We start from the raw sequence: 144,179 nt of genomic DNA, 5'->3' as shown, positions 1-144,179 counted from the left end.
TTAGGCCTGAAGGTAAGAAGGCTTCAAAGAGAAAAGGGAGTGCTTCGAAGAACGATTATGCAAAGTTCATGGAAGAACTTACTCGCCAAGGTGAATTGACTTTGGCGAGGGACCTGGCGAAAGATGAGGCTGATAAGGCTAGAGAGGCATCAAAACAAGCAGCTGTTGAGAGAGAATTTTATGCTAATGAGAGAGAAAGAGAGCTACTTAGGCAAGAAAGGGAACATGTTAGAGAAGAAAGACGGGCTCAACAAGATCGTGAGATTATGAACATGTCTTTAGAAGGGAAGTCTCCAAATTCTAAATATTTTTGGAAGTCAGAGAAAGCGGACGTGGTGCGAAAGAGGCGTGCAAGAGAAACGATAGCAAGCCAAGGTGGTTCTAGCACCACAAGAGAAGATCATCCTCGCACCACAAATTGGTTAAGTGATGATGAATAGAGTACTTTTTGTAATCGGAGCCCATAATTTTCCAATCACTTTGGGTTGTAATTTATTATTTATTGTTTGTATTATTTATGTTGTTTCCAATTTCTTGAATATTTATTCAAATTAATTTGGTAAGTTATTTATTAAAAGTCCATCGTTCTAATTAAAAGTCCTTGTATAAAATAATTAAAAGTCCATCGTTCTAATTAAAAGTCCATGGTTCTAATTAAAAGTCCTTTACATAAACATAAACATACTAAGAATTACATAAACATAAACATAAAAAAATTACATAAACATAAACATAAACATACTAAGAATTACATAAACATAAACATTAAAAAATTACATAAACATACCAAATAATAAAACACACCAAATAAAATAACATAAACATACCAAATTCAAAAAAACACACTAAATGAACTTAATTATCTTCAGCTTGTTTCAATGCCCACTGGTGCTCTATCAAATCAATTTGTCGGGCATTGTGCATGTTTGGCATTTGAAATGCAGTATATCGTTGAATGAGCCTTTCATTGTAACGTCCATCCCTTTGTAATGGCTCATGTTGCACGGGCTCATCGGTGGCGTCATGAGCACAATATATACGTGTTCTTGAATTGTTCATCGGGTCTGGCTCATATTCATCAACATCTTCATAATCGTACTCATCTTCCACAATCATGTTGTGAAGAATGATGCACGTCATCATGATGGATCGAAGCGACTCTACATCAAACAATCTGGCAGCACCCCTGACGATCGCCCAGCGAGCTTGGAGGATACCGAAACAACGCTCCACATCCTTCCTGCAGCCCTCTTGACAGCTTGCAAAGTGTTTTTCCTTTGCACTCCGTGGACGTGGCACTGTTTTGACAAATGTTGACCAGCGCGGGTAGATGCCGTCAGCTAGGTAGTATGGCCCGTCGTACATACGTCCGTTGACCTCATACGTAACTTTTGGTGCCTTTCCTTGCAGGACATCGTTGAACACTGGGGATTGGGCAAGGACGTTGATGTCATTTTGTGCTCCCGGGACCCCGAAAAAGGCGTGCCAAATCCATGTATCAAAAGATGCCACCGCCTCCAGAATGATACTTTTTGCTCATTTTCTGTCCCCGTAAGCGCCTTGCCATGCACTTGGATAGTTTTTCCACGTCCAGTGCATACAATCAATGCTTCCAATCATCCCAGGAAAGCCACGCATCTCCGCCTTCTTCAACAGCCACTCCAAGTCCATGTGTGTAGGTTTGCGGAGGCACTCAGCGGTGTAGATAGATTCGATTGCTCCGCAAAACCTCATCAGGGACTCAAGAATGGTTGATTGCCCCATCCTCGTTATCTCATCCACTTGGTCTGCAGATGCTCCATATGCAAGCATCCGCAAGGCAGCAGTAATTTTTTGCTCAGGCAGTAGACCCATAGCACCAAAAGCATCTTTTTTTTTAATAAAATAAGAATCATGGTTGCAAACAGCAATCATGATTTTGTTGAACAAATGTCATTCCATTCTAAAACGACGTCTAAAGTACGTATCAGGGAATGCACTATTAGGAACAAAATAATCATCCAAGAGTTCTATACCTCGTCGTTGCCTGCTTCTTTCAAGGTTTCCGGAACGGCTGGGCCTGCAGATCTGAGCCACAGCTTGGATGACTCGATGGGAATGTGAGGCTCTGCCCCTTCTTACTTTGTCATCTCTCATTTGACGCTCCTCATCCTCTTCCCTCTCATTTCTTACCCCCTGGTGATTGAACGTTGCTTCTGATTCGTTAAACAATTCTTCCTCTTCCTGATTGAATTCCCACATCATCCTTGAGGAAGAAGAATAAGACATTGAAAGAAAGAAACAGAAACTATGAATAATGATACAGATTTTTGTGAATAAGGAAGCAGAAACTATGAATAATGATAGAGAGCTTGAGAATTTTGGTGTGAGATTTGTGAGGATGGATGGTGGATTATATAGAGGATTCAGAAAGGATTAGGTTGTGCATAATGCCATGTGGCATCCCGTCATTCGTTACAAATCTGATGGAAATCTATCCTCAAAGATTGTGAACAGATTATGACACGTGGCATGCCGTCATTCGTTAAAAATCTGATGGAAATCTATCCTCAAAGATTGTGAACCGATTATGACACGTGGCGCGACGTGATTGGTTAATCATCTTATCAGAAATCCATCACCAATAATTGTATTATTTTGTAATATTTTGTATTATTTAATAATACTTCGGATAATGACACGTGGCGCAACGAGAACGATTAAAAATCTTATCCGATATTACAATTAAAATTATTTTGTATTATTTTATAAATAAAAAAAATACTAATATTTTTTGCCTATTGCCAGGGCTATTGAAGTGTAACGGTGGATATGCAAATTCTATTGTCAGGGCTACTTACTGTTCATTAAGGGCAGTTACTGTTCATTAGGTGGATTGAATAGTGTATTGCCAGGTGGAGGGCTCCAACGCTGGAGTTGCTCTTAGTCTCATTAAACCTAGTCGCCCTGCAAACAAACATGGGATTTCATTAATTAGTAATCCTAACCAGTCTAGTGAAACTTAACGAGGCCAAACAAACAAGCCCTTAAATTGTGGCATCTTTTCGCATGACATTTTGAAGATAAGTTCATCTCATATAGAAGAAAATATCCCAATTAATAAACACCTAAAAATCAAACCACTAAAAATAACGTGATTTTGAGTTTTTTTTATGGTGGATATTGTGACTTTCGTGCATATATTCGTGACATACATGTAACTCGGGATTAGGATCTTACTTGGTGGAATACCCCGAGCTTGCTTGCCGCCTTAAGACTACAAGCCCTCCCACATGATCCTACAAACCATGAACAAGAATGCACAAAATTAGAGCTTTCGTGTACACACTTAGGATGCCGTGCAATGAATTTGCTACATAGAGTTTCCTCTAGGGTTTCCCTATAGGTCTCCGCTTTTACTGTGATGAACCGAACGTATAAAGAGATTTTTGTGACAAGGCTACGAGGGAGAAATTCCTCTATAAATTCGACTGCAAGGAAATGCACTAACCATCACCTCATAACCTCTATTTATAGTAATCATGACAGACTTAGAGTGTAGATAGGTTAACCTGGTTGGTGCTCAAGTCAAGCCCATCTAGTTAGCATAATTCTTGGGATACTCCAAGGATTATTAGCTCTTGAGTATCTTATCTCCACGTGATCAAGGTTATATATTATGAGATCACCGTTCATTTGGGTTGGTCTCAACTATTTAATTATATAGAAATATTATTTCGTTTAATTAGCAAAAAAAAAATTATTTCACTTGTAAGACATCAATATGAAACGCAAACAAGACATCAAATATGGGTAAAACTTTCGCCCCTCATCAGTTTCCATACCACATTCGTGACGAGTTCAAACGCAAAGTTAAAAGAGAAATGCTAAGGAGACTCTCAAAATGGACTCTTCACCACCTTTTTTTTTTTTTTTTAGTACATCGATATTTTTACACTAAGGGGAGGGGAAGTTTGGCTAAGCCACATAATGAGCAACCTAATTTGGTATCAAATTTGTTATCTACGAGATTCGAATATAAAACATTTCACTTCCAAGTGAAGAGGAATATCACCATACCGTAATACTGAGTGACTATGTTTTTAGTGCAATGCATGTTTTTATAATGTTGACATAAAAATTATACCAAAAAATGAAGTGACGAAAAGTCTATGAAAAATCTAACTTTTAAGAAGTCTCCTTAATATTTCTTAAAGTTAAAATGATATGTATAGAATCACGTGCAAACCAACAAAGAGAAATACCTATAGTTCCAACACCAATAATTAACCACAGCGGCATAAAGCGGGATACTCATACTTGAAAAAGAAACTACAAACTCTCTTGAAAAGGTTAAAATACAAACCCAACAAACTCAAGCTGATTTTTTTTTTTTTTTTTTTTTAAATACTCCAACCATGTAGCATAGTCCAATTTACTTTACCATCTACAGCTCATTTACAACATAATAATTTTGTTTTTTTTTTCTTTTTTTCATATGAATTTCATGTCTACACGTTCTATAATTGATTGACAAAAATGATGTTGGCATGTGGGCACCACAATTATTTTCCAAAATATATGATAAACAAAACAAAGTGTAATAAATACTAGTTTTGCTCACCATCATAAATTATAGTGTGTATTTATTATCTTCTTCATCATCTTTAGATGAATTTGAGTTTCGATATACATGTAGTAGATAGATACATATCTTATTCAAACTCATCTAACAGTGATAAATAAGATAATGAATATTATCATCGCTTAAAAATGATGAGCAAAATTGCACTCATAATAATCCCTCGTAAAAAATGAGTCAGTCGAAGCTTCCAATATGTTTCCAATCCGTCGGATTCAGTGCCTCCAGCACGCACACATCTTATCTAACGGCCAGGGATGTCCTAATATAATATTATTATCTGAAATTCCAAGCGTCTGGTATCATATTCTTTTTATAACTTTGTGTAAGGCCAAACAACAGTTCACTCATATTGTTTTCAAAAGGGGCTCTATTGCTTTTTGATGTTTTGCAATTTTATCAATTTATACTTTTTTTTATTTTTTAATATATAATATTTATCAATGTTGTGCAAATGTGGCTTACATATTAGTGCATATTTATCACTTTAACACCTCCTCCTCGTGTTGTAGCCCAAGCGAACTTATTACCCAAGTAGCCCAAATCAATCAAATTACGCCATAAGAGACAATTTCGAAACCCCTCCATCTGTCGCTCACAACGCAAATTACCACCTTCTTGCTCATACGCACGAATTACTTCATTAAAATCACCAATGCAACACCAGGGTAGTGAAGAATTAGCTTGGAGTTGCCCAAGTAAATTCCAGGACCTATGTCTATCAACCTCCGCAAGGAAACCATAAAAGCAGGTGAGCCTTCACTAATTAGGCTTCCCCACTCCTCCAACATCAAGGTCCATGTGATTATTAGAGTAAGACTGTAGAGACAAATTGGCCTCCTCTTTCCACATCGCACCCAAACCACCTGAACTACCTTTACTTGGTACCGAAAACAAACAATCAAAATTCAACTGTGATTTTAATCTTTCCATATGCTCCTTCAAGCTCTTCGTTTTGCATAGAAAAATCACCATGAGATCTTTAGCAAGGACCAGCCTATTTAGTGCATGAATTGCTCGGAGGTTCCCAAGCCCCCAACAATTCCAACTTATGCAACTCATTGGTCTCTGTGGGGATGATACATGTTAGTCTCCACCGTTGTTAAACTCATTGGTGCATCATTAACGAAACACTCTTCGCTATCGGTGCTTCTCTTTCCAAACCTTTATCCCAACTTGTCCTCTTACCAAGGTCTAGCAATTTATTTTTTCCTCTTTTAGAGCTTCTACTTTTCTTTCTTTAGGCCACCCCAGCCTTGTGCTTTTTACCTCTTCCTGTTTCCCCATTACTATATATGAATGGTGCTCAGTCAAATGGGTTGACCCCAATGAACACACAAACCTTTCAGACTGGGCTCTCCCTAAATCCACATGCCTCTGGACCCTTAACTCTCCATTCCCCATCAAACTTAGACCCAACTACTAGGCCGCATCACTCAGACCTACAAGATGGGGCCCATCTTGAATCATTTGCGGTTGGTGATATATTTCTTGCGTTAATGACGTACCAAAAATCCTAACACCATTAAAAAGGCTAGGGGATTGCGGCACTGAATGATAGGTTGGAATGGAAGAGTTAACCCTTTCCAAGCATTAACCTGCATAATTAAAATGCGGGGCTTCATATGGCATAATAGCTATGGGGTTCTCACTCAACATCTCAAAATCAATAGCCATTTCATTAAGATCCGAGAGAGATTCCCTAGAATGGCGGCCTACACTTAATGCTAGATTATTTCCAAAAACAACGACTGTATTCGCAATCTCGTCGGAAACCTACACCATCTTGGCAGTACCCAATTCTCCCTAACGACCTAACTCTGACGCCCTTGACTCGGTTAGTCTCATCATCTTCACCCACTTCAGACCCAGTTGCCTTCATTGACCAACCTCCTTCTTGCCCGATACCATACTTTTTTCCTTACCCAAAACGTCATCCTGAAATTGTTAAAGGAAAGTATATTTGGTTAAACATGATTGTAGGGAATGTAAATAGTCAATGATCTGGTTAGATCTATCATAGGACCAGATTGTAATCAACTTGTAATTAGAGATTTGTTACCTAGAATAGGCTGCATTTGATTGTATAAAGCTTGTATCCTTGTATGAATGAACTATTGGAGAATAAACCATTCAGCGAACACTTTCAAACTTAATATGGCATCAGAGCACCGATCCTGGTGACTCTAGGCGTCCATTCCACTTTCGCTACAAACATAACCCAAAATTTTTTTTTTCTTTCCACCACACACAACCAACATGGGCGATGAAAAATCAGCAGAGATGGTGCCACATGCATCTGACCCTCTCATCCTACACCACTCAGATTCACCAAGTCTCGTCTTGGTTTCACAACTCCTCGACGGACACAACTACGGACAGTGGAGTCGATTTATGCGCATCGCCCTCAATGCCAAGAACAAACTTGGGTTCATTGATGGATCCATCAAGTGCCCAGCAATTACGGACTCCAAATTTTCAATTTGGCAGAGATGCAACGACATGGTCTTGTCATGGATTTGGCAGTCTGTGCAAAGCAACATCGCCCGCAACATACTCTACTGCAAAACTGCATCCGCAGCATGGAAGGATCTTGAGGATCGATTCTCGCAAGGAAACGATTCTAGGATCTACCAAATTCGATAACAAATCGTCGAACACCAACAAGGACAACTATCTGTTTCAGACTATTACACCCAGTTAAAGGCTCTCTGGGATGAATTGGCTTCGTATTATGAACCAATTGCTTGCGATTGTGAGGGATCCAAGACTCGTGTAGCAAGGGAAGAAAAAGAGAAAGTCATGCAATTTTTAATGGGCTTGAACGAGACTTACTCAACCATACGCGGATCCATCTTAATGATGAATCCGCTCCCTGATACTCGGCGTGTCCACGGGTTGGTTCTGCAACACGAACGCCAAATGGATGTGGCAAATCATCGTGAACCTGGTGCCCACGCGATGCAAACACATCGGTCCACCACGACAAAGGGATGGTCTGCACCTGGGAGTTCCAGTTCCCGCAAATCGTCCAAATGCAGCTACTGTGATGGCTCACATTCCGTAGAGCGCTGCTACTTTCTTATTGGGTTTCCTGAAAGTCATAAATGGCATGGGAAACATGTGCTGCCCAAAAACAAACGCCCAAATCCAACAGCCCACAATGTCGAAGCGCCCCAATCACACGCTACCCATACCGACGCAACCAAGGCCCCATCTTCCAACGGGCCAACATTCACAACCGAAGAGTACCATCAACTCCTTGCCTTGCTTCGATCTGGAAACGGTAAAATTCCTCCACTTGCGAATGCAATAGGTATTGTCACACCTACATGTAATATGACGGAACATGACTTGCATTCAACCCTTTACTGGATTATAGACAGCGGGGCATCTGATCATATATCACATTCACCATTAACACATAATCAGATTGATGCTAAAAATGATTTTGTGGGATTACCAAATGGGGGAACGGCAGACATTAAGAGCATTGGCTCCGTTAAACTATCACATGAGTTATTACTTGATGGAGTTCTTCATGTTCCAAAATTTCGTGTCAATTTATTGTTTGTGGATAAACTCACACGGGCTCTCCACTGTATCGTAATATTCTTTCCGGATTTTTGTGTCATACAGGACATGGATACGAAGAGGACGATTGGCCTGGGCAAGCAATTTAATGGGCTCTATTACCTTATGCCAAGTCAAAATCCCCATCTTACCAACCATGTTAGCCGCACCACCAGTCTCTGGCATCAACGCTTGGGCCACCCCTCTACACACCCTTTACATTTTTTGTCCAAAACAATCCCGGAGATTATGTTCGATTCCAAACAAGTTTGTGAAGTTTGTCCTTTGGCAAAACAAACTCGATTGTCTTTTACTTCTAGTTCAATTCAATCTACTGCACCTTTCGACTTAATTCATTGTGACATTTGGGGGCCCCACAAAGTTCCCACATATTCCGGGACACGTTATTTTCTCACCATCGTGGATGATTTTTCTTGTTTTACATGGGTGCACCTTATGCATTTTAAATCCGATACACAAACACTATTGAAATCATTCTTCTTTTGGGTCAAGACTCAATTCCACAAAAACATCAAAATTCTCCGCGCTGACAATGGTGGAGAGTTCCTCTCCATGCGCACTTTCTTAGACACCCATGGCACTATTTTTCAGCATTCATGCGTCCACACCCCTCAACAAAACGGGGTTGTTGAACGTAAACATCGACATCTTTTGAACATTGGGCGTGCACTTCGGTTCCAAGCCAATTTACCACTAAAATTTTGGGGAGATAGTGTTCAAACTGCATGCTATCTCATCAACCGCATTCCCACACCCTTATTACTCCATAAATCTCCCTATGAACTTTTACATGGTCACTTGCCCCATTACTCTCACCTTCGCGTGTTCGGATGTCTTTGTTATGTCACCAACCTTCACCCAAAACACAAGTTTGACCCTCGTGCTCGCCGTTGTCTTTTCCTTGGATATCCCCTTGGTCAGAAAGGTTATCGTGTTTATGACCTCGACACGCATCAAATCTCCACTTCCCGCGATGTCTACTTTCATGAAACAATTTTTCCCTTTTCCCAATCACCACCTGAACATGAGGTTGACTCTCTCGTTCTTCCCCTTATCTCTCCGGACTCATTACCCACTTTACCCAGTCCACTTACTCCCGGCCCACTTCATCCTAGTCCACATCCAGATGCCTTGACCCATAACACTACCTAACATCCCACTTTACCATCCCCAGTTTCCCAACCTCCAACACCTTCCCCATCCCTACCCGAGCTCGTTCCAACCTCACCCACTCCTGCCACCCATTCTCTCACTTTACCTGTCCCCCCACCTGCACCGTCTCCACACCCTCCCATTCGATACTCCTCCCGCCTGACACGACCCCCTGCATATCTCAACGATTACGTGGCCCATCATGCTGTTTTGCTTGCGCCTGGCGTCGTCTCTTCCTCCTTGTCCAGCACCCGCCATCCCCTCCACCGGTATGTCTCTTATGCTTCCTTATCTCCTGCTCATCAAACCTTCATCCATAATGTTTTTTCTCATATGGAACCCACATCCTATGACCAAGCCCGCCATGACCCTAATTGGGTCGCTGCCATGAACACTGAACTCCGAGCTCTCGAAGCCAATCAGACATGGAGCATGGTTTCTCTGCCTGCTGGTCATCGTGCCATTGGATGCAAGTGGGTTTTCAAAATAAAATACAACTTGGATGGTACAATTGAGCGGTACAAAGCCCGACTCGTTGCCAAGGGTTTTACTCAACGCGAAGGAATCGATTACAAAGAAACTTTTGCCCCTGTTGCTAAGCTGATCACTGTGCGATGCTTATTGACTGTTGTTGCCGTCCGTCATTGGCCCTTACATCAGATGGATGTGCATAACGCTTTCCTTCACGGTGAACTCCACGAAAAGGTGTATATGGTGCCTCCACCTGGTTACCGTCGACAGGGGGAGCGTGTTGTATGTCGACTCCAAAAGTCTTTGTACGGACTTAAGCAAGCGTCTCGCAGTTGGTTTCAGAAATTTTCCTCTGCCATCCATGACATTGGATTCACACAATCTCGGGTGGATTATTCCTTGTTTACCAAGGTCTCTGGCAGCTCCATTACCATTGTTTTATTATATGTTGATGACATGGTTATTACAGGAAATAATGATAGAGCAATCAATGATCTCAAGCAATTCCTTAGCCGCTGCTTCCGAATTAAAGACCTTAGACCCCTAAAGTACTTTCTCGGAGTTGAAGTTGCACGGTCCAAAGCTGGCATTACCATCAGTCAACGCAAGTACACACTTGACATATTGGAAGATGCGGGTTTACTTGGTGTGAAGCCATCAAAGGTCCCAATGGAACATGATTTAGTGCTACTACCCACTGGTGGTGATCCTCTCAAAGATCCTACGCAATACCGACGAATGATTGGGAAATTAATATACTTGACGATCACAAGACCGGAGATCACATATGCTGTCAACACCTTGAGTCAATTCATGCAGGAACCTAGACGACATCATCTAGACGCAGCACATAGACTTCTTCGATACCTTAAAAATGCTCCTGGACAAGGTTTGTTATTTTCTTCTCAAAGCAAGCTGAATTTGATTGGCTATTGTGATGCGGATTGGGCACGTTGTCCAACTACTCGCCGTTCAGTTACAGGTTATTGCATTTTCCTAGGCGACTCACTCATATCTTGGAAGAGCAAGAAACAGGTCACGGTAGCACGATCATCTGCCGAAGCAGAATACTGTTCCATGGCTGCAGCAACTTGTGAACTCACATGGTTGAGATACTTATTGAAGGATTTGCAAATAACCCATCCTAGTCGGGCGAAGCTGTTTTATGATAATCAAGCTGCGTTACACATTGCAATGAATCATGTGTTCCACGAGCGCACCAAACATATTGAGCTTGATTGTCACACCATTCGTGAGAGGATTCAAAGAGGAGAAATCAAGACAGCCTATGTGCACACTGGGGAACAAGTGCCTGACATGTTTACTAAGCCACTGCGAACACCTGTTTTCCATTTGCTTCTCCGCAAGTTAGGCGTTCTTGACATCCACGCTCCAACTTGAGGGGGAGTGTTAAAGGAAAGTATATTTGGTTAAACATGATTGTAGGGAATGTAAATAGTCAATGATCTGGTTAGATCTATCATAGGACCAGATTGTAATCAACTTGTAATTAGAGATTTGTTACCTAGAATAGGCTGCATTTGATTGTATAAAGCTTGTATCCTTGTATGAATGAACTATTGGAGAATAAACCATTCAGCGAACACTTTCAAACTTAATAGAAATCACCTACCATAAGGTTTAGAACAATCGTCAGCATAAGCACCCTTAAACCTGTTGCATTGTTCCTCAACGTGATCCATCATCCAACAAAGGAAACATGTAAGGGCAACCTCTCATAACGAATGTCAACTTCCACCACTCGTCCTTCCAGTTGAATAGCCACACACCAGCGCAAAGGCTTAGTGACATCAATCTTCACATGTATGCGCAAAATACTACCATACTGCTTATCTTTCCGGATTTGATCCGTTAACATATACTCACCAAACAAATTTCCTAGGAATGAGCCCATCTGTCTCATCATGTAGCAAAAAGAAAGCCCTTTGATTTGCACCTAAAATTCTTGAAAACTTCAAAGAAACTATAGTCGGGCATGTAACATCATCTGCCTTCTCTAGGACTAACAAAGTTTGCTTATTGTACAACCAAGGACCTCCCCTTTCGACCATGGAACGCTCTTGCCTCGAGTTAAATCCAAAAGCAAACCTATCATTCTCCAGTTTGAAGATAAGAACATTAGTTTTAGGTCTCCATAGATTCCTCATCTGTCGTTTGAAGTTCTCCTTGTTCACCAGCTTTTGTGTAAGGATCGTACCTATAAGAAAAACCTTATTTGACTTCAAGGCCAATGCTTGTCAACAAAGATCACCTTCTGTTCATCCTCTATTATCGCAAACCTTCCAGAAAACCTCGTGATAATATCCTCCATAATGATGAGGTTATTGACCATGACCACCTTCTCACATAAAACCCATAACGATGTGCAGAGAATCTCTTGATTCTATACCACACCATAAAGTAACAGGACTTAGTTAGAGCCATCTTTCACTGCAATGAGGCGATAGAGCAATCAAATTAGGCAAAATCTGGAATTTCCGTTGGGAAGTTCTCGTCGCTCTCCTAAGGTTTTCTTAACTTAGAGAGCCTTTTTTTTTTTAAATGTGTTCATATGAAAACACTTTTGTGTTTGTTTCGACAAGGTATTAAGTTGGACTAGAATATCATGTTTGGTAAGTCACAGACTAATAATAAATAAGATTAGGTGCGACTCGCTCGCCTTACGTGCCTCGCTAACACGGTATAGCTAGTCCCGTGCTCCCAGCGGGTATTGCTAGTCCTATCCGCGCCTCTCTTTTCATCGTCCTAATTCTAAAAGCATATTTTACATCAATCCGATTTCATAAGAAAATTTTCTATCGCCTCCCTTCCTCGTCCTCCCATTTCCTCCCTCTTTTGTTCTTTCTTCATATTTCTCCCTCCTTGTCTGCTATCAGTGACGGAGCCAGAAATTCATGTTAGAAGGGGTACGCTTTAGATTGAAATGGGCATAATACATATATAAGCATAGTATCGTTCTTTTGGTGACCAAGAATACATGGTTAACTACAATTGAATTTGATATCAAGAGTTGAGAATAAAACATTAAAAGCGCATCCATGCCTACACCTTTGTTTTGTTTTTTATGTTTTTGTTTTTTTTTTTTTTTGTTTTTTTTTTTTTTTCCGAGTACATCGATATTTTTACACTAAAGGGAGGGGGGAGTTCGGCTAAGCCACACAATGGATAGCCTAATTTGGTATCGAATTCACCATCCATGAGATTCAAACCTAAGACCTCTCACTTCCAAGTGAAGAGGAATACCACCAGATTGTATTATTGAGTAGCTACACCTTTGTTAAAACATAAGGCATAAGAGAATTTGAAAGGTGTTTTTTTTTTTTTTTTTTTTTTTTTTTACTTACATAAAAACTTTTTCTCTTCTTGATTTCATAGATGATATAATAGAGAGAATTGAGAAATTAACCAAAATAATAGTCTGCAAGTAAAGAAAAAATATTATATATATAGGCATGAAACGGAGAATATGGTCAACTAATATTATTATAGAATTATAGTTTTGGACTTTTGATTCAAAAATTAGAAGCTTTATATTTGTTGGATTAAGGTTAATAGTGGTATTATAAAATTGATTAATAGTAGTAGAGATTTATAAGAAAAAAAAATTCAGGGTAGAAAGCCTACCATGGCCTTCTTGAGACGTTGCGTTGTGGTTTGCTGAGTTTGGGGATACAGAAGATAGCTATGGCGAGCTCGAGAGATGTGTTTTGCTGGGAATTTTGTTTTTTTTTTTTTTTTTTTTTTTCATTTCTTAAAATTTGAGAATTTTTTATTTTGTAAAAGTGAAACAGAAGTGAGCAAAAAATGCTCCCACTAAGAAAAGCCGCAGTTAAATCATACCCCAAAAATCCGAAAGGCTTACACACACAGTTTATACTCTCCCGGGTGCGATCGAGATTATCGATATATTGACCAAAAAAATGGAAAAACAAATTTTAGATACAAAAAATATTTCCGTCATTAGCTTAGTCTAACACTGTACCAAATTCTTCATTATTCTCATATTATTTAGGCCTGGTTTGGTACTGAGGTGATTCTGAAAAAAAACAGGTATAAAAAAAAGCTAGGAGCTGTTTTTGTATTTGGTAAACATTCAGCTTCAGTTTTTTTTCACAGTTTTGGGTGAAAAAAAAGCCAAAAACAAGAAGCTGCAAAACCCAGCTTTGAAAAATCGGCTTTTTTTCACAACTGTTTTACATAAAAATTTACCAAACACTATAATACTACTTTTTTTTTTTTTTTTTCAAAAGCACTTTTACAAAAAAGTTTACCAAACACTCTGCTGCTTTATTTCACAGCTGCTTATTCTCACAGCACAGCAGAAGCAGCTTTTTTTCAAAGCATAGCAATACCTAGGCCTGGCAAACGGGTCGTGTCTGTCGTGTTCGTGTCGTTTTCGTGTAACACCTGTTATCTTAACGGGTCGTGTCGTGTCACACCCGTTATCTTAACGGGTCCTTAACAGGTCGTGTCACTTTACCCAACGGGTAAAGTGACCCGACCCGTTATGACCCGTTAAGAAAAAAATATATTTTTTTACAATTTGCACATACCACACATTGCGACATAAATATTACTTGAAAACATTAAAACATTTCTCGTTCAAGTATTATATCTACACTCGAAAATGAAAGCCTAATAAAAAAAATAATACATACACTACTAATCTATTACAAATATTAAATGTGCAAGGATAAAGAGTTTTTGTTTTTAAGTATATAAATTCCACTAGTGTAAATATTTTAAATTGAAGATCAAATTCATTCTTTGTATTCATATAGGGTCAAGGAGTGTAGCTGTTAAAATTCATCAAAATCGGAGTTAAAATAACCGTTAAATCTTGATTTTTCGTTTATAACCGTCGAAAAGCTTTGTCCCGTTACTTGATCTCTGAATGTTTTTTTTTTGTGATTTTTTGCTAATGTGATCTCCAAGCATATACAAACAATTTTGACGGTTTGGATCGTTGAAATTAGTTTGAATTCGTAAAACGATAGATTGACTAACACTTAGAGTTTATTTATACTTTTATTAAGTATAACATAAGATTTTGTGGTATCCACTTGTGTAAATATTTTAAATTGAAGATCGAATTCATTCATTGTATTCATATAGGGTCAAGGAGTGTAGTTATAAAAAATCATCAAAATCGGAGTTAAAATAACCGTTAAATCTTGATTTTTCGTTTATAACCGTTGAAAAGCTTTGTCCCGTTACTTGATCTTTGAATGTTTTTTTTTTGTGATTTTTTGCTGATGTGATCTCCAAGCATATACAAACAATTTTGACGGTTTGGATCGTTGAAATTAGTTTTGGAGAATTCGTAAAACGATAGATTGACTAACACTTAGAGTTTATTTATACTTTTATTAAGTATAACATAAGATTTTGTGGTATCCACTTGTGTAAATATTTTAAATTGAAGATCGAATTCATTCATTGTATTCATATAGGGTCAAGGAGTGTAGTTATAAAAAATCATCAAAATCGGAGTTAAAATAACCGTTAAATCTTGATTTTTCGTTTATAACCGTTGAAAAGCTTTGTCCCGTTACTTGATCTTTGAATGTTTTTTTTTTGTGATTTTTTGCTGATGTGATCTCCAAGCATATACAAACAATTTTGACGGTTTGGATCGTTGAAATTAGTTTTGGAGAATTCGTAAAACGATAGATTGACTAACACTTAGAGTTTATTTATACTTTTATTAAGTATAACATAAGATTTTGTGGTATCCACTTGTGTAAATATTTTAAATTGAAGATCGAATTCATTCATTGTATTCATATAGGTTCAAGGAGTGTAGTTATAAAAAATCATCAAAATCGGAGTTAAAATAACCGTTAAATCGTGATTTTTCGTTTATAACCGTTGAAAAACTTTGTCCCGTTACTTGACCTCTGAATGTTTTTTTTTTTGTGATTTTTTGCTGATGTGATCTCCAAGCATATACAAACAATTTTGACGGTTTGGATCGTTGAAATTAGTTTTGGAGAATTCGTATGCCATCAATCAAGTTCCGTGTGTGTGTGTATATATATATATTTATTAAGTAGATTTAAATCTATTTATTTTGTACGTATAAATTATAATTGACTGGTACATGGAATAGTACATACATCACGTGTCACGTGTTCATTATAAAAATAGTGAGATATGTCATGACAGTCATGTGTGTGATAAAATGTTAATAACTTAAAAAAAAAAAAAAATTTCTCACCACTTCTATTAATTTTCATTTTTCCCTCTCTTTTTTGTTTCCTTTTCAACTTTTTCTTATCATTTTCACTTTTCCCTCCAACATCTTTCCCTAATTCCCTCACTTTTTTGTTTTATTTTCAACTTTTCTTAACATTTTCATTTTCCCTCCATTTTTTTTTTCAAAAAGGGCGGCAAGTTGGCAAATGCATGATCATGCATATTAAATTATTAATTAATATGCATTATAGTTTTTATAAAATTTAATATATATATATATATATATATAATTAGTATAGATAGACTTAATATTTGGGGGTATAATTATTATAGTATATATAATTATTATAATTATTATAAATTTTATAGTTAATTTAATATATATATATATTTATTATAATTTTTAGGGGTATAAAATTGTAAAATTAATGTATATAATTATTACAGTATTTTTTTAGGGTTATAAAATTATAAAAATAATATTCTGCTTATCGTGTATCGTGTTTACCCACGTGTATACCCGACCCAACCCGTTATCTTAACAGGTGCTTATCGGGTTACCCGATAAGACCCGATTCGTTATCGTGTCGACCCAAACACCTGTTAATTTCGTGTCGTGTCGTGTCGGGTTATCGGGTCGTGTCAGAAATTGTCAGGCCTAGCAATACCAAACCAGCCCTTAGTCCATGCCAAACCAATTCAGCTTAACCCGTTAAGCTAATCAAGTTCAAAATAATCTAGTACAATAAACATACAAGGATTTAGTCTACATTAGTAAGAAATCGCAGGAAAATCCGCTTCATAATTGTTTGCTACATCTGTGCTCACGAGGATGAATCTTTCCTCTAAATCCTGTTATTTTCTTAAGCCAACAGTAAATAAATGCATATAACCATGCCATTCAGTAACAACATTTGTATTAACTGTTTACCTTTTACTCTAACCATAGAAGTTGAGGTTGCCAAATCCATTGGTAAAACTTGGTAAAGAAATGAAATTTTACATAAAATAATATGATAATATAGGAAGTAACTCAACTTACTAATAAGCACATGCAATGTCCCTCTTCTTATCAATGTAAAATTTATTATCAACACGTCCTCTCAAGTGTGACGAATTTTAAAGCCTAACACGTGGACAACACAACTCAAGTGACATGAAGCACATGTGACCGTTGGGCTTCACACGTAAAATAACCTACTCTGATACTATAAACAAAGTTGAAGTTCCCCTATAAAACTAATTGACAGATAGAGAGTAATCCAATTTATTTATAAATATATGCAAAATCCAATTTTCTCGTGGAATTCATTCTCAATATTTGGAACAACATTCAGAAACCAGTACTGATAATTGCAGAAAATGACACATACAAAACAAGTAATCTTAACTTTCATCACGACGCGCAAACATTGTGCAGATATGTTAGTGTGCGCGCGCGTGTTCGACCATGACAACTTATGTTAAGATATTTTTATCTCATGAGTCATGCCAAATGGGAAAGGATCCTTTAAAATGTTGACGTGAATTAACCGTAACCGTACAAATAGGAAGGAATGAGAAGAGCATAGTAATAAGAGGGCAGAGAATCTGCCGCCGGGATCCTTTCCCATGTCACGTCAAAGGTCAGACGTAAAAGCATGATCGGTTTTGCCCGCGACTTTTAACACCTTATTATTCAAGCCCCCCGTTATAGAATTTTGAGTAACTTTTGATTGAAGCCTTGAATATCTTGGTAGCCTCTAACTACCGTACTCTCACAAAGTCAAAAAACAACGATTACTAGAAAATTGATTTAGGTACTTGTCATTATCTTAATACAGCTTTGAAATTTGTAAAGTTGTAAGTTTGTAATTCAAATAATTAAGTACGACATTGATTTCACTAATTAACTTATTATAATAGACAGAAAATAAAGTTGATATTTTATAATAAGCAACTCATAAAAATTCATAGATAATTGAGTCCAGCTACTCAATTAATTAAAGAAAATTATCAAAACGAAATTTCAAACTAAAGAATGACGAAATTTCAAACTAAAGAATGAAGTATCAGATTCAAGCATCCATCACTCTCTTCACTCACATCCAACTGTTAAGGAACGTCCAAAGGGAAGTGTGGCATTTGTCACTTTGTTTTTTTTTTTCAAACTTAGATATTTATTGAAGAAATCCAGCAGCCTGCTGAGTACAACACATAGATGGGGGAAATTTGACACATATCACCTGAGATGACAATTTTTTGAGAATTAATCAGCCAAACTCATGAGTTAGTGTGAATGTACCACCTTTATGATTTTACATCAAAAATTTATGAGACCCTTCCAAGGGTATATTTGTGACTTAAGACCCCTTGATGACTTATGTAAGAACTCAGTTAACTCATTGTATAACTCCCCATCCCAAAATATTTATTTTGGGAAATAATATCGGTGATAGGCCCAAACTAAACTTCGTTTTATTTAGTTACTATTAATCATGATTTTTTTTACTTAAATTCCTTAATTCCTCATAACACTATAATCATATTTTAATTACCAAAGCATATGTGTAGATTACCAATTAAATCTCCATATTTCTTCTATTAAATCAACTTCTCAACAAAAGGTTAATTCTTTATTATCCAATTATGAGTTACTCACAAAATCTATAACCCAACTCATTTACCAAGAACATAAGGTAAATTTTGTAAATTAATCACCCAATTACTCTTCTTAGACAAATTTCAACGAAAGATTAATCTCAGTATTAAGGCCGCATCTAACCCCCGTTAGACTGCCTACGTACCCTTGAACGAGATCAAACCTTTTGTAGTTCACCACTCCATTTCCTAACTCACTTTCAAAAAATATTTAAGTGACTCACAATCACTAACTAGGTTCAAACAAGTGAATCACACCAAATGTATATTAAATATGGATTCAGAACATTGAAATTAGCGTAAAAAGACGGCATTGGCTCACTGGCCACGCACTGCCGCACATGGCTATCAACCGTCCCGAGTTGCCGGAAAATTCAACTATTTAAAAAAAAAAATTACCAAATTTTACAAGCAAGTAGATTCAATGAGAGGAACAACTTTCGTACCTGGGCCGAAGTCCAATTCAGCAAGGAAAAGCCCCAATTTCACTCAATTCCGCCAGAACCCTAGAATTTGGGTGTCCTCGATTCGACTCCATAATAACTCCGATGCCCCCAAACTTGTTTGGGCTTTTTTCCTGGGCTTAAGAGGAGGTTTTGGTGGTGGAAATTGAAAGAAATTGTTTCAGAATTCGTGGTTCTTCGACAAGGTACCACCACACCCACCGGTGCGGGTTTCACCAATTCAAGGCCAATTCTTCTCATTTTTGGGGTGGAAATGGTAGAGGTGTCGATGGGAAATGTTTTCCCGGTGGTGAGTGGCTTCAACTCGCCTGAAAACACCATGGATTGCATCAGAAATCATGGATGCCTCCGGGTTGGGTTACTCGGGTCGAAGGGAACCCGGTTCCCTCCTTCTCTCCCCTCTCTCCTTTCCCTCCTTTCCTCCTCTTCTGATTGAGCAGACTAATTCCCCCGTCTCTCCTTTCTCTCCTTCCCTTTTCATCTCAGCCACCCACATGGCACTCCAATTGCTACAGATTTTCTAGAGCCTTCTAGTTCAAGTTAGAACTACAAAAATGTCCCTAACTTTAAACGTTAATAACTTTTTCATTATAACTCTGTTTCGTGAAAGGTTTGCGCCTATGCGTTCGTGAGATCGAGTTCTATTAAAAAATATAAATTGTAACCTTGAATAGTCTACAGATTTTAAATAATTAATTTCTAAACTTCACTCTTCATAACTAGTTTTAATTAAAATCTAAATTCAAATAAATTAATATAAATTCCCGAAAAATAATATAAAATCTCAATTCAATTTTTCATAACCGTACATCGCTTTATTTTCGATTTTTCTCCACATTTTCATATTTTTAAAATTTCAGGGTATTACACATTGTGTCTCAAGTTCAAATCCTCAACCCTCCCTTAGTGCAAGTTATAGTAGTAATATCATTTGTAACAATAATAAGTAAAAAAACTCGTGGGACAATTTTTCTTCTCCTCAAAGACAAGGTTGTAGTTAACGGAGTTTCTACCTTGAATCGACGCCTGAAAAAATGTTCATGTGCATAACACATGATGAATTTTTAATGGAAATTACAGATACAGCACATCTACACTAAAACTAGAGTCTGGATGGTAAACTGGCGAGATTTATAGTTTTGGTCAACACCCCTAATGATTCAGTTGGTGTTTGTACTAATTTCCCTATAAACCAGTAACATCGATTGTAATAATTATACTAAAGGAAAATATTACAACTTCTCTTTACTTGTTGATAACTGAATTTCCTAAACATTTACAAAAGTCACAAATATAATAGTATTGATTTGCTGAAAGAAAGTTAGATGCAAATGTCAGAAGGGTTCTATTAAAACCTCAAATAAACTTGCTTAGTTGCAAAGTAACCCTCCGTCTTAGGTCATGATTGTGCGAATACAACTATCTATGCACCAAATTGTCGAGGACACATCCTAAAATTTAATATTTTTATAGTTGGACTAATTATTTCGTAATCTCTAACAGCTATTCACTTTAATCATGGGGATTTCATTAAAAAAAAGGTCAAAACATACGTCGAAGCTGTCATGTTAAACATAAATCACTTTGAACAAACTTTATGCGGATAAATCTACGTGAAGAAAACCGTAATGAAGAAAAAACAGTCACACATGCCAAATTCAACACACTATTTGAATTTAGAGATACACAAGTGTTAGTGCAGTGGCAATGAGATGTCAACAGTGCAATTATGCAATGCAAGTTAGGTGTCACCGCACTACCATTTGAAGAGTCTCATTATCTAGTTCAAATAGAACTTTTTACTTTGAAGTTAAACCAATTTTAAATGGTGCTCATACCAATTTATGAGCATAGTTAAGGGCTATTTGGGACATCTTTTATAAGAAGCAATTTTCTTCATAAGCGATTATAATAGAAGTACTTTTATTACAAACAGATAGGTTTATAGAAAATCCAAAGTGCTTTAGAGAAAAAAAAACTTGAAACTGCTGCTTCAATAGCAAGTTTCGAAAAAGCAGAGTTACAACTTATAAGATCATACCCTTGCATTAAAACCTAAAATTTTTAATTCAGAAATTTTAGGTTTTAACCCAGAAACAGTTTTCTATTAAAGGCAAAAACATAGTTAGAAGTAGGGTTACAACCAATAAGCACTATATGTTTTTTTTTCTACAAACGTAATTAGAAGTATCTTTTGTCACTTATAGCATTTTCATAAACAATACCAAATACTGACCCTAAATTGTCTCAACAATAATATGAAAAGCCTACGAAGTTTCGAAGATGGGAAAAGGAGAAAATTGACAATATTGGAATTTTCTCCAGTTCATAAATTTCACGTGTGTTGAATTATTCGCCCACATAAGAATATGACCATCTAGAATAAGGGGCGGTCAGCTTCTGCGAAAGTTATTAAAAATTCTAGTACTCACAATAAATCCCCAGCAACAAAAGTACTAATAGTAGTAAATTGCGTAGAAAAAAAAAAACGCAGGAATATTCAAAGTAGCCTCAGTTGATTTCTAACTTTTTTATTTTATTTTATTTTTGCTGACAAATTCCCATTAGATTTTTCAACCAGAATTTACTGTGAAGAAATTTTTGTACTCTATATATCTCTCCCTCTTTTCTTACATGTGTTCATAATTCTTCGGCCAAAAGGTGTTGAAGAATTTTTGAAAGACGAAAGAAAATCACACTCAAGGGTTAGGATTACATAGTTGATCACTATTCTTTCAACTTTAGCGTGCCCCGAATTCCAGGGACATTAATCAAGTCCAATCGCTTCCCAGCAAATTATCAGAAATATTTGAGTTGTTGTGAGTGATTGGATTGGTTTTGGGCCATAAAAATGGCGTCACCACCATTGGGGGTGGATGATTTAACTAGGCAGAGTAGCAGCCGGAGTAGCAGCCGGAGGAGCTGGCGGTCTACTAGTGTTAGAGAAATGTGGAATGCTCCAGATGTGTTCCAGCGGAGCAGCAGGCAGCAGATGGTGGATGAGGAGGAGGAGCTCAAGTGGGCCGCCATAGAGCGATTGCCAACGTATGATAGGATGAGGAAGGGAATGTTGAGACAGGCCATGAGCAATGGGAGGTATGTGACTGAAGAAGTTGATGTTGCGAAACTTGGGGTACAAGACAAGAAGCAGTTGATGGAGAGCATACTTAAGGTTGTTGAGGATGATAATGAAAGGTTCTTGAAGAGGCTCAGGGCTCGAAACGACAGGTTTGTGTTGTCTCTCCTTCTCTTGTGCATAGATTGTTTGGTTGATGAGAAAGCAGGACGAAAAAGAAAATTTTTTGACCTTGAAACTTAAGGGTTTCTTTGGTTGCATGGAAGTTGTGGGACGAAAATTCCATTAGGAATTGAGTCTGATTTTATAATAGGCTAGTTACAACTATTGACTTCAGGGGAGGTGAAGTTTAAAATCTTTGAAATCATAAAACATAAAACTTACTATTCAAAGATGGAGTTTTTTCTTTGTTTGCTTGCAAATCACGTATGATTTGGATTAGATTGTAAATTTTGTCTTTTGATGCGGAAACAGGGTCGGTATCGACATTCCTAAGGTTGAGGTTAGATTTGAGAATTTATCAATAGAGGGAGATGCATATGTTGGCACCAGAGCTCTTCCAACTTTGCTGAATTCTACCTTGAACCAAATTGAGGTATTGTTTCGACATCTCCTAATACCAAATTTTACTTCTTAATCTAGTAGTTCCCTAGTGGATCTTAGATTTCTAAATTTTAATACCTGTGAGCAGGGACTAATTGGATTGATTGGACTCTCAAAATCGAACAAAAGAGTCGTCAAGATACTCCAAGATGTGAGCGGTATTGTTAAACCATCAAGGTATGCTCATGTATTTACGTATCTAACGTCATTAAGGGACAATACAAACTCACTTTTCCTATGAAATGAATATGGAAGCCTACTCATGTAAGTTAGTTTTGTTTCTGAACTCCGTCCATGCACTTGTTTTGTATGATTTTCAGGATGACACTGCTTCTTGGACCTCCCTCATCAGGGAAAACAACGCTACTGAAAGCACTTGCTGGCAAACTTGATAGGGATCTAAGGGTTTGTCATCCTGTCCCCTTTGATCAGTTTATTTCAACATTATTAACCTGCATTCATGTTTACTTTTTTCATATGTGTTGACAAGTTGGGGTTTTAACAGGTAACCGGGAAAGTGACCTACTGTGGCCATGAATTCCAGGAATTTGTGCCTCAGAGAACCTCTGCTTATATCAGTCAGCATGATCTCCATTATGGTGAGATGACAGTTCGCGAAACACTGGATTTCTCTGGACGTTGCCTTGGAGTTGGAACAAGGTATGATATGCTAGTAGAGATGTCTAGAAGAGAGAAAGATGCAGGTATCAAACCTGATCCTGAAATCGATGCATTCATGAAAGCCACATCTATGGCAGGCACCGAAACTAGCTTGATCACAGATTATGTTCTCAAGGTTCGTAAGTCCATTCATAACGCTGTATCATTGATATCTTTTTGCGTAGTTTTAAATTAGTAATGTTCTATTCTTCTGACAGATACTTGGATTAGATATATGTGCTGATATAATGGTGGGTGATGATATGAGAAGGGGTATCTCTGGTGGGCAAAAGAAGCGTGTAACAACCGGTACATTACTATATGTCAAATTACATATTATAACTACAATTAGGGGTTTGAATAATCAAGTACACTTACAATGATAATTGAATGTGCAGGAGAAATGTTGGCTGGACCAGCGAAAGCATTTTTCATGGATGAAATCTCGACGGGGTTGGACAGTTCCACAACCTTTCAGATTACCAAGTTCATGAGGCAGATGGTTCATATTATGGATGTGACGATGGTCATCTCTCTCTTGCAGCCTGCGCCTGAGACATATGATCTTTTTGATGATATTATTCTTATTTCTGAGGGTCAGATTGTGTACCAAGGCCCGCGTGAGAATGTGCTTGAATTCTTCGAATACATGGGGTTCAGATGCCCTGACAGAAAAGGTGTTGCAGACTTCTTGCAAGAAGTGACCTCAAAGAAGGACCAAGAACAATACTGGTATCGGAAGAACCAACCTTATAGCTATATCTCGGTGCCAGATTTTGTAAACGCTTTCAGCTCTTTTCATATTGGTCAACAGCTTGTGGAAGAACTGAGAGTTCCATATGATAAAAGATCAGCCCATCCTGCTGCCTTGGTGAAGGAAAAGTACGGAATATCTAATATGGAGCTCTTCAAGGCATGCTTGCAAAGGGAATGGCTGCTGATGCAGCGTAACTCTTTCGTATACATATTCAAAACTACGCAGATAACCATCATGGCAACAATTGCTTTCACGGTATTTTTAAGAACTGAAATGAAACATGGGAAAGAAGAGGATTCGGCAAGGTTTTGGGGAGCGCTGTTTTTCAGTCTCATCAATGTCATGTTTAATGGAGTGGCAGAACTTTCAATGACAGTTTTCAGGCTTCCGGTGTTCTTTAAACAGAGGGATGCCTTGTTCTACCCGGGGTGGGCTTTTGGGTTGCCCATTTGGCTAACCAGAATTCCCATTTCATTTATGGAATCTTTTATATGGATAGCTTTAACATATTACACCATAGGATTTGCACCTGCTGCCAGTAGGTAAGTTTTATTTTATCACTTGTATTGCTCTCAGTAGTACAAAAAGTTCGTCAGTCTTACCTACATCCAATATGTGCAGGTTCTTCAAACAGTTCTTGGCTTTCTTTGGTATACATCAGATGGCGGTCTCCATGTTCCGTTTCATCGCTGCACTTGGAAGAACAGAAGTTGTTGCAAACACAATTGGTTCATTTACACTGCTATTGGTTTTTATTCTCGGAGGTTATATTGTTGCCAGAGGTTAGAATCCTTCTTTGTTCACTGTCAAAGTATTTACTTTCAAAGTACGCAAGCTGCAGCTTATATCGATTTGACTGCTAGACGATTTCATATATGTCAATATGTTAAATGCACTCTCATTTCTCGTGTGTAGATGATATTAAGCCGTGGATGATATGGGGGTTCTATTCATCACCTATGATGTATGGACAAAATGCAATTGCTATCAACGAATATCTCGATAAAAGATGGAGCGCTGTATGTTCTCTTAAATCTCAGTTTGCTTTACATTAATAATTACGGTTGAGGCTTATACTCAGGTTCAACTGCTTAATGTTAACAAAACTCTTTTTTGTTTTCCATGGCGCAGCCTCTCCCTAACGGCCGTATGCCCACTGTCGGACAAACCATTCTGAGGGAAAGAGGCCTGTTTACAGAAGAATATTGGTATTGGATTTGTATTGGAGCACTCCTCGGGTTTTCGGTTCTTTTTAATGTTCTTTTCATTGGAGCACTGACCTTCTTAAATCGTAAGTAATCAGTTGCATTTGTCATTCAGCTATTTTCATGGTAAGGATTCAAGTATTGATTTGTTTTCTTGACTCCCTTTTAGCTCTTGGCGGTACCAAAACTCTGATCGATGATAATGGCTCTGAAACCGATAGTAAGCCACGATTGACATCCAATTCAGAAGGTTCAAATTGCTATTTCTAGTCAATCCTCACTTCAATGTTTTTACTGATTCTGCAACGTTTTTACTGATTCTACGACATGACAATTGCAGGTATTGATATGCAAGTGCAAAATGCTCAAGGAAGTAGTTCAAATGATCAAGTGAAACGAGGAATGGTTCTGCCCTTCCAGCCCCTTTCACTAGCTTTCAACCATGTCAACTACTATGTCGATATGCCTCTGGTAAGTCATTTTTTTTCTTTTTCTTGCACTGATTTTAAATCCGTCCTATATTTATCGACAGAGAAGTTAACAGAATTACAAATACATGTCTAGCATGTGTCAAGTATGATTCTGGGTAGTAATAATATTGTGTTGTTATCAGGAAATGAAAACCCAAGGGATTGAAGAGACTCGACTGCAACTACTTCGAGACGTTAGCGGTGCATTCAGGCCAGGTATCCTGACTGCATTAGTTGGTGTTAGTGGCGCTGGAAAAACTACCTTGATGGATGTCTTAGCTGGAAGAAAGACTGGCGGATACATTGAAGGAAGCATTAGCATCTCTGGATACCCAAAGAACCAAGCCACATTTGCTCGGGTCAGCGGTTATTGTGAACAAAACGACATTCATTCACCATATGTGACTGTTTATGAATCTCTCTTATACTCTGCTTGGCTGCGTCTTGCCCAGGACGTTACGAAGTCTACACGAAAGGCATGTTGTTTATTTAATCATGCCTAAATACTTTTAATGATTAATTATAACATTTAATTTTCGGGGTTATATGCAACTTAATATCTGTAGATCTTTGTTTTTACTAACCTATAAACAGTTGTGTCATGAACAAAAAAACATGATGAGTTAACTCTGATTGATTCCTTTCTGCAGATGTTTGTTGATGAGGTTATGGATTTGGTCGAACTTAACCCGTTGAGAAATGCTTTAGTTGGACTTCCTGGAGTTGATGGACTTTCAACTGAGCAGAGAAAGAGGCTTACCATTGCTGTAGAATTGGTTGCCAACCCTTCCATCATCTTCATGGATGAGCCGACATCAGGTCTTGATGCTAGAGCAGCTGCTATTGTTATGCGTACTGTAAGAAATACTGTGGATACCGGGCGAACTGTTGTTTGCACTATTCACCAGCCTAGCATTGACATTTTTGAAGCTTTTGATGAGGTATAATTTGATTCCAGATCTATTAAATTTGCAACATTGTTCACTATTTCCTGTGCCAAATTTCATCTCAACTGTGTTTCACGTTGCAGTTGTTCTTAATGAAAAGAGGAGGACAAGTGATTTATGCTGGACCTCTAGGTCCCCAGTCCCACAAGCTTGTTGAATATTTCGAGGTAAGTTTATACTTTACCTAGCTTATTTAGACCTGACTTAATTCTATCACCATTCGTCGGACTTGAAGGTTGAATTCTCTATTTCAATAGAACTGTATGATCTATTAAGCAGTAATAGTTTCTATATATCGATGAGTTTAGAGTTAAAAAGTTTGGATAATATCGAAAACCTTCTTGCAGGCAATTCCTGGAGTTCCCAAGATTAAAGAAGGCTACAATCCTGCTACTTGGATGTTAGAGGTCAGCTCAGCTGCAGTTGAGGCTCAAAACAATGTTGACTTCGCAGAAATTTTTGCAAATTCTGACCTCTATAGGTAAAAAACATGTGTAGTATTAATTTTGTTCCCTTTCTGTTTGTTAAAATTAGATCCTTACATTTCTTTTCTTCACCTGTTCAGACAAAATCAGGAACTTATCGAGGAACTGAGCACACCACAACCTGGTTCTAGTGACCTTTACTTTCCCACCCAATACTCACAAAGTTTCATAACTCAATGCCATGCTTGCTTTTGGAAACAACACTGGTCGTACTGGAGGAACTCGAGATACAATGCCATTAGGTTTTTCATGACAGCTGGCATTGGCATACTATTTGGTGTTATCTTCTGGGGCAAAGGAGACTCCATGTAATTTTTAGAACTTTATAATCAGCTACATATTCTTCCCTCTAAATTTGTGACTCAATTGCGTGTTTTCTCCAATCAAGATGTGTTTTGTCACTTATACAATATTGTATAACTGTTATCTTGTGAACAGACACAAACAACAAGACCTGATAAATCTTTTGGGAGCTACCTATTCCGCTGTTCTTTTCCTTGGAGCAAGCAATGCTAATGCTGTGCAATCTGTGGTTGCGATTGAGAGAACAGTTTTCTACCGTGAAAGAGCAGCAGGGATGTATTCAGAGTTACCTTATGCATTTGCTCAGGTAAGAAATTGGAAGTTTTATAAGATATGTGTTTCCAAGCTTTTTAATAAACTAAGATGTAGCTGGAATTGATTCCTGTTTTTGGTGCTGGTGCAGGTTGCTATTGAGACAATTTACGTTGCAATCCAAACCTTTATGTATTCATGCCTTCTGTATTCTATGATCGGGTATGTTTGGACGGTGGAGAAGTTTTTGTACTTCTACTACTTCATATTCATGTGCTTTACCTACATGTCCATGTACGGAATGATGATGGTTGCACTAACTCCTGGCCATCAAATTGCTGCAATCGTTTCCTCCTTCTTCACGAGCTTCTGGAACTTGTTCTCTGGTTTCCTCATTTCCAGGCCGGTATGTCATTTGAAACTCTCAGTTACTTTTCTTATTGGGACTTTATGACACGAAGGTGATGAAAGAGTAGGGATTCAATTGTTAAAACCCCAATTAGGTTACTCGATGAATTTCACCAAACTTAGCTTGTTCAACAAGAAATTTTCTCTATCATTGCGATCATAACAACTCATGCTTTATCTTGCAGCTAATTCCGGTGTGGTGGAGGTGGTACTACTGGGGGTCTCCAATTGCTTGGTCAATCTATGGCATCTTCGCGTCTCAAGTTGGCGACAACAAGGATCTGATTGTAACTTCTCAGGGAGAAGTGAGAGTGGATGTGTTCATTAAAGATAACTTTGGTTATGACTACGACTTTTTAATCCCCGTGGTGTTTGCTCATATTGGTTGGGTCCTTCTCTTCTTCTTCGTCTTTGCCTACGGCATCAAGTACCTTAACTTCCAGAGGAGATAAGCAACTTCCATGTTCAGCTAAGCTGAGAAACCTTCAAGTTGTGTATTGATATAGTATTGAGTCAGATACAAGAAATTCTGTTCACTTCTTTCGTATTGTTTGTATTCTTTGATGTTCGATAAAATAAAAGGCTTGGCATTCTTCTGTTTAAATAAACATGAGAAATCATTTCTTCATATGAAATCAATTAAAACTTGAAAACTTGGTCTACTGTACTGCTATATTCTTCCCTAATTGACATATATAAATCTTTTTCTTGAAGAAAAAAAGAACTGATTTAAACAAACTGCACTTGAGAAGTAAACGATTGATTTATTTTTGTGCGGAAATCATTTTCCTGTCAATCTTTGTACGAGAAATCAAGAGTCATTAGCTACTAAAGATGTACGTATTCCTCATTCAAATTGTGTCGATCTTTTGTGCGAGAAATCAAGAGTACTTGGCCACAAAAAAAATAAAGATGTACAAATTCATCACCTGATAAAGCGATTATACACTCTTTCTTGTTTTTCTATCAAGATTGTAAATGCCTTGACCTACCGAGCAGATGGATGAATGTTTTTCTTTATGGAATTATCGTTTGTTGAATAAAGTAAAAAGACCATCTCACAAAATAAATCACAAATTATATCAAATAATTTCATTTTAATTAGCTCAATGGCTTTTGCATAAAAAAGAATAGCAAAAACAAAAGCACACCTATTAATTGCATGAGTGGTCATGCGAGAACGGTACCGATGGGATTAATGGTGGAACTTCTACTCTTTCTTTTGCATAATAATAATAAGAGAAATTTTATTTAAACTCATCTAACCTATTTATACATCCAACTTATTCTTTGCACCCATTTGATTTTTAACTAAACTATTAATATCTCTTTAAACCCAAATTTAATACCTAATATACCCCCATAAACCCAATTTAATATGTGGATTTATTTTTACACCCATTGGATTTTTAACCCAGAAATTACCGTTGTGCCACTTGACGTCAGATAGTAAATGGGTTACCTCCTCCTTAAACTCCTCCTCCTTCTCTTCGTAACTGGGCAAAGCAACTACTTCTACCCTCATATCAAAAAATGAAGTACCAGGGCCCAGTGGCCGATCCAGACTTTTATCATTGGGTGGTCCCAGTATTGGAGTTGAACAAGAAAAGTCCGAATCTCTCCCATCAAAGGCCCAGGATCAAATGATTCGGGGCATTGAAATTTGATCAAATGGCTACAAACAGGGGGACTCCTCTAAAAATTATAATAATTGTAGCCGTTAGATTAAATTTTAATGGCTCGGAACACTTGATCCTGGGCCTTTGATGGGAGCGATCCAAACCAGATCTCTTCCCGAGTTGAACTATCTGAAATCGGATTGAACCCAACAAAATTGGTGTTGTACTATTCGAAATAACATTGTTTAAACTAATCGAGTATGATTTTCATGTATTATATCGTTCCATGTTCTTAATTTCTACACATTCAATAATAAAAATAAAAATTCATATCAATTAATAGAGCTAAAATCATATGTATATTTGCTCAAAAACAAAACATATATATATATATATATATTATAAATAGAAATGAAGCATCACATGATCAAATCAATATAAGAAAATCATAAATTACAATCCAAGCACTAACTAGTATCTATTAGGAATCTAACACATCAATTTAATAGCATTCTATTTTGGACTAAAATTAGAAAACTTATTTAAATTTAGAAATTAGGACACTATTAAAATAACAAGAATAAAATTAAGAAATGAAGTGGTGGTTGAGAGGAGAGAGGTGGACAAGTGGTGGCTTGGTCAGATGGGGTTAGAAGTTTAGAATGAAAAAAGAAACTGGGGAGAGACGAAAAAGGGATTGGGCATTGGGATTATTGATTAGGGTGTCTTATATAAAATATTAAAATGGGAAGTGGGCTCACATGTTCATTTTAATTGTATTGGGCTCAAACGAAGCGTTTTGGCTGATTCAGTTTAACAAGAAAACAACCTTCTTCTTCCTTTTCCATATGCAGTCCGCGCATATAGTCGCCGCTGCATATTTCATAATTTTTTTTTGTGTCATGGCAATTAAGCCAAAGGCTATCAACAAAATCTAAGGAGTAAACATATGCTTTCGTTGTTTGTTTTAGCCGGAAGGTAGGATGCTTTCGTTGTATTTGTTGAAAAAAAATACAGTAAAGTAACTTCTACACTCTAAAAAATTTAAATCAAACGAATAAAAAAATTCACAAATTGGGTCATATCTTGGTTTGAGAATTCAAAACTTCAAAATAACCATCCATCAATAAAAAAAACTTAATTTTCTCTATGAGAGCTATTAGAGTTTTAGCCAGAATAAACGTAGGATAAACAAAGAGTGATCGTAGGGTTTAATTATAGTGTTTGTGTTTATTGAAAATTTTGAGTTTTATTATTAATTTCATTTTGTACTTAATAGTAATTATGCAATAGAATAACATAGACAATTAACATTTAAAATTAAAATTAGGTGTAAAAAGAGGTTAAATGTAAAATTTCCCTAATAATAATAATAGAAAACAACCATTTTACATCATAAAACCAATTGACAATTTGGAGGTAACTTAACTTCCATTAACTTTAACTCAATTGAAGCAATGATCCCTCAACTTTAACCCAATTGTAACAATGGTCCTTCCAACATAACTCATTTTGACAAAATTCTGACGAAGTTGACGAAAAGGATTATAGCTACATGTTTTGATGAGTTGAGAGACCCCAATTGTAACAATGGTTCTTCCAATATAACTTATTTTGACAAAATTTTGACGAAATTGACTAAAATGACCATAGTTACAGATTTTGATGAGTTGAGGGACCAATGGTAATGAATTTTTAGTTGAGGGACCATTACTCTCATTTGATTAAAGTTGAAAGAGCATCGCTACAATTTTCTCTTAAACTAATTAACCAATATCAAGAGTTGCCCAAATCGGTATAAGCACATACAAAAACCTTAATTCCCCGATGCGACACTCAACAGCTCTCTCTCTCCCTCTTTTACTAGTAGAGCTGATTAGAATTCCTTGGAGATAGAAAATGATATAACCGAAAAGAAACTAAATAAAGTAGAAGAATAGATTGCTTTGCCTTATCTTCACGCATATCATCTATGAAGTCCATATAATATTAACTATTCTTTGTTAAAGTAAAAGCACAATATTCCCATTAGGGAAAAAAGTAGCATATGCTATTCCATGGCAACCAATATCACTTGAAATACCAAATAGTTAATTAGCACGGTCTTCCAACTCTCTAATTTTGACTTAAACAAATATAAAAAAAGGCTCCAATTCTTACTTTATCGTCTGCAATGTAAGATCCTTCTTCCATATCCGCACGCCTTCTAGATCTCTTATCTGACTATTTCTTATATATGTATGTAGTCTCAAACACCCTTATATTAGCAGACCTCATCACATTTCATCGCGGTACCTTGTGCAACAAGTAAACAAATTGTTAAATACATGCATTGTGTGTGCATGGTTGGTATTCTTTTCAATTCATAAGTGCTTAGTTATCTTGAATTTCTAGTGACCGGAAAGTTTACAAATGGCGGGAGCTTTGGCCGGAGATGGCCTGGTGCGGTCTGCAAGTAGCATGAGTTGGCGGTCAATAAGCATAAAAGATATGTGGAATGAGCAGCCAGACGTGTTCCAGAAGAGCAGGGCCGCCGAAGAGGAGGAGGAGCTTAGGTGGGCGGCGATCGAGCGGCTACCAACGTATGATAGGCTGCGGAAGGGGATGTTCAGGAAGGTGTTGAGCAATGGTAGGGTGGAGTATGGTGAGGTTGATATTACTGAGCTTAAGACAGAAGATAAGAAGCAGTTGATGGACAGCATATTAAACATTGTTGAGGAAGATAATGAGAAGTTCCTTAAGAGGCTTAGAGACAGAACTGACAGGTTAGTGTCTCTTCTTGTCTGCAATGTTTTGAACCTTGGGTTTTGGATGGTGAGGCAATGAAAGAAAACATACTGAAGTTCAACTTTTTTTTTATTCGAGCCATGTTCTAATTTAATATAAACTAAACTTCGGAAAGGGAAGTTCAAACTTGGGTACGTATAGAGGTTGCGAGAACGCTGCTCTACCAACTCGTTTAGGCCTAGGCTTGTTAGGAAGTCCAGCTTCAATCTTTAAATATTTTTTACATATATTTTTAATTTGATCTCAATAAGTGGTTTGATTAGTGACTTGTTGACTAATTTTGACTAAATTGTACGTTTGGGAAATAGGGTGGGAATTGAGGTTCCTAAGATTGAAGTGAGATTTGAGCACCTATCAGTGGAGGGAGATGCATATGTTGGGACCAGGGCACTTCCAACTCTGATCAATTCCACCTTAAATGCAATTGAGGTATCACATTCTTCAGCAATTTTCCTTATTATAAGGGATCAACTTTCCTCTGCATTGAATGAATCGTAGAATTTCATCAAGGGTCATTTGCAAGATTGAAATTATATGTAAGAGTAAAATAAGAAAATTGTTATTTGTACCCCAAAATCATCATTCCCCGGAATCTGCCCTCCTTTAGCCTTTATTCATTTCACTTGGTGGCAAATGCAAGATGACTTTTTTCAGAGTGCCAGTGATTGTATTCTAGTATAACTGGGTCGAAATTTCCAAATGACGGATATGAATTCAAATTGAAGATTAGTAGTTTCATGTTCATCCTTATCGCTTATGTTTCTAGCTGCATAAAAGCTTGTTTCCTTTTCTCGTTAATTTCGATTTGTATAGGGGGTTCTTGGACTGGTTGGGCTCTCTCCTTCAAAGAAAAGGGTAGTCAAGATACTTCAAGATGTTAGTGGAATAGTGAGACCATCAAGGTATATTCACTAAATTCTACATATCTGTTATGCAAGAAAAGAAAAAGATGCAGTATTTATATTCTATATGCCAAGAAAAACTGTATGCTACAATTGGTATGCTTAGACTAGCATTGGCTATAAGAACTTCTTGTTGTTAATTTGGTTTCTAAGTTCCTTTTTAAATGAATGTGGATTTTTTTTTTCTTTTCAGAATGTGTCTACTTCTTGGACCGCCTGCCTCCGGAAAAACAACATTCTTGAAGGCACTTACTGGGCAGCTTGATGATGATTTAAGGGTCTGCCTTCCTCTCCCTCTGGTTGTGTGTGTGTGTGTCTACAAATTCAGTCCCGCTAACTGGTATTTTGTGAACAGGTAACTGGGAAAGTCACCTATTGTGGCCATGAGTTGTCTGAATTTGTTCCTCAGAGAACTAGTGCTTATATTAGCCAGCATGATCTTCACTACGGTGAGATGACAGTTCGTGAGACTTTGGATTTCTCTGGACGCTGCCTTGGAGTTGGAACCAGGTACGAAATGTTGGTAGAGGCATCAAGGCACGAGAAAGCAGAAGGTATAAAACCAGATCCTGAGATCGACGCATTCATGAAAGCCACAGCAGTGGCTGGCCAGAAAACAAGTTTGATCACAGATTATTTTCTCAAGGTTAATTTTTTACCCTCACAAGAAACCAAAAACTTTTCAACTGCTGTTCTAAATTCATAATATCTTCTAATTCTTGAACAGATACTTGGATTGGATATTTGTGCGGATATTATGGTGGGCAATGACATGAAACGGGGCATCTCTGGAGGGCAAAAGAAGCGTGTCACTACCGGTATTTGTTAATTGTATACAAAATTACTGTTAGAACTTAAAAGGAATACTTTTGTTGGTTGTAGTGAGGATTAATCAAATCACCTTTTACACCGGATGCAGGGGAAATGTTAGTTGGGCCAGCTAGAGCATTTTTCATGGATGAAATATCAACAGGCTTGGACAGCTCCACCACATTTCAGATAATAAAGTACATGAAGCAGATGGTTCATATCATGGACCTCACGACGGTCATTTCTCTTCTGCAGCCCGCGCCCGAGACATTTGACCTTTTCGATGACATTATTCTACTTTCAGAGGGTCAAATTGTTTACCAAGGTTCTCGCGAGAATGTTCTCGAATTTTTCGAACATATGGGCTTCAAATGCCCACAAAGGAAAGGTGTTGCCGACTTTCTGCAAGAAGTAACTTCCAAGAAGGACCAAGAACAATACTGGTTTAGAAAGAATCAACCTTACAGATATATCCCCGTAGCTGAGTTTGCTCAGGCCTTCAAATCCTTCCACATTTTCCAAAAGATTTCTGAAGATCTGAGAGTTCCTTATGACAGATCGAATGTACATCGTGCTGCTTTGGTGAGACAAAAGTACGGAATCTCCAACTGGGAACTCTTGAAGGCCTGCTTCTCAAGGGAATGGCTGCTGATGAAGCGCAATTCATTCGTGTATATTTTCAAAACCGTGCAGTTAACAATCATGGCTACGATCGCATTCACTGTGTTCCTAAGAACGCAAATGAAAGCGGGTCATTTAGAAGATGCACCAAAGTTTTGGGGAGCACTGTTTTTCAGTCTCATCAATGTCATGTTCAACGGGATGGCAGAGCTTGCAATGACAGTTATGAGGCTTCCTGTGTTCTTTAAACAGAGGGATGCCTTGTTCTATCCAGGATGGGCTTTTGGCTTGCCCATTTGGCTCCTCAGAATTCCCATATCACTGATGGAATCAGCCATTTGGATTATTCTTACGTATTACACAATTGGTTTTGCACCTGCTGCGAGTAGGTCAGTACGCTAAACTGCTAATTTATCTAGTTTTGGTTCCATTCGTTTATAAAGTTTGCTTATAGGTTGACCATGCAGGTTTTTCAAACAATTCTTGGCCTTGTTCGGAGTGCATCAGATGGCCCTCTCCCTCTTCCGTTTCCTTGCAGCTGTCGGAAGAACAGAAATAGTTGCAAGCACAATTGGCACCTTTACCTTGCTAATGGTCTTTGTGCTAGGAGGTTTCGTAGTTTCCAAAAGTAAGTATTAATCCTTCTCTTTTCGGGTTGTGGTTTTTATGGTTTTGACGTATACTGCTGCATATGTATCATTCTGTACCAGGAATCTTCCAAATTTTGATCATATTTTCACAACTCAACAGTAACGGTTTGTGTTTGTGCAGATGACATCAAACCATGGATGATTTGGGGCTACTATATTTCTCCTATGATGTATGGTCAAAACGCCATCGCTATCAATGAGTTTCTGGACAAAAGATGGAGCACTGTAAGTTATCCTATTGCCTAGAAGAAAATGGGAAATTTTTTACTTTCTTTCTAAACTTCATTAAGTTCATATACTTTGTGCTATTTTCATATATGTTGTTTTCTCGGTCCCAGCCCATAAATGGTTCTAGCCAACCGACAGTCGGAAAGACCCTCCTTAAGGAAAGAGGACTGTTTGTAGATGAATACTGGTACTGGATTTGCATTGGAGCACTTCTTGGATATTCTCTTCTTTTTAACATTGGTTTCATTGCAGCGCTGACATTTTTAAAGCGTAAGTCACTATTTCACAGTAGTAATTTGGTTCCTTGACTTGAATAAATGAGGAGCCCTGTACTCATTGTTGTTTTCGTGAACTCAATTTCAGCACTCATTGATTCTAAAGCTGTGATCGCGCATGAAAACTCTGAAAGAAAAACGAAGAAACAGTTGACAGGTACTGATAATTCAGCAGGTATCAGTTCTTCAAACAATGAAGCTAGAAGAGGAATGATGTTGCCCTTCCAGCCGCTTTCACTTGCTTTTAACCATGTGAATTACTACGTGGACATGCCTGCCGTAAGTCCATTTGTCCTGTTCACCATGAAAATTTCTTCCAATTTCTATTCAGTCAAATTGATGGTAAATGTGAATTCTAACGAAACTAAACAGATCGCTGACCACCTGATATTTCAACCAGAATTTTTAGAAATCACATAAATTTGTATCAGATTAGAAACAAGAATATGTATTAAGTCAAGCTTTTTTTCCCCATAACACCAGGAAATGAAGAGTCAAGGGGTTGAAGAGACCAGACTGCAACTGCTACGAGATGTCAGTGGCACTTTCCGGCCTGGTGTTCTTACCGCATTAGTAGGGGTCAGCGGTGCTGGGAAGACAACCTTGATGGATCTCTTATCCGGAAGGAAGACTGGCGGGTACATTGAGGGAAGTATAAGCATTTCTGGGTACCCAAAGAACCAAGCTACATTTGCTCGAGTTAGCGGTTATTGTGAACAAAATGACATCCATTCCCCCTATGTGACTGTCTACGAATCTCTTTTATATTCTTCATGGTTGCGTCTTGCTTCAGATGTAAAGAAGGAAACACGAAAGGTACTATAATGACTATCCTATGGAAAAATTTTAAAATCATGTACGAAGCATCATAGATGACAATAAATTTCATTTATCTTGTAGATGTTTGTTGAAGAAGTGATGGAACTCATTGAACTTAACCCGTTGAGGGATGCTTTAGTCGGACTTCCAGGAGTAGATGGTCTTTCGACTGAACAGAGAAAGAGGCTCACAATAGCTGTAGAATTGGTTGCTAATCCTTCCATTATCTTTATGGATGAACCCACATCAGGGCTTGATGCTAGAGCTGCTGCAATTGTGATGCGCACTGTAAGGAACACGGTAGATACTGGTCGAACTGTAGTGTGCACAATCCACCAACCAAGCATTGATATTTTTGAATCCTTTGATGAGGTATATATCTTTCGTCTTTGGACTCGATTGTCACTTGTAATGGTTTCTAACTTTGTCAACTTTGACATTGTATCTTTTCGTTTGCAGCTACTTTTGATGAAAAGAGGAGGAAGTGTTATTTATGCAGGACCACTAGGTAGTAATTCTCATAAACTTGTGGAATATTTTGAGGTGAGTTTTTGTGGTACTCATGACTCAAATTCGAAGAAACTTTCTGAAAATTAGGCTATTAGATAAGGCTATTAGATAACTGATATCGAAAACTTCTTGTAGGCTATTGAAGGGGTTCAGAAAATAAAAGAGGGTTACAATCCTGCGACATGGATGCTAGAGATCAGCTCCACTGCGGTTGAGGCACAACTTAACCTTGATTTCTCAGAAGTTTATGCCAATTCCGAACTCTATCAGTAAGTAATGTACTGCATCTTCTTCTCTCAACCTCTTTCCCGTTACATGTGTCCTGGTTTTGTCTTATTTTCCCAACTTTTCAGGAAGAATCAGGAGCTCATCAAGGAGCTAAGCACTCCGCAACCAGGTTCCAAGGATCTTCACTTCCCGACCAAGTACTCGCAAAGCTTCATAACTCAGTGCAAGGCTTGTTTCTGGAAACAACACTGGTCTTACTGGAGGAATTCGCAGTACAATGCAATCAGGTTTTTCATGACAATTGTTATCGGTATCTTATTCGGCGTAATCTTTTGGGGCAAAGGAAGCCAGATGTATGTTCAAACTTGAACGTTCCTTTAAACAAGCTACATTGCTTACGTAATGCATGGAATTTGAGATGAAGCTAAATGCCATATTCTATTTTCTGCAGACACAAACAACAAGACCTGATTAATCTATTGGGAGCTACATATTCTGCTGTTCTTTTCCTTGGAGCCTCCAACGCTTCTTCGGTGCAAACTGTTGTGGCAATTGAGAGAACAGTATTTTATCGGGAAAGAGCAGCAGGAATGTATTCCGAGTTGCCATATGCATTTTCTCAGGTAATCGATATGACCATATTTATCTATCTATCTCGCATTTTCTTCTCTAGAAACGTAAATGGTCATTTTCTTCTCTTTGGTGCTGCAGGTGGCTATAGAAACAATTTATGTTGCAATACAAACCTTCATCTATTCTCTTCTACTCTATTCCATGATCGGTTACCACTGGAAGGTCGAGAAGTTCTTGTACTTTTACTACTTCATATTCATGTGCTTCACGTACTTCTCTATGTACGGGATGATGGTCGTTGCACTGACTCCCGGCAGTCAGATTGCTGCCGTTGTTATGGCATTCTTCATCAGCTTCTGGAATTTATTTTCGGGCTTCCTCATTCCCAGGCCGGTATGTAATCACAATTAATCTTCATTAGCACACGAAAGTAGATAAGATATGAGAATGCAATCTGAAAAGCAAACGAAAATATAATTAGAAGCTAGTATAACGCAGTGACCAAAGTAACTCATGCTCTACTGTTATTGTCTCAGCTAATCCCGATATGGTGGAGGTGGTACTACTGGTGTTCCCCGGTTGCTTGGACAATCTATGGCGTTTTCACATCTCAACTCGGGGATAAGAAGACATTACTCGAAATTCCTGGCTCAGCGCCAAAGCCGGTGGATGCATTCCTTAAGGAGTACTTGGGATATGACTATGATTTCCTTGTAGCAGTAGTCTTTGCACATCTTGGTTGGGTGCTCCTCTTCTTCTTCATCTTTGCCTACGGCATCAGGTTTCTTAACTTCCAAAAGAGATAGAATTTTCCATGTGCTTTCAAAGAACAGATTACAGATAAGACAGATCGATGTGTGCATGTTTCATTCGCAATCCTAGGCCAAAGTAGTGATCTTTGGCTAGACAGATCGATGCGTGTGTGTGTTTAACTCTACAGATAAGACAGATCAATGCGTGTGTGTGTTTACAATCAATTTTTCTCTGGAAGCTTGGATGTAAAAACTGTGTGGAATGGAGTATGATCATCAACTTCTCAAAACACATGACAGTGTGTAGCACAAATCTTTCCAGCACGTGTTACATTGAGCGAACGGAGTTGCAAGATTCTAGCCCATCTGACGATAAATTGAAACAGCATCCAGTGACGAGACTTCAGCAGGCAGCCAATGCTGATTACATCCTGAAACCAAAAGCCGTGAAAACTTCAACGACAAGAAAAGTCATACGAACTACGTCTATTACTGCAAGCAGTATACAAAATAAGCCAAGCATCAAATTCAAGTTTACCATGCTTGAAAAGACAAAATAATGATGGCTTTTATTGAAACAAAAGGAATATGATTACTAAATGAGATTAGGCACAAATCATATGATCTTAGAGTACATAAAACACACCGTGCTATCAGAATATAGGAGTTCATCTTGATGGTTCGCTCTAAAGTTTGAGAAATTAAATCGCTATGCAGACGAATCAAAATGTATTCATGATATGAAACTTGTTCAGAAATTAGTAGAGTGTGACTAAGTGCCAGTAGTGAACTTGTTCAGAAATTCGCTTTTCAAATCATCACCAGATGAATATAACAAGAAGCCTGTATTTAACTGAAGTAAAAAATATAAAGATATTTTGATAACAAGAAAAGGCTAGGGGAAAAAATATACCCCTCATATCTGGAACATGTTTTCTGGAGAACTGAAAGTTAGAAACCTTGAGCCATTGGGGCCTGAGAGCTTGGTGCATCTTTTCTGCGGAAGGTGACATCCACGATATTTTACGTTGCAGAGCCTCGATTGTGGGTAGGCACATCAAATTCTCGCACCAATGAATTTTCAAGAGGGTAAGCAATGCCTATCTTAACTATAGAAATAAATTCTACAACCAAGATATAGTGGAAAATAAAATTAAATTATAGCGATTACACATATCACATAAAAATTTATCGAATACGTATCAGAATAAAATAGTGTACAAATTAATTCATAACAGAACTACCAATTAAATAATGATTAGATTGTAACCATTCTTGCAAATACACAAAATATATGCAAATGGGATGGATGAATGTACTCACTCCTTTCTAATCCCGCTAACACATACCTAAGACATCCAAACCTGCACATCTCATACCATGCTTATACCAACTACTTGGCTCTGAATACCTTAGAATATGAGTTAATTCCCGTTCATCCCTTAAGCTCAATTTTTAGAATTAAATTCTCAAATTTCACTTTGTTATGCACTTCCCCCAATGCCTAATTGTATATTCAAGCCTTCCCCTGACGCCTAACATATACAAGATTTTATTAATTTATAACCAACTGGTTGTCTACTTAAGTCTTTCTCCTAACACCTGACGTATACAAGGTTCATTATTTTATATTAAAGGGAAACTTCAGCCCTTGAATATACTCACAACTTAAACACCTTACATAAGTGAGCACTTGACACAACACAACTCTTTTTCTTACTTTGCATGAATGCTTATGTATATGTCATGTTCACATATATATCAATACTCACATTTTATCTAACAAGCCTGCAAGTTTCAACATAAATCAAATTACTTAGTAACAAGAGTAATATAATCATAAATAAACAACAAAGTAATAATCTTTAATAGCAACATAAATGATAAACAATACATTACCATTTCCTCCTTTTTATTGTTTTCAATTTCATTTCCTCCCTCTTGTTATCTTTCTTCCTTCGCCACGTCCCCTTGCTCTTCGGAGATGTTGGCCATACAAAGAGGTTGGCCAAGAAGGCTAGCTCAACCAAACATTAGCTATTCGAACTGGCGTACAAATCAGTACATATATAGGATTGTCGTGGCTTTTGGATATGTCATAGAAGAGATGATAAGGAACAACTGTTATGAATGAAGTGTCTCTGTTTGAGCTAAGGAAGTTGGAGTTTTGAAGCTCTAAACATGATTTCAGGGTTTTCTACGGATTTTCAAGTCTGTAATAGTATTTCAAGGATCTGGAATGAATCGACTATTGGATTTTTCTATTTGGATATGTTATGGTCAACCCCCTTATGTAAAGGGATCCCCATTTGTTTTTCCAAAAATGGGGATTAGGTGTGGGACTCACTCTGCATCAAACTTTAACAATCTGAACCGTCTATTTTGTAAGTCTTAATTCATAGATCATCCTTGCAAAAATTCAATTCAATCCGAAACCATTACCTATTTAATTATCAAGATAAAATTTCATTGTTTCTTATATAACAAAGTATTCGTTAATTTCTTTGAACCTAAATAGATGTCTTAAACATTTCCGATTTAGCTAATATTTTGCAAGGATGATCTATGAGGTGCAACTTGAAAAATAGACGGTTCAGATCTTTAAAGTTCGATGTAGTGTGGACCCCACAACTAATCCCCATTTTTATAAATAAAAAAAAAATTGGGGATCCCTTCCCTTAAAGATTTTCATGTTATGGTTGAGAGGAATATGAACAACTCTTGTGAAGGAAGTACTTCGATCTGAGCGACGGAAAATGGGGTTTTGGTACTCATTACATGATTGTCCATTTTTGCGGGATTGGAGACTGCGTTGCTATTTCAAACATATGAGACGATCTTATTGTTGGAATTTCCTAAAATTTGGATATATCATGATAGAGAAATAGACGAACAACCTTTATTAAATATATCATGATAGAGAAATAGACGAACAACCTTTATTAAGGAAGTACTTTGATATAAGCTACGGATGATGGTGTTTTGGTCTGAAAAATAGGCGGGATGAATTTCTTGTTTTTGGATATCTTTCTTTTGATAGATGAAAATGATGGTGAGTTCAGTGGAGAGATTTGTTGGGTAAGCTCTCATGCATTTTTTGGGATTTGTCTCTCACTTACTGTACAGGGGAAATAAATGGAGATTTTCAATGCTTTGGTGGAAGTGTTTCTCATGGCAATGATCTCCAATTGTAAATGCATAAACAATAAAATATTTAAGTGGTTCACCAAATCGACTACATTTACTGGGTTTGATTTCATTGTATTTCACTACATATGAGGAACTTACAAATACAATGAAAGATGGCTTAAAGCCTTAACAACATGTAAAAGAAAGAAGGTAATATAAAAGGGAGAATGGCTTTCTATTTAAAGATGTTCTCTTTTTTCTTTTCTTTTCTTCTTCTTCTTCCTCTCCCTTCTCTTCATGTCCTTTCCGTTGGTTCATGCTCCTTCCTTTATAAAGATTGAATAACCTCTTCCTTCCCATCTAGTTTGAGGAGAAAGCTTCCAAGTGTGCCAATAGAAAGAAACCAAGTATTGTGCTAACCATCACCATAAAATGTGTTCCAATAACAAGGCAACAAGTGTTGTCCTAATCGTTAAGAATGATAAGTGTTCAAGCGGCAAAGCAACAAGTTTCAAGTTAATTATGAACAAATGAATATCATGCAAGATGGATGCAAGCATCAAAGGCCACGTAAAGGTTTATCTCAAAGTAAGCTTAATAGAGTTGCATTGGAGTGAGAATATTGCCCAAATGATTAAGATTCCTTTAGATTGATGAGTAAGCACTTCTAATACCACAAACATTGATTCATGCATGCTAACAGACTAACATACACATGCTATAGACTCCACCTCTTCACCCTAATTATTAGCTTCTATTAATTACCAACTTCCACCTTATCCCTTGGATAAAATAACAAGACAAAACTACTCAATTAGTCCCACCTCAAACTCTTGGTCCTTTGTGAGAAAATATCAAATTAACTCTACTAACAAAATTCCCACCTCTCATTCTATTAGTAATTAGGTATATTTGTCCAATAAACCAAAATAAAGGAAATACAATTACAGAGAGATACAAAACTTTTGTAATATAGAAATAATACGATACATATACTTTTTTTTTAAATACGGGATATTACAATCTACCTTCCTTAAAATAAATTTTGTCCTCGAAATTTGTAAAATTTAATTGTTGTATTAATAAGGTAAACAATTCTCAAAGACGTAGTAAAATATATAACAAATAGTAATAGTTTGAAAACATTAAGAAAGTATTTAGTTAGAGCGGTTGCATGGAGACTACCTTTCCATATAAAGTGGATTGCAATTCTCCAATTTAGGCCTTCCAACTCTAGCAAAACACCTCTATAGTGAACCTGATAGGAAAACGAAATTAGTATTTTAATTGAAAATCACTTAATAATGAAATCAGTGTAGGAAAATTGATGGTTATACAAATCGGTAATGTAACTCACCAATCACCTTACTAATTGGATTCCTATATTCTCACCCCATGTCATTTAAAATTTTATAACTCATCACATAGCCAAAAGCTATGTAGGAATGAGATTTATTATTGACATTACCAACTCGTGTAGGAATGAGAATTTCACTTCACAAATGGCCCTTTTTTTTTGTTTTTCTTTTGTGAGTAAGAATGAATTACATCCAAATTCGTTTCACCATCAAAATTTACAAACATTTACTAAAGAAAATATATTCCTGCAAACAAATTGCAAGTGTTAAACAGCAAGTAGTCAAATTACCATTTTACAAAACCATTACACAAGTAAGTATATTGAAATAAATGAGCATCGTTGAAAAACTCAGCATTTTTTCTTAAACAAAACTCAAATTCCGAAAGACATGGACCACCATGTCATTATCTTTGCAGTGCAATAATATGAGTCCAAAAGCACAATCTAGCTCACAAGAAAACACCCATCAAGGCGTAAGACAAATCCCAACTTACTCCAACATAATATTTTTGAAATCATAACTAGGGAATGTAAAATAAAAGGCTATTTGACAAATATGGTAAACACCACAGGTACTATCTTAGGGTATCTCGTCCTAAGCTCTGATACCATTTTTCATGCCCCAACCCATGAATAAAGACCATTTACGAGTTAGGATGTGAGTCATATCTTAGTTATATAAATAAATTCTACAACCAAGATATGGTGAAAAATAAAATAAAATTATACGATTACACATGCATCACATGTAACAACCCATCCCTAATTTTACAATTTTATAAATTTTAGAGGAGTGAATTGACAGAAATGCCCCTTGAGGAGAGATTATTGACTTTCATTGACTGTCAATTTGTAACACGTACGAGCTACTATTTTACCATATTCTCAAAGTGCTCGATGATACGAAAGCGTAGGCGCAAGCGGAATCAAATTTTGAAGCTACGATGAAGACTTTACGGAACTACGAAATTTGACAGTGTGTTATGAAATTTGAATTTAGGGTATTTTATTATTTTAGTAATTTTGGTGGGATAATTTTAATATTTTATTAATTTTCTGGCTCTCCTCTCCTCTCTTGCCTCGTGGCACCTTCTCCTCCACATTTGGACTCTCTCTCACTCTCTCGGCTCTATCTCGCCCTCTCACTTTCTCTTCTCTGCAAACGTCGACACCAATCACCCTTGCCCACTCTGACGAGCATCTCGATTCCGTCATCACCACCCAAGTGCACGACTAGAGACGAGGGGCAGAGCCCTGAGCTCACTTATTTCTCTCTCTCGTATGTGTCACTTGCAAACAAACCACAATGCTCTGACATCATGTGTGAAATGGGTTCATTCCCGCTCACATGCACACTCTTATATTTAGGCACTTTTAGATTTAAATTTATTCACATTTTTCACTTCACTACACTTTATGGCTTCGTCACCTTCGTGATATCGACCATCACAACTCGATTCGGAGTCTAGCGGACATTCCGGATCGGGGTGTGTCATCACGTAACAAAATCTTACATAAAATTTATCGAATACACATCAGAATAAAACAGTGTACAAATTAATTCACAGCAAGAACTACCAATTAAATAATGATAAATTGTAACAATTCTTGCAAATACATAAAATATATGCAAATGGGATGGATGAATGTACTCACTCCCTTCTAATCCCGCTAACACATACCTAAGACATCCAAGCCTGCACGTCCTATACCATGCTTATACCACTTGGCTATGAATACCTTAAAATATGAGTTAACTCCCATTCATCCCTTAAGCCCAATTTTTAGAATTAAATTCTCAGTTTTCACTTTATCATATATGCACTTCCCCCGACGCCTGACGTATACAAGGTTCATTTTTTTTATATTCAAGGCAAACTTCAGCCCTTGAATATCCTCACAACTTAAACACTTTACATAAGTGAGCACTTGACACAACATAACTCTTTTTCTTGCTTTGCATAAAGGCTTATGTATATGCCATGTTCACATAGATATCAATACTCATTTTATCTAACAAGCCTGCAAGCTTCAACATAAATCAAATTACTTAGTAACAAGAGTAATATAATCATAAATAAACAACAAAGAAATAATCTTTAACAACAACATAATTGATAAACAATAAATTACCATTTCCTCCTTTTTGTTGTTTTCAATTTCATTTCCTCCCTCTTGTTCTTTTTCTTCCTTTGCCACTTCCCTTTGCCCTTCGGAGATGTTGGCCATGCAAAGAGGTTGGCCGAGAAGGCTAGCTCAACCGAACATCAGCTGTTCAAATTACAAATCAACTGTTCAAATTGACGTACAAATAAATGAAGATTTTGATGGTTTGGTGGAAGTGCTTCTCATGGCAATGATCTCCATTGAGGTTTGATTTCATTGTATTTCACTATATATGAGTAACCTACAAATACAATGAAAGATGGTTTAAAGCCTTAACAACATGTAAAAGAAAGAAGGTAATATAAAAAGGAGAATGGCTTTCTATTTGAAGTTGTTCTCTTTTTTTTCTTTTTTTTCTTCTTCTTTTCTTCTTGTTCTTCCTCCCTCTTCTCTTCATGCCCTATCTATTGGTTCTTGCTCCTTCCTTTATAAAGATTGAATAACCTCTTCCTTTCCATCTAGCTTGAGGAGAAAGCTTCCAAGTGTGCCAATAGAAAGAAACCAAGTATTGTGCTAATCATCACCATAAAATGTGTTCTAATAACAAGGCAACAAGTGTTGTCCTCATCATTAAGAATGATAAGTATTCAAGGGGCAAAGCAACAAATGTCAGGTTAATTATGAATAAATGAATATCATGCAAGATGGATGCAAGCATCAAAGGCCACGTAAAGGTTTATCTCAAGGTAAGCTTGATAGATTTGCATTGGAGTGAGAATATTGCCCAAATAATTAAGATTCCTTTAGATTGATGAGTAAAAACTCCTCATACCACAAACATTGCCTCATGCATGTTAATAGACTAACATATACATGCTATAAACTCCACCTTTTCAATGGCAGATCCAAGAAATAATGTTAGAGGGGTCAGTAAGAATAGCACGCGCTAAATTTTTTTTTACCAGAAATATCATGCATATAGCCAATTCAATGAGTCTTGGTAGGCCTAAAGTCATTTGGAAAGGCATATTGCACACTTATTAATGTATGCAAGGGGCAGCACCCAAAGTATCCATGGGCATTCACCGAGTCTTGGTAGGCCTAAAGTTAGTTGGAGGGCATGTATGAAGCCAACTTTAATCTTCAAAATGGCAGCACCCAAGGTATCCATGGACATTCACTGAAGTTTGGAGGGTCAGCACCTAAGGTATCTATAGACGTTCACTGAAGTTCAGGGGGTCAGCTGACCCCTATTGCCCCTCAATGCATCCGCCACTACACCTCTTCACCCTAATTATTAGCTTCTATTAATTACCAACTTCCACCTTATCCTTTGGATAAAATAACAAGACAGAACTACTCAATTAGTCCCACCTCAAACTCTCGGCCCTTTGTGAGAAAATATCAAACTAGCTTTACTAACAAAATTCCCACCTCTCATTCTATTAGTAGTTAGCTATATTTGTCCAATAAACCAAAATAGAGGAAATACAATTACAGAGGGATACAAAACTTTTGTAATATATAAATAATATGTATACATACACTTTTTATTATTTAAATACAAGGTATTACAGAGTGCGTAGACGAAAGCAGAATCAAATTCGGAGTTACAAGAGTTGAATTATAATTTTTGTTAAGAGAAATCTAATGACTAAAAGGTGGAGAAATTATAATAGTTTTTCTCAAAATTAATATCCAGTTGGAAGACTTAAATTGACCCATAACTACTAGAGCATGATGATTGATGACCATATTAATATTGAAGCCCTAAGAAAGATGTTGATCCAACTCCAATACCATGTTGCATATGAGCGTTCTCTATAAAGGTATGTTGGAAAAATATTAATGCAAGTAGAAACACAGTTTAATGCATAATGGTAAACATTATGCTAATGCACATGAAATTTGATTAGAAAATCTTGAAAATAATGGTCGAGTGAAGAACTTGGTTTTCTCTCCATAAAACAATTTATGCTTCATTACGGTACTCATAGTTGATTGACTCTTGTCTCATATGATCCAACGATCACCTCCTTAGGATAGTAGCACACCGGCTCCAATCAACTACGATTGTGTTAAACTCTCTCAAAAGACTCACTTAATCTCTAAGTATGTTATGGGTCACATGAACTTGTATGACTTTGCTGCAATAGGATGACGCCTTTAGATGTAGAAGTGACTCTTTAAAATAGTCGTGAATGGTCAATAATTATATCTCTTCAATCAAAAGGCAAAGGTTGCATCATTTATCTTTATTTGAACATCCACAACCTTATTAATGAAAAGCCACAATTCATCAAACTTAATGTCCATTCGCATAAAATAATTTAATTAGTTTGAATTAAATCTTCCAACAAAGTAAACCATGTTTGATTATTTTGATACTATTGTGAAGCATGATCCCAATAGCCACCATTAATTTATTGCATATTGGATGCATAATAATTGACAACATAAGTATTTGAGGGCATTGGGTGGGGAATGCAAGTTTGCCCATTGCACGATTGAGACAAATCATGATAGTTTAAGATTGAAACCATGTCTGGACTACTGAATAAAACACGACAATTTCATTTTTGGATTTTTATCACAATGGTCTCCAAAATTGACCCATCTAATTAAAATGGTCTCTGAATTTGAAATTGATCAATTTTGTTCCTGAAAATAAGTCTCAGAAATCAATTTGGTCATTCCGTATTCTCTCCGTCAAATACCTTGTTAATATATTGACATGGCACACAAATGAGACCCATATATCTAATGAAGCAGCTATATTAGTTACTAAACTTTAAAGCTTGATGACATGTTGGATTTTAGAGTGATGATTTACAAGAAAATAAAAAAAGTGTAAATAATTACAAAAATTATTTGTTGTAATTGGCTAACAAGGTTGAAAAAGTATATAAGAAAAAAAGTGATTAGTTTAGGCCTAAAACTGCCTGAACCAAACCATTGAACATCAGATTCGCTTGATTCATATTCCTTAGAGATTTTGTTCAAACCAAATCGAACAAAAATTGTTATATTATAATTGATTTGATCGTAAATTAGAAGTAAAACGAATCCAACCCAGACCCTTTCTTCCTTATGATTAGCCTTCTCTTCGGGGTGAAGTGCGAGAAAGAGGTGTGGGGCATCGGGTTAGGGTTTAGGTGTGGTGGTGCATAGAAGGTGAGATACTATGTGGTGGTGGTTGGGTTTTAAGTGTTTTTCTTTTTTGCTTTAATATTTTTTTAGTAAACATTGCAATGAATTTACGAGTGCACACTAAAATTTTGAGAAATTTGAAAAAATAACCAAAATTTAGATCCTATATAGAATCTAGCCTCATTTTTAATTTTATGTTAATTATAACCAAAAAATTGACCAAGATGGAGGCCACCTTTGGTGACGACTTTTGTGACTCCATCATCATCATTTGGGCGATTGACAACTTCATAACCTTAATCTTAGAGCACTTCCAGCGTTGGCTGGAGCTCGGGGGACAGGCCAGCAAACAGGGCTCGAGAGCCTGGCATATTGACTCCAAAGTGTGGGAGCCCGAGGGACAGGGCAGGCCCAAGCACCAGGCCTGTCACGAATTGCCAGCCTGCGACCCCGAAGGCTATCTGACGCAAGGTTGACGTTAGCCCTTTTTTATATTTTTTCTGTCAGGCGTGTGCACTGCACCCGCACGTGGGGGCGCATCACCCGGCATGTTTTCAACGAATGGGGCCGGCGACGCAGTTTCAAATTGTTACCATTGGAAAGTCATGTGGCTTCCCATGATCTGTTGGATCTCAACGGCAAGAAAATGTGGACCGTCAGATTTGTAACGGTAAAAAAAAATAAAAAATTCTTATTTAATATCAACCGTTGGATCTGAGATCAACAATTGATATTATTGTCCTTTATAAATTTAAAAAAAAAGGAAAAAATAGTTTTAAAATTCAGAAATGTTACCGTTGTGCCACATGGCACAATCTGAAGTGTTGGAATTCAATTTTTTTTTAAAATCCAATGGTAGAGATTAATTAAAAATTTAAAAATTGTAAAAAATGAATAAAAATCCAAAAAAAATTGTTTTTACTTTTCTATAAATACCTTCTCATTATCATCTACCTTACACCACAATTTCATATTGGTTAACAATCTTATCGGAAATTCATCACCAATAATTGTATTTTCGGATAATGACACGTGGCGCAACGACTACGATTAAAAATCTTATCGGAAATCCATCACTAATAATTGTCTTTTTAGATTTTATGACATGTGGTGCAACGAGAACGATTAAAAATCTTATCAGAAATTACAAATAATATTAATTTGTATTATTTTATAACTTTTCGGATAATGACACATAGCGCATCGAGAATGATTAAAAATCTTATCTGAAATTACAAATAAAATTATTTTGTATTATTTTATAAATAAAAAAATACTAATATTTTATTGCCTATTGTCAGGGCTATTGAAGTGCAACGGTGGAGATACAAAATGCGGTTACTGTTCATTAAGGGCAATTACTATTCACAGGGTGGATAACATAGTGTATTGCCTGGGGGGGTGGTTCCCACACTGGAACTACTCTTAGAGAGCTTGTTGAGAGCAACTCCAGCGTTGGAGCCCTCCCCCCCTGTCAATACACTATTCAATCCACCTAATGAACAGTAACTGCCCTTAATGAACAGTAAATAGCCCTGGCAATAGAATTTGCATCTCCACCGTTACACTTCAATAGCCCTGGCAATAGGCAATAAAATATTAGTATTTTTTTATTTATAAAATAATACAAAATAATTTTAATTGTAATATCGGATAAGATTTTTAATCGTTCTCGTTGCGCCACGTGTCATTATCCGAAGTATTATTAAATAATACAAAATAATACAATTATTGGTGATGGATTTCTGATAAGATTATTAACCAATCACGTCGCGCCACGTGTCATAATCGGTTCACAATCTTTGAGGATAGATTTCCATCAGATTTTTAACGAATGACGGCATGCCACGTGTCATAATCTGTTCACAATCTTTGAGGATAGATTTCCATCAGATTTGTAACGAATGACGGCATGCCACGTGGTATTATGCACAACCTAATCCTTTCTGAATCCTCTATATAATCCACCATCCATCCTCACAAATCTCACACCAAAATTCTCAAGATCTCTATCATTATTCATAGTTTCTGCTTCCTTATTCACAAAAATCTGTATCATTATTCATAGTTTCTCTTTCTTTCTTTCAATGTCTTCTTCTTCTTCCTCAAGGATGATGTGGGAATTCAATCAGGAAGAGGAAGAATTGTTTAACGAATCAGAAGCAATCTTCAATCACCAGGGGGGTAAGAAATGAGAGGGAAGAGGATGAGGAGCGTCAAATGAGAGATGACGAAGTAAGAAGGGGCAGAGCCTCACAGGCCCAGCTGTTCCGGAAACCTTGATAGAAGCAGGCAACGACGAGGTATGGAACTCTTGGATGATTATTTTGTTCCTAATAGTGCATTCCCTGATACTTACTTTAGACGTCGTTTTAGAATGGAACGACATTTGTTCAACAAAATCATGATTGCTGTTTGCAACCATGATTCTTATTTTGTGCAAAAAAAAAGATGCTTTTGGTGCTATGGGTCTACTGCCTGAGCAAAAAATTACTGCTGCCTTGCGGATGTTTGCATATGGAGCATCTGCAGACCAAGTGGATGAGATAACGAGGATGGGGAAATCAACCATTCTTGAGTTCCTGATGCGGTTTTGCAGAGCAATCGAATCTATCTACACCGCTGAGTACCTCCGCAAACCTACACACATGGACTTGGAGCGGCTGTTGAAGAAGGCGGAGATGCGTGGCTTTCCTGGGATGATTGGAAGCATTGATTGTATGCACTGGACTTGGAAAAACTATCCAAGTGCATGGCAAGGCGCTTACGGGGATAGAAAAGGAGCAAAAAGTATCATTCTGGAGGCGGTGACATCTTTTGATACATGGATTTGGCACGCCTTTTTCGGGGTCCCGGGAGCTCAAAATGACATTAACGTCCTTGCCCAATCCCCAGTGTTCAACGATGTCCTGCAAGGAAATGCACCAAAAGTTACGTATGAGGTCAATGGACGTATGTACGACGGGCCATACTACCTAGCTGACGACATCTACCCGCGCTGGTCAACATTTGTCAAAACAGTGCCACGTCCGCGGAGTGCAAAAGAAAAACACTTTGCAAGCTGTCAAGAGGGGTGCAGGAAGGATGTGGAGCGTTGTTTCGGTATCCTCCAAGCTCGCTGGGCGATCGTCAGGGGTGCTGCCAGATTGTTTGATGTAGAGTCGCTCTGATCCATCATGATGACGTGCATCATTCTTCACAATATGATTGTGGAAGATGAGTACGATTATGAAGCTGTTGATGAATATGAGCCAGACCCGATGAACAATTCAAGAACACGTATATATTGTGCTCATGACGCCACCGATGAAAGGCTCATTCAACGATATACTGCATTTCAAATGCCAGACATGCACAATGCCCGACAAATTGACTTGATAGAGCACCAGTGGGCATTGAAACAAGCTGAAGATAATTAAGTTCATTTAGTGTGTTTTTTTGAATTTGGTATGTTTATGTTATTTTATTTGGTGTGTTTTATTATTTGGTATGTTTATGTAATTTTTTTATGTTTATGTTTATGTAATTCTTAGTATGTTTATGTTTATGTTTATGTAATTTTTTTATGTTTATGTAATTCTTATTATATGTAATTTTTTTATGTATATGTTTATGTAAAGGACTTTTAATTAGAACCATGGACTTTTAATTAGAACGATGGACTTTTAATTATTTTATACAAGGACTTTTAATTAGAACGATGGACTTTTAATAAATAACTTACCAAATTAATTTGAATAAATATTCAAGAAATTGGAAACAATATAAATAATACAAACAATAAATAATAAATTACAACCCAAAGTGATTGTAAAATTATGGGGTCCGATTACAAAAAGTACTCTATTCATCATCACCTAACCAATTTGTGGTGCTAGGATGATCTTCTCTTGTGGTGCTAGAACCACCTTGGCTTGCTATTGTTTCTCTTGCACGCCTCCTTCGCACCACGTCCGCTTTCTCTGACTTCCAAAAAAATTTAGAATTTGGAGACTTCCCTTCTAAAGACATGTTCATAATCTCACGATCTTGTTGAGCCCGTCTTTCTTCTCTAACATGTTCCCTTTCTTGCCTAAGTAGCTCTCTTTCTCTCTCATTAGCATAAAATTCTCTCTCAACAGCTGCTTGTTTTGATGCCTCTCTAGCCTTATCAGCCTCATCTTTCGCCAGTTCCCTCGCCAAAGTCAATTCACCTTGGCGAGTAAGTTCTTCCATGAACTTTGCATAATCGTTCTTCGAAGCACTCCCTTTTCTCTTTGAAGCCTTCTTACCTTGAGGCCTAATTGGAAAACGGGTCGAACCCGACGTTTGTTCAGGGAGGGGCGTTTCGGGCACTTCTTCTGCATCATCTTCATGAACATGATCGGGTGTAGAGTGTAGAGGGGTGCTGTTCATGTGCACTTCTGGACCGACTGACACAACTCTAAATTTAGGACAATCTTTGACAATATTCCAACATTCCCACCGGTTGAATGATTTATTTTTGCTTTTGGTTTTGGCAGCGTACCAAGCTTGTGCTTGAAGTTCCTACACAATAAAAATAAGTAACAAATAAATAATACAAATAAATAATTATAATAAAAATAAGTAACTAGCAAATATATACATACATATATATATATAAGTAACAAATATAATGAAAATAAGTAAGAAGGCTTCAAGTTTAGTAAATAATGAAAATAAGTAACAAATAATTAATTTTAATGAAAATAAGTAACTAGCAAATATATATATATATATGTCATGTTAATCATAACATGGGGCTAGAGTTCCAAGTTTAGTAAATAAATAATACAAACAAACAAATAAATAAATAATACAAACAACATAATTATAATGTAACAAATAAGTAACAATAAATAATAAATTTTGTATGTAGCAAATAAATAATACAAACAATAAATAATAAATTATGTAGATAACAAATAAATAATACAAACAAATAATTATAATGTAAATTTGGGTATCAAATAAATAATATATTGTTACCTGATCCGAGTAATTTTTCCCACTTCGAATATTACTACTAGCTTGTGCCAAAACGTCTCTCCACGTACTAAACGATTGGCTAAGTAATTTCCAACGACTGGACATCGATTCTTTGGTTCTTTTCCCACCAATTTTCTCAAGAAAATTGGTATGAATAAGACTCCACATTTCTCGCAACTGCATCTCATTACCCGTAAACGAACTATGAGTAACTTCAACCCAGCTAGTACACAACGCAACATCTTCAATAAGCGACCAATTCGTACCTGCACCAGTGGTCATTTTGTTGAAAAAAAAATGGATTCAAACTTTGAGACAAAGAAAGGAATGTGATTGAAAGTAGTTGAGAAAATATGAAATTGTTGTGTAAGGTAGATGATAATGAGAAGGTATTTATAGAAAAGTAAAAACAATTTTTTTTACAATTTTTTTCAGATATTTCAGATATTTTTTTGATTTTTTTTGAATTTTTTACAATTTTTTTTTAAATTTTTATTCAATTAATTAATCTCTGCCGTTGGATATAAAAAAATTTGAATTCCAACACTCCAGATTGTGCCACGTGTCACAATGGTAACTTTTCAGATTTTTAAAACTATTTTTTCATTTATTTTTTAATTTATAAAGCATTTTAATATCCACCGTTGATCTCAGATCGAACGGTGGATATTAAATCTAACTTATTTTTTTTTTTTACCATTGAGATCTAACGGTCCACATTAAGTGACCGTTAAGATCTAACGCACCGTGGGAAGCCTCGTGGCTTCCCAACGGTAACTGACACTTTTTTTTTTTTTTTTTTTTTTTTTTTCTGATTTTTGTGTCGGGATGCGCCCCCACGCGCGGGTGGGGTGCACGCGCCTGACACAAAAAAAATTAAATAATGCGCTGACGCCACCCTGGCGTCAGCCTTGCATCACCCCCACCTCGGGCTCAAGGGCTGGCAATCCCTCACGGACCCTTTGCTCGGGCCTCCCCCTTCCATCGGGCTACCCCACGCTGGAGGCCTCCCACCGGCCCTCGGGCCATTGTTTTGGACCCTGTCCCCCGAGCAATACCCAACGGTGGGAATGCTCTGAGTGCTCCCCTGGGGTTCTTGACGAAACGGAGAACAACAAGCTCTGCCTTGAGATAATCTCATTGTACAAAAAGTTTTTTTGACAACTTTTATAATTAATTATTAAATCCAAATCATCATATGGTAGATTTTTTGCCAAATTGTAACATAATGACCATATTAATTTGTGACACCTATTTTCAAAGACTACGTTGATCGATTTTCAATTTAAGGATCCATCTCGTGCGGATTAATTTCAAGTACCATTTGTGATAAAAACTTTTACATCTTATGGGCTCTATTTATGTGTCACATTTGTACATAAGAATTGTGACGGAAAAATCATATTGATTTACGACACCTATTTTCAAGAACTATATTTATGAATTTTCAATTTTAAGAATCATTTTGGTGGTGTGAGTTAAGTTTAGAGACCATTTGTCATATAAATCATTCTTAAAAATCACTAGAGCTGGAACTAGTTCGATGACGAAAGCAAATACAATTAAAGTTCAAGTACCAAAGTGCAATTCAGGTATAGTCGAGGGACCATCGTAACAATTTCGTGTTTTTCTCTTTCCCCTTTCCCGTAGGCGGTGACAGAGAAAACTGGGGCTGTGATGGCCAGAAGCACCCAATCAAAATCTACTCGTCTTATATACTATAGCAAGGAAGGACTTACTTCCTCGAACAATCTGGCTATTTGAACCGTGACGGAGGGGCTGCGACTGAGGATCCGCCATACAAATTGGGGCCGTGAAAGCAGAGGTTTGGCTGCAATTGACGACCTAATCGGCGACGGCCGCCGGTTCGGCGTTCTGGAAAGACCTAGGTCGCCTGTTCGACCCCAAAGCACATGGACCACCGGAAGCAACCCAAGGATTCTCTCTCCTACTCCAACCTTTTCAATCTTGAGGTTTGTCCCTTGAATTTTTCTCGCATGGGTTCTCTTTGTTTGCTCGAATGACAGCGTTTCTTGCCCTTTTTGCTTTTTCTTTGAATTGGTAAATTTTGTGCTCTAATGTTTATAATTCACTTGTTTTTGAATTGGGCATGTTGAATTTGATTATTTTTTGGACTAAAGTTTGTTGATTTTTGTTGCACATTGTAGTCTTTGATGAACTTTCAAGTTCCCCGACCGGATGACGATTTCGATTATTATGGAAATAGTAGTCAGGATGAGAGCAGAGGTAGCCAAGGTGGGCAATTTGTCTTAGTTTTTGGAGTTAAGCTTTTTATGACCAAATTTATTTGTTTTTCTGCTTGAAAATTTGCATGTGTGATATACATTTGTGTATGGTTGTTGTCGGTTGGAATGGTGATTTGCGGACTTATAGATGTGCATGTTTGTGATTTTTTTGCCGGTTGCATGTGTAGATGGAGCTGTAGGTAATGGGATGATGTCTGACAGAGAACTGAGTTCAGTTAAAAAAAGAAGGCGATCCCAAAATAGTGACTACGAGGATGATGACAGTTATTACGGGACACGGATTACAGAGGAAAGGTATCGATCAATGCTTGGAGAACACATTCAGAAGTACAAGAGGAGGTTCAAGGATTCCTCATCAAGTCCTGCACCAATTCAGACGGGGATTCCAGTTCCAAAGAGTAATAAGGGTTTAAAATCCAGGAAACTGGGCAATGAGCACCGGGGAGGGATATATGAAATGGAAACCTCATCAGAGTGGCTCAATGATTCTAATCCTCAAAAACCCGGGAACCACCATGATGCAGATTTGGTACCACAACGTGGCACTGATAGGTTTGCTTTCTCCTGTAGTTTCCTTTTCAGCATGAGTTATTCCAATTGCTAAGCATGTGCATGATGATTATATTAAATTATTTGGTTATTATATTTTTGTCTCTGTATTTCATGCAGAATAATCTATGAACCTCCTTATCTGGATATAGGAGATGGTATCACTTACAGGATTCCACCAATTTACGATAAGCTGGTGTCGTCTTTGCACTTACCGAGCTTTTCAGATTTTCGGGTGGAGGAAGTTTACTTAAGAGGCACGTTAGACTTGGGATCCTTGGCAGAAATGATGACTAGTGACAAAAGGTTGGGGCCTAAAAACCAGGCAGGGATGGGCGATCCCCATCCCCAGTATGAATCCCTTCAAGCTAGACTAAAGGCATCATCCACTTCAAATTCAGCCCAAAAGTTCAGCCTCAAGGTCTCTGATATTGGGTTAAACTCTTCCATCCCAGAGGGTGCAGCTGGAAATATAAAGAGATCTATTTTGTCTGAAGGTGGAGTTTTACAGGTCTACTATGTGAAAGTTTTGGAGAAAGGAGACACATATGAGGTTTGTGTTCCTTCACTTATGATTATCTCGGGACAATAATGTTTCTTTGCTGGTGGGTATAGGCTGGGTTGTGGGCGTGTCTTCCTTTTCATGTGATATCTTGGGCTGGTTTCTCATTAATGTTTTGTCCTGCAGATCATTGAAAGAAGTCTACCGAAGAAGCAAAAGGTTATTAAAGACCCTTCTGTGATTGAGAAGGAGGAAATGGACAAGATTGGAAAAGTTTGGGTAAACATAGTAAGAAGAGACATGCCAAGGCATCATAGGAATTTTTCGAATTTCCACCAGAGGCAACTAGGTTATGCTAAGAGGGTCTCAGAGAACTGTCAAAGAGAGGTACTTATATGTGTACGCCCTATGTAGTCTTCTACTTGTTTCCCCTGCACAGAATGTGAGATGTGGATTTCGATACCCAAACTTGGGGATTGGTTTTCATCAGATGGCATTGGTAGTTCTTATACTGAAGCTGTCTACTTTTTTATTTTTTGTAGGTGAAATTGAAGGTCAGTAGATCTCTTAAACTGATGAGGGGTGCTCCAATTCGTACAAGGAAACTAGCCAGAGATATGCTACTATTTTGGAAGAGAATAGATAAAGAGATGGTATCCTTCCTTTCTCCTTTCTGAAGGGAATTGAGTACAAGAAGTATATGCATGCCTTTTTATCCTATTGCTCTTAAATTTAGTCATCTTTAATGATGTGTAGTTGCCTGATATTCATTTTCTTGAAATATGTCTAAGTTCTAGATCTTCTGTCAGATCATTCCCTTAGAGATTTAACTGTCAATAATTTTGATTATTATCAGTATGGAAGGCTATCCTGCATTATTTGGTTGTAATGCGTACTTACTATCTGTTTTTTTTCTTTCTTTTGACAAAACTTGGTCATTTTTTATTTTAATTTTAAATATGGACACTTGCAGGCGGAAGTGAGGAAGAAAGAGGAAAAAGAAGCAGCTGAAGCTTTGAGGCGCGAACAGGAGCTTCGAGAAGCAAAGAGACAGCAGCAAAGGCTCAATTTTCTTATACAACAGACGGAACTTTACAGTCACTTTATGCAGAACAAGTCAAGTTCACAGCCATCAGAAGATCTGCCTGTTGGCGATGGAAAAAAAATCGAGGAAAAAGCATCTTTAAGCTCCTCAGATGATGAAGCTAATGAGGAAGAAGACCCTGAGGAAGCTGAACTGAAGAAGGAGGCTTTTAAAGCAGCACAAGATGCAGTTTCAAAGCAGAAAAAGATAACTAGTGAATTTGATAATGAGTATTTGAAGCTATGTGAAGATGCTGAACCTGAGGCAGCACACGATGTTGCTGGAGCTAGTAGCATAGATCTACATAACCCGTCAGTTACTCTTTCCTTTATTGTTTTAGTATTGCCTTTCTTTTGGACTCTATCAGGAAATTGGAGGCAAGGCTTTTTCAGTCAAGTTGATAATGTTTCTATTATTATATGTGCAGTTCCACAATGCCTGTAACATCAACTGTTCAGACACCGGAGTTGTTCAAAGGATCCCTTAAAGAATATCAGCTAAAAGGCCTCCAGTGGTTGGTTAATTGCTATGAGCAGGTTCGTCTGTACCCAAATGGATACACATAATGTGTACAAGTACAGTTTAAATTCCTTGATTTGTTTCTCTTGATTTGTTTATAGGGTTCATTTCTTTCTTTTCTTTTCTTCTGTTTATCAGGGTTTAAATGGCATCCTTGCTGATGAGATGGGCCTAGGAAAGACCATCCAGGCGATGGCATTTTTGGCTCATTTGGCTGAGGTAATAGTTCGACTTGGTGTTTTTTGCATAATGATTGTCTTTGGTGTAACTTGGGTTTCTTGTCCTATCCAGGAGAAAAATATTTGGGGGCCTTTTCTGGTTGTTGCTCCTGCCTCTGTCTTGAACAACTGGGCAGATGAAATTAGTCGTTTCTGCCCTGACTTAAAAACTCTTCCATACTGGGGAGGACTTAACGAGCGTCAGGTACTTAGGAAAAAGATCACTGCTAAAAAACTGTACCGCAGGTAATTTTCTTTGCCCTTGCTATTATTTTACACTTTCAAGAGAAGGATAATATGAAACTGGCTGGTCTTAGAAGTAGATTAGTGCTTGAGACAGTGTCTGAGCAGGCTTGCGACAGTTTGAGGCCTTAGATGGAAAATTTAGTGTTTATAAGGAATATATTAACTAAGTTTTATATATCAAAAGTTTCTTAGCTAAATCATATTTCTTTACTTTTCTTAGCTAAATCATATTTCTTTACTTTTAGAAAAAGTAATTGTGAACAAAGAAAACAATACTGATAAAACAAAGAACTATATAGGTTTTAGAAAACACTATGTAATAAAAAAACAGTAGGACCTGCAAAACTGGTTGTAACTCCAGCAAGATTTGTATAATTTCTTCTTATAGCTCTTTAAAAGAAAACATTGTTTCAGTTAATCATTTTTAAACTCGTGAATCTGAGTCTTTGACCAGACTAATCACTAGGCCCCCCTCCTGACCCCACAACATTTGGGGAGCGAGAAACTCTAGCATTTGCTAGGTGGGTACCGTAGGAGATATAGAATCTGGAAACTTCCTCTGTAAGCTTTCCAATTGTATTTCTGAATTAATTATTTTGTACACTGTGAAGACATATATATAGCCTTTGGCTATTTACAAAGATGCCCCTTAACTACCTACCTTATAACAGTTCTAACTAAACACAAACATTAGCACAGCTAATTACATTTAGAGATAACAGACTATTTTACAGTAACTGAAATGGGTGACTTGTCATTTTCCCTAATAGGAGAGAGTTGAACCGCAGACCACTTGGGAGCAAACCAAGGACCTGACTGCTAGATCAACTCCTCGTAGGTCATATTGATGTGGACTGAAGATTTAGGTCATTGTGTTTCATTGAATGCTTATTTGGGAAATTACACCTTTAAAGCCATTGAATAAGAAATGAATAGGGTTGTTTTGCTAGGCCATTGTATTTCATTTATACATAAAATGGTCAATAATTGAAAAAGCCTCCTCACATCAATCAGTAGCATTGGAAGTCATCCCTAGATTAGTGACAAATAAGATTTGGAGGGGTAGAGAGAACGGTAATTAGAGAGTGTCACTAAATTTTTATTTCTCAAAAATACGCCTTAACTTAATGGGGCCTTAGGCGACTGCTTAAGTTGCTTTATCCATGAGCTGGCCCTGGATGGTGTCCTATTCCATTAATTCTGTGTCTTGGTAATTTTGTTGTTCTTAGATATTTTAGCTATATTAAAAAGTATTACTGTACAATTTACTATGGCTAACCATGTAAGGAAGTTTACAACAATACGTGGTGGTTTTTTATTGTTGTGCTAGTATCCCTTGGGCAGAAAACATTAAGGACACAATAGGGGATTGACTGATTCTTTGGAATTTGGGAAACCAAAGTAGCAAAAACTGTGGAGCACAAAACTGTATACATCATAGAAAAGTAAAAGGGATCTGTTCCAAAAAGTCCTTCTGCATTTCTCCCTAGTGTTATTTCTTCCCTAAGTTTCTCATGGGGCGAGTGCAGATTGACTATTTTGGGTTGCCAATAACAGCACCCAAGTAAATATATGCATATTGATTTGATTGTTTTTGCATGCACCACACATATATCTAGAAGTGACCTTTAGGGCACAGAAGCTTAGTATGCTGGCCTCTGCCAAATCAATTACATGTCGTCATGTGTGTTGCTGAACTCTTCATTTTGTCATGAGTTGGTCTCTTGATACTCTTGTTCCTTTTCTTTTCCTTTTCTTCACCAAGTAAAACTTGATTATATGGGTGAAACCCAAATACACAGGAACTGTACCCAAGTTAATTGAAAATCAAAAGAAACTTCAAATTGAAACAAAGAAAAAACAGAATTGCGTATTTCCTTGCTTACCACTCAGCAGTTGAACTCAATTCTAGTAAAGAATACTGCACCCTTTGAAAAGCACTCTTTTGTTTATGATTTATATATGGTAAAGCATGCTAGTCATCCACCCAAGCAATCCCCTGCCTTGTTTCCTGTTATTTTATCAAATGATTAAGTCCTTTTAACTTCTTTGCAGGGATGCTGGATTTCATATTCTCATTACCAGCTACCAGCTGCTAGTGGCTGATGAAAAGTATTTTAAACGTGTGAAATGGCAGTATATGGTATTAGATGAAGCCCAAGCAATCAAAAGTTCTAACAGGTTTGGACTGAAATCTTCTTTGATGTTTATTAAGGGGTTTGAACATAATCATACTCCGTGTTCCTCCATTATTGTGGTATATTGAGTTTATGATGAAGTGATACCAGGTGCCACAAGGTGAAACAAATTTAAGAAACCATTTTATTATTGGAGTGCCAAATATCCTTAGATTTTCATGTCTACCGGGTGTTTTTGTTTTTGTATTATTTAAGAAACCATGTTCATCTTAGGGTACCAAATATTCAAAGTAAATGAATGTTTATTATTTGAGCATCCAAAGAAGTGTCAGGGGTGTACATGACGTGTTTTTAGTTGTCCCAGCATGGAAATCTCTTATGGAAGTAGTTTCCTACAACTCATTGATTTTACATTCTTGTAGATTTGATAATATTTGTGGTTTGGTTCCCCTTGATCCTAGGACCTACCATTTATATTAAGTACGACTCAACTACAACTGCTGACATTTGAAAAATCCCATTTAGTCAGATTTCATTTATTTCATTCTTATATTGTGTGTGCTCATCCATATCTCATTTGATATTTGATCTTACAGCATAAGATGGAAGACACTTCTAGGCTTTAATTGTCGAAATCGTTTGCTACTTACCGGTACACCTATCCAAAATAATATGGCAGAGTTGTGGGCTCTACTACATTTCATTATGCCAACGTTGTTTGACAGCCATGAACAATTCAATGAGTGGTTTTCAAAAGGGTATGCATTTTGGACCTGAAATTCGTGCCTACAAACCTCAAAGTATTTTTGTTAATTAATTATTTTCTCAAATATTTCCAGAATTGAAAACCATGCGGAACATGGGGGTACTTTGAATGAGCACCAGCTTAACAGATTGGTTAGTACCCTGACTCTGATACATGTAATGATTAATAAATTTTTGGATTGATTGCAGTTCTTCCTTGCCCTTCGGTCTGATCTAATGTTCCTAATTTGATAATTTTTGAAAAATGCTGGTCTGTCAAATATCTCCTGTTTGCAAGATCTGTAATTTGTGAATAGGAAAAATGTATATAGTCCACTTTAAAATTCTGACTAAAACCAGTGTGCGTCAAAGAAACTTCTATGGAACATTCTGACTAGAAAAGAGTTCATTATGTTTTTTGTTTGACAATATTGACCAAACTATAACTTTCTGTATTGTAGAAATCACGAGGCTTATATGATATCATTTCCTATTTCACCATTCCATCTTATGTATCCGTAGACTGTACATAATGGGTGTATGTACTGGTTTAATCTTTTGTAGTGATCCCAGCGTTGTTGCTTCACACCTCTCTGTCATCCCAATATCTGACCTGTGCTATGAGATCTGAAATTTGCTGGAATGCTTCTAACTACTTCTGTTGTTATTCTCCTTACAGCATTCCATTTTAAAGCCATTCATGCTGCGCCGAGTTAAAACAGATGTGGTTTCTGAGCTGACCAGGAAAACTGAGGTTACCGTGCACTGCAAGTTGAGCTCTCGGCAGCAAGATTTTTATCAAGCTATCAAGAACAAAATATCTCTTGCTGAGTTGTTTGACAGCAATCGCGGTCATCTTAATGAGAAGAAAATTTTGAATTTGATGAATATTGTCATTCAGCTGAGAAAGGTATGCTATCTAACTTGATATCCATTGTGGTTTTCTTTTGTCATAAATTTATGTAGTCCATAGGATGCGGTATAATTATTAAATGTGTTTTAATTATGTTCTATTTTCTATAATATTGTCCATATCAAGTGTTCTATTTGCGCAATGATAGGTCTGCAACCATCCTGAGTTATTTGAGAGGAATGAAGGAAGTACATATCTGTACTTTAGTGAGATACCAAATTCTCTTCTAGCTCCTCCATTTGGGGAGTTGGAGGACGTGCACTACTCAGGAGGTCAAAATCCTATAACATATTCGGTACTTTCCTAGATCCTTTTTCCTGTTACGCAATTATGTAGTTTTCTTTCGTGTACTTTAGAAGGAAATAAGTTTTCTTTAGTGCATAGGTGAAATAATCACTTGGCTTGCACACTACACATGACATACTGGTCAATGAACAAAATGGGAGAGAGAAAGAAAGAGAGGGTGGTATGTAGGTGTTGTGGGGAGAGCGGGGGAGTGAAAGTTGAAATAGAGGGAGGCTCATGGGTAATTCCATTATTTGATGAGTAATTTGCAGGCATAACACCATTTCATGTCATTTTTCTGGCGCAAAAAATAATTGTAACGTGATCTGCACTTGTACTTTCCATATATTGTTGATTGTTTGAGCTATTTAACTTGATTTAGAAGTCCAGGGGGTACTCTATTAGATTTTAAAGTTTAAAGGAGTCATTAGAGCTGGTCAGAAAGTGCAAGGGGAAATGAAATGGCATTTGATTTCAATGATTTGTATGTACTGTGTACTGAGATTGAGTCAGAAGTTTCATATTTTACATCTCCAAATTTACTGGCTCCCCCATATCTTGTAATCTTAAGAGATGATTTATCGAAGTGAAATAAAAAACCAAAGACAACATACCTAAACTAATGTTTGACCACGCAAACTAATATTGCATGACATAACTTATTCTTGTCAGTCATGTCATGTTTATTTTATCGGGCTTCTCTTCCATTGTGAAGTCAAATCTAGTTCTTTAACTCTTTTCATGTGAGCCAAGAATTTATTTATATTTTGATTTGAACATAACTTCACATGTGGGTTCTCTCTCCACCACTAAAGCCATACATGTGAAATGCAACCTATGTTAGGTTCAATTGCAGGATTCAAGCTCAGGAATGCTTTGCTGAATGATATGCTTATTGGTTCACCATTATTTTCAAAAGTTTAAGTTGTAAGGTAGTGAGCTAAAGATATGTATCCTACAATCATGATAAAGCTATGTCAAAAATGTTCCTTTGTGTTCTTATAACCTTTAGAAATTAAGTTCCTTCTCGTTCTTTAACCTCTTAGAAATGTTCCTTTAAATAAATGCAGATTGGACCTGTATTTAGAAGTGGATATTTTTAATGATATCTGAAGAGGAAATTCAATACCTGCTTCTATTGAGTAATATGATGTTATTTATTGTACAGAACTGCTAGCACAATAATTGTTTGTGACATAGGAGTATTTCCAATATACTTATTCACCTGCAGAAATAAATTGAAGCAGCTGCGTCCATGCACTGACATTTGTGTTTTTACTTTTCGTAACTTACGTACTGACTAAACTTTTAAACGGATTTTCTTTGTTTCATCCAGATCCCTAAACTTTTCTATCAAGAAATTCTCTGGAGCTCTGAAACTTTGTGCTCAGCAGTTCAACATGGTGTCTACAAAGAATCTTTTGAGAAATATTTTAACATATTTTCACCGGGAAATGTTTATCAATCGACACTCTTGCAAGAGAATAGCTCATTCGTTGGAAGTGGAACTTTTGACTTTACTCGTATGATGGATCTGTCCCCTGCTGAGGTGGCATTTCTAGGAACTGGTTCTTTTATGGAGCGACTGATGTTTTCCATTGTGAGATGGGACCGACAATTTTTGGATGGAATTGTGGACTCACTAATGGAAACCATGGATGATGATTCTGAATGCAGTTATCTTGAGAGTGGAAAAGTGAGAGCTGTTACACGAATGTTGCTGATGCCTTCAAGATCTGTAACTAACTTTCTTCAAAAGAAATTGGCTACAGGCCCTGGTGATGATCCATTCGAGGCTTTAGTTGTCTCTCATAGTGACAGGCTACTCTCTAACGCTAGGCTTCTTCATTCAGCATACACATTCATCCCACGAACTAGAGCTCCCCCGGTATGTTTATACTTAATTCATTTTACTTTCATTTTTTATCTTAGAATTATTGTGGTTATTCAGATTGACCTAAAGGAACAGCAAAAAAATTGTTGTTATCTTTGTTAACACTAGATTGATGTTTACTTGATCAAGATTGTATAATGTTGATAGGTCAATGCCCATTGCTCAGACAGAAACTTTGCTTACAAAATGATTGAAGAACTACAATACCCTTGGGTGAAGAGGTTGTTTACTGGGTTTGCACGCACATCTGACTTTAATGGACCCAGAAAACCTGAGACTCCACATCATTTAATACAAGAGATTGATTCTGAACTGACTGTTTCACGTCCGGCTCTTCAGTTAACGTACAAGATTTTTGGTTCTTGTCCTCCTATGCAAAGCTTTGACCCAGCAAAATTGCTCACCGTAGGACTGCTTATCCTTTTTTAGTTTCTTTCATATTCTTTAGTGACCACTTTTTTTTTGTGTTTTTGAAAAGATGAGCCTTTTCTACTTTATATATAGGATTCTGGGAAACTTCAGACGCTTGATATACTGTTGAAACGCTTGAGGGCGGACAACCATCGTGTTCTCTTGTTTGCTCAAATGACAAAGATGCTGAATATTCTTGAGGTAATTCATTTCTTATGGTTGCTCTAGGTTTGTGGGTTCACATTGGGTTTTATAATTTGGTTCCCATTTCAACCATACGTAACTATTATACAATGATTTTCACCATAATTTTAAGACACATGTGATCATGTTAGCCAGTATCAAAGTTTCATGGATAACTCCGCCCAGGCGAAAGCTAGGTGGGAGGCGATTGCCTCTTGGGACCAAAATTATTAACATATAATTATATATAAACAATATAATACTTTGTAAAACAAATATATTGTCATTCAAAAGTGCGCAAGTCAACAAACAAGTTTAACTCAAACATTTGGTTTTAATTTAAAAACCCTGCCCAAAATGTCATTTTGGGTTTGGGTAGTTTCTTATTTATTCATAAAAAGAACACCCAGTGGAACGCTTCAGCTGCACCTCAGCTGCCTAGGCGCTCCTCGACCATGTCTAGGAGAGTTTAAGCCTACTCCTGCTGGGCAGAGGCGTTTTCATCATTGCCCGCCTCCAAAGCTGCCTAGGCTCTCCTTAAGGCGCGTTTTTTAAACACAGTTAATACATGATGCGTTCTTTATGTGCCTTAGGGAATGTTTATTTAGGGTAGTTGCCCTTTAATTTTGTACCTGTTGATAAGTAAGATGGTCTGACAAACTTGAATTAGATGTTCCCATCATGCTTAAGTTAATTGAGTTATTTGCTAGACAGCCTGTCCTTTTGGAAACTTTTACAGCCCCATAGTACAATTTGTATTTCTCATGCTGATAACTCGAAGTGCAGGACTACATGAACTACAGGAAATATAAATACTTACGACTTGATGGATCCTCCACCATTATGGATCGGCGAGACATGGTCAGAGACTTTCAGCAACGGTAGGGATTTCATGATCAGATGAAGGCTTTGATGAGCAGTGTCTGTTTTCATCTCACACTTGTTCATTAACATGTTAGATGATTGTCTTCTTGCAGGAGTGATATTTTTGTGTTCCTGCTGAGTACAAGAGCTGGTGGACTTGGCATTAACTTGACAGCGGCTGATACTGTCATATTTTATGAAAGTGATTGGAATCCAACCCTGGATCTACAGGCAATGGATAGAGCTCATCGGCTGGGTCAGACAAAAGATGTGAGTTTTTGTTTGCTGAATCCAACCATAGACTTTTGGTTTTCCAAGTTTTGTTTTCTTTGATAAAGACAATTTATTAATATCCCTCTGTTTTGACAAAAACGCTATTTTCTCCCTGCAGTTGTAACTGGGTTACTTTTTTTCCTATGCATTCATCCTGCATCCTACGTTAACATATTTCCATTATTAAAACCATTAGTTTGCTTATGTGACATATTTAGGGCCTACAGGTCCGATGGTATATCACCATTTGGATAAGGTTTTTTATTTTTTTTTTTTAAATTTACAATAAAAATCTAGAAAAATGCCTGAGAAAAAAGAAATCTTTTGATAAAGTAAAAAAAAAGTTTGAAAGCTTTAATAAAATAAGCCTCTACACCATCCTACCAACCGCCATCACTTTCCACTCCCCTATCGCAGCCACCACCAACCCCCTTCCCCTATTGATTCCACCACCACTCACCCCCATCCCTTAAAATTTCAGTGCCATGGCCCACCCAGCCCCGTTCATCATCCAAACCATTGCACCCCAGACAAACCTCACCATGTAATCGGGCCAATCCCAAACTCCCCCTTCCTGGTGAACCAAACTGAAACAAATCCCCACCGCCCACAAACCAACTTCCTCCTCTCAAAAGGATCCAAATACTCCAAATATGAAATTTCATTTTTGGTGGTCTTATTTCCAAATTTTATGGCTTTTAATTTGTTATTAGACATATTAAGCTTCTTAATATCTTTGGGTATATGTGAAACTTCATTAACATCTCCATTAGGTTTGGAATATTAGACAACTGGGTAGTTTGGAAGTAGGCATTAGGGGAATGGGGAAGGGGTAGTGGCAGGAGAGAGGCGTTGCGTCTGCGGGGAAATGGGGTAAGGATGCTGTGTAGGGGAGGAGAGTGGGTGGGTTTGCCAATGCGGACATGAGATGGGGATGGTTAGGGTGGTGGGTATGCTATTTCTTTTTCTACAATCTAAAATTTATAAAATTACTAAAAATGTAAGCAAACTAATGGTTTATATGACGGAGAGGGTAATATGAGACACAAGATGAAAGCACATGGGGTAAACTGAACTAATTTAAGTTCAGGGCGGAAAGTGGGATACCAATAAAAGCCAAATTATAAATTTTATTGAATGATTATGTAAGAGGGAACAAGACGAGAGATGCCATATAAGCAAGGCGTCACCAAAGCACCATACAAATGGTTCTACATATTGTATGGTCAAGCCATTTGGAAGATGTAAATGCATTTGAGTTCTGTAAATATAATTATAGATTTCACGTATTCATCGTGCAGGTGACCGTGTACCGACTTATTTGTAAAGAAACAGTTGAAGAGAAGATCCTGCAAAGAGCAAGTCAGAAAAATACTGTCCAGCAGCTTGTAATGATGGGTGGTCATGTTCAGGGTGATATTTTGGCTCCTGAGGATGTTGTATCTCTACTTCTGGATGATGCTCAGTTGGAGCAGAAATTAAGAGAAATTCCATTACAGGTGCTGTTTAAGTTCGTCTTTCAATTCTTTTGAACTTTAGCTCATTTCGTGACAGAATCTGTGTTGCATTCAAAAATTTGGTAATTCGAATTCGTATCATATGGTTTTTTCAGGTTAAAGATAGACAAAAGAAGAAACAAACGAAGGGTATACGAGTGGATGCAGAAGGTGATGCCTCTTTAGAAGATTTAACAAACCCTGCATCTGCGCCTCAGGGAACCGGATATGAGGACTCTCCAGATATGGAAAAAGCAAAATCTAATAATAAAAAGGTAATGACGTTTATCTGGAATCCGTTGTATGTACGGGTATAACAACTGGCAAAGTATAATCGCTATTTATATATGTTCCTTTGAGTTCTGCTTATTATCACGTGTGCACAGAGAAAAGTGGCAACGGGCAAGCAAACTACAAGGCCGAAGAATTCACAAAGCATGGACGAACTTGATACATATGAGTTGGATGATACCTTACCAAATACTGATCCACAAGCTACGAAACCCAAGAGGCCGAAGAGGTCAAAGAAGAGTGTGAACGAAAATCTTGAGCCGGCATTTACTGCGGTTTCAGAACAGACCCAGTATCCACCACGGAGTTAGTTTGGATCTGGCAGTTGCAGAGCAGAACCCAGGCGCAAGATATCTCAATCAGAAGGGCATTCCATTTTCTTGGAAATATCATTGATTGTAGATGATTGTAATTGAGTGATGAGCAAGAGCTTCACTTCTAGGTCGTTTTGTCGATGGTCCCGTTGTGGCTGGAAACAACGGGACCATAGTTACAGAAAACAAAGCCAGAGCTGTATGATGTTTGTACAATATATTCATAATACGTTCAGGGCTCAGTGGCCTTCAAATTGTTAGATGGAGAAGGGTTGTATCTTCTTTTGCACACCTTAAACAGCAGTAATTTATGCACACCTTCACTTATGCCTCGACTCCAGCCGAGTTGATTCTCTTCCAGCACCGTGGCTCCCAGCCACGTTGTCCCACGCCTCGACTCTAGCCGAGCCATTCCACTTAGTCAAGCACGGCCCCAGTAGAAAAAATATAAAATTAAATAAAATTAAAAAAAAAGGAATATCTGCGGCAAGGAGAAAAAGACAACAACGATAAACTCTTCGCAGGCAAGCAAAGGAGACGACTAGGGGATGGGATACAGTTCCCTTTGGTTCTCTCTATTGTTCTTTGGGTTTATTTAAAGAAAACTAATGAAAAGGGTTTGAAAATTTTGAGTTTTAATGATAAGGACAAAATAAAGGGTAAAGTGAATATTATCATGATTCACTTTTTAGTGTAAAAATGTGGTTTTTTAGTTAAAGTGAACAGTACTGTGGGCTTTTCGTTAAAACTCCCAGTTATTTAATCCTCTAAATAGTCTTAAATAAGTTCTAGAGGCATTTATTTCTATTTTCCAAAAACTTTAACTTCAAGTCTAAGCCCAGAATTTATAGCAAATTAGGAAATATTTCCCTGCTCGCCTACTCAACTTCGGATTTATACACTTCATACCCTTTCTTGCATGCATCACATCAGGTGTAGGGGCATTTGTGGAACAAAAAATAATCTGGAAAAACCTGGATCTAACATGTGGCCTTTTACCAACGAAAGATGAGAATGCCCTTATTTAATTGGCGAGGCCCACAGTTAATTCACACACAGTTCAACATCTCTTGAGGCCTGAACAGTTGGGTACAATCTCATCAAGCCTTCGTGCCCATGACAAGGAGAAAAGTCAAAGGTATTAAAAATATAATTAATTACTAAACCCTATCTTTATACTCTCTTACTTGAAGGTCAACTCTATTAAGTAAGGAATTACAATCAAATTTAATCTTGAATTCCACAAGATATTATTTATTAAATTATATCATGTTGTTGTCAACAGTGGAAATTTTTTCCAACTTGAATTTTCCGTTCTTGTTGAAAAATAAAATAAAACAAAGGGTGGTCATGAAGCACTAGCTCTTGTGTTGGGTACACCTGCTGTCCATTTGGACCTTGCTGGGTTCAATTGATCACCATCACCCCTGGCCCAGCAACAAAAAGAGCCATTGTATTCTAAATCGGAGGCAGCATGAAAATCTCTAGCAATAAGAGCAGACATTTTGCCAAAGTTCAAAATTTAACCCCGCTACCACCACCAAACTCGAGACTGGTCAAATTGTTCTTGATCTGTCCCAATTAGAAAGAAGAAAAAAAAAACATATTGTACTATTTCGGCCACAAATAAAAACAAGGCATGCTATGGGGCCAATTAATTTTTATTCACACAAAATCACACGATTCCAGTTCACCAACTTCTAAGTCCAATTAGGATTATATCCCAATGTCGACGATCAACCCACTTCACTCCACACCCATCCGAGGGCTCGGAGTCAACTTTCCCCGAAATGCGGTTGTCACACAGACGATCCGACTTAGAAATATCTCACTTTCTTGAATGCCGATAAGCGCATCATCTAACATGCTGATGTTACATAGCAATCGTGAGAAACAGAACAAGACACAGCCGAAGGCCACCAATAAAAAATTGCATTCATTGTCTACGCCAAACGATCAATTTACCATGCTCCAGCTCAGTGATAAGATCAATGTTGTTCATTCTCCACTACCTATAAATAGAGCTAGAGGCCTTCAAGCTCAAGACTTTCGTTAAAATTAATCTCTACAATTATACAAACTTCAAGTGATCCTTCAATTAACCCAACTGATTTTCAGTCAGCAAAACCCAAATTGCTCTTTAGTAAAACCCTTTAGCTTTTCAGCTACAATCCTAAAGCCTTCCTTCAAAACAAACATTGTTTACAATTCCTAAGATCTAAATTTTTTATGGTTCTGTCACTTTGTGGTATGAATTGGTTGACGTGCAATTCCAACCACCCTAATCACCTCTATGAGGCAATGTTTCCTATTTAGTCCAGTTTGATACCAGCGATCTTGGTAGACTCCTCTAGCATTATCTTTATATTTTCAAATCTATCATAAAATGATTACATCCAGTTTCTTTTCTTTATTGTCATTTGTACTTTCAGTTTCAGTTATCACTTAGGCATACATTTATTTCGCATTGGATGTCAAGTCCTCATTCCCTCGAGGCATAAAAAAGAGTTTAACCGAACCAACATCCCACTCGGTGCACAATCATTTGGTTAAGAAGTCAAGTCTACGCCCAAATACAACACAACTCTACACACACTATTGGTTGTTGGTAGCCTCCAATCAAGGTCTAAAAGACGTTAGGCGCTAGTCGGGCTAGCGCCTAGGCAGACTAGGCGGACTTAAGTAAATATATTATACTTCGTATAAATAATTGTATGCTTATACTTAAAATATATATAATTTCATGATAAATTGCAAAAAAAGAATGACATATACTATGAAGTATAGGAACATAATGAAAACATGGGGAATAAGGATATATGTGCGTTCATTTAAGTATGCAACAAGTCTCTTACAATTTAAAAAAAAAAATACAAAATGAAAGTTATATTTTTTCTGTTTAAGTGAGTCACGACCTAGGCAGGTGTCTAGGTGGGTTTGGACGGGTGCTTAAGTGATCTAGACGCCATTTCTTAATTTTTAAACGCCTAGTCAGGCTCCGCCTGCGTTTTGACACCAACATATTCATTTGGTATCCATTGATTAGTCCATATGTTATATAACATGAGTTGACAGTAAATTTATATTTTATATGTATAATAATACATATCTATAAGTGATCTAATTATGCAACCAAAAAAAAAAAAATTAGTGTTTTTTGTATCATACAATATTGTTGGATTGTAAAACATTTTAAGAACCAAAAATAAAAGTTGATCTCATCGTACAGTCCTCGTGTAGAATGTAAAAGTAAAAAAAGGTTTGATACACAATAATAATATTCATACATTGGAAATGTCAGAATGGAAAGTCTTCATTAGCATGACGTGTACTCATATTCAAGTGCGCATCATACGGTCCCAGATCCTACCTACTAAACACGGGATTAAACAATAGTGGAAATACTTTAAGTCTAAATTTATCTTCTTTGAAATTTAAAGCAAGATCAAATATATGTGCCTAGAAAATGCCTCTTCAGAACCAAGTTGGAAATCAGGAATGCTAATTACGAATTCACAATCAAATTTTTAACAAACTTTTACATTGGTAACACATTGCGTCATGCTCTGATAACAATCATGTGAATTTTGATTTTTTCATATTTCTTATCAACCCAACATAATGTACCAAATGTATAAATGCGTAGTTTTTTCTAAACATTCTTGTTTCACGTAAACTAAATTTTAATATAATTAGCAGTTACAAAAGACTTTGTGCTTTCTTGCATGCCCAAGCTGGAAGGATAATTAATTATCTATGTGATAAAGGCAGCCGGTTTAACCGATGGGGATCTCTCCTAATCTGTCTTGGCCCCTAAGGCTTCTCATCAGTCTTCGCGGTTCAGGTGTAGGTGAGCCCTTACAGTCTACTCCTCAAAACAATACTTCCACCCCAAGCACCACTCTTGATAGACAAATAATAATTATAAATACTATTTTAGACCTTTCAACCAATTTTCACCTATCCAAATCATATCTAGTACAAGCAAAATTAATGTTAGAATTATTATATATAATCACTGTTTCTGCAAAGCAATAATTTAGTAACTCTCTTCCTATATACACTATACTGTAGATCTTCACATGTACACCAAGAAGTGAGCAGTTGGCCAATATAATATAGCATAAATATACCAAATTTGTAATTGTATACATTAAGGAAAGAGAACTGAGATTGGTTAGCTGAAGCAGCCAATATACCAACTTAAGACAATAGCTGCCTTACCAAAACATGTCCATTATAAACTTTTCCAAACTTTTTATATTTTTTATTGAAGGGGAATTTGTTATTGCAGACATGATGATAGATAAGTTGGCTAAAGCGGTGGATTAGTATTTTGGACTACTAATAATAGCTGCGTTTAAACATGAAAATTGTAGACCATAGGTAAGAACAATATGATACATTAGTAATGATTTTCAGGCTCGTATTTCACGCGGCACGTTATGGATTTGATTCCTAGCGTTGGTGAATAGCACGATGGTGGCCAAAAAGAGGCTGAAATGCCTATGTGAGTCTTCCTGGCCCCTGAAAGGGTGGACTGTCCTAGCAAAACTGCCAGCTAGTCCCCTCTTTTAAAAGAAAAAATAAGTAATGATTTTCTTGTACATGACAACATGGGTGTGGCTACAATAACCCATGGCTTAAAGTGCATCGAGATATTAATGGGATATTTGAAGGTGATGAAAGTTCATATGTTTTTTTAAATCTCACCCATTCATTTCACATTATCAGTAACTGCAACGTGGTATTGTAGTTTTTCCGACAATTTATTCACCGCAAAGATTTAGATGGTGTGATCAAGTAGGATTTTGAGTAAAGGTGGAAAAAAAGATCAGAGGTTATTGTGTGGTAAGTCTTCATTCAACAAAAGTAAAATCTACTCTTATCTTTTATGATTATAAAGTAAGCAGGCATTATGGTCACTTGAGGTCATTGTAATAAAATTATGTTGTAAAGTAAGTTGAGGGGTTTCCATACCTTTAAAGCCAGCTTTGCTTTAACCAACCACAACAGGAGAGAAAGATAGCCATCATTTGAAGTAAAAAGAGAAAAAAAGAGAAGTAAGGGTGTTGTTGCAGAGGAACCAATGGCGACGCCGAAACAGATGTGGGAGCAGCAGCAATTGCAGGTGCAGCGAGTGAAGAACTCCGGTATCATCAGTTACAATGGGAGTCCAGTAGCTGATGATAAGGAAGAAGAAATGTCAAGGTCTGCATTGGCTTTGTTCCGGGCAAAGGAGGAAGAGATTGAGAGGAAGAAGTCGGAGGTGAAAGACAAGGTTCAGGCTCAGTTGGGACGCGTTGAAGAAGCAACTAAACGTTTGTCTGAGATTCAGGATGTAAGTGATGATTTACAATTTCCACTGAGTCATATGCTATGTTTTTCCTCATTAAAATCTGACATTTATACCTAGTTGCATTGTTGGTCGCACACAATGTTCTAATGCAGCATGAAAAAAGAACAATATATTAACCCAGAATATATTGAGAAGCAGCACAAGACAAGAATAAACTAAATTTAAAAGTTTTTTTTTTTTTTTTCTCAGAATGATCCATTTAATGACTGAATTGATAACTTTAAAATTGTACAATAAGCTCAATTCAAATGGTTTAACCTGTGAATTACAAGTTCTATTTTCCACTTTCAAACGACGAACATAGGATTCGAGAATAATGTTATGATCTTTCTCTTATCCCACAATGATGATTTATGATTGGCAAAAATTATCTCAATTTATTAGTTTGTTCATCTAAAACTAGTTGATTATGACATTTAGAGGATGCTTCAAAACTATGATATCTTATAGGAGCTTGAAGCGCTACCAGATCCAATGAGAAAGGAACTTGCAATTATTCGCAAGAGGATAGACGTTGTTCACAAAGAGTTAAAGCCGCTAGGCCAGAGCTGCCAAAGGAAGGTAAAACCTTTGTGACCATATAATCCTTTCTTCTAGCTGCTTATGCTGTTCTATGGAAAATACTAATGTTAAAAGAAGAACATGGAGATAATGTGGTTACGTTTTACAGTTTTGCTCGTTGTATGACACAACTTCGTTTTGGTATGGCAGTCCATAAAAACATTCAATCATTTTGATCTATAGTTATTTAGTTATGCCAAGTACTTTCAAAGCTCCATGGATATTCTTATTTATTATCGTCATTCATTAGCAATTATTATGCTTAAGTATTACGTTGAACGTGACAGAAGAGATTACTTATTCAAGACTAAGTCATTTCATGTTTTTATATATTGATCAATGGACACAGGAGAAAGAATACAAGGAAGCTCTTGAGGCTTTAAACGAGAAAAGCAGAGAGAAATCTCAACTAGTTTCCAAATTGATGGAGGTGAGCATTCTTCATATATTAACTTATAATGACTGTTATCATACATTAGTTAACTGCTTCTCTGCATGCTTTATATCAGCTTGTGGGTGAAAGTGAGAGAACGAGGATGAAGAAGCTGGAGGAGCTGAACAAACATGTCGAAACTCTGCGTTAAGATGTGCTGATCATTAAGTGTATTAAGATGGACTGTGCATGTGTGCTGTAATTAGGATCTTTGTGCTTACATTCTGGTACAAATTGTGATTTGTGTCTCTTCGTTTCACCGGTTATGTTCAAGAATGGTTTTCTCTGTTATGGACAGATACACCCCCAAAAATGTTGCTTGCCAATGAATATGTAGCCTAAATTGTGCATAGGATTGTGAGTTATATATCCATCTGCTAATCAAATTGTGGATTGAAAAGGGAGGTTTTCCTCGTCTGATTATGCTAATTTGTCAGCCATTGTTCCTAATCTGATTTGTCATCAATAATCTTGGTCTCTTACTGAATATTGTTGGAAAAAATAGCTTTAGCTTTATTCCATTTATCCAGCATGACTGATATGATCGATTCATTTCTCTCTCCCTCTATTGTCTCCTTTTTTTTCGGTATAGGAGTGATATTGAGGGACATGGGAATCGAACACAGAATCTCAAGTGTCGGGGGAATGCTCTCAAGAAGTTGATACAAAGTACAAACCAATTGCACTCACTAACAACAATAAAGAAGGATAAATACACACCTAATTTGTTCCCGTGTTGATGTTGCCCGAGGAAATTCAGAATCATGTTTCGGATTACACACCTGCTCTTATGTCCTGTGATGTTTTTTCTGACTTAGTGTAGTGCGTACCTTGCCCAGTAGAGAGCGTAGGATCATAATTGTTTCTCATGCTTGATGCTTGCAATATGATCGTGATTCATAAAAGACGAGTAAAAGAATATCACAGCAAAACCTACACAAACGAAGCAATAGATGAAACCAAGCAGTGGCGTTCCCTGGTCAATTTCACACACGCCTGTTGGCAGAATTCTCCTTTACTCCCTACCCAACCTCACCCGCTTTCCTGCATTTTGTCGAACATGTTTGCCCTTATGACAGCCATGCTCAAGGAACATAATTTTAGGGCTAACTAGTAACCACATTTTGGTTTTGAAAATGGGTCATAATGTTCTAATTTTCTAATTTTCTCACATTGCACCAACCAGTTTTGAAATCAATATATACCTTTATGTTCGAATATCCAATTGTCCATTAAATTGATAAGTTTTTTTTCATGATGTGATGCAAAATGTGGCTTACACTTTTGTCCCCGTATAAGGGTCTCACACATCACCATGTCATCAACTTAATGAAGATCAAACAATCAATCACATTTAAAGTGTAAGCCACATACTTAATTTCTTAACTTTCTACACCAATTACTTAATTTTCTTTTATTGTCCGCCCATCTACAACTTCCGTTTCTCCCCCACCTACAATCTCACCTCCCTCTACAAAATAAAAAATAACGCAAATGAAATCAATAAAATCAAAGACACCCACAAATATGAGCCCAGATCGTAACCCCGCTTCATGTCCTTTAATTTCAGAAACATCTCAAGTCTTCAATCATTTCAATATCTGTGTGGACTAAAAAACCCTGAATTTTGATTACCATACAATTTCCAAAGCATCTCATGGCGCCGATGGTTTCGTGGATGGAAATTGATGAAAACATCGCATTCGTCTCAATGGTGCATCATGTAAATCAAAATTGTAGGTATAAAAGGTAGTGGCTTGGTAAATCAAAATTGTAGAGTGTGTATGTATATATATAGTACAAATATCTAGAGGTGTGTGCTGTAAAATAGATATTGGAGCAGCCATGATTCGAGTTGCTTTGGGCAAGACAATTTTTGGACCCCAATTGATGGGTACTGGAAAAAGAAGCTGCCGGAAGGTGCAGCGGCAGGAGACTGCAAGCGCGTTCGATAATTTTTTTTTTTTCTTCTGTACTTATCATTAAATAAAGTAATTAGATGACTTTTGGTTAAAATTCAAAGTTTTGAAACCCTTTTTCATTAGTTTTTATTTTATTTTTTTTAATTTTTTTATTTTTTTATACTTATCTAGAAAAAAAAATTAATAACTCATTTTTAGTATTTTGCCGAATTGCTCCTAAACTTGTACCCGAATATCAATTTGCCCTTAAAACTTTTATTTTTGCCAATTTTCCAGTCAACTATTCAACTATTATAAATAGTCAATTTCCGCTACTATCATGTTTGCAAACATTTCATCCAATTTTCCATACCACTAGAGCCCTCCTAACTTTTAACAAAAAGTTGAACCAACTGTGTCTAAATATGACGATAAGGGGACATTGGCTATTTATTCTAGTTTAGGGAAATGTTGGTCATTTATTATAGTTCAAAGGTGAAGTCGGTTAAAGTTTAAAACTTCAGGAGGTAAATCGGCAATAGTACAAATTCAAAGGGAAAATCGGCGGGATAGCCATATATTTTTCGGTTGATTCTTTTTCATCTTTTAGGCTTTTATGCACATCTCGTTTTATATATTTTGAAAATTAATGTCTTTTCTTATTTAAAATTTGCTTCTTTATTTTTTGTTCTTCTCTTGCTTGACCCGTAATTTTGGTTTCCTAACTCCACCAACAAAATACAAAGATTAATTAATTTCTAATGTATGTGACGACCCGTCCCGAATTAATATATATTTTATCCTCGAATGTGTGAAAATGATGATTATACCCTCAAGACGTGAATGTACGTATATGGTTTTAAATTATTTTCCCGTTGACGTAATTAAATCATATTCGATGTCATGAGAGTGTTGACGTGATTTAGGGCCGAGTTGGGTTCGTAACGAAAATGTTATGAATAAACGATGGTGTAATTGGGCTAAGGAAATGGACCAATCACCACACCTCCTACTTTCTTGGGTCCAATTAGAATTTTAGGTTTGTTTTGGGGTCAATTGTTAGCCTAAACATGCAACCCAATTAGGGCTTAAGATCCCTTTTATCTATGCCCAATCCGGACCACACGTGCGCACATATACATACCCTCACCCTTTCTCTCAATCTTTCCTTCGTCCGTACAGTCCTTAAACACACACACCCAACCATCTTCATCTTGCACAGATCGAACTAGTGGAGGTCACTTTCGAGTTCCTTGCAAGGTCAGGAACCTAATCATACCCTTAGATTTGTGAAAGAACCTCGGAAACCCGGGAACTTGCGAGCTCTGGCAAAGTGCTTTATTACTCCATCGTGATCGTGGACGTTTCACAGAGTTTCAAGGCTTAAAGGAGTCTTAAAAAAACTTCACATAAATCATAGAGAAGTTTTGGAAGATTTTGGACGTCGAGATAGGTCAGTTCCTTGAGTTGCAGTTTTGACCGGAATATCGAAGGATTTTTCGACTATTTCCCGTCGGTTTTAGGACTTCAAAGTGGTAAGAACATATTCTACTCGTTTAGGGCTTCAAATCCATGTAAAGTTTGTGAAATTTGGTTGAGATTTGAGTGACATATTTAAATTTGAAATTTTTCCAGTTTCCGATGACGCAGCGACGATTGGCGCCGGAATCCGGCAAACCACCGGAAAAGGAAGGGGAATATTCTATTATTTAGCAGAATATTCCCTAACGGCATTTAAAATTTCGTCCATGTGCCAAGCACGTGCCTGCGCGTGGCTGGAACGTGGGATGTCGGAAAATTATTCTTAAAATATGGGGATGCTCGTGTTGTTGAGTAGGCCACGATGGTATATTCAAACACCCCAATTGAGCAACATATGAGAAGTTATTACACGGTTTTGGTTATGTACTTAAAATTAATGTTAAAATAGTGGTTTCACATGTAAGTGAGACGTTTTCGGAGGACGAGCACAATCAGGCGAGACTCTGGGGTTACGATCCAGCTACATACCAATGAGTGGGCTTTTGATTTTCTATATATACGTATATATGCTTTTTGTTTTCCCAGAAATTTCTTTTAAATGGAGTCATGATTTTAAATGCCATGTCAATTGCATTATGCTTTAGAGTATGCATTAGTATAGATATGCATATTGTTGCTTGATGCTGCGGACGCCCAGGTAAGCTTCAAGTGCGTACATATTGATGATAGTGGATGCATAGTTTGTGGTTATACGTAGATGCATTTAGAGCTCATTATCCTGCACCCCGGTGCTAGTGCTCCCGCCCATGGCCAGGGCACTGTCCTTCGCGTGATGTTCACCTCCCGCACCACACGCTCACCTTGGATCCAAGTTTGGTGCACAGCCCTGTCGTACATACCACATTAGGTGGTTCCGACTCGTAGGTGACCCGCAATTATTCGCACAGCCTTCATGTGATCGTAGCACTTGAGCGTACTTATTTGCACCCAGCCTTATCGTACAGACCACAATAGGTGGTTCCGACTCATATGCAGGCATATCTGATGAGCTATAGGTTTAGCCGTACAAGTCACGTTAGGTGACTCTGGTTGGCATATAATTTTACATTGATTTATTTCACCTGGCTACTTATTTCCATACTTGGATACGTGACATGGCTTATATTTGATTTTCACTACTTTCGAGCATGATTTTTATATACATATGTATTTTTATTTTCTGGGAAACCATACAGGTTTTACGGTGAAAGGTTATTACTTTTGGAAAGAGAAATGGTTTTGAAAAGCTTTGTTTTTGCCCACTCACATTTTCTGTTTTACGCCCCTCCAGGTTCTAGATAGAAGTGCGTGTTGGTGGCTCATGAGGATTCTACGGCGGTTCTGACAGATATCCATCAATGTAGGGTTTTCTTTCATAGCCTGTATAATTAGTATTTAGCCTGTTGGACTGCACCTTGGCACCTACACTCTGACTATATGTATCTACACTCTAACCCTTCTTCCCACACTTATTTACTTGTCTTGTGTGCATTAGTTAATTGGCTTTTTATTTCTCACATCTTCATATCACTATCACTTTCGCACTGCACACATGGCTACGTCACCATCACCTGACGGGCAGCATGTCTCGATTTAGGTCGGGGTGTGTCAGTTTGGTATCAGAGCCTAGGTTTGGCAGTCCTGCATATTTTATGAGTATTTTAATCCTTTTGATGTCTTATGTCAGAACCATGCCACCTCATAAAGAGCCACGTACCTCTTCCAAGTCTAATTTTTTCGGATATTACCCAACTTGGGGAGGCTATTGCTAATGTCATTCAGTCCTCACTTCGTCTTCCCCAGAGAACTCCCTTAGAGACTGTATATAACTTAAAGTTGAATAATTTTATGGGTAATGAGGGACCTGAAGGAGCCAAGCAATGGCTTAACCATGTCGAGAAAACCTATCGAGTGATGCAGCAATTGGAGAATTTCCCTGAGGATAGATGGGTCGAGACGACCACTTGGTTTTTAGGTAAGGAGGCTGCATCCTGGTGAAGGCAAGAATCTTTTCAGTTGTCGCCGAAAGAAGCTGCAGATTGGGAGGTTTTTAAGTAATTATTCCAGAAGAGATTTGTACCCTCTGAGTATTTGGATCGTAGGAGGCAAGAATTCTATCAATTAAAGCAAGGGAAAATGTCAGCTATTGAGTATTATAGAAAGTTTATTGATATGTCCTCGTATTGTCCGGAGATTGCTGAAAATCCTGCTGAGATGCTTCAACAATTCAAGTGGGGTACTCGAAAGAAGTGGCGTTCTATGACGACCACGACTCCCTGCTCTACACATCAGGAGTTTTATGAGATTCTACTGCGAGTTGAGGATTATGAAAATATGCCCAATGACAGTGAAGAAGAGGAAGAAAAAGATAATATTCAGAAGAAAAATAATAATAAAGATAAAGGCCAGTCATCTCAGGGACCTCGCAAGACGTAGAGTTTTAAGAGAAGTGGTACTAGTTCTAGTTCTTCTAGTGGGGGTTTGAGTTCCACTGCGCAACGGAGAGGCGGCCGGTTTTTAGGAGGTTTTCAGTTCCAGAAACAGAGAGATTTTAGCAATTCAAGTGCCACACTGTGTTGCAGATGCAATAATCGGCATTTTGGGAAATGTAGGCAAGGTAGCAGTGGATGTTTCACGTGTGGCCAGATGGGACATCGGGTTATTCAGTGCCCTCAAAATCAGCAAAAGCCCTAGCCACCTGCCTTGCCACCACCAGCTCTTATTCAGTAAGTCCTGGGGCCTAGTACTTATACCCAGACGGGTTATAGTGGAGCATATCATTATCAGGGGGATATAGCTCCATATTTTGGAGGACGTCATCATGCCAGCTAATCTTGTTCCATTAGATATCGTTGATTTTGATGTCATTTTGGGCATGATTGGTTACATTACAATCGTGCCAAGATGGATTGTTATGAGAAGACAGTTACTTTTCATCGGCCGGGCTTGCTTGTGGTTGCATTTATGGGTGCACGTAGTGGACTAAGGCAAGGCATTATCTCTACCGTGAGGGCTAAAAGGTTATTGAGGAAAGGTTGTTAGGGTTATTTGGCTCACGTGGTATTGAATGAGGATACGCTTACTTGTGTGGAGGATGTACGGGTAGTTAGGCACTTCCCTGATGTTTTCCGGATGATTTACTTGGATTACCACCTGATAGAGAAGTGGAATTCATTATTGATTTACTCCAAGATACAGATCCTATTTCCTTAACTCCTTATTGAATAGCTCCCGCGGAGTTGAGGGAATTGAAAACCCAATTGCAGGAATCGGTTGATAAGGGTTTCATTTAGCCTAGTTCTTCACCTTGGGGGGCTCCAATTTTATTTTTACGAAAGAAAGATGGGACTTTGAGGTTATGTATAGACTATTGACAATTGAATCGGGTAACGATTAAAAACCATTATCCGTTGCCGCGTATAGATGATTTATTTGACTAGCTTCAAGGTGCTTGCATGTTCTCCAAGATTGATTTGAGATCTGGGCATTATCAATTAAAGATCAAAAGTGAAGATGTACCTAAGACGGCTTTTAGGACTCGATATGGTCATTACGAATTCCTCGTGATGCCATTCGGGTTAACGAATGCACCCGCAGCTTTTATGGACTTGATGAATCGGGTATTCAAGCCATACCTCGACAGGTTCGTTATTGTTTTTATTGACGATTTTTTTGTGTATTCTAAGTCTAAGGCAGAGTATACTCGAAATCTCACTTTGGTTTTGAAGAAATTGAGGGAGCACCAATTATATACTAAGTTTAGTAAATGTCAATTTTAGTTAGATCAAATGGCATTCTTGGGGCATGTAATATCAGCCCAGGGTATTTAGGTGAACCCACAAAAAATAGTCGCAGTTGAAAATTGGGAGCAGCCACGAACCGTCACTGAGGTACGAAGTTTTCTGGGCTTAGCAGGTTATTATCAACGGTTTGTTAAAGATTTTTCAACCATAGCTTTACCACTGACGAGGTTGACTAGAAAAGATGTTAGGTTCGAGTGGGACGATGATTGTGAGCGGAGTTTCCAGCAGCTAAAGTATTGTCTTACTCATGCACCTGTTTTGGCGCTTCCAGACGACAATGGTAATTTTGAGATTTACAGTGATGCTTCCTTGAATGGCTTAGGCTGCGTATTAATACAGCATGGTAGGGTGATTGCATATGCCTCACGACAATTGAAGCCACACATGATGAATTACCCTAATTACCCTACCCATGATCTCGAGCTAGCAACCATCACTTTCGCCCTGAAGATTTGGATGCATTATTTATATGGACAAAAGTGCAAGATTTTCACAGATCATAAAAGCCTCCAATACCTATTCACCCAGAAAGATCTCAACCTTCAACAGCGGAGATGGATAGAATTACTCAGTGATTATGATTGCATGATTGAGTATCATCCTGGTCGTGCAAATGTGGTGGCAGATGCATTTAGCAGGAAATCTTGAGGCCGAATTAATGGTTTATATGCTTGCCATATCCTTCTTCTCACAGAATTGAGATTTACTGGAGTTGATTTGGAAGTCATAGATCGGGAAGAAGCTTTAGGTCAGACCAATTTTAATTGATCGGGTGCTAGAAGCTCAAGCGGAAGATAAGGAATCCCAGGAAATAGCCGAGGCAATATCACGAGGAAAGAAGAAAGATCTTAGAATTCGGGAATTTGATGGCATGCTTATGCAGGGAAGTCGAATGTACGTGTCGAATATTGCAGAACTAAAGAAAGATATTCTCGATGAAGCACATATATCAACATATGCGATGCATCCTGGGAGTACCAAGATGTATCACACTATTCGACCTTTCTACTATTAGTCTGGCATGAAAAGAAAGATTGCTGAATATGTGAGTAGGTGTGCAATTTGTCAGCAAGTCAAAACTGAGAGGAAGAAGCCTTTTGGACTGATGCAGCCACTTCCTGTTCCCCAGTGGAAATGGAAAAATATTACTATGGATTTCGTGTGCAAGCTTCCTCGTATGCGAAATGGTTACGATGGCATCTGGGTGATAGTGGATCGACTTACTAAGTCAGCACACTTTATACTAGTTCGAGAGAAGTATTCTTTAAGCTGATTAGCTAAGTTGTTTATATTAGGGACTGTTAAATACCACGGGGTTTCGGTTAGTATTATTTCTGAACGGGATCCTAGGTTCACTTCTAAGTTTTTGGGTGGCTTTCCAGGAAGCTCTTGGTACGAGATTGCTCTATAATACGATGTATCATCCACAGATAGACGAGCAATCTGAGAAAACTATCAACTTATCATCCACAGATAGACGGGCAATCTAAGAAAACTATCTAAACGCTAGAAGATATGTTAAGATCTTGAGTATTGCAGTTTGGTGACGCTTGGCACAAGCGTTTGGATTTGATTGAGTTTGCCTACAATAATAGCGACCATTCTAGTATCGGTATGTCACCTTTCGAGGCACTCTATGGTAGATCTTGTCGTACTCCTCTTTGTTGGTCAGAAGTTGGTGAGAAGGTGTTAGTGGGCCCAGAGATTGTTGATGAGACTGCCCAGAATATTCAGGTAATTAAAGCTAACCTGAAAGCGGCCCAGGATCTACAGAAAAGCATTGCTGATAAACACGCCACTGATAGGGTGTATAAAGTTGGAGATTGGGTATTTCTGAAGCTATCCCCATGGAAGGGTGTTGTACGGTTCGGTAAGAAAGGTAAGTTAAGTCTTCGCTACATTAGACCGTATCAGATCACCGAGCGAGTCGGTGAAGTCGCCTACAAACTTGAGTTACCTCCAGAATTATCACGGGTGCATGATTTTTTTCATGTTTCTATGTTTTGTCAATATGTCTCCGATCCATCACACGTGATACCTCCTCAACCTTTAGAAACTAATCCAGACTTGACATATGATGAGGAACCAGTGACGATTTTAGACTGGAAGGATAAGGTTCTTAGGAACAAAACTGCGCGCATGGTGAAAGTTTTGTGGAGGAACCACTCGATGGAGGAAGCCACTTGGGAGACGGAGGATCATATGCGAGATATGTATCCACGCTTATTTTATGGATACTAGTGGTCTGTTATGTTAGTGTATAGAAATTTCAGGGACAAAATTTTATTAAGGAGGGTAGGTTATGACGACCCGTCCTGAATTAATATATATTTTATCCTCGAATGTATGAAAATAACAATTATACCCTCGACTCGTAGTGACATGAATGTACGTATATGGTTTTAAATTATTTTTCCGTTGACATAATTGAATCATACTCGATGTCACGAGAGTGTTGACATGATTTAGGGCTGAGTTGGGTTCGTAACTAAAATGTTACGAATAAACGATTGTGTAATTGGGCTAAAGAAATGGGCCAATCACCACACCTCCAACTTTCTTGGGTCCAGTTAGAATTTTAAATTTGAAAATTTTCCAGTTTCCAGCAACGCAGCGGCGATCGGCGCCGGAATCCGGCGAATCACCGGAGAAGGAAGGAGAATATTCCATCAACTTTGATGGAATATACGAACGACGTCAGGTAAAGTTAACGGAATATTATATTATTCAACGGAATATTCCCAAACGGCATTTAAAATTTCGTCCGTGTGCCAAGCATATGCCTGCGCATGGTTGGCACGTATGGCCGTGCCTTGGCCGGCACGTGAGGGCACGTGGGACGTCAGAAAATTATTCTAAAAAATTTGGGGATGCTCATGGTGTTGAGTAGGCCACGATGGTATGTTCACACATCCCAATTAAGCAACGTATGAGAAGTTATTACATGATTTTGGTTATGTACTTAAAATTAATGTTAAGATAGTGGTTTCACATATAGGTGAGACGTTTCCGAAGAACGAGCGCAGTCAGGCGAGACTCAGGGATTACAATCCAGCTACATACCAGTGAGTGGGCTTTTGGTTTTCTATATATACGTATATATGCTTTGTGTTTTCCCAGAAATTTCTTTTAAGTGGAGTCACGATTTTAAATGCCATGTCAATTGCATTATGTTGTAGAGTATGCATTAGTATAGATATGCATATTGTTGCTTGATGTTGCAGACGCTCAGGTAAGCTTCAAGTGAGTACATATTGATGATAGTTTAGAGCTCATTATCCTGCACCCCCGTGCTAGTGTTCCCGCCCGTGACCAGGGCACAGTCCTTCACGTGATGTTCACCTCCCGCACCGCACACTCACCTTGGATCCAAGTTTGGTGCACAGCCTTGTCGTACATACCACATTAGGTGGTTCTGACTTATAGGTAATCCGCGATTATTCGCACAGCCTTCACGTGATCGTAGCACTTGAGCGTACTTATTTGCACCCAGCCTTGTCGTATAGACCACAATAGGTGATTCCGACTCGTGTGCATGCGTATTTAATGAGCTATAGGTTCAGCCGTACAAGTCACGTTAGGTGACTCCAGTTGGCATATAATTTTACATTGATTTATTTCACCTGGCTACTTATTTCCATACTTGGATACTTCACATGGCATATATTTGATTTTCACTACTCTCGAGCATGATTTTTATATATGTATGTATTTTTATTTTATGGGAAACTATACGGGTTTTACAGTGAGAGGTTATTACTTTTGGAAAGAGAAATGGTTTTGAAAAGCTTTGTTTTTGCCTACTCACATTTTCTATTTTGCACTTCTCTAGGTTCTAGATAGAAGTGTGTGTTGGTGGCTCATGAGGACTCTACGGCAGTTCTGATAGACATCCATCAATGTAGGGTTTTCTTTCATACCCTGTATAATTAGTATTTAGCCTGCTGGGCTGCACCTTGGCACCTATGCTCTGACTATGTGTATCTACACTCTAACACTTCTTCCTGCACTTATTTACTTGTCTTGTGTGCATTAGTTAATTCGTTTTTGATTTCTCACATCTTCATATCACTATCACTTCCGCACTACACACATGGATACATAACCATCATGTGACAGGCAGCATGCCTTGATTTAGGTCGGGGTGTGTCATGCTAGACCTTTTAGTATCCTTGTGGATTTTTTCTTCGCATAGCAGGATTAATCATGGTGTAGTGAATCCTCGACAAAGCATAACAGGATTAATCACGTGATGTTCACCTCGACAAAGCAATTACCATCACTAAGAACCCGGTGTTTCACCAAAAGACAAAGCATATTTATAGAAGATACCACTTCATCAAGAATGATTTGCAGGATGACATAATTGATATGGTGTACTATCCCACAAATGAACAATTGGCAGATATTTTCACCAAGGCTTTAACCAAGGATCGATTCAACTACCTTAGAGATTTGCTTGGAGTAATCAACTCAAAGCTTAAAGGGGAGTGTTGAATTATAAGCAGTGAGCTGATTAGTATTAGTGAATAAGCCATGTATTCAATTGTGTGTTCACTTGTGCTTAAAATTGCCAAGTGTAAGACTCAATTATGTAAGGTCATGAGTGTCATGTGTAATGATCCTAATTATTAGCTAGATGAGTGGTTGTGATCAGTTTCTAGAGAGACAGGGATCCAGCTAAGAGTTTCCAATGGTTTTATTCTCTTTTAAACAACTTGTGTGGGAGTGAGAGAAGCAATCAATGAGAAGAATATTTCATCTGTGATTTGCAGAGAGAAAGAAGCAACCATTTCCTCTCCCTTGGGAAGTCATCTTTCTTCGATTTTTTTTTTCCTCTTCCAAAATATCAATTTACTGTGCTATCACTAGTAAAAAAAACACTTTGCGCGACGTAGGTACTTTCGTGGCGCAAAGTAAAAAATCGTTGCCTAAGGGTTTGCGCAACACAACCTTCGTCGCGCGTTAATCGTCACGCAAAGTCTGAGACGCTAGGGTTTGTGCAACGGCCCACGGTGTGCGTCGCGCAAAGTGGGTTTGCGCAACCAATGGAGTGCGTCGCGCAAATCCACTTTGCGCGACCAACAATGTGCGTCGCGCAAACCCACTTTGCACTGCCCACTTTGTGCGTCACGCAAACCCATTTTTCGCGACGTACGCATGAGTCACGCAAAGTGGGTTTGCGCGACGGAATCATGCGTCGTGCAAAGTGGGGAGTAGTTTTGGTCAAACTTTTTTTTTTTTTTTTTTTGATAAATATTGTAATTAAATTCGAAAGAATAATTAATTAACCAAGCAAAAGTATTTAATTATAAAATATATGGAAATGTACATACAAGATCCGAACAAAAAAGAAAAAACTACAAGTGAACTAGGTTTAATACATCAAGCTACTAGGTATCGGCAGGGCGAGGTGGCTCTGAGGTCGAAGGTGGACCAAGATGAGGTGTTGGTAGTGAGATTTGAAGGCCGGACATCTGTATGGCTTGTACAAGGTCTCTCCACGCCCCGGCATATGACCTCATCTCCTCGCCCTGGGCCCTCAGCTGCTCCTTCATCTGCTCGCCCTGAGCCTTTAGGGTTGTCACTTCCTCCTTCAATGCATCTACCTCTGTTGTGTTTGATCTGGAAGAAGAGGCACCCGTTTCACGAATGTGTGCTTTCCCCATACACCGAACAACCTTGCCACGACGACGACCTAAGTTCTGATCCAGGACATCAGTCATGATCTGAAAACCTAGATCCTCAGGTATCGTGACGTCCTCGATCGGGGTCTCCGGGGGAAGCTGCGATGTTGCTTCTTGGAGAACAGAAGTGCTCTTTTCCACCATAGTAGCCTATAATAATAAAGAAAAAACATATAATGTTTAATAAAAAAATATAAATAATATTTGAATGATTCATACATATAAGAATAATAATAATTACATATACTTACATGAAACTGCTCAATAATCTCCTGACCAGGTCGAACGTAAACGTCCTTGAACATGTCGATTGCTGGGAACTTAGAACCCTCCTGAAGAAAAAAAACACTAAGAAAATTTTATTAATCAATAATAATAATAAATTGTATAAAATTTCAAAGTTAATATACTTTTACCTGACATCGTGTCTGAAGCCTATACGAAAAGGGCTTCGAACCGGAATGGTGGAGAAATGTCTTTGACTCACGAGCTTTTTGGCTAGCAACAGATTTCTTCTGTTAAACACACAATATACATGTTAGTGCAACTATTTGAAATAAATTAATAAAAAAAGGCTTAAAAATAACTAAAACAATAATAAATTATTATTAAAATATTATGTACATACCACAAATTGGTCCGTAAAATGTTTGCAGAGCCACTCCCAATCATCTGGCCGGTCCTTTAACTCGCTTGGAACATGTAGGCGAGCAATCTCTGGATCATCCCATCGCTTAAAATACGTGTGAAAAGTGCTCTTCCAATTTTTGTACCGGTTTGCTAAGGTCTCCTCTAAGTAGGTCATGACCTCAAGGGATATGTCATCAAGATCATAAATGACCTACGAATATGAAAAACAATAAAATAATAGTAAGAAATTTAATAATATTAAGATAATATATTTTGGTTTTTAATATTTGTAAAGAAAATTAAAAAAATGATAAAGGCTAAAAATTAATATACTAACCGACAACTCGTGTCGCACCAGTCTCTTCGTCTCCTCGGGAATTTCTGCCCAAGACTCCCACTGAAAAGGACAATTGTCTCGAATAACAACACCACAGCTACTAGCAATGAAGCTATGTTGCTGTGAGGTAGCTGCTCCACGATGTTGCGGGTCATATGCAATCTTGATCTTGGAGGCAACCTGCCGTGCACTCTGTGACTGCTTCAGCATTCGACTAGGCCCTCTGGTGTTTTTTTTAGCTGGCCAAAAATACTTAAATGGTGAAATCCCAAAGCTTAAATTTGTTAAAAAAAATCGACATAACCTCCCGTAATAGTATAGCATTTTCCAAAACCTTAAAATAATAAAATAACATTAATTCACAACCAGCAACAGATTTTCACAATCCAGCAAATTTTCACCATCATAAAAATAATAGTTTTAAAATGAAAAAAAAAATACAGCGTAGTGAGAATTAGAAAAAACTACCTGGATGGGAGTGTGATAATGCAGGAGGTGCATTGGTCACACTCCGACGACGAGTGATCAACTGCGACATCTATACACTTATTCAACCATAAAAATATAACATTAGAAACTAATCTTACAACATTTTTCTTAAATGCAACAGATAATGTTGTGGGTTTCATGACAAGGTAAATGCAACAGAAAAACTCACATCAAGCTTTCAAGAAGGATTATAACCCTGGAGTATCAATATTTCTCTTACAGTTTTCAACCTTATCATATTTCTCAAATGCAATTGTGATCCTAGAAAAGGAAAATACGATTGTAACTATACAACGTATTAACTAAGCACAATGTAGGAAACCAAGAAACAATGGGGTACATATTCAAATAACCTATAGATATATGAGAGTCCAATCTAACTTAAACATCAAAACTAACATTTCAAATTCATCACCATTTCCATCACAAGCATCAGCTTTCAAATCTGACCTTACGGAGAGTCAATGCGTCAATACATGCACCACCCACTTGGTCCACTAGAGAAAAATGATAGGCAAAAAGAAATGGGATGGCCCAAAATCATGAGAAACCTATTCATATCCATTTCAAAACTGTTTTCCCATGACAGAAAGAGGACGACATAATTCTCAAATGCAAACTACTTAACAATAAACTCATTATGGTGTCAATGCTGTAAGTGGGTGTATATGCTGGTGGTGCATTTGCCAAGCATGTAAATGGACAACAATAATCCAACTCAATCAAAGCTGTTGAGGCATTTCAATATGACAAGAATGTTGAGGCATTTCAATATGACAGAGTGTTGCACATCAGCATGTAAATAAAAAATACAACATCAACTCATGACGTGAGTGTTGAACATCATCTATGTGAGAAATACATTCAATATGACAGAGTGTTGCCTTGACGATGCAAACCCCATGACACAAAGTTTTTCAAGATTTGAGGCATTGACAAATAAATAGTTTGACAACTCTGTTTCTTTCACAGTTGTTCTTAAAGTCTTTAATTCAGGAGCAAATATATTGAAATTCATTGCATCTCTTCCGAAAAATGGATGTATATCCAAATCTTCAAGAACAAGGGAGTTACAGAAAAGCTTTTCCAATGAGGTATCACCTAATACAAGATCTGTAATAACATGAAGCAACTTGAGACTTGGGAAACAACAACGCAATGTCGTAGGAAACCCAAAAATTTCACTAAAAAACCCAATTATATTAGGAAGCTTAGTCATTATATATTCGTAGCAAACCAAGCTCAAATTCATGAGTAGAGTGCAAAATGAGGAGTATGCAAATTCACATTCATACCACGCCAAAAGGAATGATAATTCATAATTCGGATATTCGAAAAAATTCACACTAAGCCCATGCAAAACCATGTGTATTGATCATGCCAAGCCAAATTGAAATAAGTTCATAATGTTAATACATTAACAGTTTAATTCGAAACACACCAAACTGTTCTTCACACAACACACTCAAGTGGGCCAAGCCAGATAACGAAGATTACCAAGCGGGTTGTGGCGTGAACGGTTACGAAAAGTTAGTATTCAATCCATCGGAAGCACGAAATTAGTATTCAAACGAGCAACTTTATTTCTTCAATCCCACACTTTTGCTCCTTAGAATTTATCCTTACCAATGAGCCACAACCAGTCAAGGCAAACCCCTGCAAATATGGCTCCCAAAAGAAACAGAACAAGTATATTTCCCAAGGCATTTTGCTCAGGTCCCTGCAAATCAAACAACCAGAAATTAATTTTGATTTGATTTCATTAGAAACCGTGAAAACATATGTGCATACAAATAAACAATTTTGCAGGTGATGTAAAACAATTTTGCAGGTGATGTACAAAAATATGTGCATACAAATAAACTAAATCACAATAATTACTAAAACTAAATAAAATAAAATAAATTAATAAAAATTAATATAGCCAAGAAAATAAAGTGATTTACGTACACTGTGACATCTCAAATCTGAATTGCGGCCAAACCTACAACTCCTCCACCACCCACAACTAACAGCCGTTGGCTGTAGAGATAAGATGCAATAACAAAAGGATGCAAAATTGTTAATGACAGCTTCCACCGAGATAAGATACAATAATCAAATCCCTACACCAAAATAATATAAAGCTTCAGCTGCCTCTCAATCCATGTTTCGCAAAGACACAGCATCAAAAATAAATGTCATACTTTCTTTTATACCTTTTACCTAAAAAATGCTGGGAAGATGGTAAAAGTTTGGACACAAAAGTTCAACATCTCTAGTATAGTGAAACAAATTTCATTACTGAAAGAAACATTTACCCCCATGTGAAAACGATAACAGCTTTTGCAATCGAAAAAAAGAAAGAAAATGACAATGGCTTCCTGATGACAACAACTTTAACAGAAGAATCATGATACATCAAAGGAAGGAAGTTAATATTCGAGATAACATACCCCTTAGCTTTCCTAGCAGTACTTACGAGAGCTCGCCAAGCAGTCAGAGAAGCAAAAGGAATGGCACTAGCTTCCTAGAATCACAGAGTAAGATAAAGCCAAATTGAGTTGTCACATAGCAATAACAGGAATGAGAAGTTAAAAACTTTCATCTACATAACATCTCACCATGAATTCCTAACATCTCACCATTGTTGTCAATTCTTTCATGAATTCCTAATAACAGAAATCATGAAAGAATTGATAATAATGGGTGTAGAAACAGAAAAAAAAAAAAAAATCAACAAAGGATTCGATATTTCCTCTTATTGCTATATGTCCATTTCCACAAAGCAACGTGCTGCTTAATAATTGTAGCTTGATTAACTCTAAGTTCCATTTCATATCAAGTAGTTTCTACTCCAGTTCATCCAACCAATCTAAGCTAAAAAAAACTGTTTTTTCTTCTTTTTCAGCTGAGCAAGGTGGAAAATTCAAATTGAAAATGAATTAATAAAAAATTTAAGCTCCAAATGTACATTATTCAGACAAATGAACACAAGCATACCACTAACACACTCAGAAGCATCATTACATTATAAAAGCAGCTAAATAACTAGAAAAGTATGCGTGCGTGTGTGTGTGTGTGTGTGTGTGTATTGCTACAAATTTTCAAGTTATATTGCTACAAATGAACACAATCATTACATTATATTGCTATAAATTTTTAAGTTTTGTTGGAATTGGAGGAACGAAACAGAGAGAGGAGCAAACAATAAAATGATCATTTCCCTCATTTTCTCCGCAAACAAACAGAACTTAGAAATGGGATCAATTCAAAAACAAGGTGAAATTTGACTCACTTTGATATCAACGGGATTGATTGGAGAAGGTTTTGAAGAGAGATGGAGGAAGGAGGTAGCTGCTGCAACTGGGTTTGCAGTTTCTGCCTCCCAAATTGATTAAGTGGAGTAGGAAAAGTCGTTGACTTTGCGCGACGCAATTGCACATGCGTCGCGCAAACCTGTTTTGCGCGACGCCAGTCTTGTCACGCAAAGTCCACTTTGGGCGACGCATGTGTACGTACGTCGACCAAAACAACTTTGCGCGACGCATGTGCACATGCATCGCATAAAGTTGGCAAAAAAAAACGGTAAAACATTCTTTGTTTGGCGCCAAGATATTGCGCGACGTACAAAACGTCGCGCAAAAGGCATTTGCGCGACGGTACTTTGCGCGACGAAGGCGGGTGTCATGCAAAGTGTTTTGCGTGACGCACAAGTTCCTGCGTCGCGCAAAGAAGTTTTGCGCGACGCTAGAATTTCGTCACGCAAAGTACCGTCGCGCAAATGCTGTTTGCGCGACGCTTTGTCTTTTAGGTCGCGCAAACATACTTTGCGCGACGAAATTTGGTGCGTCGCGAACGGGTCGTGTCTATCGTATTCATGTCGTTTTCATGTAACACCTGTTATCTTAACGGGTCGTGTCGTGTCACACCCGTTATCTTAACGGGTCCTTAACAGGTCGTGTCACTTTACCCAACAGGTAAAGTGACCCGACCCGTTATGACCCGTTAAGAAAAAAATATATTTTTTTAAAATTTGCACATACCACACATTGCCACATAAATATTACTTCAAAACATTAAAACATTTCTCGTTCAAGTACTATATCTACACTCGAAAATAAAAGCCTAATAAAAAAAATAATACATACACTACTAATCTATTACAAATATTAAATGTGCAAGGATAAAGAGTTTTTGTTTTTAAGATTGTAAGTCTTTCTCAAAAGTTTACACCTCCATTTACAAAATCTTCAATATATATATATATATATAATTATGAAATGGACGGCTGAGATTTAATCTCAGCCGATCCAATGGTCATCAATTTTTAAATTTAATTTAATATATATAATTATATTATATAATTATTATAGTTTTTACTTTTTAGGGATATAAAATTGTTAAATTAATGTATATAATTATTAATATTATAGTTGATTCATACTTTTATTAAGTATATAAATTATAACATAAGATTTTGTGATATCCACATCCACTAGTGTAAATATTTTAAATTGAAGATCAAATTCATTCTTTGTATTTATATAGGGTCAAGGAGTGTAGCTGTAAAAATTCATCAAAATCAGAGTTAAAATAACCGTTAAATCTTGATTTTTCGCTTATAACCGTTGAAAAGCTTTGTCCCGTTACTTGATCTCTGAATGTTTTTTTTTTGTGATTTTTTGCTGATGTGATCTCCAAGCATATACAAACAATTTTGACGGTTTGGATCGTTGAAATTAGTTTTGGAGAATTCGTATCCCATCAAAACGATAGATTGACTAACACTTAGAGTTTATTTATACTTTCATTAAGTATAACATAAGATTTTGTGGTATCCACTTGTGTAAATATTTTAAATTGAAGATCGAATTCATTCATTGTATTCATAGAGGGTTAAGGAGTGTAGCTGTAAAAAATCATCAAAATCGGAGTTAAAATAACCATTAAATCTTGATTTTTCGTTTATAACCGTTGAAAAGCTTTGTCCCGTTACTTGATATCTGAATGTTTGTTTTTTGTGATTTTTTTCTGATGTGATCTCTAAGAATATACAAACAAGTTTGACGGTTTGGATCGTTGAAATTAGTTTTGGAGAATTCATATCCCATCAAAACGATAGATTGACTAACACTTAGAGTTTATTTATACTTTCATTAAGTATAACATAAGATTTTGTGGTATCCACTTGTGTAAATATTTTAAATTGAAGATCGAATTCATTCATTGTATTCATATAGGGTCAAGGAGTGTAGTTATAAAAAATCATCAAAATCGGAGTTAAAATAACCGTTAAATCGTGATTTTTCGTTTATAACCGTTGAAAAGTTTTGTCCCATTACTTGATCTCTGAATGTTTGTTTTTTGTGATTTTTTGCTGATGTGATCTCCAAGCATATACAAACAAGTTTGACGGTTTGGATCATTGAAATTAGTTTTGGAGAATTTGTATCCCTTCAAAATGATAGATTGACTAACACTTAAGAGTTTATTTATATTTTCATTAAGTATAGCATAAGATTTTGTGGTATACACTTGTGTAAATATTTTAAATTGAAGATTTAATTCATTCATTATATTCATATAGGGTTAAGGAGTGTAGCTGTAAAAAATCATCAAAATCGGAGTTAAAATAACCGTTAAATCATGATTTTTCGTTTATAACCGTTGAAAAGCTTTGTCCCGTTACTTGATCTCTGAATGTTTGTTTTTTGTGATTTTTTGCTGATGTGATCTCAAAGCATATACAAACAAGTTTGACGGTTTGGATCGTTGAAATTAGTTTAAGAGAATTCGTATCCCATAAAAACAATAGATTAACTAACACTTCTTAGAGTTTATTTATACTTTCATCAAGTATAACATAAGATTTTGTGGTATCCACTTGTGTAAATATTTTAAATTGAAGATCGAATTCATTCATTGTATTCATATAGGGTCAAGGAGTGTAGCTATAAAAAATCATCAAAATCGGAGTTAAAATAACCGTTAAATCTTGATTTTTCGTTTATAACCGTGGAAAAGCTTTGTCCCGTTACTTGATCTCTGAATGTTTGTTTTTTGTGATTTTTTGCTGATGTGATCTCCAAGAATATACAAACAAGTTTGACGGTTTGGATCGTTGAAATTAGTTTTGGAGAATTCGTATCCCATCAAAACGATAGATTGACTAACACTTAGAGTTTATTTATACTTTCATTAAGTATAACATAAGATTTTGTGGTATCCACTTGTGTAAATATTTTAAATTGAAGATCGAATTCATTCATTGTATTCATATAGGGTCAAGGAGTGTAGTTATAAAAAATCATCAAAATCGGAGTTAAAATAACCGTTAAATCGTGATTTTTCGTTTATAACCGTTGAAAAGCTTTGTCCCGTTACTTGATCTCTAAATGTTTGTTTTTTGTGATTTTTTGCTGATGTGATCTCCAAGCATATACAAACAAGTTTGACGGTTTGGATCGTTGAAATTAGTTTTGGAGAATTCGTATCCCATCAAAATGATAGATTGACTAACACTTAAAAGTTTATTTATATTTTCATTAAGTATAACATAAGATTTTGTGGTATACACTTGTGTAAATATTTTAAATTGAAGATCTAATTCATTCATTATATTCATATAGGGTTAAAGAGTGTAGCTGTAAACAATCATCAAAATCAGAGTTAAAATAACCGTTAAATCGTGATTTTTCGTTTATAACCGTTGAAAAGCTTTGTCCCGTTACTTGATCTCTGAATGTTTGGTTTTTGTGATTTTTTGCTGATGTGATCTCAAAGCATATACAAACAAGTTTGACGGTTTGGATCGTTGAAATTAGTTTAAGAGAATTCGTATCCCATAAAAACAATAGATTAACTAACACTTCTTAGAGTTTATTTATACTTTCATCAAGTATAACATAAGATTTTGTGGTATCCACTTGTGTAAATATTTTAAATTGAAGATCGAATTCATTCATTGTATTCATATAGGGTCAAGGAGTGTAGCTATAAAAAATCATCAAAATCGGAGTTAAAATAACCGTTAAATCTTGATTTTTCGTTTATAACCGTCGAAAAGCTTTGTCCCGTTACTTGATCTCTGAATGTTTATTTTTTACGATTTTTTGTTGATGTGATCTCGAAGCATATACAAACAAGTTTGACGGTTGGGATCGTTGAAATTAGTTTTGGAGAATTCATATGCCATCAATCAAGTTCTGTGTGTGTGTGTGTATATATATATTTATTAAGTATATTTAAATCTATTTATTTTGTACGTATAAATTATAATTGACTGGTACACGGAATAATACATACATCATGTGTGTCATTATAAAAATAGTGAGATATGTCATGTGTGTGATAAAAAGTTAATAACTTAAAAAAAAAATATATATTTCTCACCACTTCTATTAATTTTCATTTTTCCCTCTTTTTTTTGTTTCCTTTTCAACTTTTTCTTATCATTTTCACTTTTCCCTCCAACATCTTTCCCTAATTCCCTCACTTTTTTGTTTCATTTTCAACTTTTCTTAACATTTTCATTTTCCCTCCATTTGTTTTTTCAAAAAGGACGGCAATGGCAAGAAATTGAATGGAAAGAAATCACATCAATGGATGCAAAATCATGCAATGCATCATGCATATTAAATTATTAATTAATAATTATTATAGTTTTTATAAAATTTAATATATATATATATATAATTATTATAGATTGTTAATATCTTGGGGGGTATAATTATTATAGTATATATAATTATTATAATTATTATAAACTTTATAGTTAATTTAATATATATATATATATATTTATTATAATTTTTAGGGGTATAAAATTGTAAAATTAATGTATATAATTATTACAGTATTTTTTTAGGGTTATAAAATTATAAAAATAATATTCTGCTTATCGTGTATCGTGTTACCCACGTGTATACCCGAATCAACCCGTTATCTTAACAGGTGCTTATCGGGTTACCCGATAACGACCCGATTCGTTATCGTGTCGACCCAAACACCTGTTAATTTTGTGTCGTGTCATGTCGGGTTATCGGGTCGTGTCAGAAATTGTCAGGCCTAATATTTCAATTCACGCTAACAGACAAAAAAAGGCCTTCACATTAGCTATACTTTTGAGCTCGAAATTTAGGTACAGCGTGCATTATAGTGTTATTCACCTAACTTTTGCATTGAAATAAGTATATATCTCTAATAAGTAATAAAATCTGAAATTTGAAATCCAAAAATCCCCAGGAATATACATTAATGGTCTCTCGAACCCATGAACGAACAACCCTAATCAACCACCAAAAAAAATTATTACAACATTACAAGACACGAAAAGAATAATCATTTGACCTCTTTAATGGTCATATCAGGGCCGAAAATAATTGAAGCTAATAATCCTATAACTTTTTGTAGTTGTAGTAGGTAATGGTCATAGCAGTGTGTGCATACAATCTGGAATTTGACTGCATGTCCTCCCTTTCCGTTCAAAAGGAGCGGTTGTGCAACTATGCAAGCAAGGCAGCTGATTTCCTTGAATACAGCGTCTGCTATGGCTTTATTCCATGCACGAGGGTGTGCCTCAATTTCTACGTTTGATCTTTTAACACAGTGGACGCTATCTTTTTGGTCTGGTGGTATGAAAATTTGGAAATTATGACCTATGAATGTACGACGATGTAAAATTTATATGAGAAAACATTCTACAGAAGAACAGCACAAAAGTAAACGGAAATATGTATACAGTATGTGACTAGAAATTTTTGGGGCCGTGGATTTACCCATCTTTAGGGCATGGTAACAGGATAGGTGAAAATAGGAATGGATGAACAACGTTATTCCCCAGTAAATTTCACCCGTGAATGGGACTATTTGATCCATGAAAATTACTTCTTTTCCTGCCATTTCCGGTCAGATAATAGTGACATTGTTGAAATAGTAATGATCCTACCATATGCAGCACGAGAGGTTCAACAATGTCCGACTAGCACTTTAGAGATAAAGGACACAAACTACTCCCATATATGGAACTGAAATTCAGAGTTTCATGTCATAAGCCCTTATTTTTAGGGGTTAGCTCAAGTAGTGAGGAGCAACACCGAAATTTATATTTGCTGATTTACATGCATCCATCCATGGATGAAGCCAGAATTTTTTTTAATGAGGGAATAATCCTCAAACAACAAACTAAGATTAAAAAGTTCAACAATTTATTAAACACAACCTATATATATTCTGCAAGGGTTCAACACATTTTCACCACTGTGGTAAAGAGTCATTTGCAATGCAACCTATATACTAATGCATAAGTATTTCCATGCTACACATTACAAATTTGAAAACGTTGCAGTGTGGCTTTATTACCAACAAATGAAAAGAAATCAATTAAAACAAAAAAAAAAAAATAGTGTTACACTTACCATCTATTTGTACTATCATTTATACAATTTCTCTAATCGAAATAGAGCCCGCCAACATACATAGACCTTATTAGAAAAATGATACAAATATATGATAGAAATAGTATTTTCTCCTGGACTCAATAATTACGAGATCAAGGCTTGATATTTGATTCGCACACCAGATTTTAAAAGGGTGGTTGTTGAGAAGGGAACGTGAGGTCCTTTATCTATTAATTGATAAGCACGTAATTTACATGTAGCCTTAAGCCTAATAAAATGAGTGTATCCTACTATCCGTCCGGTAAAGTGGTCCAATGCCTGGTGGGCTTCGTTAATGCATCCATCCATTGAAAAACACAACATTATTTTCCGGGACGTAAATGAAGTGTCTCTTTAAAAAAAAAAACATAATATTTAGGTACTCTCATTAGTGAGTACTCTATATACTCATTTTTTTTATTTTGACCTAATGATATTTTAACACGTGTTTATGTTTTAAAAAGTAATAGACATGTTAATTAATTTTTCTTGGACTTTAGAAAAATAAGAAACACGTAATATCTTTTTATTGGGCTAAATAAAAAAATATAAGATACTCACTAGTAAGTACCTAAGTATTATATAAAAAAAAAATAACGTCTAATTAATTTCTATATTAGTCACGACACAGTAGTTCATAAATAATTATGCAATTAACTACACAAATATAATGCATAGAAACCCTCATAGACAATGCCAAATGCCAATCGTTACGTGTTAGAAAATTTTGAAATTGATAAAGGTAAGTGTTCGATATTCTATCCTGAAGACAAGTTTCTAAGCAAATGTTCCAACAATGTCAAAGTAACACTATAGAACATCTAAGCTTCGTCAAATGCTCTTAATCGAATGATGTATATTGAAAAGGAATCATTAGCACTAAACTATCACAAAACACTTTCCTAATCTTAATTAGTTCGCTATTATGAGATATTTTTTTTCGAGATTTCCAGTACACCAGTTGTAAATGTTGAGCTGGTGTTTTTCTCCAAGCCTCGGATGTTAGAGGACGACAACAAAACTCTCTTTATCAAGAGTGTGGAGAAAAATAATACATCATTGTACAACTATAGAGATGCGTCTCTTACAATACAGTCTTTTTCATTTTCCCGAAAATTGCAGATATAAGAATTAATCATATATATGTTGGACTGGCAAATACATTTTCCATCACCCTTATAAGATTCCTTAAGAGAAGTTCCACCGGAGGTGGAATAGCCCAGCACCCAATCAAAAAACCAGGCTAGCACCCTGTTAATTCACTCCAGCCCAGCAACTTGCCTGGTACCTAGCCCAAGTTGGTCTTTGGGCCAGCCCAAAATTGACTGATCAAGGAGCCAGGCTATTTGCCTGGTGCGTGCAGCTTACTCATGAGTGGGTGCAAGTACGGGACAAGGGTGCAGGTAGCAGGGCCCGCTGTCAGCCCACTTGTGCTTTACCCAGAAGGAGGCGACGTGACCCTCTCAATGTCGTTGGATTTCCAACGGCTAGTTTTTTGTAGACCGTTGGATTTCCAACGGTAAAAAAAATTTAAATTTGACTTTTAAAATGGACCGTCCGATCATGATCATTGGCCATGTGGCAGAACCTTGGCTCTTGGATTTGAATATTTTTCAAATCCAACGGTCCAAATTAATTAACTATATTAAAATTTATTAAAAATTATGAAAAAATACATAAAAATTATTAAAAAATACATAAAATTTTTAAAAAAGTTATTTTTTTTCCCTATAAATACCTAACTCTCATCTTTCACCTTACACCACATTTCAATATTTTCCACACTTTCTACCAATGAATTGATCATTCAGCAGTACACTGATGTGCAAGAGCCATATTGGCAAGTAATCCGCCAAAATGACTTGATTGAGCAGCAGTGGGGATTGCAAGAAGGTGAAGATAATTAAAATAAGCTTATGGTTGAAGAATAAAGTGTATTTGATGAGTTTATGTAATTTTATTTTAGTGTATTTTTTTTAAGTTATTTGATGAGTATGTAATTTTATTTTAGTGTGTTTTTTTTTTTTAAGTTTATTTGAAATTTTATCCGAAATTGGTTAAAAATCTTATTCGAAAATAAAACTATTTTTTTTATTTATTCTTTTAAAAAAATATAAAATATTTAAATGGGCTGGATGCCAGCGCATTTTGTAAGGGTGAAGATTGTTTGTCCCATCGCATTTTTAAACTGGGTGCCAGCGCATTTTTTTAGGGATGGAGATGCTTTGGCTTATTACCGTTGGGGTCTATTACTGTTTACTTGAGTGGATAAATACGCTGGATGCTGATGTAAAGTGTTGACAGGTGGAACTGCTCTAAAGAGTGTGTGATATCATTTATGCCTTAGGGTCCCATAATATACAATAATATACCCCGCAGCACATGGCTAGGACATGGAGAAAAGTCCAGCAATAAGAACAATTGAATTATAATATATATATATATATATATATATATATATTAATCATTACAAAGAGGAAAAAATTACAATTGAATATATATTTTAAAATCAGTCCTAGTAGTTCTGCAGAGTGATAATGGACCAAGATCCTCTTTTGATCTAAGGATGAGGATCCTCCTGATCAAGAAATATGGGTCGTTGGATTTCATCCAACGGTTATAATTATTATAATTTTAAAGGGACCTCCCTGTTTGTAGTCGTTGGATTTTCATCCAACGGCCCACACTCCTTGATCAGGAGGATTCTCATCCTTAAATTAGGAGAGGATCCTGATCCAGTGATAATAGCCCCTCAACATATATACATGTGTGTGTGTGTATATATATATTAATCATTACAAAGAGGAAAAAATTGCAATTGAATATATATTTTAAAATCAGTCCTAGTAGTTTTGCAGAGTGATAATAGCCCCTCAAAATATCTAGTCCCATAAGAGTACTGTAAGGGGGCGTTTGTTTGCCCTCACTAAGCATCACAAGACTAGACTGGACTAACTATTAGTCTAGTCCTCTGTTTGTTCAATACTGGGATTATGTTTAATGGGACTAAAGGGGACTCGCACGGACAAACTCCTTCGCTAGGAGTTCTTAGCGAGACCCCCTAATACCCATGGGATTGCTAAGACCTTCCCTTCCTCTCCTTCGCTTCGCGTCCTTTATCTGCCATCTGTTCTCACAAACACCGAGAGTTACCACCGGTTATACTCACCAACTTTGGCGAGATCGCCACCAGACCACCACCACACTCTCATCGCCCCGAACCTCAACTGGAAAACCCAATCTCTTGTCGTCATCTCATTCGAACAAGACCCTAGAATCATCACCACTGTCTCACCGTCATCTGATTCACCTCTAATCCGCCTAGGCCCTCACCGGAAGACAATGGTCGAGAGCTTGACAGGCGACGGCCATGGTGAATAAAGTTTTCTAGAGTGAAGGATTTGATTTTTTTTTTGCGGGATTTTGGGTTATGATTTAAGGATTTTGGGTTCTGATTCAAGGGTCTGATTTATTAGAAATTTCAAATATAGTTATGTGGGGTAGTTGGGAGGTTTAGATAGAGGAAGTGGGCGGATTAAAAGATGATAGGTTTGGACAGAGGAAGTCTAGAAGATGATTCTAGAAAACGAAAAATGATAAACTAATAATAAATATTAGTAGTATAGATTAAATTAATAATAAAATATTATAGATATAGATTAAATAATATAATATTAGAGTCTTATTTTTTTTAGTCCGACACTTTACCAAACGTTTCACTAAATCAGTCCAGCTTAGTCTATTCTAAGCCAGTCCAGCTTAGTTCCTGAAACTAGTTCAGTCCGAAATAGTCTGATACAACAAACGCACTCTAACTTCAATAAAATGGGCATAAGGACCACAATCGTCATATTCATGGGCAAAAGCAAAGTTATGACAACGGAACTGGACAAAATTATACCGTGCGGTGGAGCTACTGGATTGCTGACTAGTGGGACAACAGTCCCATGAAAATATTGAGCAAGAGATATTGTTGTCCTAAGAAAGGAGAGGACTGACTGATTGCCTCCAAACAGGGTCATTGGGTGTGACAGGGGACAGGTAGGAGTAGGACTGTGGAAGTTGATACACAAGCAATGGTTATGTAGGGTATTATAAATTGGGGGATTTGGGCTCTTTTTTTTAGCTTCATGGGTAGTACAGTAGAACTGGAGAATAATATTATGGGGGAGTTCAAGCACTTGGTGATTGTTAAGTTCAAGGAAAATGTGTTGATGGAGGAGATTCTGAAAGATATGGAGAAAATGGTTGCTGAGATTGATGCTATTAAGTCCTTTGAATGGTAAGCTCTTATAATTAAAGCATAATAGCTAGCTTCAAATGTTCATATGATAAATATGTAAAATGAGCTAGAGCAATGTTCTAACTTTTACTTGTCAATTATTTGAGATTTGATACGTTATATTGTCAGACTATCACTAGAGTGAACATTTCTACACGTAATACAGTTAATTAGAAAACGGTTTTTACCTTCGCAGGCACCCCATTTGAAATTAAAACAATAATTATGTGATTCTTCATACTGTAGTATGAGATCATTAGAAGTCACTAGAAAATTATACAATGTTAATTACTTATCACGAACATATATATTTGATCATAGCCTGCGTGCTTACTCTTTAATTTTCAGGGGACAGGACTTGGAAAGCCTAGAGATGCTTAGGCAAGGGTTTACCCATGCCTTCTTGATGACATTCAAAAATAAAGAAGATTACAGTGTGTTTCTCGGCCACCCTAAACATCAAGAATTTTCGGCTACATTTTCAACAGTTATAGAAAAGATTGTGCTGCTTGATTTCCCGGCTAACCTTGTCAAGCCACCACCCAAGGCACCAGCAGAGGAACCATCAGCTGCCCAGAATGATCAGAAGTAGCTTAAAATTGCAAAACTATGTACCCAAGAAAATGGATTATGATGAAGTACGCTGCTTCTGCTTGAGTGTGGAGTTTTTAGTATTTTCCTCAAAATCTATGGGTACTGTTTAATTGTGGCGATAAATCAATGATTTTTAGTGTAATTTCAACTTGTGTGAAAATATATTATGCACATTTTGCCTTTCTTGAGGATTCATGATTGGACATGTAGCTTAGCTTGTGGGATTTGGCTACTATGGTAGTAAAATTTTGCGGTCTTCAGATTCAACGTTACACAAAAAGCCATGTTTTGGGTGTGATAACCTTAACCAAATGTGTTTAATTTCCCTCAAACGAATGTGTGATCCATTTTAGTAAAAAACCATGATTTAACATTACACAAAACAGCGACGAAACATACAGCTCTGATGATTCATCAAAAAACTTACCATCGCCAACAGTAGTGGGTGAAAAAGGAGGAAATCAGGCAGCAGAATCTAAAGGGTGGAGAAAAGTCACATTCCATTGGGCCACCGAAAAAGTGGGATTGAAATTGCAGAAGTAATACATGTCCCTGTTAAGATGCCAAAAGTCCAAAAGGACTTTTGAAATCACAAAGTAATATTATTCAACGGATTAAAAAGTAGATTCTTTGTTATCTTGATCTTCTGTACTTCCTTATAGTTGTGTGGAAAAACAAAATAACCTAATAATCCAGTTTATTTGAAAATGCAAACATTCAAGAAATTCAAGAAAATCTGCCTCCTGCATCCTTTCCTTCTATTACTCAATTTTTGTTTAACAACTTCAATTCCTCAAAATGCTTCAACAATCATTTGTCACAAACTGAAAACTCAAACGCCATTTTCGAAACCAAATTCAACCGCGTTTTCTCCGCTAAACCACATTTTCCTTGTGCAAATCTCGAAACCTATACCATAGTAATAGTGACGAGTATTGAATCCACCACAAATCTCTCCACCACATCTGCTGTCAAAACATGGTCCCACCATTCTCTCCATATTGTTTTATGTAAATAATCAAGAGTTATTCTCTATAAATAGAGCCTCTATTAATCTGTTCCCAATTTCCTATACTAACTACCGATGTAAAAGTTTGAGTATCTCCAACCCTTCTTGTTCATCTTCACTCCACTATGTCCCTTCTAAACTTCCATCGCCCAGTTTTCGTTCCCGACAGTCCAACTCACATTTACTCCGATTGCTCAAACAAAAACCTTGATCCTTCACCACATTTTCAAAATGTCACCTGCCTGCATGCATGTGGAGCTTCTTCAAAGATTCAAGAACCCAAACTTTACGGGCATACATCGTCCTCTTGCTTACTAGTTTATGATCTCACAAAGCCAGACTTGGGTTTTCATCCAAGAGGTCGCACTTGCTCATGTTACAGCCAAGGTTCTAAAAAACGCTAGACGCTAGTCGGGCGGTGAGCTAGCGTCTAGCGCCTAGGCGCCTAGGGGGGATCTAGGCGGGCGCCTAGGCGGGATCTAGGTGGGCGCCTAGGCGGTCTAGGAGGATTTAGGTTAATTTCTTGTATATCTTGTTAATAAATGCATATTGACACATAAAAAATTATACTTATATGAAATCCATTAATAAGATAATAAAAGAATGATAAAATACAAAAAGAGTATCCAACAAGTCTAAAATTTAAAAATACATTAAGCATATATGCCATATAACTTAAGACATTTTGAATGATTATATCTAATTTTTAAAATAAAAGTAAAAATTTGAAGTAATGGGTTGGGTGGTTAATAATAAAACTACTAGGAAGCCATGCTAGTCATCCCTTAATGAAACCACGCCCATTGGTATCATCCCCGAAATCATCTCTCTTTTATTTATGATTTTATTGGTGTCCTACTTTGAACTTTGGAGCCAAAAATGGTCAGAGCATGGGTCTTTTATTTATGATTTTATTTGGGTTGGTGACACTTTCAACTTTGGAGCACCAAAACCAGTCAGAGCATGCATCCTTTCCCATTTCATATCAACCGGTCCTATCTTTCTCTCACATCTTTTCTCTCTCTCTCTCTGACACACACACACACCCCACGTTCCTGTGCACTTTCCACTCCCTCACGTCACTATCTCCCTCTCTCTCTCTCTAAACCTACACACTTAACCACCAATTTTTATCATCACTCACACATCACCATCATTTTTGTTTTTGAAAACCGGTTCTCTCTTCTTTCTCTCTCTCTCTACCTTCTCTCGAAACCATCTTTCCTTTTAAGATTACAGCTCTCTCTCTCTCTCTCTCTCTCTCCCCCTCTCCCTCCCTCCTTTCGAACTCTCTGCCTTCTTTCTAAACCACTATAGCCAAAGAGAGCTCCAGGCACCATCACCATAAATTCCAATTAAATCGAGACCCCAAACCACCAAATGCAAGACCTGCGCAACCGGGGATCCCTATGGTACATTTGCATGTTAAATTCTATGATGGAAAGTAGGAGAATCTAAGCAAGGGTTCTCGGTGAGAGTTGCTCTAATGGAATCGAGCTACAACTTTTGAAAATTGAGCTTCTGGCGTGGAGCTCCAGCGAGGGACCCGTCGAACTTGGGGTCCCATGAGCTCGAATTAGTCCCGTTCGAAACTCAGGTAGGTTAATCCATGCTCTACATGTTAATTTCAAGTTTAAATTCGAGTTTGCGATTTTGGGTTTTTGTTTTGAATTTCTTCTCAAGAAACCATTTCACTCCACCTAGACAACCGCCTAGACCACCCAGGCTGCCTAAGAGTGCCTAGGCGGGCGCCTAACAGCTCCCTGATTTTTCTTAACGATTCGAACATAATCGCATCGGCACACCTCCGCCCAGCGCCTAAGTGACCGTCTAGGCCAATTTTTATAACATTGGTTACAACATGGTGTATGAAAAACCTTCACATGGAAACAATGAAAGATATGGGTTGAAGACGAGGATGTCTTTCAACATCCCTGACCAGGTACCCAATATTTGCGACGATCGTGACAAGCCTAATGGAAATTGTGGTGCTGGGTTGAGGTGCATATGCCACCCAAAAAAGTTCAGTAAGTGCCTAGTTTCATAAAGTGTGAAGTGAGACATATACTAAATAGATTTATCAACTATTTAAAAACTAGTATAATTAATGTGGTGTTTCTAATGATTTAATTTGCAGAAAACAAAGTCATTTCAAAAGGTGAATCTTTCACTAGTTCTAGTAATATCCTCTTCTTTTTGCTTACTCTTGTAGTACAGATAGTTTTGGATCACTGAAGCAAGAAAGTTAAGTCCCTAATGTATTGGTTTTTTTGTCATTTACTTCATAGCTGTAAAAAATAAATCAAAAGCAAATTTTGGGTTATAAATATGCAAAAGTTAGAGAGGTAACCTTTGCTAGGGACATGACCGAGGCGGGTGCAAAATATCACAGTTTAATTTCGTAACTATAACAAAAGGATTGAAGGTAAAAAGAGGAAGTGAGAGATATTGATATTAATGCTTTCAGTTCTTTTCTTTTGCAATGTGTATTATGATCACATACGGAGTGCTCTTTATATAGAGCAACATCCATGACAAACCAAACAAATGAAATGATTGCCACTTTTGAAAACATTACCCAACAACAAATACATCACTATTTTCAAGTCTTCCTCACTGTGGTCATTCATTCGCACAATTTTACAACACTTCCCATTGGATGCCCACATATCAACATCAGTTGCCTCGTTAAAACCTTACTCAGAAAAACCCAGTGGAAAAAAAATCATAACGTGTTATAAAATTGTGAGAATGAATGCCCATAGTGAGGAAGACTTGAAAATAGTGATGTATTTGTTGTTGTGTAATGTTTTCAAAAGTGGCAATCATTTCATTTGTTTGATTTGTCACGAATGTTGCTCTATATAATGAGCACTTCGTGTGTGATCACAATACACACTGCAAAAGAAAAGAACTAAAAGCAACAATATCAGTATCCCCCACTTCCTATTTTTACCTACAATCCTTTTTGTGTTATAGTTTCGAAACTAAACAGTGTGATATTTTGCACCCGCTTCACTCTTGTCCCTAGCAAAGGTTATCTCTCTAACTTTTGCCTATTTATAACAGGTTATCAGCATGACTCTCTAACCTTAACCAGTTCTCATCTCCCTTCACCGAAAAATGTTTCCTCCCAAGAATTTTCCTATTCTTCTTCCTCCTCTACTTCACCTGCTTGATGTAACCTCACGAAGAACTGCTAGCACCATGCCTGCTTCTAGTTCTCAATATAACAATTACTTATATCCTTGATTTCTTGTTTGGTGTAGCTCCGAATTACTAACCCAGTGTTTATTATGTTAATTTTATTGTGATCGAAGATGGTATGGTACCATTGCCCCATCTTGAATTGCATATTTAATTTTACTGCAATTTTAGGTGGTGTGGTATAATCACCCACATTGCTCTGCATACTTAAATTTTCCTGCTGCTTGAGTGGTACGGTGTAATCGCTCATACTATGCTATATTGTTTGAATGAGAGTGATGCAATACAATCGCCCTCCTCATTAATCATGTAAATCTCGAGCCTGAAGTTTCGAGTGTTTATCATTTTGGCTTGAAGATCAAAATGAAAAATTTGTAAGCACCAGAAATTCTAACACTACATTCCTCCAGAATACATATTATTGCAAGTTCTTACACATCAAAATTTTCTTTCAGAAAAGAAAATAGCGAACTTGGCAAAACTTGATTTTGTTGCCCCTGGATATTACTTGGAATACCTACCTTACCTGGATAGTGGATACCAAGATCCATCTAGAGGCAGGGAATCTTGGAGAAACCATCAAGCAAGAAAACAGTGCATCCTTTCAAGTTCAGGCAAAGGCCATGATCTTTATCCGTCGCCACCTTAATGAAGGACTAAAAAGCAAGTACCTAACGGTTGAAGATCTATTAGCCCTTTGGAAGGCATTGAGAAATAAATACAATCACTAGAAAATGGTGATTCTTCCAAGGGCTCATTATGAGTAGACACACCTAAGGATCCAGATTTCAAGTCAGTTGCAGAGTACAACTCTGCAATGTTCAGAATTAGTTCCTAGATGACTTTTTGTGAGGAAACCATCACTGAGGAAGATATGCTAGAAAAGACTTTCAGCACATTTCATGTCTCTAATGTGCTCTTGCAGCAGTAGTATAGATAGCGAAGCTTTATTAAGTACAACCAGCTTATATCGGTGCTCCTTGTGGCTGAACAAAACAATGAGCTTCTAATGAAAAATCATCAATCCCTACCTATTGGATTAACACCATTCCAAGAAGTGAATGTTGCTTCCCTTGAAGTGAGCACCACATCCTCTCATGGTAATAGTTACAAACGAGGATGTGACCACAAATGAGGCCGGTGGAACGGGAAAGGCAAGAATCATGGTGTCCAGTTTTACAACTAGGTTCCAAGGCATAATGCAAGCCCGAGCTTCAAAAATGTAAATCACCACAAAGGTAAAGCCCATATGAACAACATTCCTAGAAACCCTAAAGGAGCCTGCCATAGGTATGGTGGCAACGGGCATTGGGCGCGTACATGTCGTACCCCAAAACATCTAGTGGACCTGTATCAAGCTTCCTTCAAGGAGAAAGGTGTCGAAACTAAATTCCTCGACCAGGCTAAATCGATGGATATACCTAATCCAGTGTTTGATTTATGAAGGCAATTGAACACAACCCACCTAGATGTCTCAGACTTCATTGTGGAAAAAGGGATTGAAGTGTATCGATCCTATTGAATCATTTATGTTTGATGTACTCTTATTATTTATGAATACCCATTTGTAAACCACAGGGTTTACATCAGCGGGGTTTAAACTACCGATCCAAAAACGCTTCGCAAATAATAAGAGTACATCAAACAGAAATGATTAAGTCGGATCGATACACTTCATTCCCTCTTTCCACAATCAAGTCTGAGACATCTAGATCAGGTATATCCATCGGTTTAGCCTGGTTGAGGAGATTGGTTTCGTCACCCTTTTCCTTGAATGAGGCTTGGTATAGGTCCACCAGATGTTTTGGGGTACGACAGGTACGCGCCCAGTGCCCATTGCCACCACACCTATGGTAGACTCCTTCAGGGTTTCTAGGAGTGTTGTTTATATGGGCTTTACCTTTGTGGCGATTTACATTTCTGAAGCTCGGGCTTAAATTATGCCTTGGAACCTAGTTGTAAAACTGGACACCATAATTCTTGCCTTTCCTGTTCCACCGGCCTCGCTTGTCGCTACATCCTCGTTTGTAATTATTACCACGAGAGGATGTGGTGTTCACTTCGAGGGAAGCAACATTCACTTTTGGGAATGGTGCCGATCCAATAAATTGGGACTGATGATTTTTCATCAGAAGCTCATTGTTTTGTTCAGCCACAAAGAGCACCGATATCAGCTGGTTGTACTCAATAAAGCCCCGCTTTCTATAATGATGCTGCAGGAGCACGTTGGAGGCATGAAAGGTGTTGAAAGTCTTTTCCAGCATATCTTCCTCAGTGATGGTCTCCCCACAAAGCTTCATCTGGGAACTAATTCTGAACATTGCAAAGTTGTACTTTGCAACCAACTTGAAATCCTGGATCCTTAGGTGTGTCCACTCATAGCGAGCCCTCGGAAGAATTATTGTTTTCTGGTGATTGTATCTATTTCTCAATGCCTTTCAGAGGGCTAATGGATCTTCAACCGTTAGATACTCGTTTTTCAGTCCTTCATCAAAGTGGCGACAGATAAAGATGGTTGTCACCAGATCTTGAGAGGATGCACTGTTTTCCTCCTTGATGGTTTCTCCAAGATTCCCTACCTCCAGATAGATCTTGGTATCCATTACCCAGGTAAGGTAGTTCTTCCCAGTAATATTCAGGGCAACAAAATCAAGCTTTGCTAAGTTCGCCATTTTCTTTTCTGATAGAAAAATGAGATGTGTAAGAACTTGCAATAATATGTATTCTGGAGGAATGTAGTGTTAGAACTTCTGGTTCTTACAAATTTTTCATTTTGATCTCAGGCCAAAATAATAAGCACTCAAAACTTCAGGCTCAAGATTTACATGATTAATGGAGGAGAGCGATTGTACCGCACCACTCTCATTCAAACAATATAGCATAGTATAGTCGATTATACCGCACCACTTAAGCAGCAGGAAAATTTAAATATGCAGAGTAGGGTGGATGATTGTACCGCACCACCTAAAATTGCAGTAAAATTAAATCTACAATTTAAGATGGGCGATGATACCACACCATCTTTGGTCACAGTAAAATTAACATAAATAAACACTGAGTTAGTAATCAGGAGCTACATCAAACAAGAAATCATTTGAGAACTAGAAGTAGGCATGGTGCTAGCCATTCTTCGCGAGGGTACATCAAGCAGGTGAGGCAGAGGAGGAAAAAGAACAAGAAAATCCTTAGAGGAAGCATTTTTTAGGAAGGGAGATGAGAACTGGTTAAGGTTAGAGAATCGTGCTAATAACATGTTATAAATAGGCAAAAGTTAGAGAGATAATCTTTACTAAGGACAAGAGTGAAGCAGGTGAAAAATATCACACTGTTTAGTTTCGTAAGTTTAACACAAAAGGATTGGAGGTAAAAAGAGGAAATGAAGGATACTGATATTATTGCTTTCAGTTCTTTTCTTTTGCAGTGTGTATTGTGATCACACACGGAGTGCGCTTTATATAGAGCAACACCCGTGACAAACCAAACAAATGAAATGATTGCCACTTTTGAAAACATTACACAACAACAAATACATCACTATTTTCAAGTCTTCCTCACTATGGGCATTCATTCTCACAATTTTTCAACATTTTGATAGTTGTTCCCATTTCTATTTCATCTGTCTGTCCCGTAAAGATTTGTAGGCTCCATTCGGATGGAGAAATTTGAATTAAAGGATTTGGATGTGAAACTTTTGCCACATAAACAAGAAATCATTAAATAGATTGTACTTGAAACAACTAGATGTAAGAGGGAATCTTCACTAGGCAAACCACCTGGTCGGATATTTGTAGGGATGTCCAGTAAGAAATTGTCACGTTATCTCTAGTGGGACTGGATTAACAAAAAGTCAGAAGGGATTTGTGTGCTTGTAATGAGTCATTTGGAATCCATTTACTTTTTTCGTGTCTTTCTTATTCAAATCTTGGGATACATGGATTGCTATATTTCAAACGAACAATTTAACCTTATAATCTCTTCTAAGTTTCTAAATTTGAAATCCCTCAATCCAAATGAGCCCTTGTTATTTTTTTTTTCTTGTGACCGCATTGACAAGCACCAAGTTGTTAAGGAAATACATGATATATTTGTACACTTAGAGGGGGCTTTTCAATTCCCACTTCCACTAGCTACTGCTTTTGTAAAGGAACTATAACTATAAGTTGAGGTACAACTACATTCTTCATGATTTACTGTAAGGTACAATCTGCTTTAACGTTACATGAACCTAATCAACCCACAATTATTGCAGCAGTACTCTAACCAGCATAAACCTAATACTTGAATATGTTTTCTGGCCAACGCTTTGTTGTTAATAGGAAAATGACAGGCAATGACAGAAAAAAAAGAATTATACTCAAAATCCAGAAAGTGAAAAATATGCCCGTAGTAAAAAACAAAAAAAAACAAAAAAAAAAAAAAAAAAACTTAAAGGGCAATAATCAAGCCGTGACGATACATGCCACCGAATTTTAATCAGTTGCATTCCAAAGAACAAAAAAGAAACTTTCATTTCTCGATTAATTTCCTAACTAACAGCAATATATAAGGAAATATGAATTGACCTGCAAAATCTTCAATATTTGTAATCCTTCACGTGAAGACTCTCCGAAGCACCATCTCCCAATGCAGCATCCCCTTTGTAGGTACCCAAAGTTGCTTCTGAATTAGCTTTGCACCTAGCAAGAAAGGCAGCCCGTGCCTTCTCCACATTTTCATCCTTTCCAGCCCACGCCTTTAGGGTACTCTGCTGCAGAGCCCGCCCGAAAGAGAATGAAAGTGACCAGGGTTTCTTGGTATTGAGCTTGTTCATAGCATTCAAATTGAGGGTAGCTTCCTCCTCACTCTGCCCACCAGAAAGAAATACTACAGCAGGAACAGCTGGAGGCATTGTTCGCTGCAACGCCCTTAATGTATGATAAGCCACCACCTCAGGTGAAACCTTTTTGGCATCTGAACCAGGGGTAACCATGTTTGGCTTCAAAAGAGTCCCCTCGAGAAGGACATGGTGATCGTTCAGTGCTTTATAGCACGCTGCAAGGACACGCTCAGTCACATCTGCGCATCGCTCAATGTCATGAGATCCATCAACCAGTATCTCTGGCTCAACAATTGGTACCAAGCCATTCTCCTGGCAAATGACAGCGTAGCGCGCTAAGCCATTGGCATTCTCGTTTATAGCAAGCTGAGTTGGCTCGTTCGGGCCAATCTTGAGTACAGCACGCCACTTTGCAAACCGGGCACCAGCTTCATAGTATTGCTGGCAGCGCTGGGCAAGACCGTCAAGACCCTGAGTTGTGGTCTCACCATTAGTTCCAACAAGCTCAACAGTGCCCTTGTCAACTTTAATTCCAGGAAGGACGCCACCGTCTTTGAGGATATCAACAAAAGGTTTCCCGCCGGCTGTTTTCTGGTAAAGGGTTTCCTCAAAAAGGATCACACCGCTGAGATACTGGAGTGCACCCGGGGCACAGAAGAGGAGCTCACGGAGAGCTCGCCTGTTATTTTCAGTATTCTCGACATTTATGCTTGACAAACGCTTGCCAATCGTGCCTGTTGACTCATCTGCAGCAAGGATTCCCTTCCCAGGGGTACCAATGTAGGTAGCATTGGCTACAAGTTCATCTGTAATACATGATAGTAGATGTCATTTTTGGTCTTCCTAAATGAATTATTTGGGGGATTGGGGGGATGGAAATTGCAACAACATAAACTATTAGATAGAAGTAAAAACAAATAGAGTTACATAAATCCCAAAAATATCTCGAAAAATTGTGAAACGGGCCAGATCATATGGACCCGTACCAAAGTGGCATGAGCCTAAGATAGGCAGGGCAGGAGTACTAGTGAGTCTATAAAAGGTCCAAACCTGGGATAGTGCCAAGAAATGTCGATTACGCCAAGAAATGTATCATTCATCAATATCAAGATCATCAAGAAGACTGCATAATGTGATCAAACGATTGATCATAACCAAAATGTCCACAAAAACACGGCTCCAAATTCCAATGAATGAATATTTGGAGCGCAACTAGAATCTTTTGAAACAAAAAAACAAGATATAGGCATTGCCCTTATGATCCAGCTCTTTCAGCAGTTCTCTCTATTCCGTTGAAGCCTTAAAATTCTCTCTTACTCACAATTCTCCTATTTTTTATGAAGTAGCAGAAGAAAAGTCATAATATGACTACATGATTGTTCTTTGTTTGTTATCCTTTATGTACAATTTACTTCTACAAATATCTTATCAATTTAGATCCAAAATGTCCCCAAGCCGATCAAAGCAAACCGTAAACCAAATAACTGCTTAAGCCTATGTACATAAACAATACCCTATTTAAATTCAACAGCACACAAACGATTCAAATAAGAAAATCGAAAAAGAAAAAACCCTAATGATAATTCATTGCAAAAGAAAAGCCTGATAGGAGGTAGCAGAAACATAATAAAATCAAGAACTCATCAGATTAGAGATTAGAGATTAGAGATTAAAGATTAGAGTAGGGAAACAAATAATATAAGAAAACCCACGTACAAATTAAAATATGAGGTAAAAGAAAGGAGATGCAATGCAATTACCATGATACTTTCCCTTAAAGCAAGACATAATTAGTTTACTAGTGAGAGAGACGAAGGAGAATCAGAAACCGAAGAACGGGAAGAGAGCAGTTTTAAGGTTGGTTTTATTTGAAGATTTATTTGTGAGTGCAAGTGTTAGTGCCACATGCAGTGGTGGATGTTGTCACCACACATGGTGTGTACTCAATGCCGGTAGAGAGGGCAACGCTTTAGGTGGTTTCTTTGACGCTTTCGTAACAAACTAGCCTATTGTCAATTGGTCGTTTGTATGTTAAATTAATGACACGTGTTCTTAATATTAATTTTTTGACACATGTTCTTCTGTTTAGCTCCAAAGTCAATGTAATTAACTTTGTAAATTTGAGAAAGTTGAGAAAGTAGCTAAGAAATATAAGATCAAAATTGATAATTTATTTCGGAACAACCCCATCTAGAGAGAAAACTACAGAAAACCTTCCTTTGCAACTGGCCCTTACCTTTTGGCCTTGGGGTAGGAAGCAACCCTTGTTACAAAATCCTTCTGTTTACTCATCCCTCGCTCTCCTGCCTCTTGATTTTTTTTCGTATCGAATTGTTGCCGAGGAATGTTGTAGTCGTCAGGATAGTTTGTGTGTTTTAGATCCAGTTGCCAATTTCGACACATTTGGGGTTGAAAGTGTTGAGTATCAATACCACATCAGCATCCACATCAGCATCAGTAGTGAAGGCCACTTCAGCAGAGTTTGTTAAATGATGGTTAAAGCTGTTGGAGTTTGTTAAAATGTTGGTTGAGTTTGTTAACATTTAGCTTAAGGCACGTGTGCCTTCTCCTAGCTATATAACTCTGGTTGTATCTCATTTGTAAACACAGATTAAATAATCAAAAGCATTTTGAGCTACTTGTTCTCTTTCAATTGTTTCTCTCTCTAATTCTTCAGTTTTCTCCATTCCTTATTGCCCTCTGATTCTTTCTAAATGTAGTTAATATGGTATCAGAGCCACCAATCTCACGCCATGGATTCTGGTGGTTCAACTTTTTAGTCGTTTTCATTTTTTTTTCTCTAGTTTAGTTTCTCTTCACATTTTCATTGGATATTTCGATAAGTTTCTTGGTGCTTCTGTGATTGTACTATTGCTTCTAGGTTGATTTTTTTCTGACGCCAGATTGTCATTCGTAGACAGTGAGGCCATTCGCAGACCACCATTGGCTTTTGGTGTTTGCAGACCATCACCAACGAAATATGTCACTTATGCACTCCAGGTGTTTGACGAAATTCCCAGCTCAAAAGTTACTATGAAATCTTCATATGAAGGTTTACAGAGAGCGTTGGTCACATCCGGAGTCAAAGATATTTCCAAAAATAAGTCCTTCACCTTCATTGGAATCGATCACTGACATTCAGTCTTCATCGCAATCAGGGGTTTTCCTCAAAATCTTGAGCTGCTTCGCCAGAACCTTGCGATTCTTGTTTGCTCAAATCTAGAATTTGTGTCTTCTTTCTTCCTAATGGGTTCTTTCCTATCACGTGTTCGACCTTATGCGTCGATGAAATTTCAACAAAGTGATATATTTTACTAGTTTATGGTATGCACACGAGTTGCTTGTTAGGCAGAAGGCGGTAGTATCTTGGGTAATCTACCTTTTGGTGGATAATCTTGGGGAAGAGTGCATCAATCTTTCCTTGCTTAGTGAAGCAAGCTTCTCCCCACGGGCAACTTCCAGATCAATAGACTTCTGGTTTTCTCTCTCAAACTTGATGTCTCTTAAATTCTTGAAAGATTTGATGACTAAACGTGTCTGTGTAACTCAATTAGTTTGTCGCACGAAGTCATCTTTCTTGTGAGTTTTTCTAGCTTCTTCAAGTTTTGTCTGATACTTGGGTTCAAGATTGTTGCGCTGGATTGCTACTAAAATTCTGCTATGTCTCTTGATATGTTTGGAGAAATGGATATGGATTCTTGGGTATGAGAAGTGTGATGTCCATGAAGATTGTTCAATATTTTCCCTTATCGCAGCCTATAATGTTGAGTCTAACTAGCTTAGTTGTTAGCATGTATCTACTATAAGTCCGGTTATACGTGTCTTAGAAAAAAGATGAAGTTTGAAGAAGTTGTTGACAGTAAATCATACGAAGGGTAATCCCATGTTATGAGTAGGTAATCCCACAGAGGGTAATCCTACATAGATGTTGATTTTATGTTGTTGAAATTGTGAAGGCCGATGCCATTGTTAAGAAAAGTTATTTCTAGTAAAATCCACAGAGGGGGATCCCGTGTTACTATAGGTATTGTTTGGTATGCAAACGGAATGGGACGGAACGGAACCTTATGTTTGGTATGCTCAGAATGGAACGGGACGATTGTTCCGTTCTACGTTTGGTAAGCGCAAGACGACATGGAACCAAAAGATTAATTGACTAACTTATCCTTGTTCCGCCTGTTGTTCGGTACAATGTTTATGCATGGAATAGAACAAAACGGTTTTTTTTTTTTAAACTTGTTCATATTCAATTTAAAGGTATGATTAAATGGTAAAACAAAGTGAAGCATCAGTTTTTTGAATAAATATTCATCGATTCAAAACTACGTCAAAAGAACCAATCCAAAATCTAAGTAGGTTCCATACATCTAATTAAATATTTCCGTTTAGATTTAAAATATTTAATAATAAAAAATAATTTTTATTTTTATATAATTACAACTTAAAAAATAAAGAAGAAAAAGAAGAAGATGAACTGTTCATCTTCTTCTTCCTTACCCCGTCTTCTTCCCATTACCTGTTTTGAAAAGACTTTCAATCTTGATTTTGTTGCTCTAGCAAACCCCCATCAAAACAAAAGTTTCCCAAAATCTCTATCTCATTAAGGTTTTCAAACCCAACAACAAATAAGCAAAGATCTTTTTTGTCCTGGAGATTAAGATATTGTTTTCTGGGTATATGGTGCAGAAATGTTGTAAATTGAAGACTCCAAGTTAGAAATCTGATCAAAAAATTTGTGAAAGTAATTTACAATTTCTCAGAGAATTCCAAATCCAAGATCATGAGCTGGTGGTGGGCCGGAGCTGGTGGCGCTGCCAAGGCAATCACAACCACAACTCCTCCTGCATCGATCCCTTCCAACTAATTATTTTTTTTTTTTTCCTAATTAATGTTTTTAATTCCGATTTTTGCAGGAAAAAAAAAATCAATGAAGAGGAACCGTCGCTAACTCCCTAGAGCGTGGGTCTGTGCTGGAGGGAGTGTTGAGGTCGAGGAAGATGTAGCTGGGTTTGTGGTGGAGGAGGATGCTATAGGAGAGAAGGAAGAGGGTAGAAGAGAGGGAGGGTAGATAGTGGAATTAATGAAAAAATGAGGGGTATTATTGTCCAAAAAAATTATAATTTTGTGTTCCACAGTGGAACGAGTCATTCCAGGAGGGGAAGGTGGAACGAAAAAGTAACAAATTTCGTTTCGCGGGACAACGTGTTCCACTGTTTTTGGTGCATCAAACGTGGGACGAAACGCCTCATCCCATTGTGTTCCGTCCCATCCCGTCCCGTCCCACGTACCAAACGGTACCATAGTTAAGGCCGATGCCACACTATAGTTCATTAATTTTCTGTTTTTGTAAATATTAAAGGCCGAAGCCAATGTTGAATGAGATTGTTGACGGTAAATCTCATAAAGGATAATCTCACAAGAAATTGTTATAACTGGCATGAGGGTGTGCTACGACTCCTTTGTAGAAGGTTGTCCTTTGTGAGGTTACTGTTAGTGGCAGAGGAAGGGTGTCATGATTTCGGTCCACTAGTTGGAGTTAGAAGCTGGAAATAGAAAGATGAACAACTCCATTATTACACACTACTCCAAACTGCAAGTGACAGAGTAATGAAGAATTATTTGCCCTGATCAAGTTGAATGAGTTAACAAAATTGGAGATGGGTTGATAGCAATTGAGTAGAGAAGATACTCATTTTGCCATTTTACACACCCATGAGAATGATGGAAAAGTTGTTTGCTTTTGACTTTCAATCTTTAAAAGCTGATATCTTATTGAAGTACTTTGAGAACTGCTTTCAGCTTTTCCTTTCATTTTTGGCAAGTTGTGGAAGGAGCTGTTCCAGCCTTTCCATATGGTTTGCAGCTGTGTTTCTTCAAGCAGATGACTCAAAATAGAATATGAACGAGTCATACAACCTCAAACTGGGAAACCCAGTTGAGATTGATAGGAGATGTTGAATATCAATACCACATCAACATCAGTAGTGAAGGCCACCTCAGAAGAGTTTGTCAAATGATTGTTAAAGCTGTTAGAGTTTGTTAAAATGTTAGTTGAGTTTGTTAACAGTTAGCTTAAGGCATACCTGCCTTCTCCCAGCTATATAACTCTAGTTGTATCTCATTTGTAAACACAGATTAAATAATCAAAAGCATTTTGAGCTACTTGTTCTCTTTCAATTGTTTCTCTCTCTAATTCTTCAGTTTCCTCCATTCCTTATCTCATTCTTTCTCAATGTAGTTAATAGAAAGATGTGGAAGCTGTCCGGTTGCGTTGGGTTAGGGTCTAGCTGGTACGGCATTGTGTTTATGTTTAAACAATAACAATCTTTGTCACTGGCACAAATGGCTTCCAAGAGATCTCATTTGCACGGGAACTGCCGGAAAGACTAATTAGTCGAATTGTAGTGGCAAATCGTTTTGATCTTTCGGTGGTTACCTTTAACCTTTCTGGATAAGAGAGTTCACCAGTTCAGTTGTGTTAATCAATACTAGTAGCATGCCCACACGGCATGAGTGTCCAATAAAATTTGTCATTTTTTTGCTACGAATTAATTTTTATAAGCATAATTGAAATTGAAACATATCCTAGTCAGAGATTTTTATTATGTCGGATTATAATCAGAGATTAATGTGTTTTGGGTGGTTTGAATTGCACGAAGTACGGGGGTTTGAGAAGAGTTGTGGTGGTTTTTTGTTTTTTTTTTTTTTTTAATTCCTTGATTCATTTATTTTTTGTTTTTTGTTGTATTATATTTTATTTAACTCTACATTCTTTAACTTTCATGGTGTTGATAATAAGCAAAGCTGTGCACTGTCGATGGTGCTGATAATAAACAGAGTTGTGCAATTCCGATAGAACAAGAGCCGTCCTTACTTATGGTTTTTAGTTTGTGCTATGTGTGACGCTCTTTTTTTCACTCTAGAGTTTTTTTCTTATGTAATTTTCTTGGGGAAGGTTTTCACTGGGGTCATGTTGTCTTTTTATTTTTAATTTATCCATGATACTTCTTTCTTTTTTTTTTTTTTTTTTTTTTTTTTTTTTTTTTTTTTGTGAAACGATAGATTTTGTTAGATTAACCATCGGCGGAGTTCGAACCCACACCGTCATGTAAGGGCTCAACTTCTTTCTACCACTGTGGTAAATGGCCACTTGCTTCTATCTGTGATACTTTTCGAGCAACGTATCTTTTGTAAGATGCAGCTTGTGGAGCCAATAATAATTCGAAAAATTCAGGAGCCTCCACATGAACAATTGCAGAAAATACAATTAAAAGGCCCAAAAAAGAGTCAGCCCATAATAACAAAGGCCCTAAATTTGGAGAGGAAAACATCAACCTTCACCAAGTTAGTTGTGCCTCCATGTAAAGGCCGCCGCCACCACCAAGGGAACGAACCTACAAAAACAACTAGATCAACAAGCAATGGGGGTAGTGTAATGACCCGAAATTTCTAATTCGGAAGCTAATTACTTGGATAGGCCCCAAATTCATTTTCTTAACAAATTTCACTAAAAGATTAATCTTAGTTATTTTATTATGGTTGCATCTAACCTTCTCGTTACACTGCTTACGTACCCTACTAGGGATCAAGCCATTCATAGTTCACATTACGCTTCTAGAACAACATACTAAAATTTCATTTCGATCTAACGGTCGGATCTCCGCCAATCACAACATTTGAGTGGCGGTCGACATTTTAATCTACTAATTTGCAAATCCAATTCAGAAAAATCTGTACATCAGATTCCCGATCTGTAAGTTCCTAAGGTCTTCAAATATTATGTACTATAATGTCTAAAATTTTGGTGACGATCCAACGGTTGAATGGTCATCAATTATGAAAAATCGTACAACTGTACAATTATCCAAAAATTTGAATATTTGAATCATCGCATCAAATTTCAACTAACGGACTTTGGATATGGGCTCAAGACATCAAGGATGTCCCGCTGTCCAAAATCCATGTAAACAGATTCTCCCCCACGCGCCGCCATATATGCCGCCGCGCGTGGTGGTTTTCGACGATCGGAAACCCACTTTTTCGTCTAACTCCATATTCTACCAAAATTTACAGAAAGATAGAGCTCAATAAGAGGAACAAGTTTTATACCTGCCATGAAGTCCAAAACTAGACGGAAAAGGGTTAATTCTATTGATAAAACCGGCGGGTGCCTAAAGCTTCCTGGTGTCGATTCGTGGCCCACGGTGGTCCAACGGGATCAAAGCTGGTCGGGATTTACTCCTGGGATGATGGGCTACAAAACCCAAGTAGTTGCATCGGCCATTGCTTTGCCGATTCACCGGAAAAATGAAAAAGGTGGCCGGAGCACCATTGGTTTTCATCGGTTTTTATGGCCTCACATCGCCACATACAGTGGCTAATCAAGGTGTTTCTTGGTTGGATTTTGTAGAGGAGAGTGAAAGCTTCAAGATGGTGGTGGTAGCGTCGAAAAATTCTACCTAAGTTGGCCGGAATCGACCTCGTAAAATGGGAGGTCGCGGGAGTTCGAATGGTGGTTTTTCTAGGTTATTTGGGCCTCTTCCCCAAGTTTCCCTATTCTTTCATGCTGACTAATTATAGACTCCCTACTAATAGTAAGTCCACATGTTTAAAAAGTCTCACTACTTATGAGGCTCGTAACTTCTTCGTTCGAATTCAGAATTAGGATCCGTTTGCACCTATGCTCTTGTATGGTCGTTCTCTATTCAAATATATTTAGAAATACGATAAAGTATATGAGGATAAAATACATTCTCATAAAATTATATTTAGTCAACGAAAGATATTTTCGTCTTTTCACTTTCCGATAAATTTGTTCCTCATAATCATATATTTAAAACTTTTCAGGGTATTACAGGGTAGCGAGCCACCCACGCAATTAGCGCTACCATAATCTTACCAAATAGTGCTAAAAGCACTTTAAAAACCACACAACACCAAAGTGTTCCGCCGAAAGAAGACACCCAATAGGTTGAATGGTGGAGGTTAATGGTTGAAGACTTGTGACGTAAAACGGCTACTGAGTAAGAGAGGGGCATGAAAGCCAAAATCTGAGAGAAGCTCATAAAATTGAGACAAAAGCTCAGATAAGGGCACCAAAACTAGGGCCAAAGTTAATAAAAGAAGATAAATAAATGCCATATTGATAAAGGGCTACAAGGAACATAATATTTGTCGTTGTCGCCGACTCCCAACCCTAAGATTAGAGTCGGCAGTAAAGAGAGAGATAAGCTAGGTTTGGTCTTTCTGCGAGAGGGAGATAGAGGGTTTATCGAAGGTGTGGTATTTATCAACTAGATTTTAGCTTAGAAGCGTCTTTTTTTTTCTTTTTTTTCTTTTTTTTTTTTTCCTTTTTTGTTGAAAAAAAAATTACAGTAGTTTCACTAAAAAAGGGTGTGTGCCTAGCAATCCCTTATTGCATAAAATCATGTTGCAAGAGCTCAGATGTTTGTTCACCAATTAATGAAATAGCTCTTGATTATAAGTGATTTATTTACACAACAAAAGAAGAGAATTCAAATTCCAACTTTTCATCTACGAATAACTAAATTTATTTTTTTCCAATTTAAAAATTAAGACTCAAAACCTCCTCCAACAAAATCCAGACTAATTAAGGTAGTAAATGTAGTGTGGATGCTCCCATGATAATTAAAGTTGTACTGTGCTCTTGGTTTTTAGGTTGTTGTCCCCTGCCTACTAAATGACCCAAGATCAACCTTAACTTAGCTGTAAATTTGTGTTGGAGACGCTCCATGCATGCATGCCACTGAATCTTTATCTTGCCCAGGGACATAAATCTTCGTCAGAGCATGATTTGGCTTGAGACTATTTAATGAAAAGCAGCCCCCATCCATCCATCTACTAGTCTTACACCAATATATTACCACACGCGTACACACCTGCCATCCAATTATCCAGCCCTTTTATTATGAGAGCTAGCAAAGCAAGGCGAGGCAGCCTGGCTGCTTATTACTTTATTGGGACTTCTTCTCATGCATACACTACATAAGAAAACTATAGCCACTTCACCGTTGGATTAAGATCGAACAATGAATTATTACAATTTTCTTGGATCTTGGAGTTTAGAAGAACGATTAAGATCGAGCAGTGAATTGCCACGATTTTTTTGGACCCTGAAGTTTAGAAGGAGACTCTAGTACTGTAATTGTATACTCTACAGATTTTAAGTTCACTCTAGAAAATCCAGATATTGCCTTATGCTTTGTAGGTCATCTACCCCATGGAAGGGCTTTTTTTGTTGCTTTGGGAAGGCAAGCAATCATTCGATTCTGCTAGTGACCAAAACAGTTGGTTTAAAGACAAGGGGGACCATGGATTTGTACTACCAGTGGGTCTGAGATGTAACGAGTTTTGGCCCTATCCTCAGTTTAGTAGCCATTTCAAAATTTACTTGGTCATACTAGTTAAGCATTCGTTCTTGGCAAAGCTGAGATAGTGCTTGTTTTACTTTGTACTTTGATAATTTTGCCTTACCAATAAATTGTTTGGAATATTTGAATTCACAACATTGTTGTTCGGTAAAGGGAAGGCTAATTGTAAGTAAATCAAATGTTCATCGACAATTCTATTTTGCATTTGTTCTTGGTAAAGCTATGAACAACTTGCCCCAAAGACTCTTTCTCTCTATATATAAGTAATTTAGTCGAATTGTTGAAAAATAACAAAAAGAAGATTTGTTGTTGAACTGTTCTGTTTGCCTAACTCAATTCTTCATAATCACACCCTATATCATTCAAGCAAAGCCTGATAGAGTTGGCTTCTTGGACTAAATTGGATTTGTCCAATTTTTCCTGACAAGTCAAGAAAAAGGTGCTAACAAGGTGGGATACTATGATGTAATAAATTAAAATTTAAATACTACACAAAGGATGCATGCAGTGTTAATTTGTTTGTATTCATAAAAACAGAATTTGCCAAAAAAAATGGGAAAAGAAGTGAAATTTTCATTAGTTTTGATACCAAATAAACAATAAAAGTAAGCATTAATATTGCAAAGTCCTATTAAGCTATATATACTAATCAATCATATGTTTCCCTTGCTTAAAAGATGTACTTCTCAATTTGGCTAATTATTATGTGGGAGGATTTTCAACTTTATTTGATTCCTACAAGCCTGAAAGCAGTTATCATACATGATTCTCACAATTCCCACTTGCCTTTTAGCAAATCGTCTGTCATATCTCTTGCTATCTTTTTGTTAAATTATTTAAACCTTACAGTCACCCCTCTATCATAACTAATTAACTCATTACCGCTTTGCAACCAATTTGATCCAATGACTTGGAATTGATGATGGATTATCGTTGGATCAACCGTGCAACGACACTCAATACCTATAGGTACCCAAACAAATGGGTTGCATACCATTTTCTAATTGCCATGCAGTATTTTGAGAGAGAGAGAGAGAGAGAGAGAGAGAGAGAGAGATCAAAACTTGTCAAATTCATCTATCTACAATCACAACCTTTGAACATTAACTTATCTTGTTTTCTTAAAAATGATGAAAATGAATGGCTATCTATTTCTCTCTTGAAAGGAAAATTAGAAGAATAGTTGTAGTAAAGCTTAAATGTCAAGAATTAACAAACAAAAAAGAAAAGACTTAATGACAACATTTCATATTAATTAAGAGCTCTTACAGGCATACATCAACAAGGAGAATTCAACTTTGTCCTGCTCTTTGTGCACCATCTTCTCTTCCAACCACAATCGGCTGTCCATCCCACTTCTTGTTCTGAACATGAACACTGCATACCTTGATGAAGGATTGAAGAACCAATTGTGAACATCCCACATCAGATCAACAAGCAACCCATCAACAAAAATTGTCTGATTCCCTCTAAAATTCCATTGCAGCCTCTTTACTCGGATCACCGTCTTTTTGTCAATGCAAACAGATAAAACCGGATGTTTTAAGCCTTCATTTTCTCCACTACATTTTATCAAAATGTCATGTGCAATGCCTGTGTCACAGAATTGAGCTCTTGTGGAATAAAGAGCATTTCCGGAACAATTCTCTTGCCTCGAAACAAGACAGGCTTTTGCAACACTACTAGTCTTGAACTTCTTGCTTACAGCTTCTTCAGCCATGTCACCTAGAACTAGGCCTATTTCTGAATCAACCAAGACCAAAATGTAAAATCCCTCAACAGGTTCAGGACCACTAACATCATACTTTGCTCTTGAGAGATCCCAAAAGATTTCCATCCTCGATTTATCGGATTCGATGACTTTGGTGCCTTTCTTCTTTCGGAAGATACGCGAATTCGTGTTCAACTTGAAGGATGCTGCTGATGGATCATCCGCTAGCTTAATGGTCAACCCTTGTACATAGTGGTTTTTGCACCAGGAGACTGTAACCATGAGCTGCTTTTGAGCGGAGGAGAGAGTGATTCTGTAGACACACGAGACTGCATTTTGGACTGAAGGAGTTAAGTTTGGAGAAACACAAGCAGTGTTTGCATAGCTAGAACATGAAGGATGAGACACGTTCACTGCATTTTCATTGAAACAAGAAACTATGTCTCTCATTGTGTAAACAAACAATTCTAAGTTTCTAACCCAATAAACAAAATCCTGCAGGCAGGCAGGCACTACTTTTGAGAGAGAGAGAGAGAGCTTTTGAGAGAGAGAGAGAGAGAGAGAGAGGGATCTGAAGGGTTTGGAGAAATGGATCTGTCTGGTTTGGTTTGGCTATTTGAACTGTGTTTTCTTGTTAGAATTTTGTAAATGGGAAAAACTTGAGAAGTTGAGAATGAGAAGGAAGCTAAGGAAAGAAGAGAAATGAATTTAATGCCTTGAAAACTGCATCTTGAGAAAGGAAAGAGGTAGAAGATTGAGACAGAAAACCTTCAGGCTTGCCTTGTTTATCTGCTTTGCCAGTTCATATGAGACATAAAAAACTCAAAAGAAAAAGGAAAGGAAAGGAAAGGAAAGGAAAGGCCAACACTATTTGTGACAGGATCATGGCTGCTTTTAATTCCTTTCTTTAAACATAGGATGTGAGAAAAAGGCAAAAGACAGGTAATTATAAATTTATAATGGATAATACTTTGCTCTTTTGTTCAAAAAAAAAAAATTACTTTGCTCTTAATATGTAAGGAGTTGTTTTCTTTTATAAGAGGACGTGTCATCAGTTAACTATACGACCGTTATATAAAATGATTTATTTTCTTTTTATCATTTTCTAAAATTATCTCTACAAAACTCATTTAATTACGATATTATTTAATCATTTATACGCGTCGAACAAATTAACAATTATAATACAAGTAATATCCCATCCTTAACCGTAAAATTGCTTGATTCATATGAATGTCTGAACAATTTTCAAATCGAATGAAATTTTCTAAATACAAGAGAATAAATGGTTTGGATTATGACGTTCGTACGATGAGATGATATCAAGTAATTACGGGCTTGTTTGGAAGTGCTTTTAAAATGACTCAAAATACTTTTGGTGAAAGTGCATTGGAACTAATCTTTAGTAAAAATGTAAGTGAATCCTGAAAAAAACACTTAAAGTACTACATGCAAAAAGCACATAACTGGACGCTTCTTGCAGAAAGCACTTCATTGGCTTTTTGAAATCTAAAAACAATTTCACCAAAAGTACTTTCAGTCATTTGAAAAAACACTTCCAAACAAGATACATAGAGAAATCACTCCTTAAAAGTTTGGAGTCAAGCATTGTCCAATCATATTTTCATGTTCTCAAATTTATAGATTAATTACTTGTCAATTGTCATCCAACCAATTTTATATAATTATGCATGTGTAAGTTTATCTTATGATATTGGTCCCAAGCCTGGATAAAGAAAGAGGGAGAGTGTGTTAGGTAGTCGACGTCTGCACTCTGTTTTTTCACATTGAATCCCTATGTAATGAATCCTAAGTGCTAAAGCCAGGTCATTACCTAGAAGTGATGCGTTGTGAGGCATGGGCACAATGATAAGTGATCAAGGGTCATTGTATCTCCACTGAAGTTGTTTGGAAGCATCTGTTGACACTAACTTTACCTAGGACATGCAAAAGAAGAATTTTAACGTTACTAGATGGGTGAGGTCAAAGAAGTTAGAACATAAGTGTAGGGTTCGAAAGAGTAGAATACATTTAGGAACGTGGAATATAGGAACCTTATTGGGAAAATCCATGGAAGTAGTAAAAGTTATGGTAAGAAGAAGGATAAGTATTTTGTGCCTCCAAGAAACTTAGTGGGTTGGTCTTAAGGCAAAGGATCTCGAAAACATAGGTTTTAAGCTTTGGTATTCAGGCACAAACATATTGAGAAACGGTGTTGGCATCATCGTGGATAAGACTTTAACAAAAGATGTTGTAGATGTTAAGAGGGTTGGAGATAGAATTATAGCAATCAAGATTGTAATAGGATAAGAACTCATCAATGTGATTAGCACGTATGCACCTCAAGTGGGGTTGGATAAGAGTCTGGAGGATAAATTTTGGGAAGATTTTGAAGAATTGGTTCAAGGAATCTCTCAGACAGAGAAGTTACTCATAGGAGAAGATTTAAATGGACATGTAGGCAAGGAGACGTGAAACTTTAGAGGTTGTTATGGTGGTCATGATTTTGGGGAGAGAAACAAACAGGGGAAAGCCATTCTAGATTTTACTACGGCATACAATCTCTTTATAGCCAATAGCTTCTTTAAGAAGAGAGGAGCATGTGATCACTTATAAGAGTGGGTCATCAACAAATAAATAGATGGTCATGATTTTGGGGAGAGAAACGAGGAGGGGAAAGCCATTCTAGATTTTACTACGGCATACAATCTCTTTATAGCCAATAGCTTCTTTAAGAAGATAGGAGCATGTGATCACTTATAAGAGTGGGTCATCAACAAATAAATAGGTTTCCTTTTAATTAGGAAGAAGGATCGTATAACTTGTAATGATCGTATAACATCGAATGTTGGTAATGGATGCACATATCAAAAGAGATAAAAAGAAATAACAAGACCTCGAAGTGTCCAAGAACTAGATAGTGGAATCTAAAAGGAGAAAAACAAGTTAGTTTCAAAAAGAAATTATTCGCCTAAGGTATTTGGGATATAGAGGGGAACACTATCCAAATGTGGAATTTCATGGCTAGTTGTATCCAAAAGTTGCAAAAGGGGTATTAGGAGAGCCCAAGGCTTTCTCTTCACATCAAAAGTAATCTTGGTGGTGAAAAGATGAGGCACAAGAAAGGGTTAATGCTAAAAACAAATGTTGTAAAGCCTTATACAAGTATAAAACGATGTAAAATGTAAGAGGTATAAGAGCAAATAAGGAGACAAAGAAAGTTGCAAGAGAAGTGAAACTATTGACTTTTGAGGACATGTATAAGCGAGAGATACCAAAGAAGGAGAGTTGGATATCTATAAATTGGCTAGAGCAAGGGAAAGGAAGACAAGAGACTTGAACCAAGCATGGTGCAAGAAGGATGAGAATGGAAATGTTCTAGCTACGGAGAACGCGGTTAAAGATGGATGGCTTATTTTCATAATCTTTTCAATGAAGGACACGAAAAGAGTACTTCTTTGGGTAAGTTGAGTAACTCAAATGAGTATAGAAATTACTCCTTTTATCGCAAAACCAGGAAAGAGGAAGTGATTATAGACGATATACCGATCAAAGTGGTGGAAGGTCTTGGGAGAGTCGGGTATAGCATGACTCACAAACCTTTTGAATAAGATTTTGAAAAGGAAAAAGATGCCAAACGAGTGGCAAAAAAGCACTTTGGTGCCTATTTACAAGAATAAGGCCGACATATAAAACTGCATGAACTATAGGAATATTAAGTTATGAGTCATACAATAAAATTTTGGAAAAGAGTAATTGAGCATAAACTGAGGTAATTGATTTTCAATTTCAGGGACCATCTTGATGGTGAGGGTCAATTTCAAGGACCATTTGTGATAAAACCCCTTATTTACAATAAGAAGAAGGTTGGGCTTAACCTCACAATAAGCTATCAATAACGTTATTCAAATTTTCCTTTGACGAGAATCGAACCTTAGACTTCTCACTTACAAGTAAAGATGACATTAGTTAAATTAAAATAGATAAATAAATAGACTCAGAGAAATAATATAAAGTAACTTCATCTAAACTATAAGGGAATGATGATTCAAAGTTGAAAACTTGAAACACAGGGGGTATACCACACTTCCTATTCTAACTTGAATAAGCTGAAATTTACTTTCATCGTTATTTATTTTGTGTCCAATCTGTCCAATTTGAGATTTTAAATTTAGGATGAGCTTGTTTTAACTCGTAAAAAAAGAATTTTTTACTAGATTTTTTATTTTAAATATTTATTTATACTATAATGAAGAAGACATTTATCTATACTATAATTTAGAGAAGGCTTTTTGTCCACTATTTTGACAAATTGTCCTTTGTACATTTCCTTTATGAGGATTCAAACTTGCGTTTATATATTTGCTAACTTGATTGAATCTAAGTTTGTTTAGCACGCGACTTTCTTCTATATTTTTCTGTTTCCAGTTTGTCCAATTTGAAAATTTTAACTTAGGATGAGCTTCTTTCAATTTATACAAAAATATTTTCTTACTAGATACCTTTTAGTGGACATATTTATCTATACTATAACTAGGAGAAGGTTCTTTGTCAGCAATTTTGACAAATTGTCCTTTATACTTTATTTTCATTATATTAAAAAGGGTTTTTATCACAAATGGTTCTAAAATTGACCATCATCATCAAGATGGTCCCTGAAATTGAAAATCAATCAATGTAATCCCTGAAAATAGGTGTTGTAAATCAATTAATGTGGCACATAAATAGGCCCTACAAGATTTACGAGTTTTTAACACAAATGGTTCCTGAAATTGACTCACACCATCAAGATGGTCCCTGAAATTGACCTACACCATCAAGATGGTCCCTAAATTGAAAATTGGTTAATGTAGTCCTGAAAATAGGTGTCGCAAATCAATATGATCATTCCGCCACAATTCTGTAAAAAAATTTGTTATGTGCTGATGTGAATTTAATAATTAATTAAAAAATTGTCTAAATACCTTTTTGCACAATGAAATTTTTTTTTCTTATAGTAGGACCTACTCTGAAGATTTGGGAAACTTACTTGCAAGACTACATTGATCGATTTTCAATTTCAAGAATCATTTTGATATCGCAGGTCAATTTCAAGAACCATTTTGATGTTGCAGGTCAATTTTAAGGACAAAAAAAAAGGACTTATGGGACCCATTTATGTGTCACATCAGCACTTAACGGTTAATAGAATTGTGACGGAATAACCATATTGATTGATTTTCAATTTCAAAAGCTACATTGATTAATTTTCAATTTCAAAAGCTATATTGATTGATTTTCAATTTCAATGACCATCTTAACGGTGATGGTCAATTTCAATAACTATTTGTGATAAAAACTCTTATAAATAATATTATTTGTTAGTAAAAACTAATGATGATATGGGCATGCAATAGAATTATTATGAAGTAACTATGATAGTGAACGTTGACCCGCAAAATAAATTCAGTCTGCAGACGCACCGACTCCCGCTCCCAACACATGACCTATAATTAAAAGCAAGGCATAATGTGTACATGCAATGAGCTATAAAGTTTCCTCCATGGTTTTCTTTTTCTATTTCTTACTGAATATTTGGTCCACCGTTGCTCAATCTCAATTTTGTTGAAAATATTTTGAGTTTTAATCTCATAAACGATAGGTTAGATAAAAAATAAATCAAAGAGGGATCATCTGTGACTATTTTAATATAAGTTTTGGTTTATATACATTTCATTTATTTATTATATGAAAAATATCATGTGGTTCCTGGTTGGAAAGTGGGATTAGGAATATTGATTTAATGGGAACCCATCACATGAACCCTATTTATGGGTGAGTGAGCAGCTCCTCCTGTATCCCTTCCTTATGATTATTACATATATAGGTTCCCAAATTTGTTGATATAGTGATATGGATTAAAGTAGCACTAAAGGTTTTAGAGGAACAGAACTAGATATGATTTAGACTTTGAGATTAAAGCTTATAGGATGATTTAGACTACGATTATGCAGGTATTAGCTATGCAGCTATTATGTTATCATGTTATCGTGTTAATTACACCCATTAACATCATAGAGAAATGTTACCTTGTTACACAAGTTTGAGGTATTGTATATTATGTTGTAACTTGTCAGGCTATCAAATCCAACCATTCTTCATATTAATAATCGTTTTTGTTTCAAGTTGAGAAAATGGTTCTTTCAAAAGAAAAGTTAGGAAAATTGTTGAGTTTTATTTTCAACTGTGTTAATGCTTACATTGACGATAAATTTGCATTGTAAAAAGTACGGTTAATTACACTTAAGAAAATTTCTATATATCTGCATATTAACGAGGCATTATATATTTATAACTTATTGAGTCTTGTTGGTACAAGCGTGAGGCATACCTCTGAGCCATGGACCCCAGATGTTGTGGCTGTGGTACATACATATTCTTCATCATGGCTGAGTTGCTTATGAAAAATGTGGGTATGTCATGATATATTGTCTGTTAACAACTTCGTACTGAATATTAATTTACCTCCATGCAATGTAGAACGATTAAGTTCCCTAGCAAACACATCAGGTAAATTCCTTTTATCAGCATATTTCCCTATTATTTTTCCTGCAACGTTCAGTATTTCATATTACCATGTTTCACCACCCAGGTCGTGGAAAATGGGGTTTACCATAATACCATTTAAATTATTGGTTAAAATATTCACCTTTTTAAAAAACTGAATGTTTCTCTTGCTAAATATATTTTTAAAGTAATTCAGCAACATTTTTATGTCATTTGACAGAAAAAATAAATAAATAATAAAAAAATTAAAAAAAAAACCTCACAAAATGTCAAACTGCCACAAATTCTTCATCGCCAATATTCATATATGCTTAATATGTGATCTTTGTGATTTCTCTTCGGTTTCTCAATTATTTCGAACTTTCTCTTGTTGTAATTTCTCGTCGGTCCAAAATATATTACTCAAACAATTGAAAAATAATGCTTTATGTTGTGAACTTTTCTAGTTTAAGTGCAATTGTGTAAATCCTAAATTAGATTTGATTATAGTTATTCTTTCTTATATGGACTTGTATTCCTTAGGGATGAAGGATTTCTTCTCTCCTTTTACTACTATAAATAAAGATACTACGTCGGGGGATAACAAATCCTCAATACACATTTCCCCTACGATTCAACAAACATATCTCTCCTCTCTCTCTCTCTACCCTTGTCGCCGGCCCACTTCTCCTTGTTAGATAAAATAGGCTATAACATGTTATCAGCACACTCCTACTGCTGCGCTTAGGAATCTGACGTTGAAGATTTTTCTGCATCAAACTAGTTCATCCATATCATCACGCAATCAGGTTCTTTCAAAACAACAGTGTTTATCTCAATATTTTTGCAGCCCTGATAGCCTGAACATTCATCATAATGCTTGACCCAACTTTACATTTTTCGAATTTTAGATTCTACATAAATTGTGTATGCATTATATATATTCATAATTGTTGAATTATGTGAATTTGATATTTGCCATGAATTGCATCAAATATATGTAATGCATTAAAATTATTAAATTGAATATGCTATGAATTGAATTGAAAAAAAAAAAAAAAAAGACATTGAAATCGCCATTTGGGTTCTTCAAACCCGTGACCCCGAGCAAGCATGGAGCATCAAGCTCCTTTGGAACTCGACGCCTATGGTGTCCAAACCAAACCCAGAAAAGCCACATCACCTGAAGCGAGACCACGGCCTTGCCTTGTAATTTTTTGCCTAAATCCAACTTGGTGTTGTGATTTTTGATCCAATATCATTGAAATTCCTAAAGAATTCCATCGAATTTGGGTGAAATTCCAGTTTGAATTTCTTAGGTTTCCTTTTTCCTTGATGTCGAGGTACTATCTCCATCCCTAGGAACTTTCTTGTCGTCGAACCCATGACTTTGCACAGAGAAATTTCTTCCAAAACATAGCCGCCTGCAGCGCCGGCACCGGCCTTCATCCCTGTGACTGCACCCAGCTCCAGCTGAGGTGTTCTTGGTTGAAACCCTAAGCCCAATATTTGGGCAGGCCTTCTTGGCCCGCAGAGAAAAAAGAAAAAAAAAATTCTTCTAGAACGGGCTCGCAGATGCGGCCCAACACTGGCTCAACCAACACTGGTTGAAAGGGCATGGTGTCCTAGCGATGTGTGCCGTACTAGATCCTAGCCCGGCTGGGGTATCTATGTTCCCCTATGTCTCATCACACATGATTGGTAGCATTTGTGCTTCCAAGACTTTAAGTCTGTGAATGAATATAATTCTGAAGTTTTTCGAATCCGATCACTTCTCAAGTTTTGTAATGAAACTTTAACCAAAAAGGATCTCATGGAAAAGACCTGTTCGACCTTCTCTGCTACTAATATTGTCCTACAGCAACAATATAGAGCTTAGAAGGTCACTAAGTTCTCGAATTTGATCTCTGTTTTACTTCTCGTTGAAAAGTAGAACCAGCTGTTGATGAAGAATCATCAAGCTTAACCTACTAGGGCGACTGTTATGCCTGAAGCACACTATAGCACAAACCAACGCCCAAAACGCCAAATGAGGCATCGTAGGGGCGGCCAAAAGCCATCCCACCAAGGTCAATAGAGTCAAGGCCCATCCAAATGAGGAAACAAAGCCCAGAATGACCTAAACCTCGCTCCCAATGCCCCAAACTTCACGAATAAGGGCAAAGCACCTGGATGCGGATATGTGTTATCAATGTGGTTCAAAAGACCATTAGTCCTATATTTGCTGAGATCCCCAGAAGGTTTTAGCTGAATATCATTCTCGTCGTAAAAAGTTTGAATCAAACTTTGTGCAAGTGGACGACCCGGAGAGTACAAAGATGGAGGTTTCTGACTTTCAGGAGGCTATCACACCTATGGAAGATTAGAATCTTAGACATAGACTTATTTTTTAGTTGAAATAAGACCATAGGGCCAAATTCCACGGTAGTGGCCAAACCCTCCTTATTTTTTGGTTAAATTTTGAACAATTTTCCTTTATATTTGGATTATTTGTTGGTGATTTATTTTTTGGATATTAAGTTTTTAATTAATTTCCGTCCTTGAATACTTAAAATTATTTTGAAAGGATATTTGTTTTTAGAACTTTTATGCATGTGACCGATTCCAATTAATTTTTCATTCTAGGTTTGATCGTTGGTCATACGTACCAATGCTTGGGGCCATGCAATATTGCATGTAGTCATGTTGGTCCGCCTGAGGCCTATTACTACCCAACCATATAGCGCCCTTTAGTTGGTTACCGGATAAGAACCCGACATATCGCATCTGCACATTTTTGGTTGTGCGATCTATGTGCCGATAGATTTTATGGCCCTTACATACAAAAATGGGTCCTCAGCGAATGATAGGAATCTATGTCAGATATGATTATCCTTAGATTATTCATTACTTAGAACTTTTGACAAGCGATCTTTTTACCGCTCGTTTCACTGATTGTCACTTCTATGAGACAATCTTCCCGTCATTTATGGGAGATAAGAACGTCAACGTTCATGAAGAACAACCCAAATTATCATGGACAACTCCCACTTTGTCTCATTTATATCCCCGTACCACTCAGTTTGAAACTGAAGTGCAACTCATACTAAATCTCCAAAGCATAGCTTAGAGCATGCCAAATGCTTTCATCAATCTAGCACGCGTGACAAGATCACATATTCCAGCTGCGAATATGCCTGCAAAGATGGATGTACCAAATGTATGACGGACTTCCTTCCTGGAAACCTAGTGTAACGACCCAAAATTTCTAATTCGGAAGCCAAACACATAGGTAGGCCACAATAAAATAATGGTTAATTATAATTCTAACCAACCACACTAAAAAAAAAATTATAATCATTTTGTTTAATTTATGGCTGCATCTAACATCCTGGTTAGACTGCCTACGCACCCTAAATGAAGCGACCAAGTCATTCGTAGTTCACCTTACACTTCTAGAACAACATACTAAAATTTCATTCCAGTCCAACCGTCGGATCTCCGCCAATCACGAAATCAAATGACGGTTAACGTTTTATTTTACAAACTTGCATATCCAATTCGGGAAGATCCATATGTCAGATTCCCACTCTATAAGTTCCTAAGGTCCTCAAATATTACGTACGATAAGATCTCAAAGTTTGGTGATGATCCAACGGTCAGATCGTCTATTCACAAATTGTTCAAGTAAAGTATCATAGTGAATTTAGGTTCAAACGATCAACCTACGTCATACGAATATCAAAACTAAAATTAAGGCATCTAATTTAGCCTAAAAATAGTATTGATGGCCCTCTGCCCACTCGCTGCCATAGGTGGCAGTCGGCTGCCCTGACTCGCAGAAGAATTTCAACTATTTCCAAAAATACTCAAATTTTATAGAAATGTAGATCTCAAAGAGTAGAGCAAACTTTATACCTGTAGCCAACTCCAATTTGGCCGGAAAATGCTCCAAATTAACTTGAACCCGCAGGAAACCCTTGATTTGGGTAGTTGTTGATTCGTCACCAAAACAAACTTTGTCGCCTCATCAAAGGCTTGGGCCTTGATCCTGGGGTTGAGATGAGTCTTTTGGTGGAGGTCATCGACATTAAAGCTCGCTGGAGCCACCGGAAAAAGATTAAAGCCGTCGAAAAAATCGTGGGTTTTGTGGCTTCAAACTGGAGAAATGGGAAATAAATTAGGAAATCTAACACTATAGAGATGTAAGGCTCGTCAAGGGCTTTCTATGGACACCAATATCAACCAAAAATGGCGGGTTGGGTGGAGAAACTAGGTTGGCCGGTTCTCTCCTTCTCCTTTTCCTCATTTCCCTCATTTTTCCTCCTTCTCTCATTTCCCTCCTTCCTTGTTTTCTGATTGGGCAGTGCTCTCTCTTTCCCAACCAATGCCACACATGTGGCACCTCACAATTATCTGGAGAAATCCATATTATGGTCAAATGACCATTTCACCCCTAACTTCGCTCGTTTATATCTCATTCGTTATAATTCCGTTTCACAAACGGTTTGCACCTACGCGTTTGTGAGATCGAACTCTATCCAAATATGCCAAGAAATATGATGAAGCATATAAGGACAAAATACGTCCTCATAAAATTACGTTTGGTCAAAGAGGAACATTTTTGTCATTTCACTTTCCGATAAAAATTTCCACATAATCATATATTTTAAAATTTTCAAGTATTACACCCGGGACACCAATCTTGGTGATCCACGTACAGTAACGGCTAACCAATCATCTGCCCCTACACAAAAGCATGGAAGACCTCTTGGTTCAAATGATTCACATCCCCAAAAGAGGAAACCCACAACATAGGCACCTAAAGAGCCTACCGTGAATCTGAATGTCGATTACTCATTCTATCCAACTCATGAGGAAATTCTAGATTACGGAAGCGTCCTTGAAGAGACGAATCCTCTTCCCAAGAATCGTGAGATTTCGGTATATCATGCTAGCTTAGATAATGTGTGGTGTATAAACAAGATGATAGTCAACAATGCATTAGCATATGCAATAGCTACTGAGATCATGTTGAGTGATGACATTGAACCTTGTTCCTTTGATAAATGTCGACATAAAACTGATTGGTCAAACTAGAAACAAGCAATCCAAGTCGAACTCGATTCACTTGCAAAACGTAAAGTGTTTGGACCTGTAGCTCCTACTCCTCTACATGTGAAGCCCCTTGGCTACAAGTGGGTTTTCGTTCGGAAGCATAATGAGAAGAACGAAATTGTGCATTACAATGCTTGTCTTGTTGCACGAGGTTTCTCACAGCGCCCCGGGATTAACTATGACGAAACTTATTCACCCATTATGGATGTGATTACTTTTCACTACCTTATCAGTTTGGTAGTTTTCAAAAAATTGAGTATGCGATTGATGGACATAGTAACTACGTATCTCTATGGGGATCTTGATACGAAAATCTATATGAAAGTTCCCGAATGACTTACATTGATTGGATCAAATATGTCCAAACCTCGAAACACGCTCTCAATTCGGCTGAGGCGTTCACTTTACGGTTTGAAGCAATCTGAAAGAATGTGGTATAACCGTCTTAGTGAGTATTTAACTAGTTAGGGACATGTGAACAACGAACTATGCCCTTGAGTTTTCATTAAGAAGTCACATTCCGATTTTGCGATGGTTGCAGTATATGTCGATGACATGAACCTTGTCGGAATTTGAGATGAAAGATCTAAGTAAGACTCGATATTGTCTCGGTCTCGAGATAAAGCATCTTTTAGATGGGATCCTAATACATCAAATGAACTACATCCAGAAGGTGTTGCATCGTTTTAACGAGGATAAAGCGAAGCCTTTGAGTACTCATATGGTCGTTTGATCACTAGATGCAAAACGATATCCCTTTCGTCCGAATGAGGATGATAAAGAGATTTTGGAGCCTAAAGTTCCTTATCTAAGTGCGATAGGCTCTTTATTATACTTAGCTCAATGCACTAGACCCAAAATATCCTTTGCCGTTAATCTTTTGGCAAGATACAGTAATGCACCAACACACATACACCGGACTGGCGTGGAAGACATCTTCTGTTACCTTATGGGTACTATGGATTCGGGCTTGTTCTATCCCTACGGATCCTCAAGTGATGCCGCACCCTCTGCTTCACGAGTCGATTCTCGCCTTGTTGGTTATGCCGACTTAGGATACTTATTTGATTCGCACAAGGCGCGTTCTCAAACGGTTTATGTCTTTACCGTTGGAGGCACTGCAATCTCTTGGAGGTCAACTAAACAGACCTTAGTTGCCACTTCGTCTAACCATGCTGAAATTCTCACCTTACATGTAGCAATTTGGGAATGCTTTTGGTTAAGAGCAGTTGTGGCCCATATTCGAAGCTCCTGCGATCTCTACCCCGATGTAGATGTCTCTACGACGATCTTTAAAGACAACGCAACATGCATCGAACAGCTCAAGAAGGGTAACATCGAAGGAGACAGCATCAAGCACATTGTGCTGAAGTTTTTTTTTTCACATCAACAACAATAACATCAGAAGATTGAAGTCATGCAAATCCGTTCACAAGACAATATGGCCAACCTCTTCACCAAATCACTACCGAATGTGACGTTTTAGAAGCTTGTTCAAGGAATTGGTATGCGTAAACTTTCTGAGTTAACATTGCTATTTCTTTTTAGAATTGTGTCAAACTCAGGGGGAGTATCCAGAAGAATACTTGCTTGATCTTAATGTACTATTTTTCCCTACGATTAGGAGCATTTTTACCACTGGGTTTTTGCAACCTAACTAGGTTTTAATTAGGCACCCAACTTGGGTTGATCATATCCCTAATGACGTCCCGTAGACATTTCTTTTGACTTTGCATTTCTCACGCATTTTTCCTTAGACTATGGATTTTGTCCCTACTCAAGTTTTTGCCATAGCCTTAGGGAATTTTAGTGAGACTTACTACTTTATGCAAGTTCCTACCTTATTGAGAATAAGCGTTGTTCCTTAAAATCAGTGCCAGCGAGTCAACTTCCTCAACTTCTGCATGATGCTGGATCTACTTTGAGTATTTACACACTCAAGGGGGAGTGTTGTGAACTTTCCTAGTTTAAGTATGATTGTGTAAATCCTAGATTAGATTTTATTCTAGTTATTCTTTCCTATATGGACTTGTATTCTTTGGGGATGAAGGATTTCTTCTCTCCTTTTACTACTATAAATAAAGGCACTACGTAAGGGGCATAACAAATCCTCAATACATAATTCCCCTACGATTCTACAAACATATGTCTCCTCCCTCTCTCTCTCTCTCTCTCTCTCTCTCTCTCTCTAACCTTGCCGCCGGCTCCTTCTCCTTGTCAGATAAAATAGGCTACAACACTTTCCAAATTAATTCCTTATTATCTTACTTCAAGCAAATATTCTTGAATCATGAATTCTTAATTGCAAGTATGGAAGGAAATTAAATCCTGCCAACCAAATTGATTAGGCAGCAGATGTACTTGTGCATTGTCAATGCATACTAAAGGTTATCTTTTAAGTGTGTGACACCCCAAATTTCATAGACTATTTGATCTGTCATTCATTAACTAATTATAATAATCTGCCTATTGCCAATTTAACAACTTCACTTTGCTTGGTTTCCCAACAGACTACCTAAAATTGCAGACTTCTTCAAAACCCTTCACAGAGAAAAAGAAAATAAATAATTACGAGAATGATCGCACCATACCTTTTCAAAAGGCAGCCGTCATATACCTAATGCCATGAAATCAAGGTTCTAAAAGATGATGGATGTTTGCCGGACAGCGGATTAGAGCTTAGCATCTGGACGGATTTTTAATTTTCATATAACATATAAATATAATTGTCTATACTTAAAAAAATACATAATTGTATTGAGATATATAAATTACAAAATAGAATACCATATAGTTATAAAGTATTAGAAATGGGTTGCACTATACTACACAATGCTCAAAAAATAATTGGTGTCAAATTCTCATGAGAGATTGAACCTAAAATTTTTCATTACAAATAAATATTATTACTACTAGATTATAGTGCTAGTAGCACCTTTAAATATTTTTAAAACTATGCATGAAACTGGTCGAAAGTGTATCATGGTAGAGACTTCTGACCAGAAAAGGTCGCTCTGTAGTAGTATAATTCTCGAACATAGATGCATAAGTTTTCTTAATAACAATGCAATTTCCCTGAGCAGCCTAACCTTTAATTTCGCTGGGAAGGATAAACCCTATAGAAGGCTAACAAGAAGACTTTTGAGACTTTAGTAGGAAAGAACTAAATATGGGTATATTTTAACTAAAATAGTTTGTCTGCTTCTGTTAGAAAAACAATTAGAAGGAAAATACTTGCATTCACCTCATATGCACTCTTTGCGGATAACGTATCTTCACTTATCAAGTTTTATAATCGAAACAATTCAGATTTTGATAATCATTTGAAGATCATTCGAAGATCATTCATTCAGAAAATCATTTGAATCATATATCATTTAGTAATCCAATTAAATGTATGGAACCAATTGACAGTATAATAAGTAGCAAGCAATATATTCATGATAAGCCGTTAATTTATTTGATATAAAGTTACTAGTGGACATCATGGAATTGTTAATCATCAATATTCATTTTTTGGCTCCCTTCATGTTTAACAATGTTACAGCTTAACCTTAATATTCAGCGTATGAAACACACTCAAAAATATTATGTGACATTATAATCGTCAAATCTTACAACCCAATATTACATAGTAATAAATGCTGAGGTTCTAGTTAATTGCATAAAATCACATTGTTATAGCATTGTTACTATAACAATGTTTATGTTGTGGACGTCCTGTTACACTGTCAAGATAGCCTATTATATATGCATGAACGTGTATGCATTATGAAGTTATTGTTCAGAATAAATGGTACTGATACTCCTCTTTTAAAGTAACAATCTCTAATGGAAGTGACTCTACCATTTACAAAGCCGGTCTTGAGAGTAGCCGAAGTATGCGCCCGCCTAGGACCCCTAAATTTTTTACAATTCGAATTCAATAAAAATATCAAAAACTAAAATCATAGGCAATAATATAATTTTCAACAAAAAAAAAAAAAATGTTTTACTTGTTTTTTCATTTCCCTCACCCACATGTAACTTTAGTTTTGCACATATACGAAAATTATTATCCTCTTCACTCAAGTATTTTCCCCAGCTGTCAGATGCAGTCTCTGTAATTCAACTGTTCAATCATTTACTGAACGCAATAAGTAATATTGTAATAATAGAAAATTGATTGGAATTTGGTGTACCGACACTTCAACTTGGGTGTTTTTAGTTTGTTTCTCTATCAATTTATTATTTGTAGAATATTGAGTTGATTGTTGCATTGTGATTTCACTAGAAAGATTGAATGAATTAGTTATTTTATTATAATGTTTATCTATCTTTCTTCTTTTGATATATTTTTTAACAATTTTTGATGTAGAAAATAGACTTTTTCATGTGTTTAGCAAATTTTTTTTTTTTATACATGTGAATGTACAAGGGACCAGAGTCAAAGAACTCTGGAACTCAACTTCAAAGGATTGCCTAGGGTCCCCCAAATTCTCAGGGCCGCCGTGGATAAATACTCTTAACACACTAGGGCTACAAAGGCTCCAAAATTCCAACTATTATCTTATATTCTCCCATCCAAGAATTTAGAGAAGAAATATTATTTAGGAATGAGTATGCCGCTTTTTTTAGTTCAAACATGAACACCTAAATCAGCGGCCGCCAACGTGTGAGCAACAATGAAAACAGTTCATAGGAAAAGGATCTTTCTATTTTGGCTTTGTACCTAACAATAACTAACTCTACCAGCCTATAAATTGGACCAGAAAGCATTGAAAATCTTTCATTTGACACAAATTACCGTTGATAATAATGTGTAAAAGAAAAGATCCCACACTGGAATATTTTCTCATGACATATGCCAAATCTGCAGAGTTTTGAACGTGGACCACTTGTTTTGTTCAAAGGAATTAGGCCATTTTGAGGAGGAAATATTGGAAGATAGATATATAGTCCACACTGCTAGGTCATGGATTATCCTTCACTCAACACTTTTGGCCTTTCTTTCTTGAGGATCTACATAAAACTGGAAATTGGAAGGCATGTATTATGTCCTGCACGTTGCATGCAAGTGCCTATTCAACTTTTGACCACCAAAAAAAGGCCATTCAACTGAAAACATGAAATGGTGTCGGAGCTAACTGTTTTTTTTTTTTTTTTTTTTTTTTTTTTTCTTTCTTTTTGTCAAATTCATACTCACGCCTTGGTGCAATGGCAACACTCTTCTCCATCATTATAGCAGATGACCACTTGTGTCGGAACCAACTGTTTTCAATATTATAGGGAAGTTGCCGGCCTGGGTTGGTAACTCGGCTTTCGAAGAATGAAAGAAAATAAATAAAATAAAATAAAAATTAGTAAAATAAAATAAAATGATTGGGGTTTGCCCCTTTGTTTAAGTGCATAAAAATTCTGCTGATCTCAATCAACATTGTCGTGTTCCGTGCGTTTATGATGATGGGCACTGAAATTTTCTTCTGAATAATCAAAAGCTCTCTCCCTCCATCTCTTAATATAATATTGTGTGCGTGTAAGCAGGCATGTGTGTGAGAAATGGACACGAGACAGAGACAGATAGCTCTACACCGACAAGATAGAGATAGTCAGCTGATGAACAAATTAGTTTCTTTAATTTTCTCTCTAATGGTTTATAAGATTGCTAATTAATCATGTTTTCAGGTTTATCAAGAGCTTAAAGCTTTGGAATTTATAGTAGATTATACAAAATATATTAATCATACATTAGGATTTGGATGTTGGCCTGTTGTTTTAGGTCAAGGGGAGGAATTTGATAGTCATAGATGAAGATTAATTTTAAATTTATGAGAAGGTGGGTAAAGAATTTTTCAAATAATCAAGTCTTAAAACTGATTACCATTAGGCTTTGGAAGTCAACTACTCAAATGATCAAATCAAAACATCTCATAGAAACTAAGCTACACTTGGAGGAAATAACTCCACTCTATTAATGTGTACAACACGTTGGAAAGCACCTATTGTTTGATCTCAACCATGATTATATCTTCGTGTGATTCTGTGAGTGGCTCATTCAGTATTTGATCACGTCATATTGTAAGTCAAAACCAAACGCTCATTTAAAAAGATATATCTTCGATCTTATTTATCTTGTGATTAGAATATTACACTTACACAAAAATATACTCATGTGACAATGAAGTTTTTCTACACAGTAAACCTCTCCCACGCATGACAATAACTAAGTATGAGGTCCCCTGTCGATCTTCTTTCTCTCCAAGTCTTTTCAAAATCACAAGTCACAACCAGTGGCCTAGTTGAATATATGGCCAATTAATTTATCAACCAAATTTAAAATAACATCTCATCTACTAATTAATTAAATAAAGCCATGTGAAAACTTAGGTTTTCAAAGTAAGTGTATGTATTAAAATATATGACTTAAATAATCATGTGATGCATCTCCCAATTAAGTCAAAGATATTGCATGTAAGCATCCATTAAAACCTGATGTATTTGTTGCTTCTTGGAAGTTGTTAAAAGTCCATTTTGGTTATTAAATGAAAATTAACAAGTGAAAACTGACTTAGAAATTGCCATTCAATTCCTGCATCATCAGAATAATATAATATTTCAGAAAATATTAACAATGTAATTTAGCTCCATTTGTCGGCGCATTTGTATTGCTATTTTTAATATAAATTGAAAATAATTTTTTTAAAAAACGATATTATCTACACTAAAAGAGTCAAGGAGTGGATTAAGCCTCATAATGAACTAGCAATAATTTGATTCAAATTTGTCTTTGACAAGAATCGAACGATACCAAACGTAGTTATATCGTAATTGTAGTAAGCCTTTCTATTTGGGAGAAGAAGCTGTTTTTGGTCAACTTGTGCTGTCTTCAGGAAGGTTGCAGATGTTAGACAAGATGTACAATCATCGCAAAAACGAATCTTTTGTTTGAATATGTTGCTAACCAAACCACCTTTTTTTTTTTGTTTTGAAGTGTACGTACAAGTGTTTTGGTGTTGAATTTGTATGTCTTTTAATAAATGTTGAGAACGTGAAGAACTTGGAAAATAAGTTTGCTTGCCACATTTAAACATCTTGCTGATTACCACTTAGTCTCTAGGTATGTACTCGTTCTACGTTGAACAATTGAAGGAGGTTCTAAGTTCTGATCTCATGGTCACTAGAGGAACCCCATCTATGTGTTCGATTGGTACAAAAATATTGGGAAATTGGTTGTTCGAATGATTCGAAAGCATCCAAATGTTGAACTAAGGGTGATATGATGAGATGAGGAGGACGTCCAATCGATTTGTTTGGCAACCAAAATTTAGCTTCCGATCATTTTAGCTAATTGCTCAAAATTATTTGTGTAACAATAAAACAACCACACGAGCAAAACAATTTT

At 37.0% G+C, this 144,179-nt stretch overlaps 8 protein-coding genes across 10 annotated transcripts; 5 read left to right on the top strand and 3 right to left on the bottom strand.

Moving 5' to 3' along the window:
- The first annotated feature begins 21,729 nt into the window (after positions 1–21,729).
- Positions 21,730–28,930, top strand: LOC103942675 (pleiotropic drug resistance protein 2). Its single transcript, XM_009352865.3, has 20 exons — positions 21,730–22,389; positions 22,712–22,832; positions 22,929–23,017; positions 23,161–23,245; positions 23,346–23,636; positions 23,719–23,809; positions 23,899–24,799; positions 24,879–25,039; positions 25,173–25,276; positions 25,389–25,548; positions 25,632–25,712; positions 25,803–25,933; positions 26,076–26,408; positions 26,583–26,873; positions 26,963–27,046; positions 27,227–27,360; positions 27,445–27,672; positions 27,803–27,974; positions 28,071–28,325; positions 28,513–28,930. The coding sequence occupies exons 1-20, from the start codon at positions 22,013–22,015 to the stop codon at positions 28,777–28,779; spliced, it is 4,356 nt and encodes a 1,451-aa protein (XP_009351140.2). The 5' UTR covers positions 21,730–22,012; the 3' UTR covers positions 28,780–28,930.
- Positions 28,931–32,177: 3,247 nt separating this feature from the next.
- LOC103942676 (pleiotropic drug resistance protein 2-like) lies at positions 32,178–39,793 on the top strand. 2 transcript variants are annotated; one of them, XM_048588790.1, is made up of 19 exons: positions 32,180–32,711; positions 33,042–33,162; positions 33,547–33,635; positions 33,829–33,913; positions 33,991–34,281; positions 34,363–34,453; positions 34,555–35,455; positions 35,534–35,694; positions 35,838–35,941; positions 36,055–36,214; positions 36,308–36,498; positions 36,703–37,035; positions 37,120–37,410; positions 37,498–37,581; positions 37,684–37,817; positions 37,902–38,129; positions 38,228–38,399; positions 38,488–38,742; positions 38,886–39,792. In XM_048588790.1, exons 1-19 carry the CDS (start codon positions 32,359–32,361, stop codon positions 39,153–39,155), a joined length of 4,314 nt encoding a protein of 1,437 aa, XP_048444747.1. In that variant the 5' UTR covers positions 32,180–32,358; the 3' UTR covers positions 39,156–39,792. The 2 variants fall into 2 exon arrangements, with proteins under 2 accessions (XP_048444745.1, XP_048444747.1); XM_048588788.1 differs by having other exon boundaries at positions 32,178–32,711; positions 37,120–37,581; positions 38,886–39,793.
- A 15,714-nt stretch (positions 39,794–55,507) lies between these two features.
- On the top strand, positions 55,508–69,288 carry LOC103954766 (chromatin-remodeling ATPase INO80). 2 transcript variants are annotated; one of them, XM_009366591.3, is made up of 23 exons: positions 55,508–55,808; positions 56,004–56,091; positions 56,270–56,654; positions 56,772–57,204; positions 57,340–57,540; positions 57,696–57,806; positions 58,127–58,548; positions 58,665–58,773; positions 58,895–58,975; positions 59,048–59,220; positions 61,276–61,401; positions 61,955–62,116; positions 62,198–62,255; positions 62,782–63,012; positions 63,164–63,310; positions 64,637–65,188; positions 65,342–65,599; positions 65,699–65,806; positions 66,575–66,669; positions 66,766–66,922; positions 68,227–68,424; positions 68,538–68,696; positions 68,808–69,288. In XM_009366591.3, the coding sequence occupies exons 1-23, from the start codon at positions 55,749–55,751 to the stop codon at positions 69,021–69,023; spliced, it is 4,530 nt and encodes a 1,509-aa protein (XP_009364866.2). In that variant the 5' UTR covers positions 55,508–55,748; the 3' UTR covers positions 69,024–69,288. The 2 variants fall into 2 exon arrangements, with proteins under 2 accessions (XP_009364866.2, XP_048444934.1); XM_048588977.1 differs by lacking the exons at positions 55,508–55,808; positions 56,004–56,091 and having other exon boundaries at positions 56,396–56,654; positions 56,804–57,204.
- Positions 69,289–73,990: 4,702 nt separating this feature from the next.
- LOC125479508 (interaptin-like) lies at positions 73,991–75,829 on the top strand. Its single transcript, XM_048588919.1, has 4 exons — positions 73,991–74,367; positions 74,836–74,946; positions 75,296–75,376; positions 75,456–75,829. Exons 1-4 carry the CDS (start codon positions 74,116–74,118, stop codon positions 75,528–75,530), a joined length of 519 nt encoding a protein of 172 aa, XP_048444876.1. The 5' UTR covers positions 73,991–74,115; the 3' UTR covers positions 75,531–75,829.
- A 12,168-nt stretch (positions 75,830–87,997) lies between these two features.
- Positions 87,998–89,468, bottom strand: LOC108865900. The gene is made up of 5 exons (XM_048588742.1): positions 89,259–89,468; positions 88,920–89,132; positions 88,733–88,806; positions 88,543–88,639; positions 87,998–88,441 (listed from the first exon to the last, which is right to left on the bottom strand). The coding sequence occupies exons 1-5, from the start codon at positions 89,466–89,468 to the stop codon at positions 87,998–88,000; spliced, it is 1,038 nt and encodes a 345-aa protein (XP_048444699.1).
- Positions 89,469–103,278: 13,810 nt separating this feature from the next.
- Positions 103,279–104,239, top strand: LOC125479426 (stress-response A/B barrel domain-containing protein At5g22580-like). Its single transcript, XM_048588677.1, has 2 exons — positions 103,279–103,448; positions 103,797–104,239. Exons 1-2 carry the CDS (start codon positions 103,297–103,299, stop codon positions 104,038–104,040), a joined length of 396 nt encoding a protein of 131 aa, XP_048444634.1. The 5' UTR covers positions 103,279–103,296; the 3' UTR covers positions 104,041–104,239.
- Positions 104,240–112,684: 8,445 nt separating this feature from the next.
- On the bottom strand, positions 112,685–115,617 carry LOC103954793 (fructose-bisphosphate aldolase 1, cytoplasmic-like). The gene is made up of 3 exons (XM_048588741.1): positions 115,507–115,617; positions 114,061–114,124; positions 112,685–113,880 (listed from the first exon to the last, which is right to left on the bottom strand). Exons 1-3 carry the CDS (start codon positions 115,615–115,617, stop codon positions 112,832–112,834), a joined length of 1,224 nt encoding a protein of 407 aa, XP_048444698.1. The 3' UTR covers positions 112,685–112,831.
- A 9,037-nt stretch (positions 115,618–124,654) lies between these two features.
- Positions 124,655–126,031, bottom strand: LOC103954761. Its single transcript, XM_009366582.3, has one exon. The coding sequence runs from the start codon at positions 125,624–125,626 to the stop codon at positions 124,721–124,723; it is 906 nt and encodes a 301-aa protein (XP_009364857.2). The 5' UTR covers positions 125,627–126,031; the 3' UTR covers positions 124,655–124,720.
- Positions 126,032–144,179: the final 18,148 nt, after the last annotated feature.

This window comes from the organism of the source record quoted next, unplaced genomic scaffold (assembly GCF_019419815.1).
Source record: "Pyrus x bretschneideri cultivar Hongxiangsu unplaced genomic scaffold, Pyrus_bretschneideri_v1 Contig29, whole genome shotgun sequence".
NCBI lineage: Eukaryota > Viridiplantae > Streptophyta > Magnoliopsida > Rosales > Rosaceae > Pyrus > Pyrus x bretschneideri.
Note: the sequence above shows the minus strand (reverse complement) of the source record. Positions and strands in the feature narration are given on the sequence as shown.

Bases quoted from the DNA above. Each gene is read 5' to 3' on its own strand.
- LOC103942675 (XM_009352865.3), top strand. From the start codon at position 22,013: ATGGCGTCACCACCATTGGGGGTGGATGATTTAACTAGGCAGAGTAGC. The intron at 23,018-23,160 runs GTATGCTCATGT...TATGATTTTCAG, and splicing joins GGTATTGTTAAACCATCAAG to GATGACACTGCTTCTTGGAC. The intron at 27,673-27,802 runs GTAATTTTTAGA...TCTTGTGAACAG, and splicing joins TGGGGCAAAGGAGACTCCAT to ACACAAACAACAAGACCTGA.
- LOC103942676 (XM_048588788.1), top strand. From the start codon at position 32,359: ATGGCGGGAGCTTTGGCCGGAGATGGCCTGGTGCGGTCTGCAAGTAGC. The intron at 37,582-37,683 runs GTGAGTTTTTGT...AACTTCTTGTAG, and splicing joins AACTTGTGGAATATTTTGAG to GCTATTGAAGGGGTTCAGAA. The intron at 38,743-38,885 runs GTATGTAATCAC...TTATTGTCTCAG, and splicing joins GCTTCCTCATTCCCAGGCCG to CTAATCCCGATATGGTGGAG.
- LOC103954766 (XM_009366591.3), top strand. From the start codon at position 55,749: ATGGACCACCGGAAGCAACCCAAGGATTCTCTCTCCTACTCCAACCTT. The intron at 66,670-66,765 runs GTAGGGATTTCA...GTCTTCTTGCAG, and splicing joins GTCAGAGACTTTCAGCAACG to GAGTGATATTTTTGTGTTCC. The intron at 66,923-68,226 runs GTGAGTTTTTGT...TTCATCGTGCAG, and splicing joins GGCTGGGTCAGACAAAAGAT to GTGACCGTGTACCGACTTAT.
- LOC125479508 (XM_048588919.1), top strand. From the start codon at position 74,116: ATGGCGACGCCGAAACAGATGTGGGAGCAGCAGCAATTGCAGGTGCAG. The intron at 74,368-74,835 runs GTAAGTGATGAT...GATATCTTATAG, and splicing joins GTTTGTCTGAGATTCAGGAT to GAGCTTGAAGCGCTACCAGA. The intron at 74,947-75,295 runs GTAAAACCTTTG...CAATGGACACAG, and splicing joins GCCAGAGCTGCCAAAGGAAG to GAGAAAGAATACAAGGAAGC.
- LOC108865900 (XM_048588742.1), bottom strand. From the start codon at position 89,468: ATGCTGAAGCAGTCACAGAGTGCACGGCAGGTTGCCTCCAAGATCAAG. The intron at 88,640-88,732 runs GTATAGGCTTCA...AAATTTTCTTAG, and splicing joins TCCGGTTCGAAGCCCTTTTC to TGTTTTTTTTCTTCAGGAGG. The intron at 88,442-88,542 runs GTAAGTATATGT...TTATTATTATAG, and splicing joins AGATTATTGAGCAGTTTCAT to GCTACTATGGTGGAAAAGAG.
- LOC125479426 (XM_048588677.1), top strand. From the start codon at position 103,297: ATGGGTAGTACAGTAGAACTGGAGAATAATATTATGGGGGAGTTCAAG. The intron at 103,449-103,796 runs GTAAGCTCTTAT...TTTAATTTTCAG, and splicing joins GCTATTAAGTCCTTTGAATG to GGGACAGGACTTGGAAAGCC.
- LOC103954793 (XM_048588741.1), bottom strand. From the start codon at position 115,617: ATGTTAACAAACTCAACCAACATTTTAACAAACTCCAACAGCTTTAAC. The intron at 114,125-115,506 runs GTATTGATACTC...GCACTATCCCAG, and splicing joins CTGATGTGGATGCTGATGTG to GTTTGGACCTTTTATAGACT. The intron at 113,881-114,060 runs GTACGGGTCCAT...CATGTATTACAG, and splicing joins CTTAGGCTCATGCCACTTTG to ATGAACTTGTAGCCAATGCT.
- LOC103954761 (XM_009366582.3), bottom strand. From the start codon at position 125,626: ATGAGAGACATAGTTTCTTGTTTCAATGAAAATGCAGTGAACGTGTCT.